This window comes from Pezoporus flaviventris, unplaced genomic scaffold, assembly GCF_033815535.1.
Source record: "Pezoporus flaviventris isolate CSIRO_AGI_PZ_B2104156 unplaced genomic scaffold, CSIRO_AGI_Pfla_v1 ptg000025l, whole genome shotgun sequence".
In the NCBI taxonomy this organism is placed as follows: domain Eukaryota; kingdom Metazoa; phylum Chordata; class Aves; order Psittaciformes; family Psittacidae; genus Pezoporus; species Pezoporus flaviventris.
In genome coordinates this window covers 33,035,116-33,178,890 of record NW_026892573.1, presented here as the reverse complement: position 1 = coordinate 33,178,890, position 143,775 = coordinate 33,035,116, and the positions used below count along the sequence as shown (strand labels likewise).

Here is a 143,775-nt window from a genome sequence, read left to right as displayed (position 1 = left end):
TCCCTGTGGTTCCTTCTCAGAAACCTTTGCACAGCTCTTTCCTTATCATTCATACTTCAAAGGCACCCACTGCCATTGATCTGGTCTTGGTTTTCCTGGCAGAAGCAACTTTGTCTGCAGCTCCAGCTCTGCCACAGACCTTGTGCGTGAGCTTAAGCATTAAGACATTGAACTGATGAGTTCTCAGAAACTCATGATGACACCTGCTTGGTCTATTTGTAGAATCATAGAATCAACCAGGTTGGAAAAGACCTTCAAGATCATCAAGTCCAACCTTTATCCCAGCACTGCCAAGGCCACCACTAACCCCTGGCACTGAGGGCCTCGTCTACGTGGTTTATAAGCACTTCCAGGGACAGTGATTCCACTACTTCAGTTCAACACTAACTGTATTTGCTTGCACAGCAGTAAATATACATGGGTTTGTATCTGCTCTTCCTGGGGCTTAATGTAATACAAACAGTTCTAATTATTTCCTCTTTTTGCAATGATTTAAACCATGAAGAGTGATGCAGTGATGCATTTTGTTTAAACTAGGCACATATTTTGTTTTGCCTTTTCAAAGCCCACCAGGCCACGTTAGACATGAGATCCCAGCACATAAATAGGAACAGCCTTGCTTAACTCTGCCGTTGGGTCTCAGCATAAACAGACACTCTGAGCAAATGCAGTTAAGAAGATATGATCCCAGTACATTAAACTTGCTCTCTGCTATCATTCACATGAGACTGTTGCTCCCTGGGGAAATCCTTTTAGATATCTTTAATTCGGGTCTACAGAGCCCTCAGTCTGCATGAACCCATGCTCCATGACTGTGAATTTTCACCACCCCGAGGTGAGATGTAGGGTTGCTTGTGAGCAGCTTCATTTTCACAGAGTCTAAAGGAAAGTCAGAGACTTCATTTGCAGAGTCCTCCATCAGCCTGAAAGGTTTATACAAGTGGAGCAATGGTTTGGACAAAGCCTCAATCCCAGCCGTAAATCATCATGTTATTAAAGCTCCACGTGGGCTTTTAGATCTTACACCAGGTTAGATGACGTCTTGAAACTGAACGGAGTCCTCTATGCCATTAACATCTCATAGCCCAGCTGATCAAGTGGGAGGTGGTGAACATTTACAAAGGAAGAGGATGTTGTCATTAAGCTCCACCAGTTCTTAGGCAATGGGACAGGCTGCCCTCTCAACAAGCCTATAGAAGACACCCAACTGGGTGGGTGGTTGATGTGCTGGAGAACAGGGATATTATTCAAAGAATTAAGCTGCGTAAATGAATGAGCAGGAACCTCATGAATATCAATGTAGACAAGTGCAAAGTTCAGTACCTGTGGTGGAATAACCCCACAGAGCAGCACAGAATGGGACAAGATGAATAGACCTGAGGGTCCCAGTGGACCATAGGGTGCCCACGAGCCAGCGTTGTGCCCTTGCTGTACAGGATGATCACATCCAGAGCTGGATTAGCAAAAGGGGAACCAGCAGGCTGAGGAACATGATTCTTACCTTTTCCTCAGGACGTGAGACTGTGTCTGGGCACAGCATTCCAAGCAGATGGTGGTAAATAGAGTCCAGCCACAAGCAGCCTGATGTGCTGGACCTGCTTTGGGTGAGTCTTAGACCAGAGACACACAGCACCAGGAGGTTCCCTCCAAGCAGTATCAAAAGAAACTTGAGTCTGATGAAGGGCTGAGACCACCAAACAGGATACAGCTAAACAGCACCAAAAGGCAGGGCATCCATGTAGTAGATATCTTTGTTGGGTTTTCTCTTGATTATAGAGCATGTCACCAGTGACTGCTGTAGGACAGGCAGCAGCTTATGTTGGTTAGATCACAAAGGGTTCAAGTTCCTCCTATACTTGGTGATCTTAGTGCCCATCAGCCATGGCCCAACACAAGCCTACCAGCCATGACTGGCATTCTGTGGCAAAACGCATCTCTTGTAGGTAGAGAGAGGAACAACATTGCCCAACTCAAACGATGTCTCACAAGTCCTGTAAGTGTCTGAGGCTGCTGTGCTATGGATGGACAAGGTGAACATAGTTACCTGTTTGGCGTTGTCTTGTACTTTTCCTGATGTGCATGGAAAAATGCAATGCTGCCTCGGCTGAGCAGCACATGATATATTCCTGCATTAAGGAAAAGAATGGGAGCACACAGAGATAATAACTCTTCCAACATGAAGGAAATTAATAACCCCAGAAATTATGTACAGCCTTTTAATGCAACAGTCCTTCTCCTTGGATAAATGTAGGATTTGGAATGGTTTCTCCCCTTGAATGCTGTTTTTCCTCCAATCCTCTAATCCTCACTCTCTCCTCCACCTCCGCTCTCATTTCCTTTGTCTTGACTCATCTGTGGATACTGCCATTTAGGTGAGCAATGGGATCCCACTGTGTGCAGTGGCAAGGCTCTGGTCAGCACACAACTCCCTGCAACTTGTGCTAAGACATCACAGTCAGCTCCCAGTCTCCTCCAGCTTACCCAAGCTCCAGCATGCCTGACAGGCTCACTTTTATTTACTGTTGTCCATTCTGTTGCCAGTCTCGAGCCTGATCCAAAGCCCCTCAAGTCAACAGGAGTCTCTCCCTGTCAAAACCTCCTTTGATCCCTCAGCGCTGCTCAGAGACTTTTCTTTCTCTCCCCAAAAACAACTTCCTGACATTTATTATTTTAATGCAATACATTGTAAAAATGAGTTATGAATTCCCATACATTTTGGAGAAACTCTGCAAAACATATGAAGTCACCCACCGAGATATAAATTACGTGTCCTTTGTTGCTGCTTTCAAAATAAGATTTTATCTCTATGCTTATTAGCTCCTTCCAGGCCAAACTGTGTTTCCTCAGTGCTTACTCATGTGAGTGATTGTTGAGAAGTCAGGCCAGCTCTTTCTGGGAGCAGCAGCTTGTCAGTGCAAACCAGTCGTTTCCAATTGGGCCTTCATTAGTAAAGCTTTACTCTGAAAAGTGACATGGAGAGCCATGAGGGTCGTTTACATCTAAGCTCGCAACCAGTTTGCACAATGTCATGTGGATCAGTTCGATGTTCCCTCCCCTTTTCCAGTACTTCCCTGATGATCCATCCATAAACAAGCAATCCAGAGCAAGTAGAATGGTCAAGCACTGTTGCGCTGTGTCTTCCAAGAACCCATGACCTCCACTGCTTTTCCCTTTTCCATGAATGACAGAAGACCGTGAACAGCAACTGACCCACAAGCAATGGGTCAAGACCACTCAACAGTGAAGAGATTCGACTACTAGGAAAGAGATCCCAACATCTGTTATGGACAGAATGGCTCTGAGCCATTCTTGGTTCTTTTCAAGAGAATTGCACGTGAAATTAATTTGACTCAAGGACTCCGAATCAGTTGCACTTATTTATTTTCTCAAGTCAGGTTTGCTTCTGTGTTTCCACTGCAGTCGTGGCCCTGACATTGCATCCAGGCTTCTGGCACAAAGGAAAGTCCGGGTTTTCTCCTGAGCTTATAGAGCTGCTTGCAAAGAGCAGCTTCAGACATTCCTACTGGGACGTGGGAAACAACAGGGTTTATCTCCAACCACACATATGCATGTCTGGAGATTACCCATTTGCCAAAACCCTCTTTATGTCAGACCCACATCTGCACATCATGGTGCATTCACCCCACTGGCATGTTGCTCACATTGAATCTAGGTGCATATGTGTCTACCTACACAATACCAAGCCCATGACTGCGATGTGCCTTGTGGTATGAGCATTGAGCCCCTGAGTTCCAGCCCCCTTGCTAAAAATAGTGGTGATCTCTGTGGCTATCTTTATAGATATAATCTCCTTATTTACACTCAATTAAGCCTTGTTGGAATGCTGAGGATTGATTAACATTTAGAAGTGTCTCATATAAATGTTAAAATTCTGGTTAATAAACGCACACCTACTCTATATAGTTCCTTAAATAGAAACACTGGCTGCAGGTAACACAGGATAATTGTTATTAAATCCTCTGGGGGAGATGATTTACCACCTTGGAGACAGACAGCATTTGCATTAGATACAGATCATAAAGATCACGCACAGTAATTCATAGTGTTTACAATCACAGCACAGGCATTCCCTTCAGCTTCTTCTTGCAAAGGAACCCACCACCTTCCCAGCCAGATAATCCTTCTTGGACCAGCTCTGATAGCATCCCATTCCTGGTGTCTCCTTTCATGCACCAAGTCAGGTTGTACTTGCCCTGAGGGAGCATACAAAGGGGGGCACATCTTGTCTCTCCATTTAAGAGATCAGCTTTTCTCCCTATGATGCTGTTCCCTCCTGCTCCCATTCCTCAGGGTGGGAGAGCCTGGAGGGTGAACCTGGAGCTTATACAACCTATTCATTACTAACCTGGGAAAATGGAGATAGGAAAAAATGGCCTTTAATTTCTTTTCCAGGTGTTGCTAGACCCCGAGGTGTTGCAAACCCAGGGGAAAAGCAGGGTGTTATTACAGAGGTTGGTAAAACAAGCAGGGAAACAGCAGAAGTCACTGCAGACTGGACAAAATCAGCTTAGAGAAAAGAAAGCTCAGAGGAGACCTTATCCCCATTTACCAGTAGTTAAAGGGTGGATACAAAGAAGATGGTGACTTCCTTTATGCAAGAAGTCCCATGGAAAAGACAAGGGGTGATGGGCACAAGTTACTCCTGGGAAGATTCCCACTGGACACAAGAAGTGAATTTTCCCAATGAGAACAACCAACCATTGGAATAATCTCCCCAGGGAAGTAGTGACTCCCCAACGCTGGACGCTGTTAAGATTGGCCTGGACAGGTTGCTAGGCCATCTAGTCCAGGTCATGCTTTGCCTGTAAAGGTTGGACCAGATGATCCTTGTGGTCCCTTTCCATCTGGGATCCTATGATTCGAAGACCCTAACAAGGGGGAGAAGACCCTTCCCACATGCCTTACATGTAGGAAGTGTGAGGGGACACGGATGCAGCCTATGGTTTAGGATCCCCCATCCATCACTGGTAGGTGAAGTCAGTCAAGTGTGGTCTTTGATAACAGCAGCCACTCTCAGCATGGATGAGTTTCCACTTGGGTAAGTTGCCATTTTTCTACCCTAGAAACATCCCATCATCATGGTCATTATACCAGGCAATCCTAGCCACAGGGCAGCCTTTTATAGTAGCTGTGCTGGTGGGAGAAGATGCTCTTCCAGAGCACCCATAACTGCTTTCCCTACAGCCACCCAGCTCTGCTAATCTTAGCTTATCTGGGGGATCACCGACTCTTTTCCTACTCACAGGTTGCACTTTTATGTGTCTCCACAAGCCAGTTTTGTCACCTGAAAGTTGAACCATAGATGCAGTCTTTGGGAGGGTCTTGGTGAATCTCTGACCTGCAGATTTAGGTGCGCAGGTCCAAAACCCAAGGTCTGTGACATGGAAAAGCAATTTACCTTTCTTTCTGAAAGATGTGAGAACTCTTACCCTCCCCCTGCTCTCCCCAAACACCAGTCACACACTGACAATCACATCCAAAGCAGAATAAATGAATACAACCTCAAGAAGCTTTATCACAAACAAACTTGATTCTCCATCACCAAACAAAGAAAAGCCAGGGAATACAGCCATAGCAGAGATAAACAGCTCCCCAGAGCCATTAACTGATTTGCCCTTCGGGAAAGACTACTGGTACATGCATTTAGAAGTGTTACATGCCTTCTGCAGAGTCATGCCTTGGAGCAGCGATTCACACCCTTACAGATGGCATATTTACCAGCTGTGCAGGCAGCCTTTCCCCTCTGGCTAATGTGCTCAGAGAATTTCCATCTACAGCCCCTGCTGATTTCCACTTATGAGATCTGCTGCTTTAGGACACAAGAAAGCCATCAGCACAAACGTGAAGTAAAGGTTTCATCTGCATCACACTAGGTTATTCATAGAATCATGGAATGGTTTGGGTTGGAAGGTTGGTGGTCTTCTGTGCTGCTGCCTATGGTCATAGGAACACAGAATCTCAGATTTGGGTTTGGGTTGAAGGGACCTTAAAGCTCATCCAGTTCCAGCACCCTGCCATGGGCAGAGACATCTTCCACTAGAGCAGCTTGCTCCAAACCTCTTCCAACCTGGCCTTGAACACTCGAGTTCCTTCCGTGGAGAGGGAAGAGAAGTTTGATTTGGTGATTATAAGAGGATTTCTGATTTATGCCTTTCGCACACACTCCCAGCTGAAGAGTTATCGAGAGCAAAGCACAAAGTCCAGCCCATCTCGGGTCTTGGTGTAACATGGCTTCCCAGCACCTCATCTGTCTCTCAATCTGCAAATAGAATGGGGAACAACTTGTCCCAAGAGGGCTGTGGGGTAGATGAGGGAAACACGATTGAATCAATGTGTAAGAGAAAGCTTTGCCTGGGTTGAAGGTGATGGCAAAGTGGTGGAGGCTCAGCTGTGCTGTGGACTGCATGTTGTCCACCCAAGGAGATCTATAGTGAGTGCACAACAGCCTTGCCATGTCTGTAGGGCCATTTCTTCCTCTCACTGGTGTCCTTCCCATGAGAGTTCCTACTGATGTTCACAGCGTTACTGACCTTGGAAGGGTATGCACCACCAGGCCACAGGTACAGCACTAAGAGCCTGTGAGCTGTATTTAGACAGTGTGGAGTGGCTGGAACAGTTCAGGTTGGGTCTTGTGGCTTCCTAATGCTTCAGCAATGTGTCTAGAGGGAAAGCAGGGGAGTCTGAGGGTACAATGGGGGTCCCACACAACGCTGTGTCTGAGCTGGCAGATTCTGTTCCAGATGCTCCTTGTGCTCCAACCCTTCTGTCACTCTTCTGACTTTAAAAACTGTCTTAGCCCTGTATAATTCATGTCAAGGGATGAGAGCAAGTATTTCTCAGTCTTCTCCCTTTAAATCTCAGCACATCGTCAGCTCAAACTCACAGCAGAGAAGTCAAGAACTGCAGATGTATTTCTTCTGTCAAAATTTCACAGAGCCCTTTGTCCAAATCAGCTGGCAACGTGTGAATGGGGTAGCTTCAGAGAGCTGGAGTCATCAAATGTTTTGGCCAGGGGGGTGCTTCATAGACTGCGGTGCTCCTTGCAAGCTAATCTGAGGGATGCTTTAGATCTGCAGACCATGGAGTGTGGGGAAAGCCATGACCCACTGCCGCTTTCATTTCTGTCCTGATGCACTTTGCATATTTGTTTTTGTCTCACTTGGGTGTGATCCAGGCACACATCCTCGAAGGGAAACAAACCCACAGTGTCTGAGCATCCCTTTGCTCTCGAGAGCTGGGAGCCTGCTCCGCTCCGTGTGTCGTTTCAGACAGGGAACACAAAGATGTTTAACTGCAGAGCTCAAAGCGGGTATTAAGACAAGGCTGGAGCGAGTGGAATCTGTTTGAAGGAGATGCCAGCATCGCTCCCCTCTGCAAACAGGCTGCCCTTGGCCACAAAGCCAATCCATCCTGCAGCTCCCGCTGGGCTGGGTGGGCCAGGCTCCCCGGCTCCGTGTTCAAGTGGATCTTTCATCTGCCTCCGGGTAAAAAGCAAAGTGTCACCTCATCTGTGGGGAACTTGCATTCAAATCCAAGCCTTCAAACAAGGCTCCTAGCAGAGAAGAGCCTGTGATGGCAGCTGGCAGCTTTTTCCTCTCTCTGCGGGGACTTCTGTGCTGGAAGTATGTACCCACTGTGCCAAACGCTGTGACTTGTGGCTTCCCACTGCTGGAGTAATTCAGACTCCAGGCGTCCATCCGTGTTGCATAAATATTGCAGCTGGCGTAAGTACAAATACATATATAGGAGGGTACAGTAAGTGCTGGGTGCAGAGCCTCTAGGTGGGTCAAGAAGACACCTTCCCATTGCATGTTTGTGCACAAGAGCATCCCTTTGCTCCCTGCTGCAGTTATTCCTCAGCGCAGGTCCCATCCCTTTTGCATAGAATCAGAGAATCCTCTGCCTAAGAGCTCAGCTCAGTCTCCCCTCGGGCAGGTTCAAGCCATTCCCCTTGGCCTGGCCCTACAGGCCCTTGTCCCAAGCCCCTCTCCAGCTTTCCTGCAGCCTCTTTAGGCACTGGAGCTTCTCTAAGGTCTCCCCTTCAGGAGCCTTCCCCAGGGTGACCCAGCCCAGCTCTCTCAGTCTGTCTTCATAGGAGAGATGCTCCAGCCCTCTGACCCCCTTCCTTCCACTCTTCCTCTGTGGAACAGGGAAGTAGAGTGTGAAAATGGATTTCAGCCTGGGTAAATGGGTGTCCAAGCAGAGACCCCAGGGACCGACTTGGACCACAAAGTATCTGTCTGCAGCAGTGAGGCTCTGCTTTGAGCTGTTGGAGGAGCCTCCTGACTACAGAGGGAGCTTGTAGAGACCACATTATATCTTCAGATGCTGGATGAGACCACAGTAGGTCTTTGAACACTGAATGCTGATGGAGCTTTTCACAGTAGCCAAAATGGTCTTGTTCCCTCTGCTTTCTCCTTGTCGTCCTTCAGGTTTGATTAGACTATAACCCAGGAAGCCTGGAGGAGGCATTTCTGAGCCTTCTTTCAAAATCAAGTTATAAACAGTGGGGAGAGAAGCAGGACGTAAGAACACCCTCTTAAAAAAGAAGGGGGAAACAGTGCAAGCTGACACCACCCGTTATCCAAGGTGATAAAGAGAAAGAGTAGAGTAAATGCATATCCCTGTATGTTGCTGGTTTATCAACCAGATCACAACACGGAGGGAAAAGCAGCAGGAGGGGAGAACGATTCCTCATCTCGGCTTCTCTGGCTGCTGTTTATGAAGCCCTGGAAATGCACAATGTGCTTTACAAGGCACCCGTGCTGAAGGCTCTGGGCCGGGGGGGGTCTATGGATGCGGATGCTGCAGCTCCTGCACCACTTTAGCTGCGGGACACCTGGAAATTGGTCCCACTATGGCTGCAGAGTGTGAGGGCTGCGGATCGCAGGCTCATCCCTGCGGCAGAGAGGGGAAGAGTAAAAATGTCAAGAGCTCATTAAAAATATAGAAGCAGAGGGAGTGTGAATGTGAAGAGCCTGTAGGAAGTGTGTTAGTTCAGGTTACTGAATCCTGGAGCTGCTCTGTAAGCAAACAACGGCTCCACAGCCCATGTTTCAATGGAGAGAGGTGGAAACCTTCCCATTGTCAAATCTAGCAGCAATGAGACCTCGCCTGGGGGTTGGCTGCTGACCCAGACTTAGCATCTGAAAGAGGATATCCCAGAGAGGGTGAATTAAACAACCTCAGCCAAGCTCGTGAATGGGGTGATGTTCACCGTCAGCCGCCAACTTCAGGCAGGAAGAAGCTCATGGGATGAATGTGACACCCCAGCTAGGAGAAATAATGCTAGGGTTTATAATGCAAAGCTAGAGGTACCCCAAGAGAAAGTGGATGGAGTAAAGGGGAGGAGTTGTTTGGAATCAGGATTGTATTTGTCTGCCTCAGGGCCAAGCATAATACTTCAACCCATTTTTTTCCAGGCCATTTGGGTCTGAGAGTTCCATTCTACACTGATGCTGGAGAGGGACTCTTCATCGGGGACTGGAGTGATAGGACAAGGGGTGATGGGTTCAGACTGAAACAGGGGAGATTTAGGTTGGAGATAAGGAAGAAGTTCTTTACTGTGAGGGTGCTGAAGCAGCTGTGGCTGCCCCATCCCTGGCAGTGTTCAAAGCCAGGTTGGACACAGGGGCTTGGAGCAAGTTTCTCTAGTGGAAGGTGTCCCTGCCCATGGCAGGGGGGTGGAACTGGATGAGCTTTAAGGTCCCTTCCAACCCAAACCAGGCTGGGATTCTATGATCCTATTCAAGACCCTTGTCTCAGGGTAGGATCCTTTCCATCCCTTCCCTCTGCAGAATACATTTTGGTTTGTGGCTGGCACCACATCAAACACTTCCAGCACCGATCTGAAGTAAAACATTAAGATTCAAATATGGATGGACTCAAAACAACACCAGCATTATTACAGCAGAGAACCTCCCTGGTGACATTAATGTGCTCTTTGAAGGGGGCTACCGGCAGGATAATCTCCCCATGTCCTGCAGAATGTGAGCTGGGCGAAGAAGGAAGATACTTCAGTTTCTCCAATCCATCAGTTTCCATCCACTGATGAAACATGGCCACAGCCAAGGATAAAGGAGCCCTCGTGTGATATTTCACATTTCCTCAGGCGACAATTTCAACAGAGCACATTTTTGCTGTCGCTGGCATTCAAGAGCCTCCAGAAGAGGGGATTACGGAGTGCGATAAGGCTCGTCTACCCGTCTGATAAAGCCTAGCTGGAGATAAGGACTCCTTACAGGTCTAATTTTAAAGCTGGCCCCATTGCCCTTTGCTTCTCTTGATTCAGAGCTGATCAAAGCTGTCTGGGTAAGAGAGCTAAGAAATTGGCAAAGGGGCTGGGGCAGACTGGGGTCATAGAATCACAGAATGGTTTGAGTTGGAAGAGAACATAAAGAACATCTGGTTCCAGCCTCCTGCCAGGTTGCCCAGCCTGGCGTTGGAGCACCAGGTATAATAAAGGTGCAATAAAGCTGAAAGGCAATAATGCTCAGTATGGTATAGTTTGGAGAAGTCAGCAATGAAGCTGCTGAATATAAATCCCGTCATACCTGCCGCCCTGTGCTTTGATCATCAAATATGATTGCTAAAACATGCAAGCCACAGACACCAACCCCCTGGCTACTGCTCACATCACGTTGAAAGCATGGCCTGAAACCAAGTTAATCCCTCCATTGCAAGCAAAGGGAATAAATGAAACCCTTTAACCATCAGGAGGCGCAAAGGACATGCCATGGACTCACCTGGTGGTGACGTCCCCAGGGTCAGGAAGGGATGGGTAAGGAGGGATCTGGAGAAGAAATGGAGCATGAAGGGAATCAGGGAAACAATGGAGAGCTGAGTGACTTGAGACTTGGAAAGGGGATGGCATAGATTCCTTCCCAAATTCCTGCATACCTCAGTAAATGGGCAGGAAACCCTGAACAGCCTGATGTGCCATCCCACCAAACACAGACCTAACAGCCTGGCGTGTATGCAGTGCAGAGGATCATTTGGTACATTGCTGGCATGTACCTGTACACTGGGGCTTGGGAAGCCACAGATGCTCCAGTGGGGTGCAGCCATGGTGCATCTTCCATCAGCTTGGGCCCATGTTCATCTGGGTCTGCAGGAACAACATTTTCATAGAATCAGAGAATTCCAGGTTGGAAGGGACCTCAAGGATCATCTGCTCCAACTTTTCCAGGCAAAGCATGACCCTAGATGGCCCAGCACCCTGTGCAGTCAAATCTTAGCAGTATCCAACACTGGGGAGTCACCACTTCCCTGGGGAGATTATTCCAATGGCTGCTTGTTCTCACTGGGAAACATTTTCCTCTTGTGTCCAGTGGGAATCTCCCCAGCAGTGATTTGTGCCCATCACCCCTTGGCTTTTCCATGGGATTCCTTGTAAAGTTTGTGTCTTACAAAACTCTCATTACCCAGATTTGGATCTCACCAGGACCCTCCTGTGGCCCCTGGCACCGGGCAAGACTTCAGCTCCGAATCACGCCAACAGCCCAGCATTTAGCTGATGCAGCAAAGACCCTAGGGTAGAAATGAGCGTGCTCATATGCTATGCATTCAATCATCAGCACAACTGCTTGCTGTTCCCGCAGGGAGGACTTTTATCCCCATGTCTTTTGGCCCCAGGAGATCTTTTCAGACACCCACAGTTTCAGCACAAACTGGTTCCAAAGTGACATAAAAAGTAGTCACATACCTACATGAGTAGAAGACACATGAAGTAATATATCCACATGAGCAGCAAAAACTCATTGATCTAGAATTATGCCTTCCTTTATAACTTTCCCATGCAAGCCTTTGAAAGAAAACCGGGCTCCAAAGAACTGTCATGAGCCTTTCAAGAGCTCACAACTATCCAAAAATGTGCCTGTTTCTCCAAGTGATCCACTCTGCTCAGCCTGAAATAAATAGATTAGCGTATTTCAGCAACATTTGTGCCATCATTTCCCACCTCTATTTCAGCACAAACTCATGACTTGCCTCCTGATGGTTTCGAAGCCTTCTCTTGTTTGGAAAGCAGCCCCAATTTCATGTGTCCCTTTGAAAAGTCGGCTTCAGACTGGTCCTTCAGACCATTTTCAAGGGAGATAGGTTTAGCCTCCTTCAATTCCTGATGTCCAGTTTTCTTTGTTTTGTATTTCAGCCTGCTCCCAGGTTTGCTGTGCTCTGTACAAAGGGGTCAAAGAATAGAAGAGTTAGGGTTGGAAAGGAACTTAGGATCATCATGTTCCAACCCCCCTGCCATGGGCAGGGACACCTCACACTAAACCATGGCACCCAAGGCTCTGTCCAATCTGGCCTTGAACACCACCAGGGATGGAGCATTCACAGCTTCTCCGGGCAACCCATTCCAGTGCCTCAGCACCCTCACAGTAAAGAACTCCTTCCTTAGATCCAATCTAAACTTCCCCTGTTTCAGTTTGAACCCATCACCCCTTGTCCTATCACTACAGTCCCTAATGAAGAGTCCCTCCCCAGCATCCTTGTAGCTCCCTTCAGACACTGGAAGCTGCTTTGAGGTCTCCACGCAGCTTCTCTTCTCCAGGCTGAACAGCCCCAAATTCCTCAGCCTGTCTTCGTGTCTTGACGTAGCCAAACCGAGGGTCTTTCCATATCCCTCTGGTTTTCCCTTACATTCCTTGGCATACCCACAGGTTGGTTGATTTTTCCTCATTGTGCTTTCATTTGAAGACCTCCTAAGACAATCTGGAGATTTGTTTTATTGGGTTTTTTGGTAGGCATCCCCATATCTCCTCTTACCCAATACTCTTTCAGTCAATGTCAACCACCACGAGTCCCCCCCTCCTTCACTGTAATAAGAGCTGGATCCAGCTCCCTGGGGTCTAACACAGCACAAACAATAAGGGCTGAAGGCTGAAACTCCCATTGCCTCAAAGCCAACATAGCTTGGCACAGATTTTGACAGGAATGTCATAGATCTGTGGCATAGATTTTCACGCAGAGAAGAAAAGAAGGCTTCTTTCCTCATTGACTGCAGGGGGTTTTCATGGCCACCACTGTGTGCACTCAGAAGGGTTAGCAGGGGAGGGTGGAACCACGCTGATGGGCACATTTGTCTTTATAATGCTAGAACACAATAAACTCTGTCTTTCCTTCTGCAGCCCTGACCTTGGAGCACCCAGTGCTGAGTTGTAACAGGAGGAAACAGAGAAGGAGACATGGGACAGTTGGACCACGCACAGAACAATAGACAGCAGCACTAGCATCAAACCCAGCAAGGATCTGGGGAGAGAATGGGGTTTGCTTCTAGGGTAAAACTCTGCTCCCTGAACAGACCCGTTCACGGGGGGGTCCAACCTTGTGTTTCCACATCTAAAGAGCTTGATTGGTTTCCCAGCCATTGACTTTGCCATATTCATCTATTTCCAAAGCCTTGACAAGGCGAGCTGGAAAGAATCCCCTCAAAGGCACCTTGGGGAACATCCCATTGCTTTTGAAATCAGGCAGGGCAGAGAGAGAGAAAATATGCTGTGAGGAGCAATTCTGCCTCAGCAAGACAAATGGGTTGGAATTCTCATAGGTCTTTTCCAGTTCTCACTGCTGGGAAACATAAGCCTAGACCCCAGGTGCTTTACAGCTCTTGATGTCTCCTGTGCCATGGAGTCACATAGATTTAGCCCGGCTGAAGGTTTGACCCTATGTTGGAACTGGTTGAGAGGCAAGTGTGCCTTCTAAAGCACCTCACAACTTGTTGGTGTCACCGCAAGTGAATAGGGCACAGACATGGTGTCAAGGGCAGTCCATGCCTTTGGATTAGGGGGGTCCTTCCCATTTACCATCCTCAGTAAAATCTTTCTGAGTCTTTCTAAGTCTTATTTTTCTCCTGGATAAATGTTCATCCTGCATACATCTGCCTCACAACACACAAGAGCAGGAATGAGAGAGCTGGGCTGGGTCAGCCTGGAGAAGAGAAGGCTCCTGAAGGGGAGACCTTAGAGCAGCTCCAGTGCCTAAAGGGGCTGCAGGAAAGCTGGAGAGGGGCTTGGGACAAGGGCCTGTAGGGACAGGCCAAGGGGAATGGCTTGAACCTGCCCGAGGGGAGACTGAGATGAGCTCTGAGGCAGAAGCTCTTCCCTGTGAGGGTGCTGAGGCGCTGGCACTGGGTGCCCAGAGAAGCTGTGGCTGCCCCATCCCTGGCAGTGTTCAAGGCCAGGTTGGACACAGGGGCTTGGAGCAAGCTGCTCTAGTGGAAGGTGTCCCTGCCCGTGGCAGGGGTTGGAGCTGGAGGAGCTTTAAGGTCCCTTCCAACCCAAACCTGTCTAGGATTCCTCAAGGAAGGGTACTGCATAAATCTGCGCTCCATCCTCCTTTTTATAAGGAAATTGAACAAAGGGGAGGTTTTGAGATCCTCACCAGCTAAAAGAGCTGCATGGGGCATGAAGCAAATGTGCTATATGTGCTTCTTACTCTTCCTGCTCTGCTCCAGATTCCTTCCATGGCCAGGCATTGCCTCCCTAAATGTTTTCCCAGTCCTGTGAGTGTGACTGCTGTAGGACCAAGCAGGCACTGCCAGCACCTCACATCCCAACATCATTCATCCCATGGGCAAACCCTACTTTCTGTCCCCAGAAGCAGTCAATGAAGCAAGAGTCATGCCTCAGGACAGTGACAACAGTGAAGGAAGTTCCCCATCCAGCTTGCCAAACCAGACATATTACAGAGGTTTATCCTCAGATGAGGTGCTCTGGATGCTCTGTTTTGCCTTAACTCCCAGCTACCTCTCTTCACACGCAGCTTTGCTTAGACTCCCACTGATTTCTGTCTCAGATCATCACCTTTGCCAGCAGGATTCCTCCTCCTTTTTGGAAATCTCAAAGGAGACAAACCTTGCTTTGTACAAAGTATGTTGTGAGGCACCAAAATGAAGATCATTGCTTGGATCTTATGAAACAGTCCAGAACTTGACAGCTTCAATGAAAAATTTACAGTGATTTTACCAAAAGAGAGCACTTGGTCTGATTTGGATGCCACTGAGCTGTCCTGAATAGAGCCACAGAGGGAACAGGGGCTCATCTTGTCCTTACACTTTGATTTGACCTCAAGCTGTGGAGCTCTCTGACTTCTGCACACACTTTCCTGCCCCTATCCATGCCAGATTGAGCCATCAAGATCCCCAAGTCTAAGGTCCTCTGTGGGTCATCAGGTTAAACTGCGTATTTCAGAACCAGAGAGCATGGGGATGCTAAAAGTTACAAGCATTCAACAGTATTCTGCATATCTTAATGTGGTGGACACATTGCCTTCTGCATTTGGGCTCAAAACCTGGCCTCCATTCAACTCTCCATTCCACGGGGAGATGCTCAGGGGCTGTTGGAACAGCTCCTGTATGGAGCCAGGTTGAGAAAGTTGGGGCTGTTGAGCCTGGAGAAGAGAAGCTGCGTGGAGACCTCAGAGCAGCTTCCAGTGTCTGAAGGGAGCCTATAGGGATGCTGGGGAGGGACTCTTCATTAGGGACTGCAGTGATAGGACAAGGGGTGATGGGGTCAAACTGACACAGAGGAAGTTTAGATTGGATATAAGGAGGAAGTTCTTTACTGTGAGGGTGCTGAGGCACTGGAATGGGTTGCCCAGGGAAGTTGAGAATGCTCCATCCCTGGTGGTGTTCAAGGCCAGGTTGGACAGAGCCTTGGGTGCCATGGTTTAGTGTGAGGTGTCCCTGCCCATGGCAGGGGGGTGGACCTGGATGATCTTAAGGTCCTTTCCAACCCAAACCATTCTGTGATTCTATGATTCCACCTCCAATAGCTGCTTCTTACCAATTCTCTTTCTTCTGTCTCTTGAGTCTGGTCAGTGGAAACAAAACATCTCCATGGACGTGTTTCTGTGTGGGTCTGTCTATATCTGCTACGTGCAAACACAGGAACGAGCTGCAGCCCACAGCTAGCACACAAATTAAGGGAAGTAAATTGCTCATATGTGTGGGACATAGTATTTCCTCGCAGAGAAATTAATTGTGACCTTCTGCTAACTGCTAAATGCACTCTTGTGCTTGGGAGAGGGTTGGGATTTCTTTAATTTTATCCAGATGAGGCGTTTTAAGCAAGGGGCATAGGCAGTGGATATTTGCCTCCAAAGACTTTCCAGGTGGGTGTCTCAAGCCCACCCTTTGCAGTAAGCTCAGCAAAGTGGGTTCAATCTGTTTCTTTTCCAGCCCCTATGATTGCATTACATTTCTGCTCCGGAGCCTCTAAGCACCAACAGGATGGAAGAAGATGGTGCCAAAAGACTTGACAGGTGAAAGAAATAGTCCATGGATGAGGGTGTTGAACTCCTTCCTGGCAGGAGTTTATATATGAGTGCCTCAGCCTTATGGTTTGCAGACCTGGGAGTATGTAGATGGGGCAATTCAATGCCCAATCCAGCCATTGGGACCAGCAGATTCTCTGGCATGAAGCAAGTGGGGAAAACACTTTACTCTCCACCCAATAGGTGCGTGGACTGAGATTTTCTCTCAACTTGGCACATCCAGAGCTCTCCCTTCGCATTTCAACCCATTTTACCCTATTTTGGGTTAAATGGACCCTGTTTTGGCCTCCTAACTGTGCTGTGCAAAGCGTGCTCAAGTGCGGGGGGCTGCCAAGTTTGGACCAGAGCCATGAATAATCCCATGTCCTGTCTCAGACTCTGGCAAGGAACAAACGTGTCAGGAAGACTGCAAGAAAATCCAGAATAAGAAACGTGGATCAATAGCAGGAATCTCTTTCTAACTTCCAGCAAACATTGACTTAACCCCCCAGAGCAGACATGGACAAATATTGCCTCATCAGACCTTTTGGAGGTATTAAGAAAATCTTTTCAATGGAAAAAAGAAAATGTATTTGCTTCTATTCAAATGCTCTGCTTCTTTTCCTTCTGAGAAGAAAACTCAAGTATTTAAAGTCTCTGTATTCACAAATCCTCCATTCACCCTCAATGAAAAACCACAGTAACACATTAACAAGAAAACAACATTCCCCGTTAAAAGCTATTGGAGTTTTACATCAGATTTGTGCTGGAGACTGAAGATTTATCTCCTTTCAGAATCTCTGATTCCCTTTGTAATGTGAAAACATAAGTACTGTGATGCTCTTGTGATCTGTATAAATATCCACTGCCACGGAGAGAATGTGCCAGGGTCATGGCACATTATTACAGCATGTGGAATTTCTTCCTGAGGCTGATCGTCTCCTAAATAGTCAGTCCTGACACTGAAACAGAGGGGCATTTGTGGCAAGAAGCTCAAATACATCCAACACCAAAGCTGGCTGAATAAACAGAGCTAGGCAAAGAAGTTCTCTAAGTGCAACAAGGAAAAGGCTGCAATAGAGAGAGGGGTTGGGGGGCTTCGACCCAATAACTTTTACATCTGTGTCAACTACTTGTAACACCAGAAAGTTCAGCTGCAGAAGAGTTATAACAATGCAGACCTGTGGCTGGCAAAGCCATCATCTCACGGCTATACGGTTCTCCTATCCCTGGGCTGCTGTGAGGAAATGAGTTTAGCTTCTACTTTAACATCCACCATTGGCTTTCAATGCCATGCAAGTTATGTTGTCTTTTCCCCCATCCCTTCCTCTGCAACATGCTTCTCTCCTTTAAATAAATTACCCTCTGCAGGATGTTGAGATGTGAGCATCAGTCCTGTGGTGTAAGGATATCTGTACCCAAAAGGACCACAAGATCATGGTGTAGTTTGGTAGGAAACACATCTCCAATCACCTTTCTGGTGTATTGGAAAACCTCTGCTTCCCTTAGTGCTGTTCCCTACAGAGACACTGGGATGCCAGGGAGATTCCACTGTTGAGGGGGTCCACCCATACGTTCTACAGAGTAGCAGAGGGTTTGATCACAGATAATAACTGTTTGGGTTGGAAGGGTCCTTAAAGCTCATCCCGTTCCATGGGCACGGACACCTTCCATTAGACCTGTCCCTACAGGCCCTTGTCCCAAGCCCCTCTCCAGCTTTCCTGCAGCCCCTTCAGGCACTGGAGCTGCTCTCAGGTCTCCCCTTCAGGAGCCTTCTCTTCTCCAGGCTGCCCCAGCCCAGCTCTCTCAGCCTGGCTCCAGAGCAGAGCTGCTCCAGCCCTCGCAGCATCTCCATGGCCTCCTCTGGCCTCACCCCAACAGCTCCACGTCCCTCTTGTGCTGCTGCCCCAGAGCTGGATTGGGGCTGCGGGGGGGGGGGGGGTCTCCCCCGAGCGCCCTCTAATACTTGTGAGGAAGCATCTTCTGACCATGTCTTCTGCAGAGTTCACTTTCTCCAATGAAATGTCCACCTATATGGGCTGCTTGTGGATATCCAACATCTCAACCTATTCCCGTTTAGGGCAACTCCTCCTCTCCTCCTCCTTCTTCCCTGCTCTCCTCTTCCCAGCTTCTCATCACCCCTGTCTCAGGGTCTGCTGCTTTATCCCCTTCTTTACCAGCACAGGCCACTTCTGTGGGACCCTCTTCCCCAATCCATCTCTAACCACAGAACGCCTCAAGAGGATTTAATCTTTGGGAAAGAACTTTATTGACAATATACCAAACAATTCAAGTAAGAATTTAATTGACAAGCAGCAGCAGATCCTGTCTCTGAGCACCAGCTTGGGGGCAGGAATCTGCCCCACATATTTCAAACATTTAAATTCTGCCTCTTTTTTTTTCCCTTTCAGTTGTCTAATTCCAAGATCTCAGCAAAGTTCAGAGGTGAGTGGTTGTCTCCTCAAAGATATCATCAAGGTTTCGAAATGGATAGAGCTCTTCGTGCCTAGGAGCAACAAACCATCTCAGACTTGCTGGGTCTTTGTGGTATGGGTGAGTCCCATAGCTATCGGGTTTCTACACTTACCTCGGGAGTATTTGGTGGTGTTCAAGACAATATGTCAAACATGGGTCAAAGCAGCACAGGAGCTCCACTGGTCCTAGATGTATTTGTTATTGGGTTGGGTCATCTCTTCTCATTCTCCTCTTCTTGGAGCTGTACATGTTCTTCTGCACTCTGTGATGATCAAAGCTCCCAGTACCCAGAAAGCCCAAATGAAGGTAATTTTGGATACAACCCAAGTCTCATCTCCCTTGCGTCCTTTGGCTCAACCTATACAGGTTAGCTTCCCACTCTTAGATGAATCCTCCTTCAGTAGTTCAATGGGCTATTGAATTGCAGCTGCAGAGCTGGCAGGATTACAGGACTTCCCTTGGACAGAATGGAAAGGGTGATGGGGCAGAGAATTATATCATAGAATCATAGAATGGTTTGGGTTGGAAAAGAGCTTAAAGCTCATCCAGTTCCAACCCCTGCCATGGGCAGGGACACCCTCCACTAGAGCAGCTTGCTCCAAGCCCCTGTGTCCAACCTGGCCTTGAACACTGCCAGGGATGGGGCAGCCACAGCTTCTCTGGGCACCCAGTGCCTCACTTAGACCATAAACATGACACCCAGACATGGGCAGTCATGATAACCTTACAGATGGCATCTCTGTAATGATGGACCACAGATGCTCTCCATATCTGCTACCCCATTGGAGGCACAAAGCAGGATAGAAATCTTCCCATCCATCTCTGCTGTAAGGTTGTCTCCTGCTAGGCAAGGTTTATGGTAGGGAGAACATTCCTTATTGCACCAATCTGCTGCTGGTGAGTAGATAAGGTTCCCATCACACCAGGGCTTCTGCAGGTCTGAAACAGGAGCAACAAAATTCTGTGGTGGTTACACCTCACTAGCAAGTGCTTGGAGTTGAAGTAGATGTGTTAGTTGAAAGACATGAAACGGTTAAGTGCAAGCTGTTCAGTAATTAAATGAAGAGGGTAGCAAGATGGTTGTTTCCTATAGGAAAAAGAGGGATTATATGACCTATGGGACATGGATAGGGCAGTGATTTGATGGAGAAGGGAGAGAGTGATGGTTCCTCAATTTCTTAATGAATAAACATTGTAAAGATGAGAGAAAGCAGAAAAGAGAGACTCATCAAATGCCTTTTGCCCTCCCAGGCCCAATCTGGGTTTCCTCTATGGAAGAAGCCTCCCATTGAATCTCAGACTGGCACAGAACAAAACAATAGCGAAAACACAGAAACTAGTGCTTTTTAATTGGGGTTTAAATTATCTTTACCATCGCTATCTCAGCTGTGTGTCTTCTGATACTCTCCAAGCTGGATATCTGATTAAATTACTGGAGTCAGAAGGGAAGGGGAGGTTTCAACACTATTTGAAGACCCTCTCACAAGGGTCCCAGGTAGCTGCCTGGGTCTGGGGAAGAAATGTCATTCACTTGCTGCTTTTCTGCACATTTCTGTCTTTATTTATGGTGAACTTTGAGGAGCTGGACTGAAACCAAGCACCAGGCTGATACCTTACACCAGCACTGCACCAGACTCTGGTGAACACCAGACACTGGGGAACAAAGCCAAAGGGAAATACAACTGCACGAGGGGAAGGAGCTGGCACTGCAGAGTACAGATGTATGTGAACAGCCAGTACCTTAATGGAGGTAGATCATTTCAGAGCAGTAATTTTGCTCCTCCTGAACCTTTTTTATTTTCCATGTGTTAACATAAAACCCTCCAATGGCCACAGTTTGCTGGAATTTCACATTTCTCAAGGTTCTTGACACCCAAAATGTGAGAGATTTGATCACTGCCTCTAAGCTTGGATGTCGATTACCCAACTGCAAACCTTGAGTCCCACAGCAGGCTCTGTCCGTGAAGGCATTAAATAGACCTCTGTGGGGCCAGGCAAGATGTGGAGCCCAAATATGTGCAATGGTTTTCAGATTCCATTGTATTCCTACACAAGCCTGTGCCCTCTATCTGCACTATTTACTCTCCATGACCATAACACCCATGTTTAGGACAAATACAACTCAAGAGCTAAACCACCCGGTCAACTTGGACACCCTGGTATCACCATCACAATACTAAGGGCTGGGAACATCTGAAGCTATGATTTAAATGGCATCACTTGTATAGTTTAGCTTCCCAATATTTGGGTTTCATAAAAACTGTAGGGCATAAAAGATTCTGACCTTTGTGTATGGGAAAGTGTTTAAAAAGCTTGCAGCTCCTGTTCCTGTTTTTAACAGATGATAATGCAGTACTTTATAGTTTTGAGAGGGTTTTTAAATGCTATGTTTGTATGAGGGACTTCCTTTGTTTTGTGTTTCTGGTCCTGGGGAGATAATGCTGCTCTCACGGAAGGCTGCAGCTGCTTGGTCTGGAACTGGAAAAGCTGAATCACTCTATGGGTTGCAGTCCAAAACTTCCCACGAACTGGTCCCATCCCAGAGATGAGCAGGAGTAGAAATGAAGTGGGTTTATTATGGCTTTTTCCTTCCCCAAACCCCAGGCTAAGAAATAACAAGACATGTTTGGTGATGATTAGCATCATCGCCAAATGGGTCATCTCCATCAGTCTACCCACTCTTTGTAGGCACCAAGCAAAAAGAAACAAAGGATTTGATCTGGTGGTGGTGACCCTAACAATGCAGATGCATGGCAAAGACAGGGAACACCTTCAGCTGCTCAGGGACAAGCTGGTGCCAGATGCTCTGCCCATGGGTTGCACTTAAGCCAAAAAGGCAACAGCAAGGAGCTGTGGACCACATTTACAAAAGACTTTTTGAGGTTCCACAGGGAGCTGTGTGGGTCACAATGGGCTCCACCAGGACCTGCATTAGCATCATGACATTTTCAGAGCCATTGGTGGTGCATGAGGTCTGGTTTCCCTGTGCATCTGCATGACATCATAGAATCATATAACACCAGGTGGGAAAGGACCTCAAGGATCATCTGATCCAACCTTTCTATGCAAAGGATGACCTAGACCAGATGGCCCAGCACCCTGTGCAGCCCAATCTTAACAGTGTCCAACGCTGGGGAATCACCACTTCCCTAGGGAGATTATTCCAGTGGTTGGTTGTCCTCAATCAGGACAATCAGGAATTGATCTGATTCCTTTTGTGTCCAGTGGGAATCTCCCCAGCAGTAACTTGTGCCCATCACCCCTTGGCTTTTCCATGGGACTCCTTGTAAAGAAGGACTCTCAATCGTCTTTGTAGCCACCCTTTAACTACTGGAATAAACATCAGACTACATTCAGGTTCAGATGGCCAGAGCATGGTACTGCATCACTGTCAGGACGATGAGGTCCATTGATTGGATCTCCAGATTAATGAATGTGCTGTGCAAAGCACGGTGGCAGGGCTGAGTGCTGATCCTCCGCAGACACAACTTGATGTGAAAGTGGTGAAAACACTAATCTCAGCCTGTCTGGGATTTGCCATGCACAGTCCCAAGCGTCTCCTCCACACAGTAAAAAGCAAATAGCCAGGAGGGGAAAAAAAATCAGACCACTTGCCCACTGTTCCTGCAGCCCACTCTGCGATCACCTTATCCCATCTCAAAGGGAGGTCTTTCAAACCTTGCCTTTCATTTTAAGAATGATTAATCTCCATTCTCAGCAAGAACGAAGGGACCTACAGCGGGCTTTCCATTCAGCGAGGAAACCCAAGGAGAAGAATGAGCAACGTTTCACTTCATACACCATCAGTCGTGGGCTGCTGGTTTTTGGTAGGAGAGCTGACGGCAGTTGTGCCAGAACCAGAAGGGACCTTGCTGTAGGCACAGCTTGTTAGAAATGACCTGGGAGCTGTGAAAAAATCCCCTCCTTTGAAATGGGTACAAAACAGTTTGAGTTTTCTTGCTCCATTTAATGTGGGCTCAGCGGGAGCTGGAGATGGGTGCCAAAGTGAAGCCAAGCAAAAATCACTCAGCCAGGCCTTCCCGATGCCTCTGCTGCTCTCCAAGGGCCTTTGGTTACAGAAGCGTGAGTTTCTCTCCCCTGTGCCAAACATATTGCTATGGGATGAGTAATCTTGCCTTTATAAATTGAGCTGTCACTGGGGTAAGCAGATGGTAACTCAGAATTGAACACACTTCTCCCAGTCCTTCCCACTCCGATATCCATGGAGTGATCTGGGTTCAGTAATAATGCTTAAAGCACTTCCATTTTAAACATCAACCTGGATTAAGAGGGAAAATAAATCCCCAGAGTGAGCTTGCAGAGCTGGGGATGTGGCCTTCCTTAAGTCCAGCTCTTTGCTCCAAGGTGGAGAAAATGGGATTTTGTGGATTCAAAACCTGGTGCTTGAGGAAGTTGATTGAAGTGCTCCAAGTTTCCCATGGAGAGAAACGGGTTGAATAGCAGCTGTTACGGTTCACTTTTTTTCCTTAACATTCTGGAACTTGGAAAAATTAGTAAAACAAGTAGGAGTCTTCTTTTTTTCCATAGTCTTAAGCCACTTACAGTAATAAGCAGCAGAACTGAGGATTAATTCTGTCGGCATCTCTGTTGTATCATATCAGAGCCTTTTTATATTTATTTTGTCATTTCCATCTTCCATTACATCTGAGGAAAAAGAAGGCTGACAGGTCCTAATTTCCACTTTGTTCTGCTTCAATCAAATTAGGCTAATTTATTACAACTCAGTAATTCACATTTCTGAATGGGAAAGCCTAAATCCGTCTCTGCTTGACTTTCTAAAGACAGTTCAAATTGTTTTATGAGCAAAAGCAACGCACAAATACACAGTTGTAGTGGAGATCATACCTCTTCCTGCTCACCTGAGCAAATATGAAGGAAAATGATACATAAAATATAAGACAGGCTGAGAAAGTTGGGGCTGTTGAGCCTGGAGAAGAGAAGCTGCGTGGAGACCTCAGAGCAGCTTCCAGTGTCTGAAAGGGGCTACAAGGATGCTGGGGAGGGACTCTTCATCAGGGACTGGAGTGATAGGACAAGGGGTGATGGGTTCAAACTGAAACAGGGGAAGTTTAGATTGGATCTAAGGAAGAAGTTCTTTACTGTGGGGGTGCTGAGGCACTGGAATGGGCTGCCCAGGGAGGTTGTGAATGCTCCATCCCTGGTGGTGTTCAAGGCCAGGTTGGACAGAGCCTTGGGTGCCATGGTTTAGTGTGAGGTGTCCCTGCCCATGGCAAGGGGGTTGGAACTGGATGATCTTAAGGTCCTTTCCAACCCAAACTATCCTATGAGTCTATGATTCCATGAAAATATTAACATTTGAAACTGTTTCACTGATCAAAGCAGGTGGGGAAGGAGAAAGGCAACTGAAGACTGAAGATTTGGGTCAGAGCTTCAGGGAAACATCACTTACTGCTTGTCCCCTGGGCAGGGGTTTTCATTATTATATGTCCTTATACTTACCTGCAATTGGAATTTTCTCCCATCCCTGTCATGATTATGTGATGATTATCATTGCAAAGGTCAACAGGATTCTGGCAAGCAACAACTTGGCAACAGGGAGAGAGTAAAGACCAGTTGCTGTCATCTAATGGCGATGTGAATGTGAATGCAATAGGATATCACAAGTCAGGGATGGAAGGGACTGTCCTTTTACTGCACTCCATTTAAGTGCAGAACATCATTTCTCCCTAAAAATGGAGTCAGATAATTCACTAGAACTTTGTCATATATAAAAGTATGTGCCCTTTTTGTGGCTAATGCCAGATCGATAAGAAAGGTGACTGTGTGCCACCACTGGGAAAAGCTTTGAGAAGAACAAACAGGGAAAACAAGCTACAGGAAATGGGTCCCCATGCATCTGGAGTGAAATGGAGTGAAATGCAATGGTTTGTAAGGTGAAAGAAAATATCTCTGGGTTATATAAAGGATGAATTAACCCCAAAGATTTGGGTTCACTTCTTCGACAACAAGCTCTAACCAATGAGCCCAGTGAGCCCTTGATAGAGCATGCATTTGTCCCCTGATGATTTAGGACTTCAGGCTGTTCCTGATGACAAACCATTCCTCACCCTGCCAATATTCCCACTGAAATCAAATCAGATGAGTAGAACGGGAGTCAAAAATCCACATCTTGAGTAGTACTCCCCTCCTATCAACTGCTCTGTTTTCACAGTGTTATAGCTGTTATTTTTGGACACAGCGACCCACATTTCCTGCTAAGACTTGTTTCCACTGTAATTTATAGTCTTATTTCTACAGCGGGTTGAGAGTTCTTTGGATTGAGATAGGAAACATGTTGCTTATCTTGCTGGTGTAGGTCCAGTGGTCATCTCCCTGAGATGTGGTAGGTTCACCTATCTGGGAGAGTGCCTTGGTCAGGGTAGGAGTTTTACACAAACCTACGGCGATGCTCCTCACTGATGGATGATGGGTTTCATGCAGGAGGCATCACACCCTTCTCCTGCAGCACAAGTCAAGGGAAGAGGTGCTAAAAGCAGATTTCACAGGGATGAGCCTTCGCGTGTCCCATTCTGTCTGTAACAAAAGTTGATATATTTGCTAGACCAGGCCTGCAAAAACTGCAGGAAACAATGGAATTAACTCCAATTCTGGCTACGATGCACACTTGAATTCGTAAAAAAAGACTAAATTTTAATTTGATTTATGCCTGAAACAACATTTGTGTTCATACTCATAAATGCGATGCATATATGGTAATCCCATAACGCACAGTTGTCTGCTCTAAGCTGAAAATGGCCCCGCTAACCCCAGATAAGACCACGTGCACTGAGGTTGACAGCACCATCTCCCCTTACTTGTCTGTGTCCAAAACACTAACAAAACTGTCTAAGGAATGGAAAATGGGCTATCTTGTACAAGTCCTTTCAGTGTGCATTGGACAGAGCAACAGAGGCACTTTGGGGCTGGTTCTCCTTCCAAGTGGTCCCGAGATCTGTACGTCCATCAATGTCCACATCTCAGTTACGTCTGAATAATAAAACTTCTGTCTTATTTTTATAATGGGAGTATTGGCTTCTTTTCTGTGTAATTTATCCTTTTAGCCCAGGACAGTCTTCTATAGATGTACACTTGTTGGCAGATGAAGTCTAGACTTCAATGCCAAAACAACCCACTTCCAGTCCAAGTTGTTTATGACCAGCAATGGACTGACTAGTGCTCCAGCTGCTCCAGGGCATCAGGACTGGGGCAAATCTGCATGGAAGAGAAGCTGCAAGGAAGCATATAGGGGCATAGAGTACCACAGCAAGGAGAAATCTAGAAGAGGGGGGGACTCTATCCATGTCCCAGGACGTCAGCCACGTTCCTACCTCCCTCTAAAGGAAAATTCAGTTCACAAAAATCCTGTCATGGGTCCAAACATTGATTCCAGAAATGGAAATCTATTTTGTTGGCCCTTTTTCCATTTTATCAATGGCAGTCAGGAAATGTGGTTTTTCTTCCCAAGTCTGTTATGGGCTTCCAGTCTGGCTGGGAACACATCTCCATAGAACGATGTGGTGAAACAGGTCTGTTAGGTGGTTAATGAGCTGGATGCTGCATGAATGCCCTGGTTCTTGTAGGTGAAGACCCCAAATACCTTTAATTTCCACATGGCCTATATTTTCCAACGTGTTTGGGTCTAGAGTTGCAGCAAATCGAGTCCCCCATTGGGGTTAGTGAGCTATAAACACTCCTCAAAATGCAAAAAGATGCCTCATGGGACTTTTTGTCTAGGCACCTAAATCCCATTGGATTAAGAGGTTGAAGCCTCCCCTGTTTAGGAGCTGTTGAAAATCCCAGCAGCCTCACTCTGGATCTCTATTGCTTTCTCCAGGACAATGTCTGGTTTCTGCTACATTTTCTGATGGCTTGGGCTTATTTGCCACTACCGGAAGGTTACCCTGACAGTTAGACTTTCCTTTCTTAGGCTAAAGGAGGAGATTGCTTTACACGACGCCTTTCATCTTCCCTAATATGCTCCATATTATCCTCTTGATTTCTTCCATCTGGGCAAATCTTTTGTTGACCTCACCTGAAATCTAAAACCTTTCAAAATAAGCCTTTCCACGTCTCTCCTCTGATCCGGTAATGGTGGATGTGACTGGGAGGTCAGAAGTCTGAGATTAGTCGTGACCTCGCTCTTGGGCTTCGCGTTGGCAGTAGGTTAGAGGCTTTGAACTTGGCATCCTGACAAATTGTTATTACCACATACCAAAAACCAGCTCACCCTCGCGTCTGTGGGAGGGTGATGGGGGGAAAGACAAGGGAGATGGATTCCTTCAAAGAGCAAAGCTATTCCACACAGCACGACACCGAGACAGGAAGGTTTAACCCAAGAACCCCAAGGTAAAAGCTTGACAGACACTAACTCCTAAAATACAGCCCAGAAATGCTCTTAATTGAATCCTAACTGGCTCGGATGCTGTAGACAGTGAATACCACTTGAGCTTTTATTTTTAGAGGGTGAGCTGCCAACCTCTCATGAAAACTGAGTAGGGACCAGGTTTCTGCACTGAATGACTCTCACATTTTACAAACCCAAGAATAAATAAAGTCAGGCGGATGTGATTATTTAGTCTATAACCCCAAAAGACATGACGAGATCTTCAGGGTCATCTGACTGCTATCAGAGGCAACCGCTTTGACAAAGGAAGCTCTCAAACGTATCGACATCCATCTGAAGAGATAAATTTTCCTTTGATTTAATGTTAACTTTCATTATTCTCTATTTTTAGCCTGGAGAAATGAATCTAGGGCAATCTTCTCCCTGTGAGCGTGTGTGTGTGCTTATATCTGTCCATTCCCACTGCAGCAGCATCCGACTCCGTTGGCCAAGCTCAACCACACTTGAAGGAGATCAGAGGCCAAAAGAGGCTTTGCTTGGTAACCCCCTGAGAGCCAGGCTTTCTAGCCAGTCAAGCACAGAGAGGCAGACCCATAACCACACCGAAGCCAGATAAATTCAACTTGGAAATAGAGTCTGCTTTTTTAACAGCATGGCTGTCAAAGCAGAAAAGCTTCAATCGGATCTTGTGTCTTCTTAGGCAAGCAGAGTCAGTCAGCCTCAAGGCACAAATCCAGAGGAAACCTGGCTCCTTTCAATCCAGAACTACCTATTTTTTAAGGTTTTAAAGTCACAGTGGGCCATAAGATCATCTATTCTGAGCTCCATATAATATGGACCGTAAAAATCGCATACACCAATAAGGAACCCAATAACTTGTGCTTTGGCTAAAACCTCTGTTCCAGCAGGCATCTGCTCACAATTTGAAAGCATCTGAAGAGGAAGAATCTACTCCTTTCATTGGTATTTTGTCTCAACACTTAATCATTCCCACTGTTAAAGCACTGGGCCTCAGTTTGAAATGAAATATGTCTGATTTAGGTTCCGGCCTTGGACCTCTGATAGACTACAAGGCTCTGTTGCCTCTGGGTGTTTTCTCCTGAGGATGAACTTATACCCTTCTTGAGTCTGCTCTTGACCTTTCTTCTGTAAGTGAAGCAGGTGGAGATCTAACATGAGACTTGTTTTTCCTAGAATTTTGAAACTTTTGGGTGACTTTTCCCTTTTTGGGGGGCCTTTCCAAATAAGTTGACATAGCACTAGCTTGGACAACGTACAAACCGGGTTTTTATTGATGCAGTCAATGCACGTGAGGGATCTAAGCAGGGAGAAGGGTGAAGGGGTGAAGAGGCAAGAATTCAAACAACCCAAGAGTCTTGTTTCCCAGTCTGGTGTGGGCCTTTGACAGTGTTAAAGTGCTCATTGTGTTTGATAACATCATCTCCTCTCCTTCAGTTATTAAGACAGAAACTAGCTTTTCAGAGGGAGACAGAGGAAGAAGCTGTGACGCATTCAGGGCTCACAAGAGGATTCCACTAAGAATGGGGAAGGGCTAGAGAAGGCAAAGGAATGATAATGTGATATCCTCATGGCTTTCTCAGCATGTTCCAGCAATGGGGCTGTTCAGCCTGGGGAAGAGAAGCTGCATGGAGACCTCAGAGCAGCTTCCAGTGTCTGAAGGGAGTCTATAAGGATGCCAGAGAGGGACTCTTCATCAGGAGCTATAGGGAAGGGACAAGGGGTGATGGATTTAAACTGAAACAGGGGAAGTTTAGATTGGATGTAAGGAAGAATTCTTTACTGTGAAGGTGCTGAGACTCTGGCACAGGGTGCCCAAGGAAGTTGTGATTGCTCCATCTGACAGTGTTCAAGGCCAGGTTGGACAGAGCCTTGGGTGCCATGGTTTAGTGTGAGGTGTCCCTGCCCATGGCAGGGGGTTGGAACTGGATGATCTTAAGTCCTTTCCAACCCAAACCATTCTATGATTCTATGGTGGCTCCTAAAGTGTCACTTCTGGTGTTCTGGCACAGACAGGCGAAGTCTCATCTCTTGCTTTAAAGGATGTCCAGTTTAACTGCAGTAGACAGGAAAGCACAAGAGGCTCTTCTCAGTCAACCTGCTGGAGTTCATGGAGGGTGAAAAGCAGAACGTGAATACTTGTGCAGACTGACTCCAGCTCCCAAGGCCCTTCACTGCTGGCCCAATGGTAACACAGCCCGTAAACCTCTCCTCGCATAGTTTTCATTTTTAAGGTCTGCTTTAAAAAGAAAACCTGCATCTGCTGGAAGAATAAGCCAAGTATAACAATGGCTCATGGGGTGTGGTGGTAAAGCAGTTAAATGTCTCACTGTGGATGAAGAACCAAGGATCGGAGCCCTCCTCTGGGTTCAGGATGTTGACCATCCACTACAGCTTCATCCATCACAGATGACTGGCAGATGGGCCATGGGATGCACCAAGCAGTATTGGTGCCTTCAGCGCAGGACCAACCACTGGCTTTCAGTGATGGCCCCATCTATAGCCCAGCCCTGTGGGAATGCAGCAGCTAATGCAGAGACCATGTACACATCTCCATTTGTATTTCTCCACCGCAGTCACCACTACAAAGCAAAAGGAACCTTAAGAGGGAACATTATAAGTCAGAAAAGGGAAATTAGCTAAAATAGGGAAGTCTAGCATGTCCTTCACTTAACTCAGTGCTTTTATTTCCTTGATCTTTTCTTTTCCAAAAGAGTTGGAAGGGAGCAAACAGGGTTGCTGTCCTGGTTGCATGCCTGGCTTCACCAGCATGCTGTTGGGTTGCTAACGTGCCTTCACATGGGCAAAGAAAACAGGAACCTGCCCAGCTCTCTGAGGCAGCCAGATGTTACTGTCTCACTAGTATATGCCAGAGGAGATGGGAGCACTTCTGTGGTCCTGCGAATGCTTGTCTTTTTATCCTTCCCCACTGCACTGCACTGAAGACTTCTTGTTTGTGGGTCCGCTGAGACAAGGTAGAATCAGCGGATTGGTTTGGGTTGGAAGGGACCTTAAAGCTCCTCCAGCTCCAACCCCTGCCATGGGCATGGACCCCTTCCACTAGAGCAGCTTGCTCCAAGCCCCTGTGTCCAACCTGGCCTTGAACACTGCCAGGGATGGGGCAGCCACAGCTTCTCTGGGCACCCTGTGCCAGCGCCTCAGCACCCTCCCAGGGAAGAGCTTCTGCCTAAGAGCTCATCTCAGTCTCCCCTCGGGCAGGTTAAAGCCATTCCCCTTGGCCTGGCCCTACAGGCCCTTGTCCCAAGCCCCTCTCCAGCTTTCCTGCAGCCCCTTTAGGCACTGGAGCTGCTCTCAGGTCTCCCCTTCAGGAGCCTTCTCTTCTCCAGGCTCACCCAGCCCAGCTCTCTCAGCCTGGCTCCAGAGCAGAGCTGCTCCAGCCCTCGCAGCATCTCCATGGCCTCCTCTGGCCTCACTCCAACAGCTCCACATCCCTCTTGTGCTGCTGCCCCAGAGCTGGATCAGGGCTGCAGGGGGGGGGTCTCCCCTTCACACAGCAGAGGGGCAGGATCCCCTCCCTGAGCTGCTGCTCACGCTCTGGGGGTGCAGCCCAGCACATGGGGGGGGTTCTCGGCTCAAGCTCAAACTGAAGCCGGGTCATGGGGAGCTTCTCCTCACCCAACACCCCGCATACATCAAGAGATACCCAAACATCTCCCACACATAAGCATGGGAGATCCAAAATCAAGAGAATATTGGATTTTAGGGGACCTTGACCAACAAGCTTTTCTGAGTGCAATGGCACCAATCTGTGTGAAGCCTGTGAAACAACACTAACAAGAAGAGGAAGAGGGCTTAACCTTTGTTCCAGGAGCCATAAATCATGATCCAGAGGGTGAAAAACGAGTAGCAACTCTACATCTATAAAATCCATATGCTATGATAGACGGAAGAAACAGCAACATTGCAAGTAGCAAATTTTTAGGGCCCAAAACAAGCTCAATGGCTTTCCAAAGTGTCCCCAAGGCATCTTTGTCCACTTTTGTGAACCAACTGACTCTCATCCCTTAAGGAAAGAAAGGGGCAGGTTTTCCCCATCTTGTCCCCACTCCTGCTCAGAGGAAGGCGAAGGATTCAGCCCAGCTCCTCTCCATGTATACAAAGTGAGGGGCCATGAGGATGTGTTTGCTTCCATCCTGCACATTCACAACCCACCATCATCAGTGCAAAGATATTTCTTTCCTCATCTCTTAGTCATGGGTTCACACTCTCATCTTGAGTGTACCCAGCCCTGCTGCCTTTGATGGAGTCCGTAAGTTATCACCATCAATGGAAGCCAGCATAAAGACTCTACCAGTTCCAGTGGGGGATGATACTGGAGGAGCACTTTGCCAAGGAAGGAAGGGCTGCCAGTGGGATAGGGAAGGCTAATGGGGATATGAACATACAGCATCACACGCTGGGGCACAGGTCTGGTTTCATAGCTTTTTCTATCTCTTAGGCTGACTGGTACTGTGCTTTCTTAGGGTTGCTCCCTCAGATGTGGATGAGACAATGCAATGGTTTATACATCATTTACTTCTCAGTCATCCTGTATGCAGTTGATGAACGACACGAAGGCCTTCAGCTATTTGTGCATGCTGTAGAGACATCCAAACTGGGCGCAAAAGCAGACATTATATGCTACTATAACACACAAATATTTAAACACTTAAGGTTTATGCCAAATTATAACAGCATAAACTGGGTCCAGCCCTTTTATAACGTGGCTCCATCCCATCCAAGCTGGCTTGTGAGCTTACCCATTGCGACATGAAAGCTTATCTCAGTTCTGAGCTCTGGCATGCTCATGTTCAACCCAGCTCATGCTCATATTCTTCCAGCAAGACATGCTGGCACCTACCTGTTTTCACCGTGTGCTTTTATTAGTCCAGGCACGTGCTTACATCCTTCTTAACTCCATGCCCTACATGTTTTTGAACCTGAAAGGGAAGGACTCCTTTGATTTACAGGTTTGGATTTGTTCCCCTGGATTTAGGGCCGTATCTCTTAACGAAAACAAAATGCAAGGGTTCCAATCTGTCAAATTAAAGCAAAGATTTACCAAAGGAAAATATGCTCACAAAGTAAATATAAATTAATTTAATTGGTTCCTATTATCACTTCTATTGGAGCCTGCAAGTATAATCTGGTGCTGAAGTAATTCATTGGGTGTGAAGTAGCTACTGTGCCAAAACTCACTTGTAGGGGAACGAAACTCGCAGACTTCTTGGCCTGGCTGTTACCTGCAGTGTCTTGGCTTTGTTATTGTGCAGCGAGGAGCAAATCACAGCGCCGAGCTGTGCAATCAAACACTCAGATAAATGCCTTGCTTTGTGTTCTCGTGACGGGGTGGTTACGACTACAGGCGTCTTCCCACCGGGGTCAGGTCGGGATTGGATTGGGAAGGGAAGTCAGCGGATAGGTTTAGCGCTGCTGGGACTGCAGGCACTTATTTTTGTGGTGTTCCATGCCTTAATATAGCCAAGGCTTTACTGGCTCTGGTTTTTCTCCCCTCCCTGCTCTGGCCTTGCAATAAAGGAGCTTTGTCTGGTGGAGGGCGGTGGGGAGAGGAGGATGCTGCAATGGCACCAGTCTGTTATCAGCAGCACTAAGAGGATCACCACTGATGGTCTTCCATTCCATTTTGCCAGTCTCTCGTGCAAGCTGGGAATTAGCTCAGGCAGCCCATCTGGATCAAAACTACCAAGGCTCAAGTAATGCAGAGATTTTGAGATCCTGAGATGATGCTCAGCAAACAGAAGAGATGGCTTTTCATGATGCTTCGTCCCACCTCCTGCACTTTAGGGTCCTTGGGTGCTTCTCCCAGTGTTTCTCTCCCCTTTCCCAGGGCACTTTCCATTCTCCACCTTCCCACTGCACTTCCCATTCTCCACCTTCCTATGGCACTTTCCATCTGCTGTCATCTGCCACTTGACGGAAGTCTCTCCTCAGCAGCAGCATCCACAAGTAGAACTGGGCACCACTCTCCCATTTATCACTCATTTCAGCTTGCAGCATCTCTAAACAAGAGGATCCCCTCTTATTTGCAGTTATGTTATGTTTGCAAGCTCAACTCATCCCTGTACTGGGTAAAGATGGAGCTGAGCTTGGAAATTCACCCCACACTGATGCATTTGCTTATTCTCTGCTGTATCCAAAGCAAGCAGGGCTGTAGCAGCTAAACACCCCCAGGTAGAGTGTGTGTGGGGCTGGGATGGTGCTTGGCAGGAGGTGCTGGATGGGCATAATGAGGTCCAGGCTGTGCTTAAGACACAGGAGCAAAAACCAGCTCCAGACACCTCTTCTTATTCACCTCCTGCCTATGGGGTCTCATAGGCAGCTCGGACCATGTGGCTTTTGGGGGCTGCTTGGAGACACACTTCAGAGACCAAAAATCACAAGGACTTTGGGGTGACCAAGACTAGAAATGGGCTTTGGTGGGGATAAGCCTTTACATGCCCGAGCACCAGCTCTGCTCCCTGGAGTCCTCAGTGGAAACAGCCAAGACAAAAGTGCTGCTATTATTAGAGAGAACGAAAATGCTGATAAACACTATGGACTTGCTGAGCATAGGAACAGCCTGATCACTGTTTTCCAATCTTTTCCCTCGAGGGAAAGCAGAAACTGGCCCTTATCTTGTATCCTTTTAAAGTAGCATCAGTGTTCTGGTTTTTATTAAAAGATTTGATTTGTTTAAAATTGTGCAGTTTTGGGTTTGGGAAACTTCTTTCTTTCCACCTCTTCCTTTCTCTCTCTGTGTAAATATTTATATATGCATTTAACCAAAAACTTATTCTTAAATAAGGATTTCAACAAGAGCCAACATCTTTAAGGTGTCTGAAGATTTTTGCTCAATTCCCAGCCCTTCCAAGGCCTCCTTTGTGCATCCTTGTTCCCCTCGCTCAGTTTTCTTCTATCTATAGATTTGGTTGATGCAAGCCCACGTCACTGGTGGGACAGAGAATTAAAGCCATTCTTGCCTGCCAGCCACATGGATTCTCCTGGATGTTGGATGCTCAGGACCAAGGTGGTCCCATGGGATCCTCAATCACAGGGTTCTCTCTTATTTTGGGGAGAAAGTCTTAGAGGACGGAGCAGGAACAAGCGCATTAGGATGGTGTGGATGCACCCCAGTGCGAAGGCACCTCGGACACAAGGGTCTGGTCCTCATCCAACCCTCCCTGGACCTCATGGTGTGCATTCCCCAAGGACAGCAAAGCCCCAGTGGATAACAGGGAAGGAAAAAACACCCGGGCTCCCTATGCAGCCTCCCTGTGAACTGCCAGGGCTGGGAACCATTGCAGCTCAGAGGCCAGCCCAGGCTGGGGAACCTCATAAATCATGTGGAAGTGCAGAGTTATGAGTTTCCTCAGACAAACACCACTAATTGCAGTGTGCTCTGATTGCTGGTGCGAGGCCATGCAAGTCACTGGCCAGCCTGGGAGGGGGAATGTGCTGGATGGGGGGTGTAATCTTCATGGGAAGCAAATGGACTAATACTCCCCCCATGAGGGGCAGGACCAGAGCAGAGCAATGATGAACACCATTCCCTGCCAGCTCTGTCTCGGTGTGCAAAGCCTTAGCCCTGCAAATTGTCTAATTGTGCCAAATTTAGCTCCTTTTTGAGGACAGCACTTCCCAGCAAAGCAAAACCCGGCTCCAACTGGGAGGAAAGGCAAAGGCATCAATAGGAGCTCCATCTGCGAAGGGCGATTCCTTGGTGCTGCAAACACTCCAGGGCTGGGTTCTTTGTAGTAAAAGCAACCCTTGTGATCACTGCCCGCACCCCCCCCCCCCCAGCCAAGTGACTCAGAGTAAAAATAATTAAATATGTTAATAATTATCAGGGCCCCTTTTGATTAAAACAAATAAAGCTTGTGGTGTGTAAGCAAGGAGGAATGCGTAGGTTCGCAGGGCTCGGCTCGCAACCAGGAGCTGATGGGGAAAAGGGGATGTGATGCCTGGGTTGGGAATCATGGGGGAAAGCTCAAGTGCAACACAACTGGAGACACCAAGGGTGGCCAAGTCCATGTTATAGTTGCCCCCATCCTTGATCCCAGCATGCTGCCCAAGGCCAGAGATTGAGTGAAGAACTGAAAGCATCACATTTCTGCATCTCAGCCCACCCAAGTGGGAGAGCTGGCAGGTTTTGGGTAGCTGGTCTGGGAATCAGCATCAAACCAACTGCCAAAGGAAGGTAGGAGGTGATTTTGGAAGGGGAAGAAAACATTTAATATAATTAATCACACCCTGAACATTGTTTATTCAGGAGCCCCGGGTACCTAAAGGGTGGAGAAGGGTGCTCCTGAAGGGAGATTCGGATCTCATAGGGGTTTAGCTGGGCTTCTGAGAAAGCCCATAGGAAAAGCCAGGCTCATGGCTGAGCCACTTCAGTGAGGTGCTTGTAGGGTAAAATCATGCAACAAAAGAGCTTTTCTGTGCTAATCCTCACCAAAATGCTGGTATAGTGGACACTGCACTGAGCTTGGAAGGCAACTGCAGAAGAATTTCAGAAGAGGTGGGCATAGAATCATAGAATCCTAGAATAGTTTGGGTTGGAAAGGACCTTAAGATCATCCAGTTCCAACCCCCTGCCATGGGCAGGGACACCTCACGCTAAACCATGGCACCCAAGACAAGTGGTCCCTCTGCTCCTTGGAGCTCTCCTCCTCTACATGAGCTGCTTGTCCCCTCTCCTTGGAGCCAAAGGCAGCGTCTGCACCCATTGGGCTTTCTGGCCTCCGATGCTGGAGATGTGCACTTTGGGCCAAGGCAGGAGATGGTGCCGGTGTGGTCCTTGCACAGGAGAGCGTGGAGCTCCTCTCCAGTGCTGGAATGTGGCCAGGGGCAGGCATGCAGCGGGGGCTCCCACAGCAGAGCCTGGAGGAGCCTTTCTAGGGCTGTTTTGATCTCTCAAGTGTTCAGGTGATAAGAATCGGGGCCTGACGTGCTGGGAGGGCATTTATAGACACAGCGAAACGCGCCTGTGGAGCAGGAGGGTGAGTTCGCACCCTATCACGCCTGGGATCTGTGATGCTCTAGGGAATGAATACCAAAACCTACTGACAGGGTGTGCTTGCCGTATGGGTGCTTACACAGCACCACACTGCATCGCTGTGTGTAACACCCTATGCATGTTATAGCCTTGCTGACTGCCAGGAGCTGGAGAAGATCTATCTGCCACAGCTTCACCATAGCTTCTGAAGGCAAAGTCTAGGTTGAGTGAGGCTGCAGTCACTGCATGAGCAAATAGAGCATCCCAGGGAGGAAACGCTCTTATATCCCTTTTATTCCCAGGATGGAGCTCATGTAAAACACAGGCTGTCCTCTCTGCATGGGGTTGCGTGTCCCAGTCCATGAGCAGATGCAGATGTTCCACTGGAACACACCACCTCCAGGGCAGTAAGTGAGTACACAATGAGACGATCCAAGCACTGGGAAGGGGGAGCAGGAAAAACACAGATCCAGTTCAAACCTGTCTGGAACCTGAGAGAAACTCAATGCAGATCCTCTCCCTGGAAATCAGCCGCAGCATGGAGCTACCACCCCTTCCCAAGGCCAAAAGAGACCCAAAGACAGACAGCAATGGACACTACCTGCAAACAGACACAGCTCTTCTTTGCACTTGTAGAGATGGGGCATGCAGAGGGTACCCATCAACACCACCTTCCGCCATGTGGTCTCTATCGGTTATTCTGCATCTTGCTGCCCTGCTAATTCCATTCTAATAAAAGAAGCAATGTCCCTGTTGAGCTTTCTGGGGGTGGAAACCACAAACCACAAAATAGATTAGCTGTTAGTTTATTTTATTAAAGCCCTATGTAAGAAAAGGAGGGGAAAGCAATCTCTGCACGGGGCACACTTGCTAACAAAAGCACAATACTCTTGATTGCTCTTTCTTATCCTGCAGAACCTCACCACGTCCCTGGGAAGACCAAAAGAAGGAAGGGTTAGGTGATGTAGCTATACATCAGTGCCTAAAGCAGCAGCTCCTTCACACATGGTTGTAGTTATGGAGCTGGGGAGCCAACACGTATAATGTGAAGATACCTGGACAGCGTGCAGCCTGCAGTGATCTGATAGCCAGGGTAACTGCGCCATCTCATGGTCCCCAGAGCCAAAGGGTTCACAAGTGGGTGTTGGATTCATGAGGGGATTGGACTTCACTGAAAGGCATCTTCATAGGCTCCTTTGAGACAAGCTGCAGCAGCTTTACTCGCTGTAGTGAAGTCGCCTCCTTTAGTAAGGGCAGGTGGGGCTTGCTCCATGGGTCGATGCCTTACTTTGGCAATAGAATCATAGAATCACAGAATGGTTTGGGTTGGAAAGGACCTTAAGATCATCCAGTTCCAAACCCCCTGCCAAGGGCAGGGAGGCCTCACACTAAACCATGGCACCCAAGGCTCTGTCCAACCTGGCCTTGAACACTGCCAGGGATGGAGCATTCACAGCTTCTCTGGGCACCCTGTGCTTCAGCACCCTTACAGTAAAGAGCTTCTTCCTTCTATCCAACCCGAATAGTCCCAATGACCTCCAAATGAATTCCTTCTAAAACAGTGATGAAATAAGAGCTGGAGATGTCTTTTGATTCAGATGTCCCCTGCCTGCTCTGGGACTGTTCCTTAGAACATTGCTTCATCCACTCCTGCTGTAAGAGATCGGGTCCCTGTGGCTCTTGCTGCTTCCCTTGCAGCCCAACAGACCCCATTCAGGAGAAGGGCTGTCCCACATTATCATGTCCTGCTTCCCTTTCCTGTGATCCACTCACAATAATCTCTCCTGTTTGGCACCTCAGGCAGCCCTTCTTTTATCCTCCTGTTCTCACCCTTCTCACACGTGCAGCCAATTGTTGGCTGTCTCTCTCACAGGCTGTCACTTGGGCATTCATGCCTGGATTTTACTGGGGTTTCCTCCATAAGAAGCATAGAGGGGGTATTTTTCACTGACTTAAGAGCAGCACAAGACAGTCATTTAGTGCTCTTCCACATCATCAGGGGCATCATCAGGGCTCAGCAAGCTCACCCCAAGCTGGCCATCTAACATAGTCCTACAACCACCCTCTGGAAATGCCTCACTTCTTCCCAGGGGACACAGAGAAAGTCATAAAATCACAGGTTCCCAGCCTGGTTTGGGTTGGAAGGGACCTAAAAGCTCATCCAGTTCCAACCCCTGCCATGGGGAGGGACATCTTCCACTAGAGCAGCTTGCTCCAAGCCCCATCTAAATCAACTATGTCTTTTTGAAGCACTCAGATGGCTAAAGTTAACCAGAATCCCAAAGTACATGTTCCGTCTGCCTCCTACTGTCTTCAGCAATGAGCACCTCCACCTTTTTCCACTCACCTTCATCCTTCTAGCAGGTCGAAGGAGGTGATCCTGCCCCTCTACTCTGCTCCTGTGAGACCTCACTTGCAGCACTGTGTGCAGTTCTGGTGTCCTCAACATAAAAAGGACATGGAACTGTTGGAGCAAGTCCAGAGGAGGCCATGAGGATGAGCAGGGGCTGGAGCAGCTCCTGTATGGAGCCAGGCTGAGAACATTGGGGCTGTTGGGCCTGGAGAAGAGAAGCTGTGGGGAGACCTCAGAGCAGCTTCCAGTGTGTGAAGGGGGCTACAAGGATGTTGGGGAGGGACTCTTCATCAGGGACTGCAGTGATAGGACAAGGGGTGATGGGTTCAAACTGAAATGGGAAGTTTAGATTGGATCTAAGGAAGAAGTTCTTTACTGTAAGGGTGCTGAGGCACTGGAATGGGTTGCCCAGGGAGGTTGTGAATGCTCCATCCCTGGCAGTGTTCAAGGCCAGGTTGGACAGAGCCTTGGGTGCCATGGTTTAGTGTGAGGCGTCCCTGCCCATGGCAGGGGATTTGGAATCGGATAATCTTAAGGCCCTTTCCAACCCAAACCATTCTATGATTCTATGATTCTGCTGCTTCTGCAATCAAATGCATTGCTTAAGACCTTCAGCTTAACACTACCCTAACAGCATAAGGAGAGATTGTCTGAAAGTCTCACTGGCTTCTTCCCCTTTTATCACATTTGTGGTGCAGAGTCAATTCTGTGCAGCACTCCTGCTATCTCCTCCTTATCCACATTCGACCATGCAGATTGCATTTCCATGGATGATTTCCCTTTGCCTCCAGCAACAGCCCTTGTCTGCAGCGTGACAACAATAAAGATCACCATGAATTTATGACAATGGCACGCAGACTGTATGTCCATGTATCACTGACTCTTGGCATGCGTTGTTCCTGGCACCATAAAACACATGTAAAGTGCAAGCAGAATAAGAAACACTTTGGAGATCTCATGTTTCCTAAATCTAGATACAGCTATTATTATATAAACCTCACCCTGAAGCATCTGTTCATAAAAGAAGGGTTTAGATTTAGATTTCATTAGATATAAGCCAGAAGTTCTTCCCTGTGAGGGTGCTGAGGCGCTGGCACAGGGTGCCCAGAGAAGCTGTGGCTGCCCCATCCCTGGGCAAGGCCAGGTTGGGCACAGGGGCTTGGAGCAAGCTGCTCTAGTGGAAGGGGTCCCTGCCCTTGGCAGGGGTTGGAGCTGGGTGAGCTTTAAGGTCCCTTCCAACACAAACTGTGCATTGATTCTATGATTTTGGGACCCATTCTCATTCTTATTCTGCTTCATCTTCCCCATCTGCTTTCCCCATCACTTCTCTTTTCCTCCTGGTTCTTGCCTGCTTCCAATGAGCACTGCTGTTCAGTGGGAGCTGAATGGTGGGTTCTGATATGAGTTACAGCTGCCTGGGGGTAAAGGATGCTCTTACAGATAGTGGATTGAGTCTAGGGAAAGGGGTTTTACCTGCTTTGTTTGGACATTCTGTCCTAGGAATCAGTGGGTAAGAAGTTCTTTGTATCGGGTCAATATATTAAAAGATGTGGGTTCCTTGCAGTTTGGAAATCTCATCTCTGCTTTGATCCAGAATGTGATACAGAACCAGAACAAATACTTATAAAGTATAGACATAGCTGTCCCTCTGTACACACAGCTTACAAGGCAAAGGAGGGATGAGTTGGGGAAACAACTGAAATACAGCCAAGGGGACTTATTTCAAGCCATTTGAGAAGCTGCTTGTAAACTTTACTCAAAATCCTGTCTACATTCTTGCCTTCAACATCCACCCTGGATACGATCTCCCACTTGGAATCCAGTGGTTTTATTGGAACAAAGAATTAGGGAAAGGTTGAAAGCAGAAAGGAGTGACTGATGGTTCATCTGCTGCCCAGCTCCTTGACTTCATGCTCCAAACAAAGCAGTGAGGTGAAAAGTGTCCTTGAAGGGCTGGAGGCATCAGCCCCAAATAAAAGTGATCCAATAAAACCCATTCTGTTCCCTCCCCATCTCTTCCCCCGCCAGTTTTAGGATGAAGCTCCCAAATGCACTTGACATGCAGGGAGGGACAGACTGAACAAACCCATAAAGAGCTGAAATGTGGTGACCCACACAGCTCATCTTACCAGAATGTCTTCTAAAGCAGGTTCTTAAGTATCTTGGTTGTCTTTAAGCCAGCAAAATGAGCATTGCCAAGGCCCGTTCCCTGGCCTGATAGCCAGATGAGCTGTTCCTTTATCATTAATCTCTGCTGCTTTCCAGAACAGGTTGATCACATCCATCCTCATCACAGGGAAAGCTGGCTGGCCTGTGCAGCTATAGGACTGTTTGGGACTGGCCAAAACTGTTCCAGTGACCATGCATAAAATTTAGCTGTATTGCTGTCTGCGACCTGGGCTGGTTATTGATATGGATGCAGTCAGAGAGGTTTATTTGCTTGCAAGAGCAATGGTGAGGCAGTCTCATCAGCGAACACTGGCTAAGTAAGGCCCATCCTTACCCCATGAGTGAGGATCAAGGGTTCAGATTCAGCTCAGGAGGTCCTCTGGGAGCAAAGAGAGACCAAGACTGACATGAAAACCTTATCAGGCATTAGCTGTGGCTGCCCCATCCCTGGCAGTGTTCAAGGCCAGGTTGGACACAGGGGCTTGGAGCAAGCTGCTCCAGTGGAAGGGGTCCCTGCCCATGGCAGGGGTTGGAGCTGGAGGAGCTTTAAGGTCCCTTCCAACCCAAACCAGGCTGGGATTCTATGGTACTTCACCCTCAGAGTGGGAATGAATCCCTTTGCAGTTCAGAGCAGCTACCACGCGTATGCCAAGGTTTATTGCTGACCCAAATCATAACAAAGAAAGCAAACAGAACAAATAAGAGAAGGAGAAAAGGGATTTGCCCTCAAACACACATCAGTTTTAGCCACAGCTTTTCCATTAGTGGGAGCAGGTAAAGAGAGGACAGAGCCACGTACCCTCCTGTTCTCAGGTCTGTTATGTGGAGATGCCGTATCAGACTCAGGGACCAGCCCAAGCTCTGCATCCCACCTTCTCTTCCTGCAGTTATTGGTTTTAGACTCAAACTGCATGTGCTGTCATGTGAGCTCATTTGCCAGTCCCAGGACTTATATCATAGAGTTGTTTGTCAAAGCCCCACCTATCCCGTGCAGCACTTCCTTCTGATAACCGCTACTGAGATACAGAGCTAAATAATGGAAAGGGGAGAAACTCTCTAATCCTCACCATTATCTTGAGGGCAGCCTGTTAAAACACGAAGCCCCTGATATCTTCTTCCAAGCTCCTCCCCTGAGATACACCACTGAGCATCCCTGGAATTTCCTTGCACTTGGACACTGCCCTGAACCGTCGTGGGAAACGGGGAAGGTGGCAGTTGGTGTTGAAAGCTCCTCGCTTTGGAATGGATGGAAACACGCAATGCTGAGCTGCAAAAGGGAAAAGTGATGACAGTGTTTTGAAGCCTTGCTGAGTTTATCTATTCACTGTAATGGTGAAGAAATTGTAAGCCTGAGACTTCACACTCCCGCACAAAACCCATCCAGTGCATGATCACGTCTATCCAAGAGGGGAGAAGCTCTCTCTTAGGGCAGGGATTAGTCCCTGCAGCAAAATGAATGGCAAAAAAAAACCCCAATTTGTGCCAGGTTTCAAATCTCTGTGGCCTCCACAGAAACCTGGGGATCACAAAACACCACTACAAACGCCAGGCTTGCTCTTGCATGGATTATCAGAAACCTCAGGCACACCACTCGCCAGGTCCATAGCTTCTACCCCAGGCACATGTTCCTTAACCTCTAAGCTGGGTACTATTTACACATTAAGAGCTGTAGCATCAAAGTTCCTAGAGTCTCCAGCACCTCCATTCTGTGGCTGTTCCCCAACTCTCAGTTTAAGCTGTCAGTCACTGGGGGCAGTTCTGCAGCCATGGCTAAAGGATGCACTAAGCCCATCTGCCTTGCTGAGAGCCAGCAAAAGACAACCAGCTCCCTTCCAGAGGAGACACAGTCACTGCTGTGATCATTTTATCCAGTCCTTGTGCCTGGGGTGCACAGTTTAGGCACCATCTGACATGGTTTACAACACTGAGTCACCTCAAATCTGGGAATACAGGAACTTGGAGACAATGTCTACACCTAATGGTACAGGCCGCCCCTATGACATTCCTCCCATCACTCTAGATGAGCTTTAAGGTCCCTTCCAACCCAAACCATTCTATGATTCTATGATTCCCATTCTGATATGTGAAAGAAGGGAGATAGCTGAGAAAGCACTCACAGACTCTTACCTTTGTGTTAAACAGAAGGTGTCATTAATCAGAAACAATACCCTAGGAACTTGAGTAGCAAGCAGGTTTTGTCACAACTTGGATCTCTGCCTTGGTCTCCCCTGTTCACCACAAAAGATGGCTCACTCAACGCAATGGGACTCTTCATCAGGGACTGTAGTGATAGGACAAGGGGTGATGGGTTCAAACTGAAACAGGGGAAGTTCAGCTTAGATATAAAGAAGAAGTTCTTCCCTGTGAGGGTGCTGAGGTGCTGGCACAGGGTGCCCAGAGAAGCTGTGGCTGTCCCATCCCTGGCAGTGTTCAAGGCCAGGTTGGACACAGGGGCTTGGAGCAAGCTGCTCCAGTGGAAGGGGTCCCTGCCCGTGGCAGGGGTTGGAGCTGGATGAGCTTTAAGGTCCCTTCCAACCCAACCCAGTGTGGGATTCTATGCCAAGTCAGCAGAGACATCTAGTGGCAAAAATAGCATTAAAACATGCAAGGAAATATACTGGAGTGCTTTGCTTCGTCTTTCAGACAGCTCGATTAGCACCGGCTTTCTGCTCCACATAAAAAGGACTGGTCGAGCGCTCGAGGCTGTATTTCTAACTGATCTGTTGAAAAACGTATTGGAATGATGCTTTCCTAAATCTCCCAAACCCCAGCTTTATGGAGACAAAACACCTCTACAACTACTGTGCTTCCTGCCTGTCCTCAGCCTCCCAGGACGTTGTTCACCCTCAGCCTCTTGGTTTGTGAGGAGTCGGGAGGATCAGTACCGTGTCTGGTTCTGGTTATGGTTTTCTGGTCATGTGTGAGGGTTTCTGTATGGGCTGATTGATGTGATCCTGTCATACTGCTCACAGCAATTTTTCCCCCATCTGTTCTTTACAAATATGGTTTTTGTTAAGAGCTTTTTGGATTCTGGCTTTGATGGCACTGGGTTTAGTTTAAAGACTCGCATTACCAAGGATGTTGAACATCCTTGTGCAGCTGTTCCATTTAGTCCGAGCCTGTTCTTCTCTGGACACAAACCAGCCCCCGTTCAGCTTTGGCAGCTGTTTAAAAAGGAATCCAACCTTTAAGAATGCAACAGAGCAATGGCAAAATGCAGTTTCTGAGTGGAGCAGGTAATACTGCGCATTTACCTACAGTGAAAACCGCGCTTATCTTCATCAAAGTCTGTAGTCTTACTCTGCATTTATTGTAGTCACAAGCAATGGATTTAACATAATGCTGCAAATGAAAGATGTAAATGCTGAACTACCAGCCTAGGTAGAAGCTTTTCCTTTTATAATGACTTTGCAGGGTTAATGTGCCTCTCATGAAAGACATTTGGCCAGTGACAGAGCTGTGACAGCAAGATAGATGCTCAAGCAAGAGAAGACTGAGCCATATTTTAATGGGTATTTAGCAGTGCTCACTACTGCAACACCTTACAGGAACACTGGAGTGTGAGGATGTGATTATAAGCAATCCAGACTTAAAGTGAGAGATTTAGGAGCACACTTTGCAAATCTCTGTTCATCACCTGGGCTGTGGTACTCCATGTGCAGTCCTACCCTGACTCACTTGCAGCATTACATATTTCAGTTATCTTCAGGCTCTTACATGAGTAAATCGGTTTGGAAAACCAAATTTAGGCTCTGAAGTCAACTAGGCATTGCAAAGTGAAACACTGAGCCACCTAATCACCTGCTGGGTTGGCTAAAGTAAAAGTTGGGATCTCCAAAGCAGTTGCAATCAGGTATTTGATGTGATTCCATACCAGCTGGGAGACATTAGCAGCTTGAGAGGATTCAGTGGAAAAAGAAGGCAATAAGTGGGGGTTTTGGGGTTACTCTTTCACCTTTGGCAGTGATTTTTTTCTTGGCAGACATGGGTTTTTTTGGCAGTGATTCCTGACACCTTTTAAGTTGCAAAGAAAAGAACCACTTTTACCAGCAGTGTCTACATCAAATCCATCAAGCCAATGATGAAGTCCATTTTTAATCGTTTCTAAGCTTCCTGCTCTGCTCCTAGGTGTTCTGTTGAATACCTTGGTCCCCCCACTGTCAGGGTTGTGAGGAACCTTAAAGCTCCTCCAGCTCCAACCCCTGCCACGGGCAGGGACCCCTTCCCCTAGAGCAGCTTGCTCCAAGCCCCTGTGTCCAACCTGGCCTTGAACACTGCCAGGGATGGGGCAGCCACAGCTTCTCTGGGCACCCTGTGCCAGCGCCTCAGCACCCTCCCAGGGAAGAGCTTCTGCCTAAGAGCTCAGCTCAGTCTCCCCTCGGGCAGGTTAAAGCCATTCCCCTTGGTCTGGCCCTACAGGCCCTTGTTCCAAGCCCCTCTCCAGCTTTACTGCAGCCCCTTTAGGCACTGGAGCTGCTCTAAGGTCTCTCTTAAGGAGCCCTCTCTTCTCTGGGATGCACAAGCCCAACTTACAGAAAACCACCTAATTTAACTCTGAAGCCCCCATAGGATGCAGAATCCACCCTGCCTTCTAGTTACCTGCTCTAGCACTGATTACTCACCCTGTTGAAAACCTTCTTGCATGCTGAACATTGCTGATCCTTGTCTCCAATCCTGCTGACTCCACCAGTCCTTCTCTGTAGGCAGGCAGAAAATCAAGAACAAGAAGGCAACCAGTGCAGTTCAGAGACAACTTAGTATTAGTGGCTACATCTCCTCTAATAAATAACGTATTTTAGGTCCTGGTTAGTTCCAGTACCCTTCAAAGGCAAGATCAGCTGTATAAGGATGAAAGCATTATCCAGACTGTAACCAGTAATACTAAGCTTATAGGAGGCTATAAATACCTACGGCTTAGTGTGTGGCTGAACCTCAAGCTGCTAGGGAGAAGGAAGAGGCTAGGAGAAAGGTTTTGCTTCAGGCATCTCACCTTATCACAGATCTTAAAGTGATCCTTGCAGTGTCCCCTGTGGTGTTGGGTCTGGCCAGTGTCTGCAGCAAGATATTGAGCTGCAGTGTTAATGAGAATGGCAACTTTGGGGATGCTGAGATCCATTATTTCCTAGAAGGAAAAACAATGGAGGAGTTATCCGGTGTGTCTTCTCTTTGGGGAATGGGGAAGATATAAATGAAGAAACTACTTAGCTCACACAACTGGGAAGATCTCTTTTTCTCTGCTCTATTGTTGCAGTATAGGAACCAGTGAACGTGGCTTTTGTCACTTGATACTTCATTTCAGTGCAGGCCTGAAGAGCTCAAACCCACAACAGACCGAGCTCTAAGTACTTCCTCAGGACAGACTTGGCTGCTGCTCCCAGAAACCTCTTCCTTCTCTTCCCTCATCATTACTGGACTTGCTTCTGTAGTGTCAACACATGAGGTGGAGGGAAACGCTTGGCCAGAGGGTGGAAGACACATAGGTTTTTAAGGGCTCTTTGGCATCAGCTCCAGCTCCCAAATCATTGCTTTTCCCTGTTTAAATAATAAGAAAAGTCAGTCCAAAAAGCTGCATGGGAGAGTCAATGCAATCTCTGACCTCTCAAAATCAGGCCATTTGTCTATATGAGCACTTACTGAAAGGTAAGCAAGAATTTGATTCTAATTTCTAACCCAAATTATACCAATCTTTAGGTTCCTTTGATGGTCTTTCAATGCCATTATTTCTCAGAGCAGCAGAAGTACTGAGAATTTATATGAAGGAAGGCATTTTAATGGCACCTGATTTCAAAGGTGCATTTACGGCCATGAGTATACTGCTATAAAGCCATTTGGGCAGGGGCTGCAAATCAACCAGCTTAAATCTGAGGTATCCATGAGCACCAGCCTCATTAGAAAACCTGGATGTATTTGCCTGTGATGGATGCTCTTCTTCCTGGTTTGTTTTGCTCATCCCTACTGCTCCGGAGCACACTTAGGTCGATGCAAAGAACCCATTTAAAGGCAGGTGGCTCTCTGTGGTAGGCAGACAAGTCCATAGGGCCACGCTGAAGGCTGCCAAGCAGTGACTTAGCGTTGTCTCTGTTGCACAGAAGGACCTCAGTGACTTGGAAAGCACAGAAGAAGGAAATGTTTTCTCCATGACATACTATGGGCTGCCTACAATCAGCATCCTTCCTCAGCATCTGGGCTTGATAAATGCTGTCAGCAGCCTCGGAGGCCTTTTGGGCTCCCAGTGGCAAGAAGGAATCTGAAGCAACAGGCAGGGGCAAACAGCCCTATGTCAGAATTGCTCTGGTCACACTACAGCCAGTCCTTATGCTATTGGGCTGGAAGACTGAATCCTTCCAAATACATTCAATTTGAGATGCTTATTGGGAATCATCAAGTTTAGTAATCTAGTCTTCAGGAAGTTCTCCAATCCTATTCTATGTACCTGTGTTTAAAACCTAAAAGAATCCTATTATAGAATCATAGAATCATAGAATGGTTTGGGTTGAAGGGACCTCAAAGCTCATCCAGTTCCAACCCCTCACCATGGGCAGGGACCCCTTCCACTAGAGCAGCTTGCTCCAAGCCCCTGTGTCCAACCTGGCCTTGACAATGCCTGGTTTTTCAACAGAAAAAGGTAAATGAATGACCCTGTTTGTCTGCTAGAACACACCAGGTTGCCAGAGGCAAATGGTGTTAACATTCTGCATGCTCTTGTACGTGCTATTCTTCGACTTTGACTTGTTATTTTTAGCCTGGTTTCTGAAAGAAAAGGTATTGTTAAAGCCCTTTAAATGTGCTGGGGTATTTGTGTGGGCTCATCAAGCCTTCTACTAGTACCTTTGAACCAATCACCCTAATATGGGATGGCAGAGCTACCTTAAGACAGAGACCCTTAAGACAGAGACCCTTAAGACAGAGACCCTTAAGCTTCCCTCACTATGGGAAATAGCTGGATGTGGGCTCACAGCACAGAATCCACATAGCAGAGAATCCAAGGGCAATCTCCCCCTGGAAACACAAGTCAAGGTGAAAGGAAGCTTCTTTGGCTCTGCTAATCCCAAACCAACCTCAGCTCTTCTCTTCAACAGAGCAAGGAGATGCCATGCCCTGCACTTACATTTCTCAGATACAGAAAAGGTCACATCACACATTTCCTCTGCAGCCCTTCCCATCATGTATCATTACCCGGCATTGGAACAGGCTGCCCAGGGCAGGGCTGCAGTCACCATCCCTGCAAGTGTTCACACCCCATGGAGACGAGGCCTCAGTGCCATGGGGCAGTGGTGGCCTTGGCAGTGCTGGGGAATGATGGGGCTGGATGAGCTTAAAGGGCTTTTCCAACCTAAACGGTTCTGTGATTCCATATGAAATCTCTGCTCCATCACTGTGCTTCCAGGTGACATTTCCACTGTGTTGGGATATTTGGAACAAGCACCTTTCAATATTACCACATTCAGGCAACATTAAGCAGTAGCATAGAGGTGCTGCAGGACACACAAGACTCCTTCCAGCATTCCCAAAGACACACATAAGGGGGGGATCTGAGCTTTCCTTTTGAACCAGAGCTTTGAAGCAGTTTGTTTTAGCCTCCTTTAGAGCTGCAGGCTCTAGAACTCCAGCCATTTGCTCCGAAACCATAAATCTCACAAGCTATAATGTGATTCCCTAATCCTTTTCTCTCAGCAAGCTGTGCTACCTCTTATCTGTGACTTGGAGAACTCTGCACAAAGAAACCATTCCACCCTTCGGAGCTGGGTTTCTCCATCTGTTGCATGTTCCCTACTTTCTGCACAAAGGAGGTGCTCCAAGCTGTCACGACCACCCTATAGGGGGAAAACAACAGGATCAAGCAGCAGCACCACAACAGAGTTGAACTTGGAGCCAAACAAAAGCTGTTGTGGAAAATCACTCGACTGAACTTGCTGCTTAGAAAGAAAAGACTGAGGAACTAAAAGAGGATGGGTACACACCTGAGCAAACTGATTGTTGAGGTCTATGGCTCATCCTGGGAGATCCAGGCTGGATGTGAGGGAAGAACTCTTTACAATGAGGGTGGTAAAATAGGCTGGAGGTGGTTCTGGGCAACCTGGTCTAGTTGAAGATGTCCCTGTGCATTGCAAGGAGGTTGGACCAGATGAGCTTTGAAGGTCCCTTCCAAACCAAACCACTCTATGATTCTATGATCCTTCCACCGGACAGGATCAAAGTAACTCTGCTGCACTGCACTATGGAAAAGCCACATAAAAAATGAGATCTTGGCAGTCCAGGAGATAAAAATATAGGGAAGGTTCTGCTGAAGTTCCCTGTGACCTTTCCTACTGTAACAAAATCCTGCATCTAGCTGCTGTTGAGAAGGCCATGGGAAGAAAATGACAAGGAATAGCACAAACTGCATATGACATTCACTCCTTTGGTCCTTCCATGCTCCCCTCTGTGGTGCATCCTCTCTTATCCCAGTGGCACAGTGCTGGGTCCGCTCTCCCACATGGAGATGGTACAGGCAGATCATGGCATCTTGAGGGAAACCACTTCCAGAAGACATCTCCATCAGTGGCAGCTTAGCAGCAGTCACTCAGGCTTCGCACAGGCCTGAACACACCAGTCTTTGTCATACCCGTGTGTGTTTGCACGCTCAGGAACAGTTAGCCAAATGCTTGAGCTGGGTTGTCATAAGATGAATATAAGAAGTGGCCATAAGAAGTGGCAAGGAAATCTCACACAATGAACACGTGAACACTGGGTTTATGCATGAGACACAAGTGAAGTGCTGAAAAAGCCACAATTTCCCACTTAATTCTTCAAAGCTGGTACTGAATCATAGAATCATAGAATGGTTTAGGTTGGAAAGAACCTTAAGATCACCCAGCTCCAAAATGCCTCACACCAGACCATGTAACCTAAGGCTCCATCCAACCTGGCCTTGAACACTGCCAGGGATGGAGCATTCACCACTTCTTTGGGCAACCAAAACGTGGGATAACATCCCAGAACGTCTCAGTTTTGAACTGCAGCATCTGGAAAGTCTGTTGGGAACCACACTGATCTCAAGGGCTCCAGGATATGTGCACATACACAATTATTCTGCATTTACCTCGGATCTCACCCATGTAGGAACATTATCTGCCCACTTTGCCTTCCTAGTGGGAAATGTAGTGACAGCTTTTCTCCTATTACATGGTTTTGCTTGCTCTTTGCTTTGTTTTCTCCATACAGGAAGGAAACGTAAGAAGGTCAGGTCTAAGGTGACTGCTCTGTAATGCAACACATACTTTTATTCCACATGGAGAGGGAATGCCAAGTTGTTCAAACACCAGAAACATTCTTGCCCTCACCCTGCTGCATAACACTTGTTACTTGTATAGATAAGCAAGCAAAAACCACCCCAACCCCAGCCAAAAGCTTTGCTCACTGTGCACTCCCTGTAATTACATGAGCAATCTAATAGAGCGAAAAGGAAAATGTAAGGAAGATTCAATTTGCCTTTATCTATCATGAAAATGAGTTCGATTGGGGTGGGACAGGCGCATGATTTCACACAGAATTCATCCAAGTTTTCCAACAGAAACTTCCTGTGAGCTGGGAAAATGGGCTGTGAATTGCTCTGGTTTTCTGCATGGTTCATACAGGACGGATGAAACTCTGGTTTTAAGATGAAATATTTTAGTTTGATGATATCATAGAATCACAGAACGGTTTGGGTTGCAAAGGACCTTAAGATCATCCAGTTCCAACCCCCTGCCGTGGGCAGAGACACCTCACACTAGATGATGTCTTCCAAGGCTCCATCCTACCTGGCCTTGAACACTGCCAGGGATGGAGCATTCACCACTTCTCTGGGCACCCTGTTCACATTAAAGAACCTCTTCCGATGATCTAACCAGAACTTCCCCGGTTTCACTTGGAACCTATACAAGTTTGCCTTCATTTGTCTTCAATTTAATCATGAGAGGATTAAAAATGCATAAAATTCTGTTTCACAGCAGATTATGACTTTTTACTTAAACCTTTTTTTTAAATTATTCTGAATTATTATTGAATCCAAAATACCAATTATTTTATAGCTCTGGTCCCAAATTCTTTCCAAGCCCAGGAGGAGTGGTCACTCTGGAAAGGCTACGATATACTCGTATATCACCAACAAAAAACCCCAAACCTGCACAATAATAACTCTTCATGCCTTTAGCACATTGAAACATCTACTGTACAGCAGCTCTGGGACAAGCAAGGAATGCAAAGAGATGTTTTTACCTGACCTAGCAGAACTCTTACAAGCAACAGGATACTTCCAAGTTGTCTGTAAACGAAAATCCTAATGCAGCCCTAATGCTCAGCTCAGGAAAAGCATCACAATACTTCAGGAAATAGTCATATGCTGGAAATGAAGAAATGACTGTATTAATGTCTTGTAATTACATATAAACATGGGAGGTAGGTTTAGAATCATAGAATCATAGAATGGTTTGGGTTGGAAAGGACCTTAAGATCAACCAGTTCCAAACCCCCTGCCATGGGCAGGGACACCTCACACTAAACCATGGCACCCAAGGCTCTGTCCAACCTGGCCTTGAACACTGCCAGGGATGGAGCATTCACAGCTTCCCCGGGCAACCCATTCCAGTGCCTCACCACCCTCACAGTAAAGAACTTCTTCCTTAGATCCAATCTAAACTTCCCCTGTTTCAGTTTGAACCCATCACCCTTTGTCCTATCACTGCAGTCCCTGATGAAGAGTCCCTCCCCAGCATCCTTGTAGCCCCCTTCAGACACTGGAAGCTGCTCTGAGGTCTCCACGCAGCTTCTCTTCTCCAGGCTCAACAGCCCCAACTTTCTCAGCCTGGCTCCATACAGGAGCTGCTCCAGCCCCTGAGCATCCTCATGGCCTCCTCTGGACTTGTTCCAACAGCTCCATGTCCTTTCTATGTTGAGGACCCCAGAACTGCACACAGTGCTGCAGGTGAGGTCTCACAAGAGCAGAGCAGAGGGGCAGGATCACCTCCTTCGCCCTGCTGGTCACGCTCCTTTTGATGCAGCCCAGGATACGGTTGCTTTCTGGGCTGCGAGTGCACACTGAAGCCAGCTCATGTTCTTTTTCTCATCAACCAACACCTCCAAGTCCTTCTCCACAGGGCTTGTATTAGCTAATCAGCATGTATTAGCTAATATCTTTTCCTAATTTAAGTTACGTGCTTGGATCTTAGGGTACAGGGTTCAGGAGTTGCTGTGTATGGTGTGGATAAAGTCTCTCAGGAACAAGCCGCGTGCCTTTCACCCTGGTTGTGCTTTTTAATCAAAGCATTGCTCAGCAAATTTGACATCTGTAAGACAAACAAGTGACTTAGTCTGGTTTTGCAGACTTTAAATACATAGATACACACGTGAAATGAACCCAACAGTGACTTTAGAAGTGCTTATTCATAAGCAAAGAGAAGTTCTCCAGGGTGCAAAGACTTTTCTCATTGAGGTTCCTGGCACTCAGGGCTTTCCATTGCTATTTTATTATTAAAAAAGGAATTAAACCCATATTTTACTCATCTCAGTGAGTACCTTTATGATGTCTAAACAACTCCAACAATGACATCATCTGTCTCTCTCTTCTCCAGGGAGGAATTCAGGCCAGACCGTGATATTCCTGTTCATTCCTGGAGAACAGAGCCTCGCACCAAGGCGAAGGCAGCAAGCTTCACTCCTTGGGGGGGGAAATGCATGTCCCAGCACCAGCCACTTTATTCCATACCTCCTACAGATCCCTCCCTATCCTTGAGAGCTCTTCAATGCTATAAATTAAAGAGTTAAGGCCTGAATCCTGCAAAGCCTGATCTCTGCAGGCAGATGCTCAAGGCTGTTCTTCAGTAGGACGTGCTCGACAGTACGGATCTGCCCATATGGATCCTATTTCTCCACAAATACTCTTTTAGGGATATGGACAACACATGGCATAACTGGCTGCAGCCCTTGAAGTGGCCTCTGATTTAATGAAACAGATGATTCACCTTTAATGTAAGTCCCTCAGCAGAGAAAGGAGGTCAAGTGTGCCTTTAGCTGGCTGCTAAGGTGGGTGGGAATGGAGGAGAAGACCAGGACCACAGCTGGGTTTGTATCATAGAATGCTTTGAGTTGGAAAGGACTTTAAAGCTCCTCCAGTTCCAACCCCTGCCACGGGCAGGGACCCCTTCCACTAGAGCAGCTTGCTCCAAGCCCCTGTGTCCAACCTGGCCTTGAACACTGCCAGGGATGGGGCAGCCACAGCTTCTCTGGGCACCCTGTGCCAGCGCCTCAGCACTCTTGTAATGAATATTCCATTAACAGTGCTATTTTGCAAAGCAAATTAAACTCATAATGAACATATTTTGCAGCTGCTGCAGATCTAAAACTTCCAGTTCCACTGTTTCTGCTGATTCCTCACTACTGTGTCAGGGAGACTGCAATCTCTCTCTTTTCCTTAGGGAAAGCAGGGAGCATTAGAGGTTGGAAATTATCAAATATGGTATAACACCTATCGTATTCCAGGTTAGCAACTGTTCCTTGAAACAGATCCAATGAAGAGATTTATCACAATCTTCTCAGAGTTAACTGGGAGGTTTCTGGCAACACTGAGGTGTGCAGCCCTGCACAGAACAGAGCATGACGGCAGCAGGATGGCTGCACCCTGCATCATTACATGGTTCTGGTCCTTCCCTGCTTTACAGCAGCACCTTGGCAGTCACAGCAGCAGGTACCAGATTTCTGCAGCCAGTGGCAGAGGTAACACTGCAGGAGACAGAATGCTCCATGCTGCTTTAAGATGCAGCAGTGATTTCTAACAGGAATTCTGTCCATGGAAGAAAGAAATGGATTTTGTGTGTTAAAACAAGCATTCCCTTCACAAAGCACAGTAAGGAAAATCCACTTTCATTAAAGTTACATCTTAGCAGCAATAATTAAAACCATTTAAAAAGACCTGTTGCTTCACTACACAGGGTGCCAGCAAGCCAGGTCAAAGCAAGGTAAATACCTCAGATACACAGTGAAATACATAGTGCCCTTAACTGGCAGGATCTGTAAGATGATAACTCCCTCTGTCTCAAGAATCTGTTAAAATAAAAGGGAATTAAAAGTTTATTTTCCGTATTTGTCCCATTTTCAGACATTTCTCTGTCAGTCTCTGACCTGCTCTAGCAACAGTGTTCTCTTTAAGATTATATTACTGGATTCCACTTCAGTCACAGCCTTTCTCTTCACCCTCAGAAATAAGACTGGAACTGCTACAGTCTGAGTAAATGGTTTTCCTCCACACAGATCTCTCAAGTGCAAATGGTACTTCCCACTGCAACCTGCTATTCATTTGTTCCTCCACCTCCTACCAAACCATCACTACTACAGGTTCCCAAGTGATGCACTGGTATGTCTGGAAAATGAGGCATTCCTCACCAGCAGGACAACTCAAACAGGCTAAATAAAGAGTTTCTGATCGATTAGAGACAACCTGAGCATCTCTGTGAAAGGAGGTGACATGACTGAGCACACCAAGCGATCTAGGCTCTCGGAGAAGCTATACAGCAATGCCAGTCACAACTGAGCATCTCAGCTGAGCTCCAGAAGATGCTTCAGAAGCTGAAGGAGCATTTGACTGCACTTCCCTTCTGCAGCTTCTCTCGGTAAGTCATGCAATCATAGGATCATAGAAGGGTTTGGGTTGGAAAGGACCTTAAGATCATCCAGGTCCAGCCCCCTCCCATTGGCAGGGACACCTCACACTAGACCAAGGCTCTGTCTCACCTGGCCTTGAACACTACCAGGGATGGGGCAGCCACAGCTTCTCTGGGCACCCTGTGCCAGCGCCTCAGCACCCTCACAGTAAAGGACTTCTTCCTCAGATCTAACCTGAACTTCCCATTTCAGTTTGAACCCATCACCCCTTGTCCTATCACTCCAGTCCCTAATGAAGAGTCCCTCCCCAGCATCCTTGTAGCCCCCTTCAGACACTGGAAGCTGCTCTGAGGTCTCCACGCAGCTTCTCTTCTCCAGGCTGAACAGCCCCAACTTTCTCAGCCTGTCTTCAAAACAGATCTCATTTAGAGTCAGAAAGCAGTCTTTACCTCTCGTGGCCAATTATACAGCACTGGCTATCAATCTCTTTCTCTGATTATGCCTGTAAGCCTGGGCTCATCTAACCCGACTTCACTGAGGTCACAAGCACCTCACACGGGAACTCACAGACCTTCTCAAGATAAGAAACATTTACTTACTGGTTTTACTAAATCTGTAATTGAGATCTTTTTTAAACGACAATTTTCCATATTACTTCAGATTAAAATAAAAATGCATTTTGTAATAGCATTAACATAAATTTGGGCTGTTTTCATACACTAAGAAGAACAAAGCAAGCTATTAGCTAAAACACTTTTTACTGATTGAGGCAACAATTGCATTAACATGAAAGCATGCCAGAAAACGTGTACAAATAGCAGTGCAAAGAAAAGATAACACTTTTTAGGAGTAATTTTTATTACTCCAATGTAAGAAAAAGCTCCTGAAAGCACTTCTTAATATGTACACAGCCACTTCAATATCACAGAACCATAGAACGGTTTGGGTTGGAAGAGACCTTAAAGCTCCTCCAGCTCCAACCCCTGCCATGGGCAGGGACCCCTTCTACTAGAGCAGCTTGCTCCAAGCCCCTGTGTCCAACCTGGCCTTGAACACTGCCAGGGATGGGGCAGCCACAGCTTCTCTGGGCACCCTGTGCCAGCACCTCAGCACCCTCACAGGGAAGAGCTTCTGCCTAAGAGCTCAGCTCAGTCTCCCCTCTGGCAGGTTAAAGCCATTCCCCTTGGCCTTTCTCAACAAGCCTTTGCCCAAAGCCTCTCTTCTAGGTTTCCTGTAGCCCCTTTAGACACTGGGAGATGCTCTAAGGTTATTTTCAAGTTTATTCTTATTGTCTGACTGCATTAAAATATTAAGAACTGTATTTGGTATAGTTCTGACATCCAGACAATTTTCTGTTTCTGGAAGCCATTCCCACTGCAACTGGGAAGTCCATAAAAGGAGAACTGTCAAGTTATAAAACTGGCATGCACCAGGAGAGCTGCAAAGCTTAACTTCTCAACCATTCCAAATTTCATCTGTTTCTGCCTGTTTCAGTTCAAACTCCCACAATTAAAAGCACTGTTTTTAGTGCTATCTCAAAACAGAATCATAGAATGGCTTGGGTTGGAAAGGATTTTAAGAGCATCCAGTTCCAACCTGCCATGGGCAGGGACACCTCACACTAAACCATGGCACCCAAGGCTGTGTCCAACCTGGCAGATCAGAAGTGCTGCCAAATTTTCCTGTGTCTTAAGACAATGCCACTCACTGGAAGTGCAAAAATCAGAGAAAAGAACTGCCAAAACGAAAAGGTACCTTACAAAGGAATACGCATTCTCGGAGAGGCACAGCTTTACTAAGAAACCCAATACTATGTAAAAAGCAATTCACATTTTATTTTCAATTGCAATAAACTGTACAAAAATGTTTCATTCTTGCCAAAAATAACAGCAGTATTTTCAATCTTACATCTAGACAAACAACAAATGCTGATTTTAATCCCTCCTGGGTGAGTTTACAAATAAGCAGACGAGAAGATGTATGGGTTTGTGTCAGAGTCGGGACAGAACAGATTGAATGGAATCAATGTTAAGTTTTTAGTGTCTTTTAGGAATTCCCATACTCCTGCCATGCCTGTTAAAAGCCTAAAAGAAACAAAAGGTTTGTCTCTCACACAAAGGAATGTAAACAGTCATTAAGAGATTTAAGAGGTTGAGTCTTCCAAGGAAACCATAAACGTACCTCTATGCCACTAACATTCTCTTTACACTGAGAGCAGTGCACAGCACTGGGATCGTGCCATAGCTGAATCCACTCTCCAAAATGACATTTAAATATACATCAAAGACTTCTTTTTAAAAAGGTTTCCAAGAGAATAAAAGCCTAAAGTAACAGATCTGAAATGGTCAATACTCTTTTTAGCATTTTGGGGGTGGTTTTTTTCTTATCCTAACTCATGAGCAAATATGTAGCAGCCCCATCAGACCTACCACCACAATGCAATTTCCAAGATGCAATGCATGAGCACCTAGTTAACCAGCACCTTTGCCAAGAGCATGGCTTTGTTTTCAGGCTTGATTTTGTTTGCACAGCACATTTAATGCAGACTAACAAACCATAATCTGGGTCACTGACCGACTGCTTCAGTCTAAGACCTAAAATGGAAATACAGTTGCAGTGATTTGAGATTTCAGGTTTTTTTTCCCTCAGAGTTGAAGCTTAATTAAAAGCTGTTTCAACAGCTTGGGTAGAGCTTAAAAAATTAAGCATCTCCTGTTACTTCAGTGTTGTTTGAGGGAGTAAAGTCTTCTTGAAACTCCGCTTTATAGGGATAGAGTTTAATGTAGGTGTCCACCATTAAATCTAAGTCATGTTTTATGTCAAAGTTTATGTTCAGCAAAGCTAAGTTGCTCGACCTTTGTGTTGTCAAGGTGTTTTTCAGGTAGGCCTTTAAGCGCTTTCGTCCTATTTCGTACTTCTCATTCTCCACCTTCATCACCGGAAGTATGCACAAGACTTTAAGCAACGCATAAACGTTAGGGAAAAACTTGATGTCAGGCAAGTGAAGTGATTCATAAATAGTAGATGGGAGTTCAATGTCTTTTCCTCTGTGCTTCCACTTGATTCTCCAACAGTGAAGCTCAGCAGAAAGCGTGTCTGGATTAGGCAAGTCATTTTTGTACATGTCAGCGTGATGCTCCTCAGATGTGTTGAATTTGAGCTGCCCCATGACTGAGGGCACCAATGACAGACACTTAAGAGCTTTTAAATGTTGTTCTGAGAATATATCTTTTAATTCTTGAATAATATGCTCCATTGTGGGGATACTAAGGATTTCTTTGTAGTAGTTTTCTGACGTTACCTCGGCGCCAAAGTTCCCCTGTTGTGCCCGACGAAACTTTCCTGGGAGTTTAATTTGTACATCCAGTTTTGTAGCCAGATTTGTTGCTTCCTCAAACCAGAATTCATGGTAAACTTCGATATTCTCCATCACTTCATTCAGAGAATGCAACACTGCTGTCAAGCTGCTGGCTGCAAAGAACACATCTGATGTTTGGCCTTGGAGATTTTTCCCAAATGCTCTTGTAAAAGAGAGGATGTTTTTCAGAATGACAACAGTGACGATGAAGTCAAAATCTGTTAAAGCACTTGAAAGTACAAATGCTCGACCAGCAAAGCAGGTGTTCCACCTGACAGATGAGTCACTGCTTACCGCATCCAAGCACAGTACCAATGCTTGCAGGAGGTCCACTAAAACTTCAAACAGATCATGCCTGCCTGTCCACTGGGAATGGCAGATCTCCTTCAAATCGTTACCCCTGTCCTTGTTGTTCTGAAAAAGAACAGAAATTGTGTTGTCCAGTTCTACCAGTAATTGTGGAGACTGGCTGAAAAGACAGCAAACCTCTTCCATTGTTCCTAACGCAATGGAAACACTAACAACAGGAACGGATTTTGCCAGCCAAACATTTAAGGCACACGAGGAACACAACGTATACACAGCCTGTGGATACTTTTCCAAGAGTCTCTTAGCCACAACTTTCATTTTAGAAGCAAACACACTGGAGACGATGTAGGCTTGGCCTCGACAGTACTCCATGTTTAGACCCCACTTCTCAGTAATAGTCGTGTGGAACTTGACAGCCAAAATTTCAGGGTCAGCCTCATACGGTAAAAACCCGATGAATTCTTCTCTTAGATTATGAGAATCGTCAACAAATCTCACCAACACAGGCAAATGTTCCTCTCCTGCTATGTCTACTACTTCATCGGTGACAATAGAAAAGAAATGCGAGTCTCTTACTTCCCTCAGTGTCTCTTCTCTAACGCAATTTTCACAGATCTCAAGCATTTGTTTCTGCTGAGTTTTTGAACAATACTCAAGGTTGACCGCAGTCATCTCAAACCGCTTCCTCAGAACTTCATCTCCAGCATTTATTCTATATTCCAGTAGAGCCTGAAAGTTATCGGAAGCAAAAACACCTTCTGGAAGCTCATCAACATTATGGCCATCCAAAGGAATATTTTGTTTACCCATTAGGATCAGTATTTCAAACAAAGATTTAAGGTAATCTTTGTTTTCTCTTTCTTCCAGTGTTAAGGGGACAGCTTCTTCCTCTTGTTCTTCCCCTCCTTCCTCGGGGACAGCGTTTTGTTCATTGTTTTCATTCAACTCTCGAGTTGCCTGTTCCCGTTCAAAAGGTTCATCAACTACAAAACGTAAAACACTGTGTCAAAATAACAGGAATAAAACATAACATTTGCTTTCCCTTACTATCCCCATTTGCTTTATGTTACTGGAGTTTAAAGACTAATACTTCCAGTTTAAAAGTGAATAGGTATTTCAGAAAGAGTTTGACTGTTTGAATCAGGCAGGAACTTAATTATCCTCCTGATATATATAAACTTACAGTTGTGGGTCCTGCATTACCTTGTCAGCCTTAGTGAAAAAGGTTTGTATGAACTCAATTATTTGGGCCACTTACTCTTCTGTTGCTTCAGTGTTCTTATTTCATCTTCAGTCTTTAAAAAACAAAACAAAACTTGTATTGATGATAATGGCTAGCACATGAGCTTAAAATATTAAAACACATCAAGATATGATATAAATATTGTAGGTGAGACCATTTTAAAAGTGTTAATATATACCAATAAGTGCTAGAAGGCTTAAGAGAAGGTTTCTTCAGGCAGTTTATTGCTGCCATAACATGTATTTGCAAACTCAATGAGAGCAGTTTGCTACTACTACTAAGATTCCCATGCTTCTATTAGCAGTTTGTTCAATATGTACTATATAATTATTAGGAAATACACTCCATTAAAGAATGCTGTTTCAGTATGAAAGTGCACTGTCAGGATACAGAAATATCTTTAGCTCTATTTTCAGTCAATAAACACACTGAATCAAATTTACAGAATGCTTTGAGTTAGAAGGGACCTTAAAGCTCATCCAGTTCCAACCCCCTGCCATGGGCAGGGACACAGAATCCCAGAATCCCAAGGGTTGGAAGGGACCTCAAAAGATCATCTAGTCCAACCCTCCTGCAAGAGCACAGTAACCTAGAGTACATCACACAGGAACTTGTCCAGGCGGGCCTTGAATATCTCCAACATAGGAGACTCCACAACCCCCCTGGGCAACTTGTTCCAGTGCTCTGTCACTCTCACAGTAAAGAAATTTTTCCTGATGTTCACATGGAACCTCCTATGCTCCAGTTTACACCCACTGCCCCTTGTCCTATCACTGGACATCACTGAAAAAAACCCAGCTCCATCATCCTGACACTCACCCTTTACATATTTGTAAACATTGATGAGGTCACCCCTCAGTCTCCTCTTCTCCAAGCTAGAGTCCCAGCTCCCTCAGCCTCTCCTCATAAGGGAGATGTTCCATTCCCTTAATCATCTTTGTAGCTCTGCGCTGGACTCTTTCAAGCAATTCCCTGTCCTTCTTGAACTGTGGGGCCCAGAACTGGACCCCTTCCACTAGAGCAGCTTGCTCCAAGCCCCTGTGTCCAACCTGACCTTGAGCACTGCTAGGGATGGGGCAGCCACAGCTTCTCTGGGCACCCTGTGCCAGCGCCTCAGCACCCTCACAGGGAAGAGCTTCTACCTAAGAGCCCAGCTCAGTCTCCCCTCAGGCAGGTTAAAGCCATTCCCCTTGGCCTGTCCCTACAGGCCCTTTTTCAAATCCCCCCTCCAGCTTTCTTATAGCCCCTTTAGGCACTGGGAGCTCCTCTAAGGTCTCCCCTTCAGGAGCCTTCTCTTCTCCAAGCTGAACAAGCCCAGCTCTCTCAGCCTGGCGCCATAGAAAAGGAGCTCCAGCCCTCTTGATCTTTGCGGCCTTCCCTGGACTCACTGAAAAAGGTCCATATCCTTCTTATGTTGGGAGCTCCAGATTCGTGAAGAAATATCTAGAAGTTGTCTGTAACTTTCCAACATGTAAGCAGAATTTAGGAGTTGAATTCCTCTTAATTGTCAGTATACTTATAACCACAGAGACCTAGAGACACTTTGTCTATAAATGACACAAAAGAGGTATTGACAAGACATAGTTCCACAAGAAACTTCTTGATCTTGATTTTCTACACGGATCATCTTCTCAGTAAATAAGCTAAAACAAATATATCTGAAATGGTACAGACACAATGGGTAAACTGAAGATCACAATCAATACGTAGCAAGAATTTCAGGATACCAAGTTGTATTCAGAGCTGTAATAACAAGCAAAAGGAAGCTATGCACATTCTATGGAAGACAGAATGAGCTCTGGATAAACATATTTCATTTTCCAGATTATTTCATTAAACCTTTCTTTGTAGATAAAATTTATAACAGCATAATATTTGGGTATTTAATTTATAACCAGCAAAAAGATATTAGAATAGGCAGTCCAGAAAATGCACTCAAGTGCTAACATGGCAGGGGGTTGGAACTGGATGATCTTAAGGTCCTTTCCAACCCAAACCAGTCTGTGATTCTATGATATTCTTTAACACTTCTGTGTAACAGTTTCACATGAATTTACTTGTCTTTATTGTTTTAATATTAAAAATAATAATAATTATAAATCTTACATGAAAAACTTACCAGCTCTTTTATCCTTTTCCTGTGTCTGCTGTGGGGATTGTTCAGGTGACTTGTGAGATCAAATATGGTTGGCACAGCGTTATCCCGTAAAACCGTTCTGTAAGGGCTCTGTAAGAAGACAGATGTCCAGATTAGGAATTTCTTTGGAAAATTCTTATTGTGTGAACACAGAATAACTCCAGAATTTCAGGTGCTGTGCCCTTTTTTTCCTCTTTTTAAAGTATTTTCACTTTCTGATGTTCCAAGATACACAGAAAGCTGTGCTATACAGTTCACATTTTGGGAATAGGACAAGGGGAAATGGGTTTAAACTGAAGCAGAGGAAGTTCAGGTTAGATATAAGGAAGAAGTTCTTCCCTGTCAGGGTGGTGAGGCCCTGGCACAGGTTGCCCAAAGAAGCGGTAAATGCTCCATCCCTGGCAGTGTTCAAGGCCAGGTCGGACAGAGCCTTGGGCCGCATGGTCTAGTGGGAGGCACCCCTGCCGGTGGAAGGGGATTGGAACTGGATGATCTTAAGGTCCTTTCCAACCCAAACCATTCTATGATTCTGTGACATCAAGAGAACACTGGAAATGAGAAGAGATATACTAAAGAAAACCCCAACCCAAACCACAAACACCTTTTCCTCCACATTATCTTCACATCCTAGACCCCAGATGCATTAATTTTAACTGGCTGCAATAGTATGATTTCGTTAAAACTAAACATTCTGAATAAAAAGATACTTATGTATCAGAAAGAAAACATTTAGTTACTGTTGTGCTTTGTTTTTTATCACTTACTGAACAAAACACTACTGTGGAAGATCATACTGAAGGAAAATTTACCTGTCAAATGAGCAGGAAGAAGAAAAGACTCCTGGATGGCCATGTAAAGGTTTCTAGCAGTTAAATAATAATACTTTAAGTAAAAATTTATATTTTGGATATACTGTAAATGTATGGTGTCTAAACTGGCTGATTTCAGCAAGTACAAAAATTTAACTGATGACATATCCACCTGGCATTAGACTGAAGCACATTTTAAATAAGCAGGGTTTCATTAGGCTTCATTTCATATTAACTACTTCCGTTTTTCATGTGCTTGTTTCTGTGGCGCTGACTAATGAGACACCCTATCACATCTAATACCACCAGGAGCTCAGAGTCTAACCTGTGTATTTGAATTATCCTTTGGAACTAAAGGACAGATTTTGCCGAAGTATCAAGAGTGAAATTCAGCTGTTAAAACCAACAAGAAGAACTGAAAGCTATAATTTCATCAACAGGAAACAGTGCCATGATTTTAGCTGGATAAAACATAACAGGAACCAAAAGCTTGACAGATGTAAAGAATGTTTAAAGCTCTTGGCCACAACAGAGTGTAACTTTACCAAGTAACGCTGTGTACACACTGCAGTAACACCACTTATCCAAACTTAGATACTTACGTATAATAAATTTATGTAATAAAATGAGCACTGCTTAACATGAAGAAAGACCTGTAGTGAAGACCAGTGCCCCACAAACATATTAAAACCGCAGAAGCAGCCCTCCTTTTCTCTCTGTTCATATACCACCTCTTCCTTTGTGCCAACAAAAGGATGTGTGGTGCCTTGGACCATGACAAGGATCCCAGTTAAGACTAAGGGACTGATCTCCCCAGGGACCAGTTACTCAGGGAGTCAAAGTTTAGAATGAGCATTCTGATGAAAATCATCAGTCACACTTTGCAAGATGCCACGAACAAGAGCTTGTTTTTACTTACACTTCTGCATATCATAGAAGTCTCAAAATGTTTAGCACACAACCTGTAATGCTTGTTGAGTTGATCTGGAGTTTTATCTTCTAAATCTGCCCTTCGACAGTTCTCTACCCATCTTTGACACCTGCACATAAGCAAAAGAATTAGCTCGTTTTAAGATAAAACAAAAGCCTCCACGACTTCAAACTGTACTCAGAACTGGAGTGAGGTGAACCCTGCCCTTCACAGGACAGTTCTGTATACCTTCTGTCATAACATACCAGCAAATCTATTAGAAAGCTGGTTTTCTCCTTTTGCTCACCACTTAATGCCACCCCAGCAAATTAAGGAATCTTTTCCCTTAATCTAGATATTCAGGTTAGATACAAGGGAGAAGTTCTTTACTGTGAGGGTGGTGAGGTGCTGGCACAGGATGCCCAGAGAAGTGGTGAATGCTCCATCCCTGGCAGTGTTCAAGGCCAGGCTGGACAGAACCTCAGAACCTTGGCTGACAGGGTCTATTGCGAGGCATCTCTGCCCACAGCAGGAGGGTTGGAACTGGATGATCTTAAGGTCTCTTCCAACCCAAACTATTCTATGATTCTAGGATACTATATTCCTGCCTTTGTCTCACACAGACTGTTCATGAAACCTGTCCATTTAATTCTCACGAATTCAATCCTTAAAGAAAAAGCTAAAAGAGAAAGATGATTTTGTAGACTGAAGTCATAAAGTTTTCAAAGGCAGCTATTAAAATTGTTGTCTTCTCCACCTCCCTCCAAAATACAGCATTTATCATTTATTGTGGTCACTGGGGAGTTCAGAGTAGATTTTTAAACAGTGAAATTTGAAATTTTAATAAAAATAAAAGAGATGGCTGCATGGAAACCTCACAGTACCCTTCCAATATCTGAAAGGGGCCTAGGACGATGCTGGAAAGGGACTCTTCATCCGAGACTGTAGCAATAGGACAAGGGGCAATGGGTTCAAACTGAAACAGGGGAAGTTCAGGTTAGATAGAAGGAAGTTCTTCCCTGTGAGGGTGGTGAAGCCACGGGACAGGTTGCCCAGAGAAGTGGTAAATGCTCCATCCCTGGCAGTGTTCAGGGCCAGGCTGGACAGAACCTTGGGTGCCATGATTTAGTGTGAGGTGTCCCTGCTCATGGCAGGGGGTGGAAACTGGGTGATCTTAAGGTCCTTTACAACCAAAACCACTCTGTGATTCTACAGACAGTGTTCACATGCCTGTAGTTTTCCTTAGATGCGTATTTTTACATTTACTTTTGCTTTGGATTAGTTTTCTGAGATACAGCACAAAGCAAATGAAACATTTTCCCTAACAGGGACTTTTTTAGATATGAAAAATACTGTTTCCTCTGGTGAGCAAACCACTTGCAGTAATTGATACAAATGCATTAGTCAGCTCTTATTTTCCTCAACAGGATCTATGCAATCACTTTCTTGCTATGGATTTTTGAGCAACAACACACACAGCCTGATTATGCACAGCTACTCCAGTAAAACTTATTTGTTCATTTATATATTTGCTGCACAAAACTCCAGCAGCTACTGATATCTCTATTTAGAAGTTGAAAAAAAAAGTCATTTCCTTCCTCAATAGGAGTGAACAGTGAGCAGCTGCAGCAAAGAAACCCAACAGGCTGCTTGGGAACATCAACAAGGGCATCACCAGCAGAGATAAAGATGTCCCTGTCCCACTCTACTCAGTGCTTGTCAGGCCACCCCTGGAATACTGTGTTCAGCTGTGGTCCTGCTGCACAAAAAAGATACAGACAGGCTGGAAAGGGGCCAGAGAAGGGCCACAAAGATGATCCAAGGACTGGCAGTGTTTGAGGAAAGGCTGAGAGCACTGGGACTGTTTAACCTGGAGAAGACTCAGGGGAGACCTTATCCCCATGTGCCAGTATTTAAAGGGTGTCTACAAAGATGATGGAGACTCCCTTTTTACAAGGAGTCCCATAGAAAAGACAAGGGGTGATGGGCAAAAGTTACTCCTGGGGAGATTCCCACTGGACACAAGAGGGAATTTTTTTCCAAATGAGAGCAACAAGTCACTGGAATAATCTCCCCAGGGAAGTGGTGACCCCTCAGCATTGGGCACTGTTAAGATTAGGCTGGACAGGGTGCTGAGCCATCTAGTCTGGGTCATGCTGTGTCTGGAAAGGTTGGACCAGATGATCCTGAGGTCCCTTCCAACCTGGAATTCCTATAAACCTGCAAAAATAATGCACTCCCTTACACCTCGTGGCATCACAGAGCCACCACTTTACAACAGCTGTAAGTAAACAGTTGATAATATACAATACAGATGAGTAAAAACCTTCACATGAACACAACTACTGATTTATTTGTTCATTATTTAACTATACAGGGTGGTTACACAATCTCTCCTTCCTCCTAGGATAAATCCTTCTCCAGTCAAACTTAAGAACAGAGACAACTCCATTATAAAGATTTATAGTAATATCACAATAACTCTACAGCAAAAAGGAGAAGGAACTTCCACTTCAGTCTCAGTGACTTATTTTACTTTACTCTCCATCACTTTGCTACATAATCTTCAACACGGACTCATTTTTAAAGCGATCTGTTGGGTTCCATCCTAATTGGTGCATGTTGGCAATGTCCAGGAACCCACACAGAGAAGTTATGTGAAGAACCTGCTATTTCAGTAGGGCAAAGTAAGGTTGAGCTCCCCATAACCCAGTTAGTGCTGAAATTCATGAAAGTGAAAAAAATTACTCAGTCCACTTAAAACCAAAAGGCTTGAAATAGTCTTTGTGATTCCTCAATTAGAAAAAAGATGGGTCATGACCCAGGAAATAGCTGGAAGTGGATTCACCATCATCTCTACTTCAACTGAGGGCAATAAAGGGCAACTGTGAAGAAAAAAGGGGGGAATCTTGGGTTACCTCATGTTGTGCTAACTCCCCTGAATCACCTTCTGGCAACCACAAAGTGGTGTCAGCAGCGGTGAATCTAGAGCTGGCATGCAGTTGTCATGGACAGACAAAAGTCGGCCTGAATCCCTTTACCTCTGCTGTGGCTACCAACCAGAGAATAAGTTAAGTAGATACTAGTAGATGAGATTAATGAGTGATGGCAGAAGAGCTCTTTAGAGGGGGTTTATTCAGGAAATGAGTCTCCAAAGATTAAATTAACCACCCAGTACTTCTCTCCCTTCCCAAATTCTTCTACTATTACAGCTGCAGCCACTGCCTTTTGTACTGAAGTCAACACTGCCTGAGCACATGAGCCAAAAGAAGCCCTTAACGTGTAGAGCCCCATTCTGTATTCTCTGTTCAGACACAGGCGCCAAGCTCTTCACCTCATCAGAGCAGTGGATTAGCAACTGGAGCTCTAGACAGCTAGGAAATTCTACTGGCAAAGACTGGAGCGTTGATGCTCTCTCTCAGGTGGCTGGAGGAGGTGGTGGAGGTTATGTGACTGGACTCAAGTATGCCAACTCCACCTGTGTTTGAATTCAGCCTTTCAGTCTTGCTATGAGTTTAGCTCCTAATCTAACACTCTCCGAGGAACAAGGAATGGAAGAACAAAGAAAAAGGAGATCAGACCCCTGAAACCACCCAACATAGCTCTGCACGGTGCTACCCAAGCAACAACTAAAAAGATTTTGGAAGAAAATTATGTATAAAACTTTCTCCAGCTTTTTAGTATTCAACTAATGCACTCTGTAGACTGTTGCACAAGCACTTTAGTTGCAAAATATCTGGCACAAATTAAAAACCATCCCAATGTCATATATTACACCACTATTCAGGTATCATTCATTAGCTTTTAAGGTACTTTTCTTCAGTCACAAGCTCTACATTTTCAGAGATATGCCGACATCTCATTGAAGCTCTAATGGCATTTTAATGGTTTATCTACACCTCAGTATGCTCCCTCCATACAGGTCAACTACAGCTGAATAGTATCTCTTTGCTTAAGAAGTATTTTGCTGTACTCACACTTCACCATAACTCAAACCATGACGACAGAGTCAGAAACACTGATGAGAGACAGACATCTTACTTAGGGGATCACTGCCTAGGCCACACAAAACCATAAAATATGCATCCTTTTTGAGGTAACGGAGGCTATTTATACATTAATATTTGATATGAAGAGACTACATACCATCCATTAAATGCAGCTGGTTCTTTTTTTCAAAGCCTAATCTGTGCACCCCTTCTCTTTATCTCAGGTAGTAAGAATAAATGAAGACAGTCTTCAATAACTAGTTAGCTCTCTCAGACATGCTAACAGTCGAAAGAGCAGGCTTGGAATGCCTAACTGGAACTGCTTAGCACTGAACTGGGAAAAATACAAAAGCAATTATTCAGTTATTGTGGAAAACCTGAAAGCTGTAAAGTAGTAGAGACAGTCTACCTGGGCCTGTGTTTCTCACTATTTATTTATTTTGTAATTCAAATACTAATGCCATTATTCTCAACTTTCTCACTGGAAGTTACCAAGTGCAAACAACACATTTTTGTCACAAAGTACTTTGCTCACCAGACCAGTTTGACCTATAACAGTGAAAGGTTTCTATGACTGCGAGCAGCACACGCAACACATTGTCATTTACAACTGCAGGTGACTTCTGCAGTTCAAGCCGGAGAATAAACCACTAACACCCTCTAGTCTACAAAGCCATAAAGTTATTTATCCATATTTAAATGCTGTGGCTAAATTAGACTGTATGATCAACTTTGGACTTTTTAACATAGGTTTAAATGAGAAAGGCGTAAGATATGGGGGAGTACTTGTAGAAAACTTAAAGAATATCACCTTTGTCATTTCATGTTTTTAAGAGCAGAACTAAGACTCTACAAACAGTTTAGGTATAGCTTATCCTTTCTTTGGACAGTGGAAAGGTCTAGATGATCCTTCAGAGTCAATTTTAACTCTATTTTCTATTACTCTGTTACAGCAATGTCAGCTGTATCAGCCTGAACTACTTAAGAGAATTATGAAGTGAAAAAATCATACTCACACACTGTAGAAATACAACCCAGTACTTAGAACCACAGAATCATGTCTGTGATCCACTTTAATGTTAGCAAATGAAGCATCCATAAACCTATGTTTTTCCAACGCATTGTAGTTGAAATAAATTGGGTTTTTCTTCCAAATAATAATTATTTCTAAACTTACACAAGTGGTGGTTAAAAGTAGTAGTATTCTAATTCTGAAATGCTGTTTGGAAAAAACATCCCAACCTTTAAAATTAGTGCATTAATTACCTGCACTCTTTTTAATATATCACTGTATCGCTACCATGAAAACATTCACTCAAGATGTCTTTCAACAGAAAAATTTTCATTTGAAAGGGGTATTTTCTAGAAACAATGGATTTTCACATATTGACCAACTCAACAGGACTCAGATTTTACAGCATGGACTCCTTACAAATCAGATTAAGTTCAGAGAGCGCCAAAGCTCTTCCATTCCACACAAACTGCAACTGCTCCTCCAACTCACAGGATGGAAAGTGGAATTAGAAAATTCTGGGAGCAAATAATGCAAATGAAGTAGGACATACATACACAGAGTGATAGGACAGGGAAAATGGTTTTAAACTGAGAGGGTAGATTCAGATTAGACATTAGGCAGAAGCTCTTCCCTGTGAGGGTGCTGAGGCGCTGCCACAGGGTGCCCAGAGAAGCTGTGGCTGCCCCATCCCTGGCAGTGTTCAAGGCCAGGTTGGACACAGGGGCTTGGAGCAAGCTGCTCTAGTGGAAGGGGTCCCTGCCCATGGCAGGGATTGAAACTGGCTGAGCTTTAAGGTCCCTTCCAATCCAAACCAGTCTATCAAAGATTAAGAGTGGGTAATCAACTATTTTTATTTCCATTTTCATTAAAAGCATAAACATATATAATAGGGTTTGTACTGTAAAACCTAGCACATCTGGCCATCAGAAAGCTGTCTTGTTACTCCAGCTTTAACACAGGCATCGTGTTCACCCAGGAGAGCCTGATGATGCATCTGAAAACACAGCTTTAAGCAGCAGCTACTACTTAATACAAGCTTTTCTATCTTCATTCAAAATCAGTTACAGGGAACTGTTTTCTTAGAAATAACTATATTCCCACCATTCCCATGGGGTTTGCAATTTTCTGGAAACCAGGTCAAGCAGCTTCAAGGAAGCAATCTATATATGGTATGTGTGTGTGCATATATATGTAAATATATATATATATTCTACACCTAGGTTGGAGCAATCCCAGGCACAGCTACAGGTTGGGCAGAGAAGAGATTCAGAGCAGCCCTGCGGAGAAGGATTTGGGGGTGTTGGTCGATGAGAAAATGAACATGAGGCGGCTTCAGTGTGCGCTCACAGCCCAGAAAGCAACCGTATCCTGGGCTGCATCAAAAGGAGCGTGACCAGCAGGGCGAAGGAGGTGATCCTGCCCCTCTGCTCTGCTCTTGTGAGACCTCACCTGCAGCACTGTGTGCAGTTCTGGTGTCCTCAAAGGCCATGGAACTGTTGGAACAAGTCCAGAGGAGGCCACGAGGATGAGCAGGGGCTGGAGCAGCTCCTGTATGGAGCCAGGCTGAGAAAGTTGGGGCTAGTGAGCCTGGAGAAGAGAAGCTGCGTGGAGACCTCAGGGCAGCTTCCAGTGTCTGAAGGGGGCCTATAGGGATGCTGGGGAGGGACTCTTCATCAGGGACTGTAGTGATAGGACAAGGGGTAACAGGTTCAAACTGAAACAGGGGAAGTTTAGATTGGATATAAGGAAGAAGTTCTTTACTGTGAGGGTGCTGAGGCACTGGAATGGGTTGCCCAAAGAAGCTATGAATGCTCCATCCCTGGTGGTGTTCAAGGACAGTTTAGACAGAGCCTTAGGTGACATGGTTTAGTGTGAGGCATCCCTGCCCATGGGAGGGGGGCTGGAACTGGATGATCTTAAGGTCCTTTCCAGCCCTAACTATTCTATGAGATAGATATATATATATATAAAACATCAAGAAATTTCAGCCCTTGTTACCTCCTTTTAGGGGAGAGAGAAGTGGTATTGCTCTAGCACTTATGCACCTTCCAAAACTGTGAGGAGCAAGTCAAATGATTTTAGGAGCATTATCTAGATTTAAAGATGACCTTCTCATAAGGGTTTCTATGTCTAAGTGCATGATTTATTTCCTGCAACCTCTTGCTTACACACTTCTTGCTCTACCAGTGCACCATCCCTGCTTTTTACCCACTGGGAGCTTGAATATCCCATCACTTCTGCTGTTGCTCATGGTGGTTTACCACTAACCACCACCCTTGTAATCCTGTGACAACTGCCTGTCACACCGACGTCCTGTTGTCACACACGTATCTCATCGTCCAGCACCTCAATACACACTGACAGATTTCCACCCCTGATCCAGTGCTGGGCTCCCCAGCCTCATCCTACTGCTCCCACACCCCTCCATCTGCCCCACACCTCCAACAGCCGTACACACATGCCACTGCTGCCCCACAGACCTATCAGACATACAACCCCATACACCCCCCCGTACTACTCATACCCTCCCACTCCCCTCACAGCCAGGCAGCCCCCCCCGCTCCCTCCATGACCCATCGGACCCATCGCTCCCTCAAACCCCACAGGGCCTCCCCACCCGGGGGTGGGCAAAGCGGAGGTCCCAGCAGCGCATGCGCAGGCGGCCGCCCGCCCGCCTCCCCGCCGCGGCCCGCGGGGTCCCGCCCCGCCGGCACCACAGCGAGCAGCGGCCTTCGCCGGGAAGAGGCGGCAGCTGCGAGTGGGGAGCCCCGAGCTGAGGTGAGGAGGCGCGGGGAGGGGGAAGGAAGGAGGGGAGGGAGGCACCTCCCCGCCGCGGGGTGTGCTCAGGGAGAGCGGCCTGAGGGTAGAAGCGAGCACCCTCAACGCGCTGCATCGCCGGCCGCCTTCCTGAGGCGGCAGCAGTGCCCGCGTGCGGCCTCACCTGACGGGGTCCCGGGGGAAGCGGAAGAAGGCGAGGTCGGACTGGGTGCTCTTGCGGGTGCAGTTGGGAGCCGCGCAGAAGTTCGGCATGGTCCCGCGGGTTGGCGCCGCTGCCCCTTTAAATGCCGGAGGGAGGGGAGGGAAAGGGGGGGGGGGGGTGTATGTGGGGAGGAGGAGGAGGACAGGGGGGAGGGAGGGAGGCAGGAAGGAAGGAAGGACGGGGCCGGGGTGGGGGAAGAAGCGGCTCTACACTGCTGTGAGCGGCCGGGAGGATTCACCGCCACCCTCCGCCGGGACAAGGGCCGCCTCCTTCCCACAGTGCACCGCGAGCGGCCACCCGCCGGGCAGTGCCCATGCGCCGCGCTGCGACGGCGGCGCCCGGATGAGCGGTGCGCATGCGCGCCCCCTAACGGGGCTTCGGGTCCGTTAGTGGTAGGGAGCGGTGTGTGAGCGGCCTTGGGTGGATTCACCTTAAAAATGGAGTTGGGATGTGGAATACGACGTGTTCTGGCTCTCTGATGGATGTTTTCTTATGTTCTGCTTTTTAGGAAGGTGTTACTCTGGAGCCTGCATGGGTAATGGGAGAAGGCTCGAGAAGTGAAGCTCCATGGGGACCTCAGAGCAGCTTCCAGTGTGTGAAGGGGGCTACAAGGATGCTGGGGAGGGACTCTTCATTAGGGACTGCAGTGACAGGACAAGGGGTGATGGGTTCAAACTGAAACAGGGGAAGTTCAGGTTGGATATAAGGAAGAAGTTCTTTACTGTGAGGGTGCTGAGGCACTGGAATGGGTTGCCCAGAGAAGTGGTAAATGCTCCATCCCTGGCAGTGTTCAAGGCCAGGTTGGACAGAGCTTGGGCGACATGGTCAAGTGTGAGGTGTCCCTGCCCATGGCATGGGGTTTGGAACTGGATGATCTTAAGGTCCTTTCCAACCCAAACCATACCACAAACAAGGAATATGTTAAGCAATCAAGTAATCAATCAGGGAGTATGCCTGATGTGGAGGCTTTGTCACATGTGTCAGAGGTGAAAGCAAGCTTAGGAAAAAGAACCAGGAGATGGAAGACTGGATGGTTGGAAGAGAAGAAAGAGTTATTCACCAAATATGGCTTGCTAGTAGTTTGAGGAATCATGGAATCAGAATGGTTTGGGTTGGAAGGGGCCTTAAATCTCCTCAAGTTCCAGCCCCCTGAAATGAGCAGGGACATCGTCAACTAGATCAGATTGTGCAAAAGTAGGTGAAGTAGCTATAAAATCTATAAATGCTGATGGCAAATGATAATGGTTTCAGGTATGGTAGTGCTGCAGTGTGAGAATTCAGCTGTGATATATTTTCTATATATTTTCAAAATCATATAAAAAAGTATCCTGACATGGAGATTTGTTGGGCTTTGGGAAGCAGAATGTAAACATGGGAAGCAGCCCAAGTCTTTGTTGTTTAAAAAAAGTGCATAAGGGGAAATAAACCAAAAAATTTACTTGTTTCTTTTAGCATGGCTTCAAGACTTGTAAGCTGTTCTGTATGAATATAGCAAAAGCTGTCTTTTGTAGGAAAAAGCATTGTTATCAAGTGCCTTTCAAACAAGGAGTCTCAAAATATATTTCATTGGAATAATTTTCATAACATTATTTGGTGTTAATTATTTGCCAGGATTCAAATTTAGGCATGGAGCTAATTACTTATCAGTAGTTTTAAGCAGTCATTTAAGCCAATGCTAAAGGTAAGTTTTGGTGCACCTCCCTGCTTTCACTTTACTGGGCAATCACCAGCGTTCGTAGGCAGTGAACTGTGTAAGAAACTCAATCAGAAACTAACTCCTTTTTAAATACACTCATTTACCTTTAGGTTTCATTTAGTTCAGGTAAATGCCATGTGATATGCTGTGCAGATACATAAATGTTCACACTCAAGAAGAAGAGAAGGATCATTTTAAATTGCAGTAATAGTTCAGAAGCATGGCTCTGTAATGTTACGGGACTTTTAAAACCTGTTTCAGTAGGAAAAACTACTTTAGCCTTAAATAATATGAAAATTGAGAGTATGCTCTGCTCAAGATTGAAGGGCCTTTTCTCCTCCAAATTGATTGCCAAACAAAAGCATGTGTGTGGTAAAGCCCCTTCTCTACAAGTTTGTTTAAGGCTCTTCTAAATGTGAATATATCTGTATATAAACTTTCCTAATGAAATTAAAGCATCCTGAAGTCTCCTGGATGATGGGTCTTCTGAGGAGACTAATTTTCAAGTGATTGCTATATAAGGGAAAGAAAATGAGCTTAATTCTTTTCAACAAAATTACTAAAAGCCCATTGCCTATAAAGAAAATTAGTTTACTACTTAGTTGGAAATTATTAGCTTCTGTTGTACTGTACAGAAATCACCAAAACCCTTCTCTTCCTTGCAGAATAGCCTTTGAAGTGCATATATATAATCTGTATGCTGGTGATTTTGTGTCTTAGATAATACTTAAGACTAAAGTATTGCTCACAGCATATTTCCAAGTGTGTCTTTGCCTGTTGACATTGAATGGAGATTGCATATTGTGTTAGTAACATTGTACGTATAATCTGTATTCTCTGGATAAATGTAAGGAATTTTGCCTGCTCACATGGATTTTTAATTGCCTTTTCACCCCTCACTATCTCTTAAGGTCAGCTGTATCTTAAATCCAGGATCCCCTATCACATAATAGCAGTTGCAAAATGACTTCTTTAGTGTATGTCTCGAATTGAGCTGCACGTCTCTCCCAGGGTGGAAGTCAGTGGGGCTTGATGGTACTGTTAAAGTATGATTATGTAGTCTTGCAGGTTTCCTGCTATTAAAAACATATTTGCAAAAGAATATTTGAAGTCTGAAATGCTTTCATGACTCTTACCACTATTACATTCTCTTGCAAGTCATACAGCCCCGTTTTGTTGGCTTAACCTGTGTGTAAGAGGTCAACAGACATGAGGTTAATCCTGTGGAGGTGTTTTAGTAAATGTGTATCCAGACATGCTGAAATTCACAATGACAGGATGAAAAACAAGATGCTTCTATCCAGGGTTTGCCTACAGTTCTGCAGAACTAACTCTTCATTGACAGTGGAGAGAAGGGATGGGATCCAGAGGGACCTGGACACGTTGGAGAGGTGGGACCGTGTGAACTTAATGGGCTCAACCAGGCCAAGGGCAAGGTCCTGTCCCTGGGTTGGGGCAATCCCAGGACAAACCCAGGCTGGGGGAGACCAGATGGAGCAGCCTGAGGAGAAGGACTTGGGGTGTTGGGTGAGGAAAAGCTCCCCATGACCCGGCTTCAGTGTGCGCTTGAGCCCAGAACCCCCCGTGTGCTGGGCTGCACCCCCAGAGCGTGAGCAGCAGCTCAGGGAGGGGATCCTGCTCCTCTGCTGTGCTCTGGGGAGACCCCCCCTGCAGCCCTGATCCAGCTCTGGGGCAGCAGCACAAGAGGGATGTGGAGCTGTTGGAGCGAGGCCAGAGGAGGCCATGGAGCTGCTGCGAGGGCTGGAGCAGCTCTGCTCTGGAGCCAGGCTGAGAGAGCTGGGCTGGGTCAGCCTGGAGAAGAGAAGGCTCCTGAAGGGGCAAGAGAAGGCAGCAATGTTCAGCATGCAAGAAGGTTTTCAACAGGGTGAGTAATCAGTGCTAGAGCAGGTAACTAGAAGGCAGGGTGGATTCTGCATCCTATGGGGGCTTCAGAGTTAAATTAGGTGGTTTTCTGTAAGTTGGGCTTGTGCATCCCAGAGAAGAGAGGGCTCCTTAAGAGAGACCTTAGAGCAGCTCCAGTGCCTAAAGGGGCTGCAGGAAAGCTGGAGAGGGGCTTTGGACAAGGGCCTGTAGGGCCAGACCAAGGGGAATGGCTTGAACCTGCACGAGGGGAGACTGAGCTGAGCTCTTAGGCAGAAGCTCTTCCCTGTGAGGGTGCTGAGGTGCTGGCACAGGGTGCCCAGAGAAGCTGTGGCTGCCCCATCCCTGGCAGTGTTGAAGGCCAGGTTGGACACAGGGGCTTGGAGCAAGCTGCTGTAGTGGAAGGGGTCCCTGCCCATGGCAGGGATTGGAGCTGGGTGAGCTTTAAGGTCCCTTCCAACACAAACCAGTCTGTTTCTGTGATTCTGTCATCCTATGTCATGGTTTAAGTCCAGTCACTAATTCAGAAAAACCATACAGCCGTTCACTCACTCCCCCCCCCCCCCCCCCCTTCCTCCCCCCGCTCCCAGAGGGATGGGGAGGAGAATCAAAAGAATGTAACTCCCACGGGTTGAGATAGGAACAGTGCAGTAACTAAGGTATAACACAAACCACTGCTGCTACCACCAGTAATAATGATAAGGGAAATAACAAGGGAAGAGAATACAACCGCTCACCACCCTCCAACCGATACCCAGCCAGACCTGAGCAGTGATCCAGCCCTGCCACGTAACTGCCCCCTGTTTATGCACTGGTCATGACGTGCTGTGGTATAGAATACCTCTTCGGCTAGTTTGGGTCAGGTCCTGTCTCTGCTGCCTCCCAGCTTCCCCTCCTCCCTGGCAGAACATGAGACTCACAAAGTCCTTGGTCAGAGTAAACATTACTGAGCAGCAACTGAAAACACCGGTGTTATCAGCACTGTTCCCAGGCCGAAAGTCAATAACACAGTGCTGCACCAGCTACTAAGAAGGAGAAAAATGGCTGCTACTGCTGAACCCAGGACATCCTGTTATCTATGGAGCTGCCTTTGTTATCCAGTCTCTGTAGAGTAATCAAATACACCCTTTACAGTTGATAGACTCAGTTGCTTCCCCAGCATTATAGCACATCTAGCCTAAAAATATTTAGTCAAAATCAGGAGCAAGTCTTTCACTGATGAGTTGATGTGAACTCAAAAGTAATACATGGTCTGTTAACAGGTTAAAAGCACTACTTGAGGGAGAGCACACAAGCATCCCTAAAACAACACAAATCACATCCCAGCATGGCTAAATTCTGCTAAATGCTAATCTGGGATGTGTTCTTTGAATTGCAGAAGTGTGCTGGACTCAACAGTGGTTTTTGGTACATGTATGTGAGCACAGGTAAGCACACAAGCCGTGCAGTGGAGCGATAACTGTAATACATTGCCTTATTCCCACCCTTTCTATTCTGAGAAGTGGCTGTGCTTTCTTCCCAGCAAGTTTACACGTTCTTCACCAATGAACCACACTGATGGAGGTTTGCATCAGCCTCCCTGCATTGCACAGGGTACCAGCTTTAATTCGCCTTTTGTCATGGCACAAAATGACACAATGAAGGTTTATTTGTCACTATCTGAGGTTATTTAATCAAGTTATTGCCTCGGTGTAGTGAAGTGATGGATTTAAGCCTTGCTGATTTTAGGTACTTTGAGGAGTGAAGCTCCTATGTTTTGTAAAATAACTCTGTATGTTAAATATAATGTGTATTACTTATCATAGGGGAAAAAAAATCTCCTGTTAACTTGCAACACAAACCTGTTTGCAGTGAAAGCAGTTGAAATAGCTTTGGATTTGAATACAAGTAGTCCTGGGTGACAGTGCCTGTATTTGACAAGGCTGTGTGTAAAAGGCTCCTTTGGCAAGCCACTGGCACTGGAAAGTTGCTGAGGGTTCTGCTCTTACTTTAGCCAGGATTAAAAATGGGATTGGAAAGTGTTTAAGGAGGGAGAGTGGTCTGAGGGCAGTGGAATGAGATTAAAATAGGGTTGCTTATGTGAGGAAAACGTACCGAGTGATTGAATAGCCTCTTAAGTGGAAACCCCATTGGTTAGGCCTTTAAACCAGAAACCAAGGAAAAGACAAGTAATTTCTTTAACTTCTGTTAGAATTGAGGCTATTTCCCTCATATGCAAGACAGAAAACACTTTAAACCATCTTTAAATTCCCTCCAATTTTAAATCACCTGTAACTCTGCATTCATCTGACTATAAAAGAATAGTGGGTTTCTTGCTTCTTTCCTCAATTGCTTACAGGCTGAGCCAAGTAATGTAATTTTTTTCCTTGATTTTCCCATTTTCCTTTAGAAATAGGACTCTTGGATGCTGAAACTTCACCGGTTACAGCAGACAAGGAGTAGCTGCTCACTGTTTCCATGTGCATAGTACCTCCGTGATACACCTCTGTTCTACCTGGGAAAGGCTGCTCTGAAAAGGAAGGATTATGTCAGAGCCTGTATCAATTAGGTTGTAGCAATGCGAGTGGAGACGCAGTTAATAGCCCACAGTGAGGCTTCTGTGCTCATTTCCTATGAGCTCCTGAAGAGCTGAGAGGCACAGCTTTGTCCTGGTGACCTGGGCTGCATACAAATCACCTCCCTGCTCCCCCCTTGGGCCATCTCATGCTTCCGAGCTCATTGTCTTCCCCTTTCCATTGTCTTTGGGGATAGAAGGAAGCGTGGTGAGACATACATTCTTCTGTTAGTGCCCAGGAAGTTTAATTAATCAGAGCAGTGTCTGTAATTGATGAGAATCCTATTATTTAAGCTGATGGGGGATCTGAGGATGCCAGGTTGTAGAGAACATAAAGGAGAGCAGGAGTGCTTGATGGTCACTGCATTTCTTTACTGGAAGGAGGAAGAAATTTTGCTTAAATGCATATATTTGACCAAATTTTGGATTCCCCGAAGTTGGACACTGTTAAGATTGGCCTGGACAGGGTGCTGGGCCATCCAGTCTAGGTCATGCTTTGCCTAGAAACCAGATGATCCTTGAGGTCCCGTCCAACCTGGGATTCTATGATCCTTAAGGAAAACACCCAGCAGTATGCTGTTATAAATAACAATGTGTGGCTTTTGTATATCACCGTCATTAGGTTTTAAATGCTTTATATAAGTGGAAAATGGAGGCCTGGAGAGGTGATACAAGTCATGCAGTATTGCTCCCCAAGTCACCATCAGATGAAGAGTACTTTGTGTCCTGATGAGTCCCAGTTTCATCTCTGCTGGCTGTGATAGGAATGCTAATGGTGAGCTGCTGTTAACACATTTACATCTAAAGTATGAGCCTAATATGACCAAGGTACAGAAAATCAGTGATTTCAGTTTTAATTATGTGTCTTCTTAGCTCCCCTTGACTGCCAGAGAAAATGGATTATTACAAACTCCTTTGACCCCATGGGATTTTCACACTGTTGAGCATTGCCTCCTTAGGAAAGACCATGAAACACTGCAGCTCTTGGGAAGTTTGTCTCTTGGTTTACTTTGTGAACAGTCAGAAAGTGCTCTGTAATTTTGGGCCTCATTAAGTGATGACTCAGAGACTGAAGATGCAGGTAATGAGAACTAAGAAAGTGATTAGCACCTAATAGGCAACTGAAGCTAGAAAAAGTGCTGGCATTTTCCTATTCTGTGTTTTCTTCCTTTATCCACACTGAATTCCTTCATTTTATATGAATTTACTGAGAATATGTGGGAAATTCAGCCGTATTTCTGTATTAAAGAAATAAGACCAAACCGTATTGGCTTTATTCTCATGTTTTTTTTTAGCCTATAATTGGAACACTCTTGACATTTTGTTCCTCACACATAAATAAATGCTGTTAAGTCTCAGGCTCCTTCAGGTGACCTCCCTTGATTAAGCTAGATGATCCAAGCTAGCTGCGTGAAGTCATTCTGAGTCCAGATAACCTTAATTTAGTCTTACAGAAAGATCAATGTTTCCCCTGGGACTTGTTAGTGCTGTACATCAAACAGAGCAGTGATTTTTATGGCACGGAGGAACTTGACTCAGGGACCCCTTCCACTAGGGCAGCTTGCTCCAAGCCCCTGTGTCCAACCTGGCCTTGAACACTGCCAGGGATGGGGCAGCCACAGCTTCTCTGGGCACCCTGTGCCAGCGCCTCAGCACCCTCACAGGGAAGAGCTTCTGCCTAAGAGCTCAGCTCAGTCTAAATCTAAATCCAAATCCAAATCTAAATCCAAATCTAAATCCAAATTCAAATCTGAATCTAAATCTAAATCCAAATCTCAGCATCTGCTCCTCTGCAAGGGATCCATCCAAGTTGATCAACTACTGCAGAGCTCTGGCCATGCTTCAGGTTACTTAAGCTTTACAGAACTGATTTTTGTGTGCTTTGGGTGGATTTTTCCTTTGCTCACGGTATCCCAGCCCTCCTGTATTCATGGGTAATGGAGAATTGATTGTAGGTTAGTCTGAGCTAAATTGCGATGTTGCTGCCGTAACTACAAGCACAATTTGGCCTTCAGACTTTCTGGACTTATTGCATGTTCCTAGCTATAGGTCTTCTTTTTAATAAAACCAAGAAGTATTCATGTAAATCATCTTTAGAATCACAGCTATCACAGCTTCAGACACTTCATACATAACTGGCTTGGTTTTTACGTCTCTCTTCTGTTCTGCATGCCGAAGGAAATGAAGCGTATACTATTTCCTTGAGTACATACATATGTATGCATGTGTGTCAAGCCACTCTGCCCATAATAACTTTGGATCCTGTTGGTGAATTCCATCCACGTTTGGAATAAAAAATTAAAGATCTAAAGAAAAGGACCAAATTGATGTAATGAAGTTTAATGAATATGGCTCTGAGCAGGCTGAGATAATGTATTTGTGCTCTCTCTGAGCTGTGTTGTTAGCAGAGATTTCACTGGGGAGCGTGTATGAGAACAGGGTGCATTAATAAACAAACCAAGTTGAAATACGCAGCTAAAATCTACACCTTAGTGGATAAATTTGCTTAATAATAGAGGGTTTGGTGTTTTCTTGCTTGTGGAATGATTTATTCTACAAACATAAGGGTCAGCTCTTAAGCCCATCAGAGGCAATAAAACCGATGCCCTGCTGGAGCATCAGTTACAACTGATGAATAAACCTCAACAAGGCTATTTTATTCTGGTGAGCAGCAGGGTCAGTCCTGCTTGTGCCTATTGATCAGAGCAATCCAACACACAGGCACATTTGAGATGGGTTTGCAGTGGAGTCTTTGGTCTGCAAAGGAAGACTCCAGCTTGTGGTCCTAACCTGGTCTGCATCATCCTCAGGTTTGTGCCAAGCTTAGCACATATATGAAGTAGTACAATGCAGAGATGATGCTATTTGCCTTCAGCTGGTTCTTGTTTAGGAAGGCATTCAAATAGGAAGGAAAATTGTTGTAGCTGTCCCACAGCATCATTGTTTTCAAGTGCTTGGGTTATATACACCGCTGTGAAGAACAATGGGAAACTACAAGTGAGGATGTGTCCATCAGTGATCGCATTGAAGGACTATTTCTATCTATAGTTGGGTGGAAATAGCAGCACTCACAGATCTGGGAATAGGTGTTGTGATTCGATGCATCCCATCCATCTGCCTTGGCTTCCCCTCAGCCAATGTCCAGCTGGTTCTGGTGTTATGAAAGCAAACTATAACGGGGTTTTCTGAGAGAGAGTGGAATAAGGAGGAGTGTTTCCCTCCTCTTCATTGAACTCTCCAGCCCCAGGGTGTCTGTTTGCTTTGCAGAATCAAAAGGCATGCAAGAAGACTCTCAGTCTCAACGGGCTCAACAAAGAAATGACTCAAAGATGGCTTGAACAATATATATCTAATGAGAAGACCTTTCCCTAACATTGTGTAATGAGATCAAGGTTTGTACTAGCATTATTACATTATATTATATTATAATTATATTGAAGATAGGCTGAGAAAGTTGGGGCTGTTCAGCCTGGAGAAGAGGAGCTGCATGGAGACCTCAGAGCAGCTTGAGGGTCCGAAGGGGGCTACAACGATGCTGGGGAGGGACTCTTCATCAGGGACTGTAGTGATAGAAGGGGTGATGGGTTCAAACTGAAACAGGGGAAGTTTAGATTGGGTATAAGGAGGAAATTCTTTCCTGTTAGGGTGGTGAGGCACTGGAATGTGTTGCCCAGGGAGGCTGTGAATGCTCCATCCCTGGCAGTGTTCAAGGCCAGGCTGGACAGAGCCTTGGGTGCCATGGTTTAGTGTGAGGTGTCCCTGCCCATGGCAGGGGGTTGGAACTGGATGATCTTAAGGTCCTTTCCAACCCAAACTGTTCTGTGATTCTAGATTATACTATCAAATTATATTATGTATTCATTTTGCACTTGCAGAGAACAGGACTGCTGTATCAAGCAATATGGATGCCTCACCCCATTTAAGGGACCTTAAAGCTCCTCCAGCTCCAACCCCTGCCACGGGCAGGGACCCCTTCCACTAGAGCAGCTTGCTCCAAGCCCCTGTGTCCAACCTGGCCTTGAACACTGCCAGGGATGGGGCAGCCACAGCTTCTCTGGGCACCCTGTGCCAGCGCTTCAACACCCTCACAGGGAAGAGCTTCTGCCCATTTCAGTTTAAACGCATCCTCCCTTGTCCCACTGCTTCTCATCATCGCGCTCCAGAGATGCTCCGATTTGTTTCTAATCTGATCTAAGCCCTTTAAAAGAGATGCAATTCGCTGCTTATCTCACGGTACAAAGTTACAACCGCAGCTAGACACAAAGGAGCCGCGAGGCCCAGGGCTTTCGGCAGCTGAAGCTGGACGATGACAGGATCACACCGCTGAGGACCCCAGCCCGGAGCGGGTGTGCGCGCGGCTTTGGGGCGTGTTTTACAACCGTGTTGCGCGCACGGACCGTGTTTGACAACAGCCCGCACGTAACCACGGCCGCTCTTAACCCGTAAAGCCGGGAACAGCCCGATGCCGTCAGGGATGATGTCACCCCGCACGTTCCTCCTCACAACCGGCGTCAAGCCCTTAATTCCTTCAGTTGAGGGGTGTGTGCGACGTCTTTAGAGCACACCGCGGCGGAGCGCGCCGGAGGGCGTTTGTCCACTCCCGGCGCCCGTACCCGCGGTGGAGCTATGGCGGGACACCCTCCCCTCTTCCCCCATGACTACAACTCCCAGCGTGCTCCTCGCCTCTGCGCATGCGCTCCGCGCACTCCCGGTGCCATCTTGCCAAACCGTTTCATCCATCTCCTCGCTTGCAGGCAGCGCTGGGACTACAACTCCCGGCGTGCTCCGCGGCTCTCACGCATGCGCCCTGCGTCCCGCCGCCATCTTGGCTCCGGGACCGCCGCCGCCACCACCACTAAACAAACCGGAGCGCGGCACCGGGAGGGGAGGAGGGGCCTTGCCGCCGAGGAGCCATTCGATGTGCCGGGCACGGCCGAGCAGGTGGGTCCCGCTCCCCGGCAGCTCCTCCTCGCCGTGCCCCGGGGGCGCTCCCCGGCAGCGGAGACGGGCAGCTCCGCTTCCCCCGACGGCGGGGACCCGCGCCCCGGCCCCCGCCTGCAGGCCGCTGGCGCTGCCCCTCCCGCGGCCGCCGCCCGCCCGCCCGCTCGCTCCTTCCCGGCTTCCGAGCGCGGGGGGGATCCAGCGCCGCTGCCGAGGGCCATGGGGGGCACCGGGGAAGGGCTGGCGGGGAGCCTCCAGGCGCCGTCTGCCTCCTCGTACAGAGATGAGCCTCCCTCCGTCTAACCCCGCGCCGGGGCTTTTGTTCCCCGTGCCCACCCCCCCCCTCTCTTCGCTGTGTGCCGTTCCCTGCCCCAGCCTGCTCGCCTCCGGCTCCTCTTTTCCCCTTTATTATCCTCGTTGCGACGGGGAGATGCGGCTTCTTCCCCCGCCACCCCCGGGATGTCGCCGCGATGCGATGGGGCCAGGGGGTGTTCCCGTGTTTTGGTTTGGGGTCGGTTTCTGGAGGGAGGGGTTAGTGTTGGAAAGCGATTTTTCACGGTGTTGTTTTTTTTTTTTTGCCGTTCTGTCATATAATGGGCTGGTGCTAAATGCGTCCCCCGGGGGGAAGGGGGAGCGTGCGGTTAGCTGTGGAAGAGTTCTTATAATAGGTGCTCTGTGCATAAAGAGAGGGAGGAGACTGGAGCATCGATTCGGAGAGCGTTTCGGCGTGAAAAAGGGCTTGAGAAGGAGGTGGGAAACTCGGTAAAAAGGCTCGGGTGATGGAGCTGAGCTAGGGAATATAGGAGGTCCGTGCCCTTGTGAAAGCGCCGGATTCCTGCATGGCAAAGCGGTCCATTACAAAGGTTGGAGTGTGGGGATGAGAGGGAATGTGCCGGTGGAGTTGTGAGCAGGCTCGGGAGAGTTTGCATCAATCAAGTCTGGGAAGTTAATAAGTGACAGACTTGCTCTTGCTGTATTTATATTCCTTTTTCTAGCGAGGCTGAGCTCTCTGGGAGCGCAAACAGGAGGGCACGATGCCAGTGGTGTGGCCAACTCTATTGGACCTCAGCAGAGATGAATGCAAGAGGATCCTTCGCAAACTGGGTACAGTAAGATGCAATTTGTGGGTCTGTATGTTTGCCCTTTTAAGATTTGCCTGCCTGCTGCGTCCATGGAATACTTTAACGTGTCTACAGGCAACTTACAAGTCATTTCCTGCATTCTGCGTGTGTCATTGGTTTGACAGCCCTGGCTTCAAATGATGTTTGGCAGATGCTCTCCACCAGAGCAAAATGAATAGAGAATTGTGTTGGTTTGGGCGCGTTTCTCATGGATGTCCTAGTCCATCTCTGCCTCGATGGTGCATTGCTGTTCTTATTATGACCGTTACCATACAAGGGATACTCTGTGAAAGGAGGGTCCTCGTTTGATTTTCAGTTCTGTGTTAGGCACCTTTTTGTACCAAGAAAACCCCATGAAACCCTGGTTTAACCTGCACTGCAGGGGTGAGTTTGAGTAATAAAGGTAGAAAATGAATCTGATGGTTTGTGATCTGCAGTTACACAGATTGTCAGGGAAGTGTGAAATCAATGTGTTCTCAACTACCGTAAGAACAGGAGCTTTTTGCATTGTTCAGTATCTGAGACCCCTGCCTGATAGATATATACTGGGAGGCTTTTTGGTGCTCTGTCCTTGTAAATGTGTGAGACATGCTTTTGTATTTTGGCAGGTAATAACAATGTTTGTCCTTTCCTCACACATCCATTTTGGGCTACCAAAGGAGACAATCCTTTGTTTGACCCTTGATCTGATCTTGTGCGGGCATTTCTGGGTTCTTAGAGATGAATTTAATGAAAGTTTTTTTTTTTGCCACTTAAATGATGCATAATGTGAGAAGAGAAGAAAAACCCCTTGGGTTTCTTGTCAGACTTTGTTCTGCAGAGCATAATGTAGGAGATGATGTCAGGAAGAAGGTTGAGACTTCCTCTAACTTCCTGTGCCTGTCACAGCTTTTCTCGTTCTTCTTTTACTTGGACATTGAAAGATGATGTGTTGTGCTTCTTAACTGTGCCAAGGCTCTTGTACATGGGGAAGCCATCCCCTTTATCTTCTGAGAGTTGAGGATGTCTTTTCCCTGTTTATTTAATTTCTTGGGAATGTGGGAGCTGCATTCAGTTGAAACAGCGATGTTGCACACAGCATTCCAACTAAGCTGTACACCCGTTGAGTACCCTCGGCCTTAAGCGAGGCTCAAGAAGTACAAAAACTAAGAGAAAGTGCGGGATGCCAGAAGATTTGGACCGGATTCGTGCTGCTGAATTTTGTTAACGTAGCTCTGCTGGCTGGGAGCATGGAAAGAAAACTTCCACCCCAGCTGCTGGCAGAACCTTGCTGGTGCAGCTGAGCCAAACAGAGCTGCAGCTACACCTCCTTCAATGACATAACCTAGGCTGACAGGAAAAGAAATAAATAATAAAACCCTCTTTCTGGTTTTTTTTTTTTTTTCCCTTTCCCTGTTTTTTCTTTCCTGGCATGAGCTGTGTCCCTACAAGGGGGCCCTGCATGTGTAGCAGAGGGTCAGAGCCCATAGGAGCCCTGTGTTTCCTAGGGAAGAGGAGCTCTGAGTTTAAATCCCTGTAACTGCAGGGCTGGAAGGGGAAGGAGCACGGGCAGTGGGAGTGAATAGCTGGCTAAGGGTTATATCCAGCAATATTCATCTGCTTTAGAGGGTTCTGCTTTTCCAGCTCTCAGCCCAACATTCATCTTGCTCCATCCCGATTGAAATGCGGTGGTGTAGGTGAGGCTGAAATGCATCCTGAGGTGTGCAATAGCTAGCATAGTTCTGCAGCATTTGTGGTTTAGAACTGAATAAAGGCATGATGGTAGCACATTGCACTCGAAATAATGATAGTTGTTTGTGAAACCTGTTTTGTGAAGCCGTTTGATGTGTTTTCTGTTGGAGAGAGAATACACCATTTAGTGATTGCTTCATAGACACGCAGTCACAGAATGGTTTGGGTTGGAAGGGACCTTAGAGCTCATCTAGTTCCAAACCCCTGCCACAGGCAGGGACACCTTCCACTAGAGCAGATTGCTCAAAGCCCCATCCAACCTGGCCTAAATAAGGGTGAGGAACCTACTTACAACTGTTCTGAAATCTTTACTATCTTCCAAAAGGCCAGAATGCATTTTTAAAGCCCTGATGTAAAGGATCTCTATCAAAAATGCAGAAAGAAACAAACATCTAATAATGATACAGTTGTATCTGAGAATTACTTCATGTTTGTAGCAGAGGAAAATAATTAGTATCTTAAATATTGTAACATGTTTGTCTAAATAAATGCTGATACTGGTAATAACCATTGCATTAATTAGCAAATGTTTTATAACTGAAGCTGTAAGTGCTTCTGTAGGCCACTCCACATTCCTGTGCAAGGCTGCAGGGTTAACCAAAGCGACTCTGCTTTGTGTTTTGTCTGCTTAATCAGGACAGGAAAGCAGGACTTCTTTTCAGCACAATTCCTTGATTTGATTTGTAAATTAGCTCTTTGGAATCCTAAACTGAAAGCTTTTCAGATGAGCAGCAGTCTTTTGCAGTGAGCATCAGAGGTGTTAGGTTTTAGCATACCCCTTTTATTTTGCTTAACCGGGATATGTTGTGGGGCCGGTTTGGCTTGGCCACTGAAATGGGGGTGATAAAGCCAATTATGGAAGTGTCAAAAGAATTTGTGTTTCTGGTTTAAAGCAGGAGTTGCAGTGATGTTTCCTTACCCTGTGCTAAGCTTAGAACAACGAGTCATTCTTTGGCAGATCAGCAGACTCCATTATTTCATTAGGTGTGTTTTCACCCTGCTTCAGGGGACACAATTCAGACGTTTCAGTAGCCTTTAACTGTTTGATTTTTATTGAAACACTCATGGCATGACATTTAGATAGATCACCTGGAATTATAAATTCACCTTAACTGAGAGTTGTATGGTGGCGACTTAATCTCTGTGATAGTTCTACAGTTACACGAGTAGCTCTACATTTAAGAGTAGCCGCATTGTTTCTTTTGTGCTGAGCAGGTGTAATTCAGTGTATTGTGTCCTTTTCAGATTCAAGTAGTTGTGCATATCAAGTAAATGGGCATAAAAGGTTGTGATGATTCTATTTAACAGACTAGAGCTAATGTTCTCCACGCTCATTAAGGAAAGGCATTATGGAAAAATCAGTTGCTCTTTTGATAGTGCAGCTCTTTTTCAAGTCAAGCTTTCCTGTGGAACTTTTAACAAGGATATATGTTAAAAGATGTTCTTCTCCTGTTTCTAAAGAATTCTGAGCTACTCTCGAGTTTGGGGTCTGTTCCTTCAAGCTTTCTGGTTGAACTGTCAGCTCAGAGCTTGACATTCAGTCGGGTTTATAAACTGAATAATCCTCTGTGATAGAATTGTTTCATAGAAAAGCTGTATGCTGCAGAGTAATTGACTGCGAGAGTTCTAAATCATCAATCTCCTTTGAGAAGCACTAAATAATTGAAAGACATGTTCCTCTTAATGATTTTGCAAATTAATAGAATACTGTCAGAAGCATTTTTTCCCCCCTTTGCTGTGAGCATTAAATAAAATCCTATTTGTTCTAATTCTTCAGAACTGGAAGCATATGCAGGTGTCATCAGTGCCTTACGTGCACAGGGAGACCTTACGAAAGAGAAGAAGGATCTTCTTGGAGAACTCTCTAAAGTGCTTAGGTAACCCTGACCTCTTTAAAATCAGAACCAATGACCTGTTTCCTTTTAAGGTATTGCCTGTGCTAGGATCACAAAGCAAATCTTAATTCAGAGGAGAAATTCTCCATCTTGTGGAGGTTTAATTCGTCTTCTGCTTTGAGTTTTTAGCAAGGAAAACAGCCTTGTCTGTGTGGTTGAAGCTTTGCTGTTTTGGTGCTTTGTGAGATGCAGTGTTAAAAGCTTACGGGTAGCTCATGAGTGTGTGCTGGCTTCATCAAGGTAGAACTTCAAGGTCGTCTTCAAGAAAGAATGCTGTGTGTTCTGAGCAAATTTGTCTGCCACATGCTTTAAATTTATTGCTCTCATTAGGAGGTTGGATTCTCGCTGTTTGCTATGAACAGCAGTGTTCTTTTTATCCTTCAGTAGTATTTTCGAGCAACAATACAGTCATTCTTTCTCCCTGTGATGGCAAAAGTTAAGTGACAATCTCTTAAATGTAAATGCCCGTTCCCTTTCGTCTCTTGAGTAGATTATTCATAAGCTTAATTTCAGGCTAGAAGGTTTAGATAAATGTTCCTGTCTCCCTTTGACTAAAATATATTGCTGTTTTTAATAGTATTTCAACGGAGAGACATCGTGCTGAAGTTCGGAGGGCAGTAAATGATGAACGACTAACGACTATTGCACACAAGTAAGCTACGGGTCATTTTCTATGTGATATCAAAGGTACCCTGTGGAATATCCATCATGCCTTAACTGAAAGATAGAATTCTGAAGATTGAGTTAAAAAAACTGCAGCAAGTTAAGTGGTGACATCAGTGTCCACCCTTCCTGCTTGATGCAGCTGCTGTGCTGGCATCCACTGGGCTGGTTCCTCTTTGTGTTTGCTTTTGCAAGCTCCACATGATTTTGAGAGGTGGAGAGGAGCAAGAGGGCAAGTGCTGTCATATCTTTGATAGTTACTTAGCTGCCTTATATTAAGAACTGTCTTTAAACGGAGCAGGATTGGAAGTGTCTGTATTTTTCTTCTTTTTCTGTTACAGCCATTGATTTTTGACTATTGTAGATTAGGTGTCATGGGGAGAAAAAAGGAAATTGTACAACTAGCAGGCCAGTTTGAGTTAGCAGTTATACAATAGATCCAAGGCTTGCCAAAATCAGCAGACTGTTTTAGTGCTGCAGAAGGACTTTTAACATTTTAGTGTTTCAGTGTTCAAGTTTAAAGAGTTAGAAGTATGCAACCAGCAAAACCCACCAACTTCCTTACGCTCCTTTAAAGAAAGGGGAAAAAACTACTGAAGGATAAGCATTTAGTTATCAAATCAGGTGTTTCGTCTTGAATCAAGTTTCCTTTTTAAGTAGTAGTTCTGTTTTTAGCATTTTACAGAATGAGCATAAAGTTTGTCCTGAGGTGCTGAACTTCAGATGGATGTGGTATTATAATCCAGACAAGGTACAATTGTGAAGTGCTGCATCTCTTTATTTTTCCCTGTGGTAATTCTTTGTAAGTGATGGTTGGTAATACTGTATTTGACCTGAATAATTAACTTATTAAGGGAAACGGACTTCCCTAGCTTTGCTATGTGCGTTGTAGCCTTAATTTCTGTTGGAAAGATGTATTTTTACCTCAGCTGATGTAGCTCTGCTTACACTATGTGAATATGTATCTGAAGAACACTGAAGTGTGTCAGGATTTAACAACAGAGCAGATCCTCTGCATTTTACAAACTGATTTGTGGTAGCTTTTGCTGCAACTTGCAATAGTTCGAGTGAGAAGTTGTGTTTTCAGAATATATGAATACATTAAAGTGGGTTGATTTGCTGAAGAACATAACGGCATTGAAAAATAATTTGCCATTTTGGTTTTGCTGATTTGACAAATGACTCGTATAATAAGTCATCAACAGAAACACTTTTCCCATCTTGATAAGAACAGCAATTTTTGGAAGCATTCCAGTTTGTAAGCACTAAGGTTAAGAGAAAACTGGAGCAGCAGGCTGGTTCCTGTTGAGGAAGGTGCTTGGGGTGTATTTAAATCATTTCATGTTCTATGACTTTGTTTGGAACTACTTTAATAAGTCTGAGAAACTCTTTTGATCAGGTAAAACAACATTTGCATTGGAAGCTGAGAGTTTTTCCCTGTGATGTAGCAGTAGATGTAAAATTCCAGTAGTCTTTTACTGGATGTGCAAATACCTACACATCCAATTTACACATCTGTTGGATAGGTAGATATTGTCATCCAGATGTAGATGTACTATTCAGGTACCAACTGTATCTGAATAGTAGCTGATCTCATCTGGGGGTTTTGAGCGTGACATCCACACACCTCTGTCCCCTCAAGGGCTCTTCAAAGCAAAACAGGTAAAGAAGCAGCAACTCTTAAGATTTCTGTGGGAGGATTTCCCCATCAGGTGGGAAAAATGTAAGGGCTTTCATGAAATGAAGACAGTTGAAGGTTATTGCTGTAGTGTGTCTTTAGAAACTTCCTTTTAGACTTTCACTGTTGAAAAAGCCTCTTGAATAAGAGTACTGGGTAGTTTGGAAACTGTGCAATATACTTACAAGGATGTGCATTTCTGTTTAGTATGTCTGGACCAAACAGCTCTTCCGAATGGTCTATAGAAGGTCGTCGACTGGTGCCGCTGATGCCACGGCTTGTTCCACAAACAGCTTTTACTGTTACTGCTAATGCTGTTGCCAATGCAGCGGTTCAGCACAACGCATCTCTTCCAGTTCCTGCAGAAACTGGGAACAAAGAAGGTGAGAGAAAGGCCTAACTGCTTCAGTCTGTGGGAATGTAGAAGTAATGTCACGGGAGAAATTGTTCTCTTAGGTTTTAAGTGTTAGATTATTATTATTATTATAATCTGAATCTTTCTTATTGCACAATATTCCTAGAAACATGATATTATTTATTTATTTAAATGTGTTTGCAGCACCTGCAGTGTAAATCTGATACTTGGTGTTAGTGAGCACACTAGCAAGTGAAATTAAGGAAACCAAATTGCCAGGAAACAGAGGGGAATTTCACTGGTTAACTTGTTAAGCTCTGTAAACTCTCAAAACTTGGACCAATGGCTTAAGCTTTTGTCAAGTTCTGTAAGTGCTGAAGGACGTTTAAGGTCTCTTCTGACCCAAACCATTCTGTGCTTTGATGTTTCAGAACACTTTAAGAATGTAAGTAGGTTTTGGTGAAAGTGGAGAAAATTTTGTTGGTTTCATTATTTTCCCCCTGCTTGAGATTAAACATACCCAGTTAACAAGTTAAAGATTGCTTTCTGCTTTCCCTGTGCCTTTTAAATAATGCTGGTAACACATTCCATCTAGCGTAGGTGAATAGGCTCGAATTGTGCTTCATGCAACCAGAGAACGTGTAACACTTCTTGAAACAAGCTGGTTGATTTTGGTTGTGTGAGAAATGCTGGATCATTGTGCTATTATTTACAAGAAAGAGTTGAAAAAAGCTGATTAGCAAAAATCAGTTGTTCATTACCGAAGGATTATTTTGGTTTCTTCAGCTGGTGTGCTGTTGAGGATTGACACTAGCTATGTTCCATTAGTTATCAGTCTGGATATGGTCAGTTACAGTAAAGCAAAAAGATCAAAATACCAAATTAATGCTAAAATTAAAAATAATAAGTTGTAAAGTAAACCACCAGGTTAATACAAATAAATCTAGAATGAACAGCAGAGATTTCTGGGGGTGGGAGGATGGGAGGTTAGATTTCTCTGTTGTCTTTGAAAGCCATTAATTCAATGGCCATACTTAGGTCAAACTGGGGAGTAATTCACAGGATTGCAGAGGCAAAGGTATGGATAATGACCCAATAAGTCTTTGGCTTCCATTTCAGTTGTTAAAATAGTGATAGAATAATGGGATTCTGCACTTCAGTTATATGGAAGGTGTCTTTTCTCCTCTTCAGTGGTGGTTTGCTATTCCTACACAAGTACCACTTCAACCCCAACATCTACCCCTGTTCCAAGTGGCAGTGTAGCAACAGTGAAGTCCCCCAGACCTGCCAGTCCAGCCTCCAATGTAGTCGTCTTGCCAAGTGGAAGTACTGTTTACGTCAAAAGTAAGTGATACTAGCAACTGGTTAACAAAAGGGAAAGAAAGGGACAGTCTTGTGGCTGAAGCATGGACTGAGTTAAACACTTTGACCTTGGGCAAGTCGTTTAATGCCTTTATGCCTTCGTTTAGTCTAAAGGATGAATTTATTGCTTCCCCTTTTCAAAGAAATCACGTTCAGGATAAATCCACTCGCTGTAAAATGCTGCAGGGAGCAGTAATGACAAGGACAAGAAGAATGAAAAGTAGTTTCAAAATTAAACCTAGAAATTGCTGTATGTCAGTGGATTTCTAATCCAACTTGGTCAGAACTCATCTTTAAGGTGGCTCAGCTGCTGAAGTAATGCATCGTAGTCGCTTCCTTGAGTTAGAAGAGGTCCCTTCTTTCCACTTTCATTGTGCACAGTAGCCTGGCAAGCATTTACATGCTCATATTATCTGTGGCCATTTTGTCATTTATTTGGAAGTGAATCTCAGTGAGGCTTGCATTACTTGGCAACTGTGAAAACTCCCAAGTGAAATCCCACCAGATACCCATCTTCATGCATTTAAACTTGGAAGTACCCAGGATATAACATCCACAATCAGTCTTTTTTCTAACCCCCTCTTCCTTCTTTCTTTGGCTAATAGATCAGCTGGTTTTAAAAGCAGAATATGTCCATCACATATGGACACCCAGCTCATCAAAGGTAGCTTTACTTAACTAATTAAAGCTGTTTCCTTCTGTCCTTACTTGGTGTCTGTATCAAAATGCAGGTGACAAAGATTAACAGTGAAGTGGATAAGTGCTGTTTTTATGCTTGCTGTGGATCCCTTTCACATTTTAAAGACAATCTTTATGCAATATGTGGATGTTTGTATAAGCTTCTAGCTAGCCAGAAATGCCACATTGTACATAATGTTACCTGCAAACTGCTGTCCTCAAGGGCTGAATCAACCCACAGAACCCATTACATGAAGATTTTTCATTTCTCTGATTTAGTGCACTAATCACTCTGCTTTAGTTTAAAGATTCAGGGGAAAAATGTTCTTAACCGCTTAAAAATTTAATTTAGCCCTCTAATGAATTATTACATGGTAATGCATGAGTTATTACATGATGATGAGTGTAAAACCAGTCTAGACACACAGTAGAGAGATGAAACGTTCTCATTTTTATTCTGTCCATCCCTAGATTGCATTTTTTACCCCCCCCCCCCCCCCCCTTGCATGCTTCATTTTGTTCCCTTTTTCTAAGGAATTGTGTGTCTTTCAGTGTGTGTTGTATCAGTCACCTTAGTTTTAACAAACCTGCTGAAGAGCAAGCTCAGGAGGCCTGAGTTATAGTGGTGACTTTGCCACTGATCTGTTGCGTGACCTCATCCGAGTCACAGTCTGATTGAGCCATTAACCTCTCCCTGCCTCTGCTTCCTTGCTTGTCAGGTGTGAGTTACGCTCAAGCTGTATTACCTTTTAGCTAAATGCTGGGGGAAAACTTTGTGCCAATGCAGTTTCTAACATGAAATCGTAGAAACAATGTCCTTGCAGACCCCCAGTAGTGAAAACAGGAGGTGAAATGAGCTCTGCTTACCAGAAAATAACATTCTATTAGTTTACTCTTACTTTCTTGTTTTTGTATTGTTCTTTATTGGGTTTTTTTGATGCATAAGGACTACAAATGGCTTTCTCTGAAGTATTTCTTGGTGGCCCACCAAGAAAACAGCACTGTCCTAACATCCTAGCTGCATATGGAGTTTTGATTCAAATGAATTCTGAAATTCCAGCACATTTTCAGTGTGGTTAACATCCTCACAGCTGTAAGTTTGCATTGTGCACTCACAGTAATACTTAAAACCCTGTTCATAATAGACTTTAAAGTCATGTAACCGAATCTCTGCTTTATAGGTGGAGATCACCTCTAGGCTTGTTCAGGGCTGTAAAGTGTTGATTAGAGCTTTGAAATCCACTTGTAGATATATGCTTCATCTGTACAGCTACAGCCAGCTAAAATGTATTTTTTGGAGTTCAGAGCAAACTTAAAATAAAGCCTTTGCTTTTCTTCTCTGGTTCAGCTTCTACAGAAGTGGATTTCCACATCTTTGTGTGGGTAAAATTGTTTGAAGTGCACCTGCGAATGAGCTGGGACTTGTGTGAAGAGAGAATCCCATATTCCAGAAATCACTTGCTGTGCTACAGGGCACTTCCTTGTCCGTGTTAATTCCTACATCTTCACTTTTCAAGTGCCAGAATACTTAGTTATTTTATTGGAGACTGTAATTAGCTCTTGACCCTAATTAGAGATAGACTGCCAACCAAGTCTGCTTGCCTTACTGGCAAGGCTGCATTGTGCCATGACAGTGTTCTTTGTCTTTAAGCCCCAGGCATACGGAACAAGATCTTCAGCCTTGTTCTGCATAGGGGCGATTGTGTCTTTTTGGCTTATCTTTGGTTTGCTTAACACTGGCTAATTTGATAAACATAAATGCCACCCGTTAGCTGTAAGAGATTTTCAAGGTTATTAAACCACATCTTTCTGTAATGTATGCCAATTTATGAACTTATTGCCTACTTTGGAAAGTTTCACATGGATTTAAGATGCATTAATCACGCTGTCAGCCTTTGCTCAGCTGAGTCTTGCAGATCTTTGCTCTATGTGTGCAGTAGAGGGTTGTGAGGAAGAGCAAAATTCTTTGAGGCCAGACTTCTGTTGTTCATGATTGCCCATTTGGTGCCACTTTATGTGTGTTGCACAAAATGCACCAGACAAGGCAGAAGCTGGTAAAGTGAGGTTTGACCTTTGTAGTTAAAAGTATGTCATAAAATAAAGGATCTCAAGATGCCATGCTGAGGTGATAGGGAGAAGGTTTGCTATGATGATATGCATGGCATAGTAGGTACAGAGGTTGAAACTTAAACAGGGGAAATTTAGGTTAGATATAAGGAAGAAATTCTTTATTGTGAGAGTGGTGAGACGCTGACAAAGGCTGCCCAAGAAAGTTATGGATGCCTCATCACCAGAGGTACAGGACAGGGCCCTGAGCAACCTGGACTAGTGGACGGTGTCCCTGCCCATGGCAGGGGGGTTGGAACTAGTTGATCTTAAAGTCCTTTCCAACCAAAACTAATCTGATTCTATGAAAACAGAGAAGACTACAGAAGGATCAACTGAAGGAGTCCAGTTGGTGTAAACAAAACCAGCAGCAAGAACAGTGTAATGTAGAGTTTTAAACTGAAATGCTGTCCTGGGTTCAGCAGTAGCAATCATTTGTCTCCTGGTGCAGCACTGTGTTTTTGACTTTCAGCCTGGGAACAGCGCTGATAACACCAATGCTTTTAGTTGCTGATCAGAATGTTTACTCAGACCAAGGACTTTCTGAGTCTCATGCTCTGCCAGAGAGGAGGGGAAGCTGGGAGGATGCAGAGACAGGACACCTGACCCAAACTAGCTGAAGAGGTATTCCATACCACAGCACGTCATGATCAGGATGGGGCAGTTACCTGGCAGGGCTGGATCACTGCTCAGTCGGGCTGGGTATCGGTCGGCGGGTGGTGAGCGGTTGTATTCTCTTCCCTTGTTATTTCCCTTATCATTATTATTGGTGGTAGTAGCAGTGGTTTGTGTTATACCTTAGTTACTGCACTGTTCTTATCTCAACCCATAGGAGTTACATTCTTTGGATTCTCCTCCCCATCCCTCTAGGAGAGGGCAAGGGAGGGAGAGAGGGAGGAACTGCCTGGTTCTGAGTTACCGCTGGGCTTAAACTACGACAAATGTGCATGATGTTATCCCAACCCCCTTGTGTGTGTAATCTCATTAGTCAAGCTTCTTGAGACAGAATGAAATCCCTCTATAGGATCTTAGGTTCTTTAAATCTCGTAAACTGAGTGAAGTAACACAGTAACTGAGTAGGTTGTGGGTTTGCTTGCTTTATGGTGGTCTGTATAAAGGACTCTGGTGTGATACAGGTTGGTTGTGACCATAAGATGTAATTTATACTCTAGTTCTTCTTACCTTATTTGAAAGTGCATACAAGGCTCAGCAAGTTTGTAGTGTTTTAGAAAGCACTTAGAGCTGCAGCTAGGGGAAAGTATAACTGAGATAAAGTACTTCTTTTGCAGGCGTCAGCTGCTCAGATGATGATGAAAAGCCCCGCAAAAGACGGCGAACGAATTCCTCAAGTTCTTCCCCTGTTCTCCTGAAAGAAGTCCCGAAGGCAGTGACTCCTGTCACTAAAACTATCACAGTGCCTGTAAGTGGCAGCCCCAAGATGAGTAATATAATGCAGAGCATTGCCAACTCCTTACCACCACACATGTCGCCTGTGAAAATAACCTTCACTAAGCCCTCAACGCAGACAACAAACACGACAACGCAGAAGGTATGTGGGGGAAGCTGCCAAATGTTACTTTATTCTGGTTTTATCAATGAGTAAGATGTGATGTTTGACTCTTCCTTGCTGTGAACTGTCTGGCTGTTTTCTTAAGGATTGCACTTGGGATAAGGTAATCCCTCTTTAAAACGAACAAAGAGAAAAAAACCAAACTCTTGTATGAATTTAGTTCACCTGTGTGTGAAAGGACCTGGATTGACAGCCGTGGAGACTGAAGCCCTCTTTTTATCCACAGAACAGGTACAGCACAGGCAGCGGGAGTGCAAGCTTCCCCCAGACTGCCCCACCAATGTGCCTCAACCCTGACCTGAAGGGACCACTTCTAGGGATGAGAGGGGATTCAGTCTCCATGCTCATTCAATTCTTGGCCTCTCTGGTGAGACTGCCAACAAGGTTGCCAGTTAGTACCATTTGTGGTGTTGGGTTTTGTGATATGGACACTAGTCCACTGAGAACTGGATCACATAGGCCACTGAACAGCCTTCAGATGGTAACAACTATTGGTCAAAGGTAATCTTTCTTATTTCTATTTTCCTTATTGACGGTTATTCTTTGCAGTAGTAGAATTCCAGCAGAGGTGGCATGGGCTTTCCGTTGCCAAGCCTTTTGTCTAGAGACGAGGTTTTTTTGGGGTCTACAAAGCTTATCCTCGGAGCTGATCAAAGACTGGGGGGGGCTTTATTTTCCTTTCAGTACTAGTGTGCCATTTCTCATTCTACATTAACAGTGTTCTAGTGGTCAAAATCAGTTGCATTATTTCAGCTGAGTGTGCCCAGCTATCACCGGAATGCAGTGTGTGGAAAAGGTTTTCTGTGTTGAAGTTTTGTATTGGACTCAGGCTCTTAACGTGCCACATCTATGGCATAACTGTTTTCCCATGGCCTTAGGAAGCATTTTGGATATGTCTACTGTTTTGTTCTTAAGATGTAAGAAAGATTAATGGCTCAGACCAAGCTCATTCTTGGTATGGTTATTTATTAAGGCAGACTTAGGAGTGGGGGGTGTCTGTGGGATTAATTTGGCCCTGATACCAACAGATTGGTGGGAGGCTGCCCACTAACGAGCATTTTTTATTCCAACTGTGGGAGTTTGACTTGAGCTCAAACCCTCACAGGGTATTTGTTCTATTTGTCGTCTTAATTGTTTTATGACTCTATTTGGATTAGCAGAGTTCCCATGTCCTGACTCTTTTGGAAACAAAGGAAGATTAACTGAAGCAATATGCAATAAAGATCTTGCTTTCTGGCCTTTTCCCTCTTCAGAGCTCTTTGATGCTTTCGTTTGATTCACTGTTCTTTAACAGTGTCCTGAATCAAATTTCGTCTCTGAATACAGGAGTAGAAAGTTGTGAGTGAGCATAAACCATAAAGTAAAATGTCCTGTGTTCAATGCAGCAACTTCACAGCTAGTATAGGGCATCCTGTTGCTCTTGTTAGGCTCATCTTTACAGCAGGAAGAATTTTTCTGCCTTAAACATCTGTAGTCTTGTATTGAGTTTCATGTGCTGGTAATTAAAGATGGAGTGTATTAAATCTCCAAAAGGAAGAGAATAGACTGTTGGTGAGGTCTTTCCTGCAGTTGTGCTTCTGCTTGTTCTGACGTAGAAATTTTAGGTTTTGCTTTGCATGGCATTATTTGACTCTCTTTCTAATCTGCTATGATAGGAAAGCCATCGCTTGTTTCATTAGGGAGCCATAGTAGCGTTTGTACCTGAACTTGTCACCCTGCCCTCTTTTGTTGGATTTAGATATGCCAAAATACATAACTGTGGATCATTTGGGTAAGAGAGATCCCTTTTTGAAGTTTGAAATGAAATGCCAGACTTGTTACACTTAAATGGGAAGTGTACTCTTTTAAACAAGTTCTGGTAGAGATGGCTGAAGTTGTTGGATATGAATGAAATTCTTCATTCCTGCATGCCAGCTTTCTGAATTGCTTTGACATTTTAGTAGGTTGGAGGAAGATTATATTTAAGGACTAATAATGTCACAGCTCCAATTTGTGGATTCTCTTATTATAAAGTGCTCTGTCTGGGACACAGAAGGAATCAGGCTAGTGAAGCTTTTGGCAGTTAATGCCTTTGTTTCGTCAGGAGCAAGGTTTGATGTCTCTCAAAATAGACCTGATAGGACTAATTTTAATGTAGATTAGAAATTATTTTTTACCATAATAAGAAAAAAAAGAGCAATTTGCTTTTATTTTAGATTTTAAATCAAGCAGTCTTTCTTCTGTAAAATACATCATGCAGTTTTAGTACCCATGATAAGGTTACTTTAATTTCAACATACATGAGAAAAATAGCATCGCAAGAAATATGACTGTGATTTGAGCTTTAATCCCTCTAAGCTTTTACCTGAAAATTCTGTTTTCTGGATATACTTCATACATGAAGGTCACTAAACTTTGTTCTGCTCTGTTAATCTTGAGAGAAGAAAAGAGACCCAAATCTGCTTAGTCACAGGCCAGCAATCATTATTGAACTATAATTTTTTACAAGCTTTATTTCCTTGTGTGATTAAAGTACTATTAAGTGATAATCTTGGACTGATGGCTTTATCTCTACCTTTGAATGAAGAACAGCAGTTTTCAGGAGTTGTGATTATGCCCAGGTTCATCCTATAGGTCTGTACTTAGTTAAGATGCTGAACTTGTCCTGTTGCACTATGGATTATACAGGAAGTTTAATGTGAATAATGTTGTCCTTTGACTGTATTCCTAAATGAGTAGAATGGAGCTGGCCATAAAATTGAAACACTTGGGAAGTATTTCTAGTGTTAACTAACTAAGAAACAGGATATTGTAAGATCTTTTCACCTCCTACCAGAATCAAGCTGTATCATACTCAGCGCATCTTCATGGTTGTAGCCTCAGAGCAATTTCAGGAGGGTGTTTTGATTGAATCAAGGTTAGGTAGAGGGGAAAACTAAGAGTGTAACAGAGAAAATGTTCTTTTGTGGAGAATGCAATAAAGTGTTAGAGCAGCAGATGTTCTTCAGGCATTGGTCAGTTGTGGACAAGCTTGTGTAGTAAGTCTTTGGTTTTCCTCAGATCAAGATATTAAAGGCTTAGCTAAGTAGCGGGGATCACAAAAATCAAGCACTGGGGCAAAAGGAGAGGCAGAGGCAGTCATTGGGGTGAAATTTGCTGCTTTTATTCCATCCATGTGGTTATCTTTATTTTATTTTATAAACTCTTAATCTCTTACTGCTTGATCTCTCACTTAAGTCTGTTTCTGATGCCATTATCATGCTATTTCTTTTCTGTATCAGGTTTCACTATTCCTCAGGTTGTAGTATAAGACTTTTTGGTTTGAGCTGACCCAGGTTTTCTTTGCTCCTTCTATAGCTTTTTCTGTCTGCTTTTGGTACATTAATAAGTTTTAATTTTCAAGGTTTTAATAAATGAAATTATGTGGACAATTGCATAATTAAAACAACTCAATATTCTTGCATGGTAACATGAAAATACATTGCATTTCTGTGCTGTGTGTTTCCGTTTTAATTGTGTGCAAGTAAAAGGAGGTACATACAAGCAGAATAAGAGGAATCTCTTTACATTAACAGTCCCCATGTTCAACACATAAGAAATGCTAGCTTTCTAGGTCAGTTGTGTAAGAACAGACCTCTTCCAGTGTTATAATGAATTCTGTATTTTCCCTGTGTCAGATCAGATTAATGGTGGTGTAATTGTAACTCGCACCAGGGGTAATGTTTATTCTCTTTAGAGAAGTGGCTTTCAGAAGATAAGAAAGGATTTCTTGTTATTGAGAGCACAAATTAAAGCAGAAATTGTTTCAAACCTAAATCACGTCTTTTGCATTGAAGAAATACTGTTTACAGCTTTGTGCATCAAAAATGTTCCCCATTACTGACTCGGCAACTGCTTGTTCATTGCTGAAGAGAAAAAAGGAATCATCTATTCTCTCACTGCCATTTCTTGATGTATGTGCAAGGTTTGGGAGAATGGTGTTTCAAACTTGTTGGAAATGCCTTTAGTTCCATTTAAAATGATTTTTCAGGCTTCCTGGGCCAGTTTAATGAAGCCAAGCGGTTCATTCCTGTCTGTTTGCCTTCAGACATGAGATAATTCTGCTTTAATTAGATAGTAATTGTTTTTCTCAAACCCAGACCTTTCTAATTTTAAGGAAATGTTTATCACTATTTCTTCAAACTAATTGAGTGTTTTTGTTGCCAGCAAATGAGATGATGAGTCTTAAACAGTCTTAATAAGCATGTATCCCTAAAACTAAATACACAGACAGATGCATTACTGCAATTTTATGCTTTTAGATAAAAGCAAAGAACAAATGAATTTCTTGTTCTTTTTCTTCTTTCAGGTGATCATAGTGACCACCTCTCCAAGCTCAACTTTTGTACCCAACATCCTTTCAAAGTCCCACAACTATGCAGCAGTCACGAAACTTGTCCCAACGTCAGTCATTGCCTCAACTACTCAGAAGCAGCCAGTGGTCATAACTGCTTCTCAGTCCTCTTTGGTCAGTAGCAGCAGCACCAGCAGCAGCTGTTCCACTCCTTCCTGTACTGCAAATACTATTGCTGTGACTGCTGTAGTATCATCAACACCATCAGTGGTTATGTCAACAGTAGCACAAGGTATGGCAATAACATTATGCTTATAAAAGATGCTCTTTCAGTGGTGAATTTGGACTCTTTGTTTTGAGAATAGCATAGGGGAGATGCACTTGTTTGTTTACATATGATGCGTAAAGCACAGGAGATGTGAAAGAAATAGCTTTTGGTCTTGAAAAGATTTCACTTGCAGCAGTAAAACACTACACCCTCAAAATGCCTCGCTTTCAAAACTATTTGATGCATGGAATATGGATGTTCCTATTATTTAAAGATGATTGCTTCTCTTAAAGCCTCATTTACAAAGGTATGCAAAGTTAACATCAAATAAATAGAACCTATGCTTGACATGCTCGGTCTTTAGAATATTTCTTGTGGTAATTAATCTCAATGACAATTCTGAAAAGTAGAGAGGTGTTTACACCTTTTTATCTGTGTATTTTATCAGCATGTCAGTTTTCATGTCCTTCAGTTTAAGACCTGATTGGGCCTGGATTAAAATTCCTAGGTTTCTGATTTCCAGCTCCAAGTATGTACTAGCATGACTGTTTCAACTCCACAGCCACTAGGTAACATTTGGAAGAGAAGCTCTGGATGAATGAAAGTGCCTTAGCGAGCAGCCCTTGACAGATAACTGTGCCTGCCAATGACAGGTGTCACATTGCAATTTTTCCTTGTCTGTATTTTCCATTCTTGTTTCATTCCACAAAATATTGGGCAACCATGCCAAGGCTGAGGAGGTATTTTGCCTTTCATAGTGCTGCTGTTAATCAGATCCTGAAGATCACACAATGATAGAATGGTTTGGGTTGGAAAGGACCTTAAGATCATCTAGTTCCAGCCCTCCTGCCATGGGCAGGGCTGCCTCAACCTAGACCATGTTGCTCAAGGCTCTGTCCAACCTGGCCTTGAACACTGTCAGGGATGGAGCATTTATCACTTCTCTGGGCCACCTGTGCCGGGGCCTCACTGCCCTCATGGTAAGGAACTTCTTCCTTATCGAATCATAAAATCAACCAGGTTGGAAAACACCTTTAAGATCATCAAGTCCAGCCCTTAACCCAAGCACTGCCAATCTAAACTTCCCCTGTTTAAGTTTTCGTCTTGTCCTGTCATTACAATAACACCCAAGTTAGTAACCTATAGAACACAAGGGCTTACAGCAGAATTTTGTATCATTTGAACTGTGGATTTTTAGTTAGGTTTGGTCACAGGAGAGATTTTACTTCTAAAACACAGGAGATGCATTATCTCTTGAACAGCTGTTTGTTTTTCAAGACTATCAGTGTCATTGCAGAAGGTGCTAGTGAAACGTTCTGTGACGTAAAATAGTAATCACTCCAAATGCGAAGGAAGTTCTATTCATAAATGAAAACAAATGACCAAGTAAATGGGGAAACCATCTTAGATGATGCAGTGAGAGAAGGGTTATTTAGATTGCCAGAATTACTTTTTATTATGATTTCTATCATTGTCACTGCCATCTGTAAGGGTAGCAAAATACGAATGATTTTCTTTGTATGTTCCGGTACAACTGGGACTTGGTTTAAAACTGCCTTTATGAGACATGGACTTTGTGTTTGCTGGTGCTTATGGATGTGCAGTTTAGAGTTATAGATGAAACCAGATTTTGCTGGAAATGTTATGACAGCTATGTAAGGGAATGACAGAAGTATTAAGTAGTATTTATTTGGGAACTTCATCTTTCCATCTTACTGCAAACTTGTTTTAATCATTTTGTTACTTGTAAGATCATCTAACCTATCAGCGCAAAAATGTGTTCCATAGTTTTCTAAATTATATAAAAGTACTTGATTTTTTTAAACCAATACTGTATTCACTAGGAGATAACTCCCTTCTAATGTTGATGGGTTTGATGTTTGACATCCTCATATCCCTCACTTTTTGTAGCCATGATTTTCACTATAAATACTTGAATTTCTTGAAACCTAAAATATCAGACTTTGAAAATGTTTGTGAATTAATTGCACTAGAAAAGGTGCAGGAGGTAAACTGGCATCGTGGTCATTCCATTAGCTGCTACTCTGCTGCCACATTGCAAATCTGTATAAAGCTCCGTTGTCTCTGATTAGAGAATGTCTCCTATGTGGGAGCTTTCTTCCCTTGTGTATCTATGCATTTTTCACTAGGAAACGAAATGCAAAATGATTTTCAAAATTGTAATATTTGTGTTGCACTGTCTGGTCTTAAACCATTTACTCTTTCACAGGTGTGTCTACGTCAGCAATTAAAGTTGCCTCTACCAGGCTACCTTCCCCAAAAGGTCTGGTTGGGAACCCAACACAGATCTTAGCACAGTTTCCCAAACAGCATCAGCAGTCCCCCAAACAGCAGCTGCAACAAATACAACAGGCCCAGCAACAGCAACAACAGCAGCAGCAGCAGCAGCAACAGCAGCAACAACTGGTGCAGTCCTCTGCAGCTCAGCAGCAGCCACAGCAATCTCAGTTGCCACCTGGCATCAAGCCCACCATTCAGATCAAACAGGAATCAGGTAGTTGGAGTTAGTCTTGGGTCATATCACTGATTGATGAAGTCTAACCACGGCCTGGGAGAGGGCAGAATTCTGTCCCAAAATGTGCATGGGGAGCTGTGATTACTTGGGTACATGATGTTTGGTACAGATATTGCAGACCATGTTTTAGGGATAAATGTTTTACCTTTAGAGGTCAAATATATGTAAATATCTTCAAAACTAACACAATAGCAACCTGGAAGATGCCAATTTTGTGAAGATCCAAGAGCTCAATTTATCAAGTGAAAAAATAAGTTAATCCATCTTTTAACTGTTTTTTTTTTCGGGGGATCCAGAAATCAAAACCTACTTTTGAGGTACTTTGTCAAAACACATACAATTAGATCTAAGACTGGAAGTTGGACTGCATTCTTTTTGTAGTATTGTTTCATTCAGTTGACTTTGGGCAAGTCTTGTCATCTTTCTATCTCTGCTGTAGAATACAGTTCTTATCTCCATAAGATGCAGTAAGAAATAGTGCTTGCAAAGTTACCTTATTCTAAAAGAAGTGCTATGAAAGTGCTATAAAAGTGCAAAGTATTTTTATGTCCATATTTTATATTAATCTTATTCATGTTAGTTAAATTATTACTTTATATTCATACTATTTAGATCAGAGAATTAAAATACACCACCGAATGAAATATAAACAGCCCTGCTCCTGTCCTTTGATAAACTTCCTTTTGGAATGGTCCTAGGACTGTTGCCTAAGGAAAAATATCTACTAATGAAGACAGATAAGAGACCTCCAGTGAGTGAACAGTATTTGATCAATAGGAACTTCATTCCTTGCCTTCTACCATGGGTTTAGGTTCAGTCTGCTTTTTAAGTCTCTTCAGAAATACTGTCTGATTCTTTCTGGAAGGTGTGAATCAGTTTTCACAGAGACTTTGGTTTTTATCCAGTTTTGTGTCTGGATGCCACAAAGGCTTCAATTTCTCTTTCCTAACTTCATTATTTAAGTTTGGAGCTAGCTTGCTCCATCTTGCTTTTATAGTCAATGTAGAAAGAAGAAAACATCTCAGGAAGATGTTTCACATCCTGAGTGGACAAAAACATTCACCTGGAAATATTTGTGCACTAACGTAGTGCCTACATTTAGATTGGATCAATTCAGGCTGGGTGTTTCATGGCATTTAACCAGCACAATGCAGTACGTTTCCCTTATCATGGAACAGACTGTAAGTTGCAAGTATCCTCAGATATACTTTTGAACAGATGGTGTGAATCTCCTGTTTGCAACTGAGAAGTGAATCTTGCAGAGGTCCCATTCCACACTGCACAAATGGAAAGAGAGGGAGCAGGATCCTTGCTGTATTAAAGTGTCCTCATCCTTTGTTCTTGCTGAATCTGCTCATAGCTTGTTTCAGCCCAATTCCCTTGTGTCTTCAACATTACAGGTAGATAAGAGGAGAGAGAGCAGTTTACTTAAAGCAGTCTTCCCTAACCAGTGTCACAGTTGCTTCCTTACGCCCACTAATACTCTGTGCAGAAAGCTTGTATTAGTTTAGCCAAAGGGATGAAATTGAGCTAGGCTTCTTAAGAAACATTAAAATTTAGACTAAACTGATGAAGAATCATTCCACTTTTAGATGGTTCATTGTATATGAGCCATTTCAGTATTGGTTGTAACCTGTTGTTTCCTGGGAAACATTCTATGTTATTGAATCATGGATCAGAAAAGGTTAAAATCATTACAGCAAATCATTAATGGAATGGAATCCTGCACTTCTGTGGGAGTAGGTAGAAATTGAAACAGGCACCTGAAAGATTGAAAGATAAAGATGATTTTTTATTTGCAAAACAAAAACCAAGCAAAAAAAGCCCCAACCCAAACAAAATAAGTATTTTCTTTCAGCATCAAGAATACGTGGGCTCAGAATAAAAGCCTTGTGAGGCTTCTTGCCCTCTTGGGCTTGGTCTGAGAAAGCATTTCAGAAAGTAACTTTTCGTGCCTGTATTTTAACAGTGACCTTTCTCCTTTCCTAGGTGTTAAAATAATCACTCAGCAGGTGCAGCCCAGTAAAATCCTTCCCAAACCAGTTACAGCGACCTTGCCCAGCAGTAGCAATTCACCTATTATGGTGGTTAGCAGTAATGGGACTGTCATGACAACTAAACTGGTCACTACTCCCACTGGTAAGTTATGGCTCTGAGAAGGGAAGGGAGGGTTAACCCAGGCATACAGGTCGTCAGACATGGTTTATTAGAGTAAATAAAAGATAAAGCTCTTTTCTGTTGTAAACAGGGAGCACAACAGCACATTCACAATCCTGTTAGGATTTATTCTAGAGTAGGATTTTTGCACTGAAGGCTCTTTTATTCCTTTTAGGATACTTTTGAATTAGTACACAAAAACATGATCGTTCCTTCCCCACTGGGTTTGTTTTAAAGGAAGTTTTCTTGTGACTTACGCTGATACTTTGCACTTGTGTAGCACTTTATGTAGTTGATTTGTATTTTTTACGTACCTCAAGCAGACAGCATCATTGCTGCTTTACATAGATGGACTTTAACAGACAGGTGACTTGCTCATAGACCTGCAGTGACCTTATAAAAAGGCCAGTAAATTGAATTTGAAACTCCCAGTGTTTTTAATGTAGATCTAATTGTATTTGTGTTTTCTTACTGATTAAAGGTCAGAAATAATGCAGACTTGTATGAGGACAGCTTGAAAAGTGACTTTATCCTGTTTTCAGAAAACTACCTTCCTGATCTTTTAGCATGGGTTGAGAATAGTAACTAATGCTTTTCCATTTAAACTTTTGAGGTACTTCACAAAAACATTTAAGTGCATGAAAAACACAGCAGCTTTGCAGTTCATTTTGCTGGTAAAACTGTACTGTGCTCCGTTCCATTTGAGCAGATGGCTTTCTTGTTGTAACAAACCAGTTTGTTCTGTGAACTTTAGCCATCAAGGTCTATAGTGCACTACCTGCAGTAGTACAAGCAGAATGGAATTAGTCTTCTTGTAGTTGTTGACTTGTTTTATTCTGAGCAAGTTTTCTATATGAACCCATTTCTGTTTTCCTTCTGAGAAGGAGTAGGTCTGAAAACCCAGCATTTGTAACATGTCAGGAGGTTTCTTTTGTACTGCTAAAGGTTAAATCTATATAACTGCATTATCATTGTAAATAATAAGTTTCTTCTAGAGTGATATTTAGACCAGTTACTGGTGGTGCTCTTTATAAAACGGATTTGTCATATAGGAGAAATGAGAGTAAAGGTGTCTTTGAAAAGAGGGAGGGATCAGTTCTGGTACTGTCATCAGATACCAAACTCTTGAGCACCTAAGGGAGCAAGTGGCAAACATACAGGCAGAATCTAAACGCCTGCTGCAAGCTGAAATCTTAGGCATAAGGATGTGAATTAAAATATAGCAGTCGTGGAACGTTTGGGAAAAAATAGGTTTAAAAAATACTAGAACGGTAAAGACTAGTTATAAATTGCAGTGTGGGGTTTCTTTGAATAAAATCTGATGCTTTTTTGTCTCTCAGCTAATTTACTTTGCCGCAGACTGACTAACTTTTCCACAAATACTAGTAGATCGTGTTCTATCATCATCATGTTCTAACGGTGATCTTCCTTGTTCTCTCTTCAAAACAGGAACTCAAGCAACATATACACGGCCAGCAGTTAGCCCCTCGATAGGGGCTCGGATGGCTGGAACTCCAGGGGCTGCTACTTATGTGAAAACTACAAGTGGCAGCATCATTACTGTAGTGCCAAAATCACTGGCTACGCTGGGAGGGAAGATTATCAGCAGTAATATTGTTTCTGGTAGGTCATACTTTGATATTAAGGCTTACTTCAACAGTACCTTTAGACTTGCTCTTATTGTTCAGGGCTTTTCTGTGAGTTATTTGCTTAAATAATTATTAGGACCTTTACTGGAGAAGAAGTTAGTTCAGAAGACAAATAGCTGAGGATGAAGAAGGTAATGGGTAGAAGTTACAGAGGTGAAGTGTTCTTAAAGATTGCAGTATTTTTTGTGTTTAAGAAGTAAACATCTAATGTGAGGGAAGCCTGGGAGGAAAAGGGAAATGTGGGGAAGGGGAACTATTATATTGCCTTCTGTTATTAGGCAGAAAGCATGCTTGCCCCAGTTTAAAGCATTTTATAATCTGGATTCTGCCCTTTTCTACTCCGCTGCACATCCAAAGAGGTAGAATAAAAGTGACCTGTGTATGTTAAATTCTGCTGTGCAGTCTTCACCTCACCTTGATCTTCTATCAGTGTCAGCCTGTTCTAACTTAAAACTCCCAGCCTCATTCAGACCCTGCTGCTTATCTGTGTTAGTCTGATGGCCAGCCTTGATGCTCTCTGTGAGTATAACCTCTAAACATAGGATCTCTTTAGGACCAGGAGTAAGCACACCTGCATCAGTCACAATTTCTTAGTATCTGTCTTGAACATCAGCAGAGTTAAAGCAGACCTAATGCTGAATTTCCTATCAAGCTACACATATACAGCAAGATCTGCTGGGTCTGTTCATCCTGTCTAGTAGTATCTTTAAATTACTCGAAGATCCTATTGTTGGCATTTAGCAAAGACATGACAGCAGCCAGCTCCTGTCACTAGAAGGTGTCCAGTAAACCCACTCTGGGGTGTAGACTGGTAGAGGAACATCAGTTTTTCAGGTGTCGATTCCTGTACAATGATATTTAGGGCTGATGCAGTAGCTTCTTTGGGAACAAGTGACTTTTTTAGCCTGTTGAGGCTGTGATGAGTTACTAAGAAGATTTCTAGATCTACTAGTGAGTTTAAACACAAATGCAAGTAGTATTCTCCTAACCAGCAGCTAATGCAGGGAAACCCCTAATGGGTCCAGATAAGGATAATAATGATTGTTCTAAGCCATTACCAGTTTTAAAAGAATGCCTTTTTGTTGTTGCTTTGTGGTTGGTTTTGAGGGGGTGGGGAGTGTTGGGTTTTTTTTATCTTTCTTTTGCTTTGGAGTTATTTTTTTGCTAAAGGAGCAGTCTTTAGATACCTCTGAAGTCACTAGAATGAAGTAAATCATAATCTCATCTCAGCATATCTTCCTTTTCCCAGAATTAGTAGCATTATTAATCTGAAATACGTAGTGAAGTACCTACAGGCATGACTAATGGGTGGGAGATAGTGAAGGGAGACATTGGGTTTGCAGCTCTGCTATAAGCGAGTGGTACTTTCTTGAAGGAGGAAGTGGAAAGTGTGGATGAGAAGCTGTTTGAATAGATACTGAAATGGCAGTTTGATAACACCAATGTCTTGCATATCAGTGTAGGTACCCTTGTAGGAGAGCTGACCAAATTACCTGCACTGCAGGTAAATAAAAACCTGATACAGGGAATGGAACTAATGAAATACTGGGAGAGGCACAGAAGCAGCCAACACAGCTCTTCAAAACCAAAATCCCCCCACTTCTAAATTCAGCTTTTAAGAATTGATTGTAAACCAATAGCATATTTTTCTTCTTTTTCCTTCTTTCAATCCGCTACTTATCACTTGTATTACAGCAGTTCAGTGCCAGAAAGAGCTGGTATCTCTCTTGACTACAAGATACGTTCTTGGTACGTAGATTCTTCTACAGAGGTTATCTGTAGAAGAATATTTGTCTGTGCAAATAGGACCTTGAGTTGAGTATTAGTGGTGTCCTTATCCCCCCTCCTAACTCTAGCCTTTGAGAAGTTAGACATGTTAGTTTGCTCTGTAATTTGTGAGAAGGGGCTGACTGTCCTTATGCAGAATGAATTACTCTGTCCTGGGCATGCCTGTTTTTACTGTAGGTGAAGGACTTGTAGAGTGGGTATCTCATCTTTATATATTGAGTTGGGTGACATAAATTCCCTTTTCAGATAATGCCCTTTTTTTGTTGTGCTGTCAGATTTAAATACGATTCCTATATAACTCATCAACCCCTACAGTGGGAGGAAATGTATATGTGATAAATTGAGCGTTGGTTTTTATCCCCACAAAACTTTAGGAACTACGACCAAAATCACTACAATTCCAATGACATCCAAGCCCAACGTGATCGTTGTGCAAAAGACTACTGGCAAAGGAACTACAATTCAAGGGCTTCCAGGCAAAAATGTTGTCACAACGCTATTGAATGCTGGGGTAAGTTAAGAGTTTCAAGTCTCAGATTGATAGCTAAGTGACAGGCTGTGTGGTGGCTGCTGCATTCATTCTGCTAAAGTCCTTATTAAAAGCAAACTGTGCATGAGCTCTTTACCAGATACAGCATGCCTTGATGTCAAGGATGTTTGGAAAGCAAGTATGTTTTGCAGGATCTGAAAGATGCTTAAAGCAAACTGGAAATGTTCCTAAAGGAAAACAACTTTCTCAAATTTGCCCTTTTTCCATGGTTAAAAGGTTTTGTAATGCTGAAAGGATTAAGTGGAAGAAAATCACTAGAATCTTACCCTGTTTGTGCTCTAGTGAGAACCATGGTCCTCTGTGTTATAAACTTGCATCTCCAATCGTTTGTATTTGGGATGTAAAGAGCAGAAATAAACTGTCCCTTCACAGTACCACCTTTCAATTTCTGTGGTGTTTAACACTCTGTACCTGAGTATTATGTACTGTTAAATGATATATTTGATAACCTGGTGTATACTAAGAACAAAATCAAGTTTCCAGCTTCAACTGGGTTTACCTATGTTAGTAAATAAAGATGATGAATGTGCTTTATGCTCCTAGGTAGAAATGTGAGGCTTAATGCATTAATCATGCAATTTTTTAGTCTCCTTGTAGCAGAGCTGAATAGAGAGGGTTCTTTTAAACCTTTTGGGATTCTTTTAGAAGACTTTAAACTTCCCTATTTACAAAACTTAAAGCTGTGTTTTCACACAAGTGGAAACCTTGTGATGTTACACAGTAAGAACCCTCACAATGCGCTGGTATTGCTGGAACAAGTATGGTTCTTGGCATTTCCAGCTACCTGATGGGAATTTGAAGGAATAGTGGGAGAACTGGCAACTAATGTTGTTCCTCATCTGGGTTGTTACTGTGCAGAGCTAAAACCAAGCATGCTCGATGTCTTTGCTGCTCTTAAGCTATCAGGAGCCTACTCATAGTCAGCACTATTCTAAAGCCAAATGTTTCCTGTGAAACAGCTGTAAATCTATCTTTTAAATGAACTTTTTAGCTGGAAAATAAAGTCCATGACAATAAGACAAAGATCTATATTTAAAGAACTTCTTTTCAGAATCTCAATTCAAGTTTTGTAGATGTCTTAACAAAGTTAGTGTTAATAGAAGTAAGGGGTTTATTTGACAAGGATTTGAGGGAAGTTCCAACTTAGGTTGAATTCTTTGAAGCGACTTCAAAACACTTGTCAATGTCTTTTAGTTACCACTTTTTGTTCACCCCTTCAGAGCTGCTCAAAAGGTAAAGTAATGGAAAAGGGGATTTTGGTAGCTTTTTCCATTCAAAGGTGTAAGGTTATTTATATATATAGGCAGCAGCAGGTTGATGTCATGGTGCACACACTCACCCATAACTGTATTTCTTAGAGCAGTGGGTCTCTCTGAAGAATTTCACTAAGTTAACCTGTAAACTTTGACTTCTCTACAGGGGGAAAAAACTATTCAGGCAGTGCCAGCAGGAGCAAAACCTGCTATCATCACTGCCACAAGACCCATCACAAAAATGATTGTTACACAGCCAAAAGGAATAGGGTCCACGGTCCAGCCAGCCACCAAAATCATCCCAACTAAAATTGTTTATGGTCAGCAAGGGAAAACGCAGGTACAGTGAGGACCCATTTCTGTCTTGAAATGTACCCCTAAAATTTAATGGGAAGTAAATACTTTTTCATTGTGTTGCCACATAATGTTACAGGATTAATATGTGTCTATGGGGAATGAGATTTAGGGGTGTAATGAGGTGGCCTTGATACTTGAGCATAGCTTTTGCATTTGTTAGCTTTTTCTGGAGGCCTAGAGCAAGCCAGAAGGAGTTACTAAGACTTCTACGTAGCTGAAACTGTCAGGTCATGGCTCTAGGTGCCTGTTTAAGACTTACAGCTAATGGCTAGATGGTGAGAAATAAAGACACAGAGTCTGGACGTAGATCATCCATAAAAGCTGAGGTTTTATTGAAGTTATTTTCTATTTAATATATGTTCAGGTTTACCCTGCAACCCTGTGTCATTGCTGGGGCTGTATGTAGGGAATCTGCCTTATTTCTGGATGCTTTCAGTTTCAGCTTGTTCTCTGGTTGCACTTAGTATTTAAAAGAACTAAACTTTTATCAGTTATAATACTTTGCGTGTCTTGGTTGTTCAAGACTCTCTTTACTGTGGGCTGCAGAAGAGGTGCTTGTCCTTACTAGTGCAATGCATGTTCCAGCTCACTTGTGTAGCTTTCTCCTGTCACGCCGTAGTTGTATCCACCTGCTTGGTGGTTTATTGTGTTAAGTACTCCAAAATACTGAATGAGAAGTAAGTTCTTGTGCATTGCCATTTATTTGGGCTTTGTGGCTTAATAATCAGAGCTGCTGAATTTACAGGTCGACTCTTTCAGTAAATTAGGTAATATTACGTAGGTCTTGTACATACTGTGATTGCTCAGATCTGTTTTCTTGAGTGCTGTTACCGTACACAAAGCTTGTCTTTCTGATTAGGTTCTCATAAAACCAAAGCCAGTGACGTTTCAAGCAACAGTGGTGAGCGAACAAACTAGGCAGTTGGTGACAGAAACGTTACAACAGGCATCAAGGGTGGCAGAGACAGGAAACTCCTCTCTCCCAGAAGTAAAAGAAGAACCACAAACCTACACTGAGAGCAGCTCTTCCTCTACAGAGTCCTCCCAGAGCTCCCAAGGTGTGTATTAGTGTCACTAATGGACTGCCTCCCAAGCATCCTAGCTACTTTCATATAGTGAGTGGTTTGGGTTGGAAGGGACCTTAAAGACATTAGTACCAACCCTCTGCTATAGGCAGGGACACCTTCCACTAGCCTAGGTGGAATTTAAACATCCATATTTAATTTTTAAATGAAGGTGGAAATCTAAGGTAATTCCTCACCCTGTCTCCTTTTAACATAGGTTTTCACTCAGTCTGTTACCAGTGGGTGTCATTTCCCTTATGGCTTTATTTGCCTCTTACAAGCTACTTACTAAATGCCTCCCTTTCATATGTGAAAAGTGAAGATAATGGTGTCTTGCAGGGCTGTTACAATGCTTGTGACCTGCAGCCTGTTCCCTCTTTCTGGGGAGTCTCCCAGAAACAGGCAGTGTAGAGGTTATGGTTTGGGTTTTGGCAGCCACCTCTTTCCTAAGTGTATGGAAGCATCTCTCCACTTAATGACTGAAAGCTGTCATGTGAACCAACATAAACTGTGGTCCTTTTATAGGCACATATATGTGCATCATGACATGTATCAGACATGCAATCATGGCGGGGATGCTGCCGTAGCTGCAAGCCATAGTACAGATGTAGCTCTTTGTGTGATAGAGAAGCATAAATAATAGGACATAAATAACACCCAGCCTTTGCTCGGGAGTGACCATAGGGTGTATCACTGCATCAGCTAAAAGCAAATGTCTCTGTGAAATGTGTGTACTTAAATGCCTTTCAGTCAGCTTTTCTGTATAATTCTGTGATATTGGTCTATAATGCTATTTTAAGTAAATTAAAGAGAAAAATTGAAGATTGAACAAACTTATCAAAATTGAGGAGCTGTTAATTCAGAATACTGAATACTTGTCCATTACCTGAATGTTAAAACGGTCTGTGTAAGAGTTCAATCCAAGGCAAATTCAATGTACAAAGAAACCTGCTGAACTTTGGTTGTTCAAGGCAAAGCTTTTACAAACAATAAGGATATAGGATCTCTTTTCTTTTTTGTTCATAACATGAGCAGTATTTTACTTCAAGTCAATTGTAATAAGCTAAAGTGTTGCATAATGAGTGTATGCATCCTTGACAGTGTTCAAACTCCTATGGATAATGAGTAACTTGGTCTAATTTTGACCTATAGCCCTACTTCATATCAAGACGCTGGACAGGAGACCTCCAATCTAAAATGATTCTGTGATGACTTGACATGCCTTTGTTCTTTCACAAACAGATTCTCAGCCTGTTGTCCATGTGATTGCTTCAAGAAGTCAAGATTGGTCGGAACATGAAATTGCTGTGGACACAAGCCCTACAATCATCTACCAGGATGTATCCAGTGAATCTCAGTCAGCTACTTCCACAATAAAAGCATTACTGGAACTTCAGCAGACCACAGGTGTGAAAACCCATGTGGTTGTTTAGGATAACTCCAAAGCTTATTACTTGTTTAAGCAGCAGTTTGTAATAGGTTTTGTAATTGAAAAGCACCTATCTTGAATCAGCTTGATTCCTTTCTTCTTATCCTGTAACAGTTTGAATCTAGTATAACGTTCACCATCTATTTAATTGAGATTTGACATTTATATTGGAGGTTTATTTATGGGGGTTTGTATATTGGAGGTTTATTATATGTTTTCTTCCAAAGCAGTGAAGGAAAAGATAGAATCGAAGCCAAGGCAGCCTACCATTGACTTGAGCCAAATGGCTGTCCCAATCCAGATGTCCCAAGAAAAGAGGCATTCTCCAGAAAGCCCTTCAATTGCTGTAGTAGAGTCGGAATTAGTTGCTGAATATATCACAACTGGTAAGTGACTAAGGTGGTGGTGGGTTTGCAGTTGAAGTGTGGGCACTTAATTTGGGAGTTTTCTTACAATGAGTTTCATTTTTGCTGTGATTTGCTGTAGGGGACATGAGTCTTTTCTTCCACTTTTGAGACCCTGTGCAGGGGACTGAGCTTGCATCTGCTCAGGGATATTGTGGAGAATGCTTCTAACTGAAACAAAAGGTTGTTTCAGTTAAGGATATCCCAGTTGTGTCCCATGATCAGATGGAGAGGAGAGGCTGTCCCACTTGTCCTTAAGGAAAATGCCTAGTAAGGAAAAAGTAGAAAATGCAGTTACAGTAACTGTATGCTGTTTTCCGTACATATCAAGGAGTCAGGCTTTGGGTTAGTTTAACCCATGCTTGCAAATTGTTACTTGCTTACCATGACTAAGTGAGTTTTTCAGACAAGTGTGCATTTAGCATGCTAATGTAGTCCCCAGTTTCTTCATTGTGAAGATAGGACAAAGGATAATGGGGTCAAACTGAAATGGGAGGTTTAGGTTAGATCTCAGGCAGAAGCTCTTCCCTGTGAGGGTGCTGAGGCGCTGGCACAGGGTGCCCAGAGAAGCTGTGGCTGCCCCATCCCTGGCAGTGTTCAAGGCCAGGTTGGACACAGGGGCTTGGAGCAAGCTGCTCTAGTGGAAGGGGTCCCTGCCCGTGGCAGGGGTTGGGACTGGATGAGCTTTAAGGTCCCTTCCAACCCAAACCAGTCTCTGATTCCATTATTTGCCAGAAGACTTTGAACTGATAAATTTGCACTCTTTAAGCAAGTAACTATTGAAGTTGAAATTACAGGTGAGATTCAGCTCTTAACTTGACTCTTGGCTCTGTTGTTCCCTGCTACCCCAGAACATGAGGTGAGCCACTTCCCATACATAGATGAGAGGGTTAAACTTCCTGTTTTCCATTTTCATTTCTTAAGTCCGTGTTATTGTTTGCCTTACTTTATTTGGAAAATGAAAGTAAAAGTGTGTAGAATATGCACACTGGCAGAGAGCAATAAAACTTGATAGTGTTAAATTGCATAAGTACAGATCCGTAATTCCAGGGGTTTTGTGGTAAATGTCTAGTCTGATATTTACACTCTTTGTTTGCCTCCTCCGCTCGTTTCCATCCCTTGTATGGTCTAAATTTGTGTGAAATTGGAGCGTGAGAGGATGTTATTGTTATTCTTCTAAATAACACTTACTCTATCTTCAGTTTTCAATGTTTGGGTTGTGCTCCCTGGGATCTCATTTAAAACAAACTGAAAAGGACAATAAGGAGTGTTAAAGCAATCTCCAGTTAACAGTTACCTTCCCTGACGCAGATACTGTGCACTGAGCTGCTGTTCAAGGTTCCAGTTTTTGCTGCTGGTGTAAAATAGGGCCCTTTGCAGGGAGGATGGAAATGACATTTGGTGTCCGTGTAGACTTGAGTCCTTTTCTGCAGCTTAGAAGCTGTACAAAGTACAGAAGCTGAGAATTGCCTGGAGCTGTGGTTACTCCTTTCAATACTGGGATTTTTATAAACCTTGACTTGATCTACAGGATGCTACTAAAGAAACTCAGGCTGCTGTGATTTGACTTGCAGCAGTTTCTTCTACACCATAAAACTGGTTGGTTTGCTCTTAATTTTGTCTCTTCCCCCAGTTTCTGTGCACGCTGCAGGTAACTCAGTGTTTCTCTTTGCTTTAATTCGTGCTTCTAAGGATTCAGTAATCCATGTAGCCGTATTTTCTGCTAAAGGTTGAGTAGTAAGATAGCCAACAGTCTATAATCTGTCATGAAATCTGCATGCACCTCAACTGAAGGATGAGGCACCCTTTAATCTCTATGGGAGCTGGGATTCAGCATGTGCTTCCTTGTGAGATGAAGGAAGCACTTCCCACATCTTAGTGTCACCGTTTTCTGTCTACAGACTCAGGAAGACAACACTGTATTGGTTCACATTCGGAAGAGTATCTACACAACCATATAGGTTAGAAACTTTACTTTTAAATGAAGGTTTTAATTGTGCAGGAGCTGTTGGGGGATATCCGTAACTGATCTGGCACAGCATGCAGGCCGGTGCTGATCTAATCCACCTCCTTTAGGGAGTGGCATAGTAAAATTACCATCTTAATTCAAAATATGACCTTTCTTCTAATTTCCAGAAAGGTCACTGGAAGCTTTTTAACTTTAAGTGTGTTACAATTGAATTTAAACTTTGCTTGTTCTCCTGCAGTTACTATTTTGTCACTAAAAACTTAAAGCAAATATCTCCATACTAGTATGGACAGGCATCAAGTATTTGGATTCATGTCTTATCAGTGACTGTAATATCAATTATCAATATCCATGTTGTGGTGTTGGGTTGGTTTTTTCCTCAGCAGAAGATCACTTCTCTGTCAATCCACTATTTAACTACAGAGCCATCACCACAGCTCCGTAACTCATGCTGGGTTCAAACTGGAACAGGGGAAGTTTAGGTTGGATATAAGGAGGAAGAAGTTCTTTACTGTGAGGGTGCTGAGGCACTGGAATGGGTTGCCCAGGGAAGCTGTGAATGCTCCATCCCTGGCAGTGTTCAAGGCCGGGCTGGACAGAGCCTTGGGTGCCATGGTTTAGTGTGAGGTGTCCCTGCCCACGGCAGGGGGCTGGAACTGGATGAGCTTAGGGTCCTTTCCAACCCAAACAATTCTGTGGTTCTATGATCTGTTCTAAAAGGTGCCATAGACCCATGGCAAGGTCTCAGTTTTTTGGTCTGTGATTTGTGACAAGCCTCACTGACTTTCACAAGATCCAAATATTTCCCAATTGCTAATCATTCCAATTCAGCCTGTGCTCTGGAGAGTCTTTCTTGCAGTTTATCAGTGATAGAAATCCAGTGAGCAAGGCTTGCTGTTCTTTATCGCAGTCAATTGCGCAGGTGCTTTTAGCAGCATACGAACCACAGAATAACTCGTGCTCTCTACAGTTATGCTGGTGCTGTATAAAGAACCCAACTGAAAAATCAAGTATGCATTCTGCTTGCAAAGTCAGTGTGCTAGGAGAGGGAGGCCAAAGGTTCGGATCGAATGTGGGCACTTAGGTAACAGACAAAAGCAAAGCCTCAGAGTTGCTGCTTTATGATGCTTCTCAGAATAGATCTACACTTGAAGGCTGAAGCTAGGATACAATGAAAGATGGTTTTCATGCTCAGATCCTTATTTCACTCATATGCTTTCAGTTGAAGCTTAAATGCAAAGCAAATCATTGAAGTTACAGCAGTTAGCTCTGGAGAAGTGCCACTGACCTCTTTACTTTCAGTCAGCCATCGGTCCCAGCCCCACCAACAGTCATCTCAGCCCCAGAGGACTCTCCTGCAGCATGTGGCTCAGTCGCAGACAGCAACGCAGACTTCTGTTGTGGTGAAATCTATCCCTGCATCTTCCACGGGCGCAATTACCCATATCATGCAGCAGGTTGTACCCTTCCTTTTCCCAGCACTCTATAAGCAGCAGTAGCATGTGTGAATGATATAGATCTGGGCTTGTTCTGAATGAATGTGTCATGTTGCTGCCACTGAAAATGCTAAGTGGATGGGTGAATTAATAACTTCATTTTAATATTACTTGTTTTTATGGTGAGGGTTGTGGGGTAAAAGGGAAGCAGTTAATGAGACTGAGACCATTAAGTCAGCAGGCTGTGGACATTGGGGCTGTTCAGCCTAGAGAAGAGAAGCTACATGGAGACCTCATAGCAGCTTCCAGGATCTGAAGGGGGCTACAAGGATCCTGGAGAGGGACTCTTCATCAGGACCTGTAGTGACAGGACAAGGGGTGATGGGATCAAACTTAAACAGGGGAGATTTAGGTTTCTCTTGTTTCATATCCAACTGCATGCAACATTAGGGGCTTTGAACCTTAGTCTGACACGTGTGAGGGCTTCATAATCTCCACTGAGGATTAGTTATGCAGAGACGTACCACACTTTAACATGATAAAAATGGCTATCAGTTGCTTCTGAATTGTAGAATCTCCATGTAAGGGCATCTTTTTATACATGAATTGGGGGTCTAATGGTAAAATAAGGTCAAGTAGTCCAGTTGAAACACTAAACATGATTTTTATGTATTCTTATATTTCTCTTTACTAACTTGCTCTTAACTTCTTCTTCAGGCCTTAAGCAGTCACACTGCATTTACCAAACACAGTGAACAACTTGGAACTGAGGAAGGAGAAGTGGAAGAGATGGACACCTTAGATCCTCAGACTGGCCTGTTTTACAGATCTGCCCTGACACAATCGCAGACACAAAACCAGCAAAAACTGAGTCAGCCACAGCTGGAACAGACTCAACTGCAAGTGAAAACCCTGCAGTGTTTCCAGACTAAGCAGAAGCAGACAATCCACCTGCAGGCCGATCCCATCCAGCACAAACTCCCACAAATGCCCCAGCTTTCTATAAGGCATCAAAAGCTAACCCCCCTGCAGCAAGAGCAAGCACAGACCAAACCAGATGCACAGCACCCCCCCCACCACATGATGGCCAAAGAAAGGCAACTCCCTACCTTAGTGGCCCAGCCACAGCAAACTGTAGTACAGGTGCTGGCAGTAAAAACCACACAGCAACTGCCCAAACTGCAACAGGCACCAACGGCACAAAAAATCTACGTGCAACCCCAGCCCCCCCAGAGTCAAATGCAGCTACCTGCCTCTTCAGAGAAACAGCCAGCAAGCCAGGTAACGGAATATTGATAGCATGCAAAAATACACGTCACTGTTCAAGGCAAAAAAACCAAACCCACCAAAAAACACCAACCCTGTCGCTGTAGCAGTGTTTTTGTCCTGGCAAAGAGAGAGAACTCCTCATTCCGCTGGTGTTAATGACCCCATCAGAAGGTTGACACTAGGAAAGAGAAGCACATGTTCTAGGGGAAACCAAAAAATCCGTAGAGCTCACAAAAAGTGTTTTGTTGGACAGTTTTGATGGATTTCTGCCACCATTGGTGCATGGAATTTGTCCCTAAGTTATTTCCTTTGAATTTTTAAGATCTTGACACGTTAAATTTCCATTCCCGTAGCACTTTTTATTTCTCTGGAAATAAAGGTGGACACACTGCAGTCTCCAAAGGCTCTCCATTGTACGTCTTCCTTTGTAGTTTACATCTTCCTGAAGTGACGTGAAGTGGCTTTCATTTACAGGAGTAATTTGGTTTTTCTTTGGGAAGGGAAAATGTAAAGACTGAGAAAAGTAGAGGATAAAAACACATATTTTAACTCTAGAAAAGTGGTTATTTTTTCTTGGCCCTTTCAGGAATACATGTGAACCAAGAGGGCTAACAAACACATGGGGATGTAAATCCCAAAGGAAAACGAAGCTGCTGTGGTATTATACTGCTACAATCCTTACCTGGCAGCCTAAAAAGCTGCTTTTTGTCCCCCCAGGCTTCAATTAACTGTTACCATATCATTGCTAATTCCTTTGTTAAAACACTGAGTTTCAACTGTCTTCCTAATAGCAAGTATGTTGTTTGTGCCATACTGTCCTTTGGAATATTGATTAGATTATTTTCGATGATAATACTTAAAAATCTAAATTAGCTGTAACATGCACAACCAAAATTTGATTTTCAGGTGCAGCATCCAATTATAACGCAAGGATCCACTGTTCCAAAGATAACTTTTGAGGGGCATCAGCCTCCTTCTGTTTCAAAGGTAGCAGGTGGCAGTTCTGTGCCCAAACTGGCGTTGCCGGTTACCAACCTATTTCCCATGCAGGCATCCGAGAAGACAGCAGTAACAGATATTGTGAGAGTGTCTATGGTGGAAGCTCAGATTGATACAGACATAGAACAGACGGTAGTGGATCCCCCAGACAAGGCCATGTCCACTAGTAAACTCGCTAGCGAAGGAGAGTCGTCACCTTGTACCCAGGGGCCGAGGGTCACTGCAGTGGGGATGACGGCAACTTCCATCCCCGAGCAACAGACGCGTACAGAATCCAGCTCAAGTCCTCCTGCTGTTGGTCCCACTGTAACAGAGAGGAAACTCGATGCACAAGGAATGCCTCCAACAAACCAGTTTATACACATTCAGGATATATCACAAAAGAAAGCTGAAGAGACTTCGTCAGAAATCGTTATCCAGGTAAGAGAGGGCCAGAGCAAATAACGCAAAGGTTGAGCAGAGCAAACTCGTATCTACTGTGATGATAACAACCGAAAGATGCTGGGTTATTTTTGTTTTCCTTCTGCAGTTTTTGGTTCTTTTTCTATTCTTCATGCTTGTAATAGTTGCTACATCAGTGTGTAGCTCTGAAACGGAGCTTGAGTTTCTCAATCCCTGTATTCACTGTGTGGTCAGTGTCTTACTTTTCTGTTAAGAAAACAACCCAAGCTCGTCTCATTTTACAAAGTACTTTTATTTGACATGCTTAAAAATGTGACCTTCAATACTTGTTATGGATCTAGAGGTTTTTATAGCATCTGTTAAATGTTATCATTAAAAATACAGTGAGGTTCTACTTACCTGGAAAGTTTACCAAATAAGATCTGGATTCAGAAGAAAACTTGTTAACTTAAAGCCATTCTTGCCACTTCTGAGATAAAATGGCTATTGATCTTCAGCCTGATGCTTTGAGTCATTGCCTGACTAATGATTGATACTTTCATTGCTTCTGCTGCCTTAAATATGATGTTTTATGATGGAATACGTGGTCTGAATGTCAACCAAGCAAGTATTTAAGTCATCCGAGGGCTCGTAGAGGTATAATGTGAATCGTCATAGACAAGTTGGATGTTCACAGGAATGGCAGCGTGGATTGAAATGGTTTTATTCTGTCTCATATTTGTGTTACAGTGGAAATGCCTCTAATGTGGGAAATTTGTGTGCAGAGCGTTCAAAGTTTTCATGCTACTTTGTAAAACCTTCATTGCAGTGAACTTGGCTTTTGTAGAAATCATCGCTTTTGTACTCATTTTTAGGCCTCATTTCCCTAAATAGACAAAGGTAGATTTCTGTTTTACTTCAAATCTGTGTATTTTGGAAATCTGTATTATTTAGCATTGTGGCATGCTACGAGCTGTTTCTACAGTGAAATACTGCTCAGGATTTTAGTTGTATAGAGTTGTAGATTTAGCTTTTACACCCCATGAAAGCCAAAGTAGAAATAAATAGCTTAGATGTGTTGTGCTTCCTCAGCGTCTGTGTTGCTGCAGCTGTCAGCAGGGCCAGAGCTTGTGTTGTGTTGTATACAGAAACCATAGCTAGTCCTTACATTTGAATGTCTTGTCTGAGCAAGATAAGGCCAAGGAAAGTATTATCTGTGCTTTGCATTTGAGGAATGATGGATGGTGAGCATTGGTGTAGCTGTTGGTTATGCTGTTGCAGAGCTTTGGTGAAGATCTAAAGCCAGGATGAATGCCCTAAGAGTAAGATTATTCAAATCTTATCTTTTACAACCTAATCTGGTGAAAGGGTGCTTTGAAGCATTAGCTAATGTAACATGCAGTGGGCCTTAGCTAGAGAAAACTGCTCTTGGAAACCAAATATCCACCGCTTGCATAGATGTCTTTACCTGCCAAAACCCCACATGTTAAAACTGAAATCTTTTCTTTCTTTCAGGCCATCCCTCACTATTCCATCCCTTGTCACTCCAGCTCCAATGTGGTAGTGGAACCCAGCGGGCTCCTGGAGCTCAACAACTTCACCAGTCAGCGCCTCGATGATGAGGAGACAGTGATGGAGCAAGATGTGGACAGTAGCACTGAGGACGGCACTGAGCCCAGCCCCTCTCGAAGTTCTGCTGAACAATCCTAAGGAATTGGGACACTGGAGTGCACTTTATAATATCTTGGGATTTTTGAGTATCCAAGATGCCCTTGTATTGTGATGTCTTAGAGCACTTTGCCTATTAGAGTTGTTCATTGGACCCTTGAAGCATCAGTGTGTTTTAACAAGACGGTATTGCAAAAGCTGCATCTTACAAATTGTTTCCAAAAAGGAAAAGAACAAAAAACAAAAAAAAAAGGAAGAAAAACCATGATGTAGTCACTGAGATTCAGTAAACCTGTGACAGTGGAATGTACTCCTGTTAAAAAGCAGATCTGCAGCGAATTCTACAGCTCGTGCTATTGAAGCCCCAGATACTGAAACAGCCTTCAGTAAAAAGGGATTTGTTACTTTGCTGTGGTTTTTTTCTTTTTTGTTAGCTGTTGAGCAAAGCACCATCAGAAGAGAAAAAAAGAATGTTTAATAAAAATTTGTATTTTTAAATAGCATGGGAGAGAAAACGTGTCTCTGACAGTGCTGGAAAAGCCCCAGGAATTTTGGAATTGGTTTGCTTTCTTGCACTTGTGCTCACTTAGAGTTAAGGTTTTTGGGGTTGGTTTCTTTTTTTTTTGTTAGCCTAAAAATAGAGTTTTATATTGATTTAAATTCTCATTGCTGAATGTTTGGAAGTAAGCAAAATCACTAACTGGTAGCAAAGTGGATTTGCTAGTGCTTTACAACAAGTCGAATGACGACGGCGTATGGGGCGTTCCTTCGTGCCGTAAGCACACGAAATGCTCCATCTGCTCTGGTTAATCTTTGGATTATTTATTGAAATGTGAAATCTAAAGTGAGGCCAAGTTGTTGAAGAAGTTCCTGTGAAACAGGCAGGTCTGTTGATTCTGATACAAAAACCATGGTGTGTGTATGGGGGGGGATGTATTTTGCTACAAATCAGTTTTTCAAAATCGGGGATATGTGGTTCAGCATCTTTCCAAGTTGAACCTGTGAAATGTGCTTCAAGGCTTGTAAAAAACCTGTATTTTACTCTTACATGCTGTTTTTAAAGTGACCATATTTTGGCAGTTTAAAAGCTTAAATCAGTATACAGTGTTAGGTTTCAGAAATTAGCCTTATGACTCGGCTTGTTGAAGCAATACATTGGGTTTTTGTGATAGTTACAAGCCACAGAGAAAGGTTTGGGTTCAGGTGGGAGGAGAGAACCAGTTTTAATACAGTCTGCTAATGAAGACAATACTTTTTTTTCCCTCCAAATGTATATAAAACCCACGTTTTTACCTGTTTTGTATAGATTTCATTATAAATAACTAAGCATTTTAAGACTTTTGACATATCATTTAATTGTATATACATCTATGAGCCTAACTGCCCACTTTTTGGTGCTGAAGTACTACTGTAAGTAGATTTCATCCAAAGTCTAATACAGCTTTTTTGCGTCAGTCTTTTTTTTAAGCTGTGATTTTACTGTTGATATTGTAGCTAAGATTAAATTCCAACTAGAAGAACTCAAAACTAAGAAATACAAAACCTCAAAACCAACTTATCTTACTTGTCCTGAGTATCCGCTGTGTAAGAACGTGCAGTACCCCCTAGATGGTGCTGTTTTTTCATCTAACTTCAGTCGTTTCTAAACGAAGTCCCTATGATTTTCATACGCTTTTTTTCTCCTTTCTGTTTTCTTTTCCATCAGCATTAGTTCCAAATTAACATGGTTTGTTATAGTGGAGAAGCGTGCTGGTAATGTGCAAATGCCAGAATATAGTGGGTTACAATCCTAATTACTTTTGTGTTACCTTTATGTTGGAGTAAGTATTGGTTTGGTTTCTGCAGCACTTAGTGCTCTGGATAGAAGGGAACATACAAAATGAAGCTTAGCATATCTCTTTCTATAGTAAAAAAGGAATAACTCTATCAGTATGCCAGTTTAGGTGTTGATAGTTGTTTTGAAGCTCTGACCCTTGATTAAATCAAATAATGGTGACCAAATTCTGACCAAAGTCCTGCAAGTTCCACACTGCTGCAGAATGTCAAAAAGCAGTTGAATTCGGATATTGCTGCCAGCAGGGTTGGGTAGTGTTGTGCTTTGCAGATGCCAGCTTATGGCATCAGCTGTAGTTTTCCATACACAGTTGTGAGAAGCCCAGAACAGATGACACACAGTTCTTCTGGCTTACATCAAGCTTTCATTATCATCTGGGGTCCTGCTGTGTATGAGCAACCGTATGGGGTTGTTCAGCCTGGAGAAGAGAATCCTGCTTTGCAAATGCACAACATGATTGAGCTGAGCTCTTAGGCAGAAGCTCTTCCCTGTGAGGGTGCTGAGGCGCTGGCACAGGGTGCCCAGAGAAGCTGTGGCTGCCCCATCCCTGGCAGTGTTCAAGGGCAGGTTGGACACAGGGGCTTGGAGCAAGCTGCTCTAGTGGAAGGGGTCCCTGCCCATGGCAGGGGTTGGAACTGGATGGGCTTTAAGGTCCCTTCCAACAGAAACCATTCTATGATGGTTTTGAGTGTGTCTGACATGTCTGGAAGGCCATGAGGATATAAAGTAGAGCAAGATTTTTCTTAAGCTCTTTTGCCCAAAACTTTGCCTTAAATTACAGGTTCAGGATTAGGTGAATGTGTACGTTCTCCAGGCAAAAGGGGATGCTAAGAAATGGCATAAGGTGATTTTGACACTCCTAATGCATGATGTACATTGTTGAATTCTGTTTCAGTTTAGTCCGATGCTTTATATAGAATCACAGAATGGTTTGGCTTGGAAAGGACCTTAAGATCATCCAGTTCCAACCCCCCTGCCATGGGCAGGGACACCTCACACTAAACCATGGCACCCAAGGCTCTGTCCAGCCTGGCCTTGAGCACCACCAGGGATGATACAAGACACTTGTTTGCATCTTTAGTGATGACTTCACAGCAAAGATATGAACGTGTACAGTGAACTGTTTTGACAGTTCCTTGAAGGCAGCAAATCTCCTTTAAAAAGGTGAAAGCTTTCTCTGTTGCTATGAGATGTAATTGTTTTCAGACTGGCAAAACTGTAGCACATGGTGGGGGTCTTTAGGGGTCCTATAAGGAATTTAGAGAAGGGACTTTTGTAATCAGTGCATTCTTGAAACTCTTCTCGTTGCTATCCCAAATGGAGCTTGATTTTTGCAGATTCTCTGATTTAGTTTGTCTGTTCCAGCCCTTCACTATATAAATACCTTTAGCAGTAAAAACTACACAGGATAAGCTAAAACACAGGGTCAAGATGTTATTTTCTTTCCCCTAATTCCTTGATTTTTGAGAACAACTCTAAGAAGACACACTCGGAGCATTTGCCCATCTCCCCCCTTTTCCAGGCAGCGCTGCCTGTTCCCTGTCCTACCCCTGGGATGCTTACTTTATCTCACTGCAGCCATGTATCCACTCCTCGCAGCCTTATAAATATCACTGAGCTGCTAAAAATAAACCATTAGTGTGTAAGATGACATTTGCATATCCCTTCTCCCTAATGAGCTGCATCTTCCTTCCTGAAGTTAATTTGAAGACCCTCCTTGGAATAGAAGAAAGGTGAACCGTGGTGACAATGGGTTCCCAATACTGGGAATTAATAGGTGCTAGGCTTGTAACTTAGCAGTAAGCTGTGGATGAACTGCAGAGCAAGTAAAACACCATTAAAGAGTCGCTTTGAATTCAGTGTTGTAACAAATGTGCTCGGGTACTGCGATAGTACATCCATGAGTTTTCAAATCAGGATGCTGAAGTAGTGAACTGAAGTAAGAGGAATGACTGAAACAAAGGATAAAGGTGTTCTCAGCCTCAGTCTTTCACCGGCGAAATGAGCTGTTGAGATTTCAGGGTTAAATAGCTAAACAGAAGCTACTTCCAGTTGTGTCATCTTGCATAGGGAAGGCCCTTTGAACAGAGTGCGTGACTAAATAGATGGGATTTAAAAAGAAACAAGCCACCTAAGACCTTTAAAAACATCAAAAGTCAGGGGAACTTTAGCTTCAATGCTCTTGTCTCTAGCGTGTAAATAGTTCCTGAAGTCTAAGGGGTTTACCCCATAGGTATACTGCAAAGGCAGATGAGTTCATCTTGGCAATCAGAGAAGTCTGATCATAATTTAAGATAATGAACTAGAAAAATCATGCTGATTGAAGGTTAACCTGCATTGGAAAATCGTGTGTTTAGTGCCTGTGTGTCTCTGTTGGGTCAGGACTTGCTCCTTTCCCTGAGTTTGATGTAAACGTGCAGATTTTGCTGTACCTTTACATCAATCCTGTGCCTACATTAGCTGGTGCAGAGCTTCCTTCCATGCTGATGGGGCTTTGAGTTTCCCCTCCACCCAAAGTCTGTCCTGAAAATCTGTGAAACTGGTGTCTTCCAGTGGAAACACAACACCTATCCTATAATAAATTCAGAGCTTCACATAGCTTATCAAAGAGGAAGTTAGGCAAAAAGTACCTTAAGATGTTATTTGTGGGTTCCGATGCAAGAAGAAATTGTCTTCAGGGGCTTTTAGCCTGGTATAGAGGCATAGGGGTGGAAACTTGATGAATTTCCATAGACAGATTGAGGATAATTAAATAGGATTATCGAGGAATGTTGTGTTTTCGGTCATTTGGAGTCTTTTCTCTCCAATGGGCACAAAGGCTCATAGAGTGAGCTCGTATCTCATATAGTTGCCCGTAAAAGATGGTTGCGTGGTTAAGCTAAGGCTTTAAGCTATAAAAAGATAGGAAAATGGACTAAATGCTGGTACCTTGAGGCAGGTAGAGCTGTGACTGGCAAATGCAGGTGACTGATGATTTTGTGGTGGTGGTTGCTCGTTTTTCACTGTATTTAGGTGAAAAGTTGAAGTGATGTAAATAGGGTGAAGAGTACCTGGGAACTTCATCATTTCTAGAGAAAAGGGTCTTTGAATTCTTTGGGACAGGAAAGATATTAAGAGGTTCCTAAGCATTGGGAACTGAAGTGTAACAGCATGGCCCTGGCCCTGAATCATTTTTGGAGTCCAGGTCCAATAGATACTACTCCAGCTCAGGCCCTATTCAAAACATCATATGGTACTGGTTTTGCACAGTATTTGGCTGCTTCTGAAACCCAGAATGTTTTGTGCTGATATTTTGATGTTTTTCTCAGCTTTCCATCTCTCAGTAAGTTCTATGATTTTCTGGGATCCTGTTTTCTGGAGCTGCCTTTATTGACTGGATTTTACCATAAGGATACTCATATCACCTAATGGAATGGGTAGTTAGGGCCATGGGCTCTTTGGCTTATCCCTCAACCCTTCATAGGGTGGTAGGCACTTCAGCTGGTCTTTCATGGCCTATGTGTGGGATTTAGACTCCATAGAATGGTTTGGGTTTGAAGGGACCTTTAAAGATCATCTAATTAGGTCATTTGAATGCCTACACTACTCAGCATGAAGTATGATGGAGCTGTAGCTGAAATGTTGAAAGCTCTTGGTGTGAGAGCCTGTCTAATTTACTAGAGCAAATGCTGTTCAGGAATCGATGGGGTTTATGGTAACAAATCCGGCTTTTCACAGCTTGTAGGACTCCAGGAATTTTGGACTTCCTTCACATCAGTCTTTACCAAAGGCCAACTAAAGACTCTGGAAGTCACTTTGCACATGCTTCTGTTGCTGTTAAAGATGCTGCTTTTATATATATATGTGTGTGTGTGTGTGTGTGTGTGTGTGTATAAGGAGCATGTAACAGGCTGGTTGTCTCTAGCGATGATGGTGTCCTCAACATAAAAAGGACATGGAGCTGTTGGAACAAGTCCAGAGGAGGCCACGAGGATGATCAGGGGCTGGAGCAGCTCCTGTATGGAGACAGGCTGAGAACATTGGGGCTGTTGAGCCTGGAGAAGAGAAGCTGTGTGGAGACCTCAGAGCAGCTTCCAGTGTCTGAAGGGGGGTTATAGGGATGCTGGAGGGATAGGACAAGGGGTAAAGGGTTAAAACTGAAACAGAGGAAGTTTAGATTGGATATAAGGAAGAAGTTCTTTCCTGTGAGGGTGGTGAGGCACTGGAATGGGTATTTCAGCCTTTCATTTAAACGCAAAGCAAGTCAATGTGTAGGTTACCGTTTGTTTGGTGTCTGCTTCAGGTCTTTGCTTTCCTAATCCTCTTTGTTCCTAGGAATCTGCTCTCCCCCTAAATTTAGTTCCAACCTGTAATCTCTTCTTGCTCTCATTCTTCTTACAAGAAGATAAAGCTGACTTCCATGATTTCCATGGACAGAATGGGAATACTTGCATCACTTCCTTGCAAGAACCTTCTTAGTGCCCAAGACCTGAATAGAGCAAAGGGTTCTTCATGCATTCATGTGGTCAATGAAGTTGGCAGGAACCTCTGGAGATCATCTCATCCTCTTGCTCAAAGCAGGATCACCTTGGGCAGGCTGCTCAGGACCATGTCCAGGTGGGTTTTGGAAGTCTGTGATGGAAACTCAACAACCTGCTCCAGTGCTTGACCACCTGCATGTTCTTCTCATCTAGTTTATGCTGTGTTTTCCGTTTCTTCCTTGGTTTGTTTTGGACGTGACACACAAACACTGCACTGGTCTGAGAAGAGGTTAAAACCAGCATGAGAACAAACCACACGAAGTAGGAAGCAGCACGAGTGGGAACAAAGCTCTTGTAGCTGCGGTGTTCCCAGAAATAGGAATATTTGTTTTCCTCTCCGGATTTTCACTCGTACGTTCTCCCTGCAGCCGCATTCGGAGCGGGATGACGCAAGGCGTGAACAAAGCACGGCAGGGACTTCCCACTTTCTAGTGTTTCTTAACGCTGAATGTGCCTGGAGAAGGATGTGGGTGCTCAGAAGTCTGTTTTCCGCTGCACCAATCTATGGTTGGATGGAAAAGCTGGCAGTGAGCGCTCTGCAAACTCCCTTTTTTTGCATGAAAACATGTAATACTGATCCATAGATGACCACAGCACAGCTTTAGCTCTGATTTATGGCTTCTGCTCACACCTCTGATGTAAATGTGCAATATGCTAGCCCAGAAGGGCTAACTTGAGAACTGGAGGGCTGCCTTCACTGCCGAACAGTGATTTTGGCCAGGATGGAGCCCAGCTAGCTTTGCCTTGAGGACACCCAAACTCATTTGGCTGCTGATACCGCTTCAGTGCCTCCCTCTGAATTCGTCCTGAGGGATGCATGAGTTCTGCAATAGATGGGATTGGGGAGACCAAAATAACAATAAAGATCTATTAAAGCATTTGAACATAAAGGACCCAGGAAGATGCTGCAACCCAGAGCTGGCTGAGTACAGAGCGCATAGGATAGGGTTGTATTGCAAATAGTTGTTATGCAGTTAGACTAATACTAGTACATGGACTCGGTGAGTGATTGCCTGGTCTGGTCAGCTGCTCTGAGTGTCCCATGGGGCTTGGAGCTGCTGTTGGGTTAGTTACTGTGCTGATCAGCATAGGTGCTTCATGGAAGACTGTTGTGGCCATCTTTGGAAATAGGAGTCTTAAGCTGAAAGGGGTTGGGAAGGAGGGGTTAAAAACTTAGAATTTGAGGGTAAATGTAACCTGCATCAATTCAATTCTCTCAGTCAGGGTGCAGGAAGACACTAGGACAACTCTGGTCCTAGAGCTTGAGTTTCCTTGCAAGAGTTGAGCAGAAGTATTGATCTGAGAAGTTGCTTGACTTGGATGTGTGTGGTATCTACGGATGGTGTGTGAGACATGGGAAGTCATAGAATGGTTTGGAATGGAAAGGACCTTCAAGCTTATCCAGTTCCAACCCACTGCCACAGGCAGGGACACCTTCCACTAGAGCAGGTCGCTCCAAGCCTCATCTAACCTGGCCTTAAACACTGCCAGGGATAGGGCATTCATCACTTCAGATCCAGCAGGACAGCTGGAAGGGGGAACTACAGGAATCCCCTACTGAGAGCTGCAGCTCCTGTTCCTGTGGGACATGGTTAGCCCTGCTTTGCAGCCAGGTGTTTGATTTGGTGGTGTCACGCTTGTTTGGGAAGCTTACAAAGGCTCTCAGAGTAAACCGAAGTTAGCAAGTTCCTACAGTAAACTCATCACCCCATTACCTCCTCCCCTTCCACCCCGAGAAGGTGAATTCCCCAACTTCATGCTTAGTTACTGAAACCCACTTTTCCTGTCTGACAACTTTCTTATGGGAGTGAGCTTTGTTTTCATCACAAATCACACCCTTGCTCTTGGTTCTGGCAGAAGGGATGTCCTTTGTGTGGATGCCAAAGGACTTCATGGTTTTCCTTTCCCTCCTCTGTCCTGTTCCTCCTGGGCTTTGTGGTCATGCTGCAGTGATCTCCACAGCACAGAGAACAGTGGGATGGCTGTAATGTAATGAATGGAGGTTTTCAGGTCAAATCTTAAGTTTCCTTTGGAAATCCCCATGAAATTCCTTTGTTAGGACAGCCTTGGAAAAGCATCAGGCTATTCCCTCACCATGGATCTAGAAGATCTGGATTCCCATGTCTTGAAGACCACCACAAAGAAGAGAGGTGGGAGAGGGATGTTTGGGAGTGCTTGTGGCGTGCTGTCTACATGGCATGAATCAAGATGTTGACGTTGGATTGCATGTGTCCATTGCCTTTGGAGACACATGAGCTACCCCACAGGCAGATGAAGCCCATGGGGCCATTGAGAAGCAGGAAGGAAGGAAGAGGACCTCTTCTGTAGCCTAGGGCTGGTGGGATCTACAGGTGAATTGACACAGGAGACTTCAGGTTGTCAATCATGCCAACAAGAGGTGTGATGACGTTAAGCATGCAATCACTACCATTGTCCCATGGGATGTGCAAAGAGTCCTACATGTGGTGAAGTTTTGCGTTATGATAGTGATGATTGAAACCTCCCAAACCCATAGAGTTTCCTGAAAGGAATCTGATGTGGCTTCATCCTTCTCCTTGTGTTCTGGCTCTTTGGTGATACTATTCTGTTCTCTGCAAGTAAGTGAGTCCACACTGCAAAAAGATTTCCCAGACACCCCATTTACTACAACAGCCTATGGCAATGTCCCTTGAAGTAGTGACAGCTCCTGCAGAGGTTTCTGAGCTCACTTGTTATTCCTGGAAGATCACAGGCAGTGGGAATGTCAGGATGCACTTGGATAGCCTGGATTTCATAGAATCACAGAATCATTTAGGTTGGAAAAGCCCTTTAAGTTCATCCAGTCCAACCATTGCCAGCACTGCTGAGCCCATCACTGCCCCATGGCACTGAGGCCTTGTCTCCATGAGGTGTGAACACTCGCAGGGCCGGTGACTGCAGCCCTGCACTGGGCAGCCTGTTCCAATGCCTGAGCACCCTCTGGGGCAGGAATTGTTCCTCAGCTCCATCTAAACCTGCCCTGGTGCAGCTTGAGGCCGTTTCCTCTTGTCCCATCCCTTGTTCCTTGGGAGCAGAGCCCAGCCCCTCCTGGCTCCATGCTCCTTTTGCTCCTGTGGCAAACGATGATTGTTTCTCCTCCAGACTTAAGATTCCTTTGTTCTGTTCCTAACTTTTTCCTGCTTTACCAGAATTCCAATGCATTTGATTTGAGCCCTCTATTTATTGTATTCCACCCGTACTCTTTGTCTGCGTTCACCACGCTCTTTATGGAGAACATCCATCTCTCGTTGCCACCAAACCACAAAGAGAAGCCCAATGAAACAGAGCAGTCTCACTTCTGCAGCCCGTGCTGCCCGGTGTCACTCATCCAGGAGCCTTGTCTTCTGCTTCCCTCGCCCTGACGTGCTGTGTACTGCGGTGTGGTAAACAGCAGCTGCCGTTAGCGTAACGCTCGCTATTGCCGCTCTTGGAGTCTCGCCATAAATATTGTGCAGTTTATTTGTCAGATTTCAACACCAAAACGTAAATAATCCAGCCCAAGAGCGCTTAATGGAGATACCTTCTGGTTGGCTTGGCAGGGACCCAGCCTCGCTGTTGTGTTGACACAACATGCTCCATGCTGAGCGGTGTCTTGGCTACGGTCTTGTTCCTCCGAGCCTGTGGCAGCGACGTTCCCACTTTGCTGTTGCGGTGTGCTCAGATTCATCCTGTTCTTCCATAAAGCATCTGGGTTTGAGATGTTTCCTCTTAATGCCTTGTGCTGATCCATCCTCTTCCGACCGGAGAGGAGTCACCATGGAGGTTGCTTGGGAAAGAAACCCTGGACTCAGCTCCTGCAGCTCCTCTTCCCTACAGTCTTGTATTAGCACACAGTTTTAGTTTTCCATTTCTATTTAGGTGGTCCAAGTCTCTTCTGAACTATGTGGGATGCTGCTGGTTTGTGGCAATGGAAAAGCAAGAGGTCCCTGGGATTTCTAATGCACTGAAGACAATGAAGAGCTCATGGCTGCAGGGAGCATGAATGGGTTAAACCAAGAAACTAAAGGCCACCATTACTTTGGATTTGAATTGATTTCTGTCACAGCTTCGAGTTCTGCTTGCTTTTAGGTTCAGTTACTGAGAATTTGTTGTTTCATTAAGAAAATATATATGTTTTGTCAAAATAATAGAACTTGATTAGAATATTTATATATATAATATAAATGATTATAATATTCAGGAAAGGCTGCTTAATGCTTCATTTCTGAAGCACGAGTCCATGATGTTGTATGTTTGTGCTTTTCCTTTGTGGCTGACAAAGGACTGAGCTGGCAGAAAACATACGTGAGCTTTGATTTAAACCCATGATTTCCCCTTCTCTTCCTCAAAGCCCTGTACCTATTGATATAAAAGGCAAAGCAAAGGGTCAGGTGTCTTTATCGGATGCCACCTGCATGAAGCTCTCTAGGAATGAAGCCAGGCTCCTGCAGCAGTGCTGGAGGCTTGCTCTGGATTTGCAGGAGTATAAACAGCCCTATGCAGATGTTTCAGAGCAATCCCGAATGGGAACAGCACAAACTGCATCCCGCTGGAAACACAGCTTCCTGTGAAGAGCAATAATACTTAATCACTCTTTCATGTCGTGGTTTGAGGTTGGCGGCAGGTTGGTCTCCTCCATGACAAAGGAAAGAGCTGGAAAACATCAAATTGCTACCAGAAAATACCCAAAATTCTTTAATCTGGTCACGCCATGAACCATGATGTCATCAATCTGGGTTCTTCACTTTCTTCTTCCCCATGAGGGTGCTGAGGCGCTGGCACAGGGTGCCCAGAGAAGCTGTGGCTGCCCCATCCCTGGCAGTGTTCAAGGCCAGGCTGGACACAGGGGCTTGGAGCAAGCTGCTCTAGTGGAAGGGGTCCCTGCCCGTGGCAGGGGTTGGGACTGGATGGGCTTCAAGGTCCCTTCAACCCAAACCATTCTGTGATTCCCAGACTCAACTTGAAGAGAGAAATGATGCTCTTTACCAGTCTGCATTTAGTTTCTTACTCCGCTGTTCATGCCTTGCCAGTTGAAGTGGTGACCAAGAGTGAACAAAGCCAGCTTCTGGTTAAAGTCCAGTTCAGTTCTCCATATATTTGGGTTTTGTTTTGCAGCTCTTAAAGCGTGACGTGTTGTAAGTGATACACATAGGGATAGAAAACCTGTTCTTACTCTTTTCAGAAGCATCTTGAATAAATTGTTTTCCAAAATCAATGGAATTGAGTTCCCTGCTTAAAATACATGTGGAAAATCCTGTTATGTCTCCATATGAGAAGGAGGAAGGATGGTAGTTTCCTGTGATGGAATAGAGCACTTATGCTAACCACTGAAGAGACTGTGAATGAAAGAAATCAGTATCGGAGGGAATGTGAACAGGGAAATCATGATTTATTTCTTGCCTGCATGCATACCTTTGTTTTGGATGGCATCTCCTGTGGTGAGCATCACAGGGGTTTTGTGAGAGATGGAACTGAGCAAAGATAATATTTCTCGTTACTTAGCCCAATGCACTTTCTGTTATATTCTAATTGTCTCTAAGGGCAGGTGGTGGAAACCATAATGAAGACTCCTGGGCAGAGCAAAACCATGGGGTGTCCTGTAAGGAACCAAGCACGAACTTGCTGTGAGTTATGCAGATGCCACTGTTACTGTCTTGGTGTCTATAACGTTGCCAAGGTGTGCTTACATTTCAGAAGGTGATGTAAAAGAGGAAGATTAAAAGCTTCTCTTTCAGGAGAAGTGGCAATGAACACCCATAGCCAAGGAGAATGAGTTTTGGCTCTTGCATAGATGTTGCATAGAATCATAGAATCGTAGAATGGTTTGGGTTGGAAAGGACCTTAAGATCATCCAGTTCCAACCCCCCTGCCATGGGCAGGGACACCTCACACTAAACCATGGCACCCAAGGCTCTGTCCAACCTGGCCTTGAACACTGCCAGGGATGGAGCATTCACAACTTCCCTGGGCAACCCATTCCAGTGTCTCAGCACCCTCACAGGAAAGAACTTCTTCCTTAGATCCAATCTAAACTTCCCCTGTTTCAGTTTGAACCCGTCACCTGTTACCCCTTGTCCTATCACTGCAGCATCTCCCCTACCCTGCCTTTTCAGCTGGACATTCGTAAGAGAGCTTGTAAGGATGAAAGCCTTTTGCTGAAGCAAGGAAGACCAGACTGGATCCAAGTGTGCAGGACATCATCCAGTGATTAGAATTGACTTTGTTGACTTTGTCTTGGTGCTAAGCAGCCGGTCTAAAACCCACAAAGGACTGCTTCTATGTTGATGACAACGCATTACCCTCACCAATCCATTCAGATGGTGGAAACCACAGCTGGGAAACCTGTGGCTTCCAGGTCAGGAAGGATGCAGAACTCCTTTTCATGCAGCCTATGGGAAAAACCATGGGTAGCCGTAGTGAGCCAACGTCTTGCCTCTTGTTAGGACCCATCCCACTGCCCTCTCCATGAGCTAACCCAACAGTGCTCCTGTTCTAGATAGAATGTATTTTTTGTCCACTGGAAAACTTTTCTAATAAGAAGATGATTTGGGGCTTTTTCTTGTGGTATGTACGAAATTTCTCTCCTCTATTAGCATTTTTCTTATCCTCAGGCCTTTCTCCTTAAATAAGTACCAGCAGGTTGCTGACCAGCTTCCCTCCTTTGGGAAAAGCATGCCTTTGTGGTGAAGCCACCAAGCTAGGGCTCACATCATCTGGGTTAGACAGTCCCTGTGACCTCAGGCAAATAAATCACTTGCTCTGCTCTTTGCTTTGGCTCCCGGAGCTTTTGGCCATCTCCCTGCTCCACAGGGTAGCGCAAGGATAAAATCCACTTGTGCTTGTGAGTTGCTTGGATACTGTGTGTGCTTAGGGCTAAGCAGAAAATAGATAAATAGACAAATGCATCTTCTAGACTCGTCCCTCTGCTCTCCGGCCCCTCCTCATGTAATTAACCAACTGCTGTGTCTTTCCTCAGGCCCATTTGCCATCCCGAGCTGCTGCTTGTCTGGTGTCCTCAATCAGCATCTCCCCGCAGGGCCCTGCAATTTCTCTCCCTAATTGGAAGCTTTTAATTGGCAAATCATCCTCTTCCTCCAGCACGATTCCTCCGCTCACTGCGCCATCCCCGGGTGATGCCTGAACAATAAACCCATGACTGATGTCCTCTTCCAGGGCTTTCCCCTCGCCATCTGCTCCTTGAAGGAAGCCGATGCAGTCGATAATGGGCAGTGCTTATTTTTAGCCTTATTTTGCTATTAGGTTATATGGTACCTATCTGTATCTCAGGATTATCTATCTATCTATCTATCTATCTATCTATCTATCTATCTATCTATCTATCATCTATCTATCTATCTATCTATCTTATCTATCTATCTATCTATCATCTATCTTATCTATCTATCTATCTATCTTATCTATCTATCTATCTATCTATCTTATCTATCTATCTATCTTATCTATCTATCTATCTATCATCTATCTTATCTATCTATCTATCTATCTTATCTATCTATCTCTCTCTCTCTCTATCTACCTACCTGTCTATCTGTATCTCAATATTATCTATCTATCTATCTATCTATCTATCTATCTATCTATCTATCTATCTATCTATCTATCTGTCTGTCTGTCTGTCTGTCTATCTATCTATCTATCTATCTATCTATCTTATCTATCTATCTATCTCTCTCTCTCTCTGTCTATCTACCTACCTACCTACCTGTCTATCTGTATCTCAATATTATCTATCTGTCTATCTATCTATCTATCTATCTATCTATCTATCTATCTATCTATCTCTCTCTCTCTCTCTCTCTCTCAATATTATCTATCTATCTATCTATCTATCTATCTATCTATCTATCTATCTACCTAATTTTTATTGCCAGGCAAAGATTATGAGTCAGTTGGAAAAAGCCTTAGAAGCCATAGCTACAACTCTACAACTATTATCATGCAGTGGTGGCCAAGGTGTTTGCAGTTCTGATATGAGATAAAGAGGTTTGCAGGACTTGGTTAAAAGGGTTTGGCAGGGTTCAAAGAGGACGTACATAGGTCAGCCCATGCTGATGGTAGTAGAGTTATGCTAGTTGAAACCTGCTTATGCACCTTGATTCCAGTCAGTTATAAACTGATATTTCTTTTTCACATGAGAAGGAAATTACTATTACTTTTTTTGTACCTGTGTGTACACTATAGGAAAGGCTTTTCAATGCCGTTAGCTAGAATCATAGAATCCCAGCCTGGTTTGGGTTGGAAGGGACCTTAAAGCTCATCCAGCTCCAACCCCTGCCACAGGCAGGGACACCTTCCACTAGAGCAGCTTGCTCCAAGCCCCTGTGTCCAACCTGGCCTTGAACACTGCCAGGGATGGGGCAGCCACAGCTTCTCTGGGCACCCTGTGCCAGCGCCTCAGCACCCTCACAGGGAAGAGCTTCTGCCTAAGAGCTCATCTCAGTCTCCCCTCGGGCAGGTTAAAGCCATTCCCCTTGGCCTGTCCCTACAGGCCCTTGTCCCAAGCCCCTCTCCAGCTTTCCTGCAGCCCCTTTAGGCACTGGAGCTGCTCTCAGGCTCCAGCCCTCACAGCATCTTTGTGGCCTCCTCTGAACTCACTTGTCATTGGCTCTTGACATTGACTCTTTTTCCTTTCGCTTACTCTATTCTTTCATCCCAAGTCCACACTTCCCTCTTGGAAACCAAGACCTCACACAACGCAATCACACATTTGAAGTTCTAAACACAGCTCTCCTAAGACCTCTCCTTTTCTACCTGCACTGCTCCCCAACCTTCATAACTTGAGTTTTTCCTGCCAGGACCCAGACCTAGACCATTATTTCCATTGGTTTATTTCTATCTTCTCATCTAATTCCCTTTTTTATCTCTACATTCTTGGCCTTGTGCCTTTGCTTCTTCCTTGTGTTCATCTGTCAAACATCCTCTTTTCTTCAAAGCACTGCTTGAAATTCAGCCCTCCAAGCAGCACTCCTCTTTCCTAACCACTGGTAACCCCAGATAATCCTTGCAATGAAATATTATCTCATGTGCTGCCATGTGTTTAAGTTGACTGCTTCAGATTTCAAAGTCCCCCAGACAGGGAGTACGTCTTATCTGTAATCTATGAAATGCTCTTCACGTTTATGCTACTCTACACACGTTATCTAATAAATGGAATTCACTGCAGTGTGTTTATGATCAGCCATAAAAGGATGAGGAGCACCAAAGTTAACCATTTAAAGAACCCACATGTGACAAGAAGAGATTGATTTTGAAGTGAGGTTTTGCTTTGTACTATAAAGAAATCAGCATTTGCAGCTACATCTGAGAAAACAGCTGGGTTTGCTTCATTGCTTCTACCCAGGAGGACTTTGCTCTGAATAGATCTGTGAATAAGCATCTCGCCTTGCTTTGCACTAATAGCAATCACTGTGCTAACAGGTAGGATCTTAACAACTACAGGAGCATGCTCAGAGCCTGTTTGGCTTATTGGGAGTGTTGTAGCCCATGAAGTCAGGCTGATGGGAACATGTGCACTTCCTTAAGTATGGCAATAGGGAATGAGAAAAGATAAAAGCGGCTTTTGAAATGTAAGAAGGATCCAGGATGGCCTTCAGGTCTGTCACAGTTACTGAAGTGATACCTCCTGGCCTTCTACATAGTAGGAAGATCATTTGGGAATAGAGGGAAAAGCATTTTATAGTGTTAGACCCCTACTGAAGCATGCTCCAGCTCTAAGAACTGCATCACTGCAAGCATCCCCAGCCACCCTCAGCAAATGGATTAGCAGAAAATACTCAGCAGCTGCTCTATGTTCCATAAGGAGTCAGAACCTGGATTGCTTTTCCCTCTAGATTTAAGTTGCAATGTGTGTCTAACATCCCTGTATTCCACCAAAGTGAATCTGCCAGGCTGTGTCTAGCATTTCTTATTTATTAGCCTTCCAAAGCCACAAGTCCATGCTTTCCCATTCTCTACTTTATAATGTTCCCCTGCAGATAGACCTACATCATCAATGCCTGCAGAAACATTGATGATTTTTGGTGGACATGACTGTCACTGGTTGCTGTCAGTGCTTCTTCTTGCTCCCCATCTGTGTTCATCTCTCTGCCCCTTGCATTATACTTTGGCTGTGGGTCAAGCAGACCCCTAAGTAGACCTTCAGAGAGCTGCAGTGATACAGGAATGCCATGTCCTAGTCTAGACTTTCCTCCCTGGTGGCTGATGCAGGGTGGGTTGTCACCCTTCTCCTGGCAGGGCTGGTGGAGCTCTCTTCATTGGCTATAGTTACATATGTCCAAAAGCACATCGCACCTTTATGGTGCTGTAATTAGCTCAAGAACTTGATTGAAACTCAGCATCATGATACAGATTCAGGATTAGTTTGGGGGACAGGATCTGGGAAACCCTCTGGTTTAGCAATGTAAATGCAGACACACTGAGCTGTCTCCAACAGCACAAAGTAACAGAGGAGGGCTATCAGCAACCGATGGGGGAGTAGGTGGCTGGATTAAAGACAAAACCAAAGAAACCCATGGAAAAAAAGAGAAGTTAGGAAGACATTTTTTTATCTGTCTCTGCTTGGTGCAACAATTCCCAGAAAAAGAATGAGGGTAGAAAAATAACACCCTTCCACTAGCCAAAATGTGATTATGAGTGGAAAAACAAGCTCCTCTAAGAGCATCTGCTGGTTTATATGTTGGCCATAAAGCACATTGTATTATGAAACTTGTAATAATTGTCAGCAACTGCAGTCATCGAGTTAATTTTTTAATAGACCTTCACTTACATCCTGTTTATAAGCTGGCCCTGAGCATCTGCAGTATTACAAAGATGTATTGTCATGACAAGGTGATTAGTGGCGATTGTTTGCTCGGGGTGTTGGTGATGAATTAGAGTTTGATTTACAGGCTAGAAAATAAGTGGGACAGGATAAAGCTTTGATTGATATTAAGACGCGTCTTCAGCTCGTCCAAGTTGGCCTGGGTCACTCGAAGACTAAACTCTGCCTTTCTGCTCATGGTTTTAATCAGAATCATGTCATTTCACAATAGCTTGTGATTTTTTTGCCTATCTGCTTTTAACATTTTTTATACTGTATTTTATTTTTGTGATGTTAACCAAACCCTGTAGATCAAGCTTAGAATTGGAATGTGAGGGTTTCTAAAACAACAAGCATTTCCCCTTTGAGGTTTTGACCCAAGACACCTGAATGAAATAGGTAGTCAAGAGAGAGCTGCATAAAGATCCCAAGTTCAACTCAAATGTACCAGGTTATAAAGTTTCCATCAGCAAACATTCCAATGTAAGGATATCCTAGGAAATATCCGTGCATGATTGAGGAATCTCGTGCTGCCTGTGGGATTTGGGGTGACTGGGGCATGGCCAAGTGCTTACACAACTGCTTGAAGGATTGCAGGCTTAGAATAGTTTGGGTTGGAAGGGACCCATAAAGGTCATGTAGACCATCCCCCCTGCAACGAGCAGGGACATCTTCAACTACATCATGTCGAGTAAGCAGGAAGAGAAAGGCTCCATTTCTCTTCCATTTTCCAAGTCCTGAGCAGCTTCATTGAGTTGGAGTCAGTGAGGTGTAAATCATCAATGAATTTAGCAGGGTGGGCAAAGCTTGAAGCCAGTTTCCATGCTGGTGCAGCTGATCTCATCACTTGTTGCAGCCACAGAAGCAAACGCAGAGCGAGAGCAGAGGCTCAGTCGATGTATGAACATCTTGGTGGCTGTATGTTGCTGGTGTAGGGTAGGGACAATATGCATGGCCATAGTCTCTCCTCCACTCATCCTGCAGACAAACAAGATGCTTCTTTCCCAAGACCTATTTGACAGCTTCCAACAGCTCCAACCTTTCTAGCAAAGAACCAGGGAGAGGAAACACCTTCACCCCAATGAGTCTGTCAGTAGTAGCAGCGAGTGCTTGTGATAGCAGCCAAACAACTTCTCCTCCTCTTCTGCTGCGTGGGGGTGTGCAGGAGCGTGTCCAAAATCAATAACGCCCAGAAACACAACAACAATTAGCACACATCCATAATTAAACCTCCTTGCCTAAAATATCAGCGGAGAGCACACATTTACGTACTCATGCTTCCCACTAAAAATAAACAGATTAAAGTCACAAACCTACTGTGTGAGTAGGTGGAGGGGAAAAAAAACAGCCTGTGAAGCATAGCATGTGATAGGAATTCCTCTGTGCAACATGTTCAGGCTCCCTTCCCATCTCACCCTCCCTAAAGCAGTTTGGATTGAGATGCGGGAGCATTCTTGCCAACAAATACTAGGACACCGTGTCTGCTTTGTGTTTCTATTGACATCAATCATCCACAGCCACTGCAGCCACTTTTCCAGGCTGAAGTTATCAGAAATTCTTCCTTTCTGGGGGTTTTTGTTTGCTTTTTCATTGTTTGTTTGCTGGAGACACTGGGGCACCAGGTTAGGGCTCAAATACTGTTTGTTTTCTGGCTTTGACACTGATTCAGTGGCATTGTCAGGAGCAGGTTGCACTCATGATGTGTGGACTGGAATCAATCTGTGCCCATGCAAGTGTTTTCTCATCAAAACCAGAATCATCCGACATGTGTCAGTGCTGCTCCTTCACTCCTTCACTGCTAGCTTTGTGCAGCCAGGCCAGGTCTCTGAAGTGGCAAAAAGGAGTGTTTGGACAGCAAAAGCAAGGAAGATTTAGGATGCTGATGGGCTTTGTCATGTTCATTGTGTTTAAGAAACAGTAAGCAACAACTCAGTATCTTTTGATTGTGACCTCTGCATTTCTCTTCGTCAGGGACTGTAGTGATAGGACAAGGGGTGATGGGTTCAAACTGAAACAGGGGAAGTTCAGGTTGGAGATAAGGCAGAAGCTCTTCCCTGTGAGGGTGTTGAGGCGCTGGCACAGGGTGCCCAGAGAAGCTGTGGCTGCCCCATCCCTGGCAGTGTTCAAGGCCAGGTTGGACACAGGGGCTTGGGTGACATGGTTTAGTGTGAGGCATCCCTTGGTTAGAACTGGATGAGCTTTAAGGTCCCTTCCAACCCAAACCGTTCTGTAGTTCTGTGGTGATTCAGTGATCTTGTGCTTTTGCCCAGACTTTGCTTAGCAGCACTTTAGGAGAGGGCCGGTTCATCCAGTGCAGATGTTTACCAGGGGTGTCTCAGCAGCACTGACACTGATACACAGAGTCTGAGTCCTCATAGCGTTTAGGTTACTGGAGTAGATTATACTTGAAAGACTGTGCTGGGTTAGACATTTATTTTCACAAGGTATTTGCTTATCTTCTAGAGTCTCCTTGATGCTCCAGTTTGTTCAGAAGCTGGACAGTCCTACCTCATTTCTTATGGTCTAGAGAAGAGAATCTCGATTATTTTGGACCACAAACCTTCAAAGTCCTTGAAACTTCAGAAAGACCAAGCTACACCTTTCTATCCAACTTGAAACTGAAAATACTGTGAAGGTGTTATTCCCGATCACTAGATGTGGCTTTGTACACCACATCTTGAGGAACTCTGGTGCAGGACACATTCCCATGTAGGAACAGAAGAATATGCTTTGCATCCTTGATTTTTTCTAATGAACCTTGTTTTTAGTTAGGGTAAGGGAAAGATCACATCTCTCATTGCTTTTTGATGCAGGTGTCTCTGTGTATGTACAATGCCAACAACAGCAATGAAAGGTGGACAGGCAAACTTGTGTGGTGTTCCAGGAACAACAGCCTTTCAGTGGCAGCATCTCTGCTGAAAGAAATTGGACCATAGGCAACCATTTCTTCAGGTGCTGGCCTCTTCTGCAAGATCTGATATATTACCAGGCCATATTTCTTTCCAGTAGCAACCATTGCATCATCAAGCCACAGTAGATTTTAGTTCATTTCTAGGTATCTTGTTTTCAAGGGTAACAGGAGCCTGATTCGTGTTGGTCTTGGTGAAAACAGGAGATAGAGCTCATAGTAAGACAGGTCTGTGGGGTACAGCCCAGGTGGAATTTGGGTACCCAAGTTCAGGATAGAAACCCAAAACTTCTTTCAAACTTGTCTGACGTTCTTGAAGAGCTCAAGACATAAGTTCATCTCAGAAACTTCATGTGGAACTAAAGCTACATTCAATGCAGAGGACCTCTTACTTCATCTGAGCTGATTGTCTACCCAAGTATCTCAACCAAAAGACTGCTGAATGTGCTTTTGCTCCCTCCCTGTACACGCACCCAGGTTTTCTTGCTGTGGAAACCAGCACAGAGGAGGAGGAGGAAGGGTGCAGCTGGGTCTCTTTCCAACACACACTCAGGAGCTGAAAAGTGCTGCCTGTTCCTGTGATTTTTCTGTCCCCTTGATGCCCATCTCACGCTCCAACCATTTCAGGACACACGGAGACACAAAATCTCTGTTCTTTCTGCACTGATTTCCAAGTCAGGATCTGGGGACCAAGCTTGGGTTTCCAGTCATTAACTCAGAGTAATCTTCCACTGGATCCCTATTTCATTCAGGAGGTAAATTCTGCTCTTTGTCCCCAAGGAGATTAATAGAAATACCTTGGTGAACCTGTACAACCTGCACAGAGCAGCAACTGAATGAAAGGCCAAGCTATGGAGCACAAATCACTGCCATCAGCGTCTCCTAAATGGAGCTCTTCACTTGCCTTGAACATTTTGTGGTTGCTGTGTTCTCTTTTCTTACTTGCTCCGTACAGGACCATTGTTACAGTCTTTTTTCTTTTTTTCAATGAGAAGACAAATTCTTTGTGGTTTATTTCACTCACAGCAAGAAAATAGGTAACAGTTCAAAACTGGAATGACAAATCCATCACGCAGCAAAAAGAGCTTTGAGTGATGTATTCCAGGCTAACTCTGAGACAGGCAAACAGGTCCCCTGCTTCTTAGTAAGCCACAGCCCTGAACATCTGTCCCACAGTATTCAGGCTTCAGGCTGCCAGCAAAAGAAGCAGTGGAGGTGAAGGGCTTGACCTTCCTGAAGAAACTATACTTGGCCAATAAAGACTTGGACTAAAAGGCCAATACTGGGGGATGGAAGATTCATCTCGGAGAGTGATGCCAGTATTTTGCTCAGATGTAATGTTTTAACTGGAGGTTTTAAAACGTGTTCTGTTTTGCTATTGCTTCTCTTTGCAAAGTTGAAACGTGTCCAGTAATACCCTGCTTTGGACTTTCCTATGGCTTATTAGACACTGAAGAGCAGCAAGCAGACAAAAACAACACAGTCACATCTGCATCTTCTTTTAACCAAAAAACAGAGAAAAGAAAGAAAATAGCAACAAGAAAAGTAGTTGAGAGTAGTTTGTAATGAAAGGAGGTGGAGTGGGACATCTCCTAACAAACTTTCAGCTGAGATCTTGGCAGGACAAGAAATAAAGAGCTGTTTTCCTTTGTAGCTGCCAGCGATTTCAATGTTTCCACCAGCTCCACTGGGCATCAAATGGACACTAAACTGGGCTAACCTGTTTTCCAGCACAATGCAGGATGCATGGCTCCTTTGACAAGGCTGTGTTTGTGGGAAGTATTGTACCTCGTGGTCTTTAACTAAACACAGGTGAAACTCTTGACTTTATTCCTAAAGGCTGGGATTACTTCAGCCGTCATCATGGAACAGAAAGATAAACAGAACGAATAAAGAAGCTTTAAAACATCCTCCCGAGACTTCAGCCCATCCGTAAATCTCTCAGTGATTTAACAGAAACTGCACTTGTAGAGTTAGAGGAATACAGGACTCTAAAGCCAGTTGTTGAGCCTTCATAACAGTTTTGATGGGTAAGCAGAACTCTCTCCATATGTCAAAGTTATTGTCTATCTAAAGGCATCCCTGAATCTGTTCTATAGCAAAAGAGGATGTCATAGGGTTCAGGATCAGGACCAGCAACCTGATAGCTGCAGGGACTGACTCCATATATTTAAGCTGTTTGTTTAAACCCAAGCTCTGTCTCCCGGTTCAGCCCAGAGGTAACCAAGTGCAGCCCACACCTCTGACCTCGTGAAAATTCCACTATTTATGTCTCACGGGATTAACTTCAATATGGATCCAAACCTAGCTGTCTCCTTGGGTATGTTTTAGAAACTCCATGCTTTCATTCATGCCTATTGCACATCCATCTCTCACACCACCCTTGAATTCTACCCTGACAGAGGGAATGGGTTTCCTTATCCAAACCCTCTAAAGTCCACAGGGGGACTCACAATATATGTAAATGATACCTCCCTGCAATTATGGAATCATAGAATCCCAGGCTGGTTTGAGTTGGAAGGGACCTTAAAACTCATCCAGTTCCAACTCCCTGCCATGGGCAGGGACCCCTTCCACTAGAGCAGCTTGCTCCAATCCCTGTCCAGCCTGGCCTTGAACACTGCCAGGGATGAAGCATCATTATTGTTGTTATTGCTATTATTGTTGTTATTATTATATCACCGAGTTCATGTGTTCTTTCCTGCTTTACAGCACTGGAGGGAACTCAGTCAGGGACTTCAGTGTATAAACCACCCCAGCTGACCCCCCTTGTCTGTGTTAAAATTCAGTGAAGACAAAGGTGTTGTAAAGTAACAGCAAGATGCTCATTCCTTTACGAAGATGCTTTTACCCTCTTGCAGTGATGCTGACAAGGACAAAAGCTGCTTTTCTGGGGAAGGTGCCAATCAGAGGTTCCAAGCTGGAAGGGATTGACTCACTGATGGAAACTGAAGGGTGTT

General features: G+C 44.5%; 2 protein-coding genes and 1 long non-coding RNA gene across 16 annotated transcripts; 2 read left to right on the top strand and 1 right to left on the bottom strand.

Moving 5' to 3' along the window:
• Positions 1 to 56,082: 56,082 nt before the first annotated feature.
• On the bottom strand, positions 56,083 to 71,159 carry THAP12 (THAP domain containing 12). The gene is made up of 5 exons (XM_061458120.1): positions 70,979 to 71,159; positions 63,043 to 63,163; positions 61,297 to 61,404; positions 59,193 to 59,229; positions 56,083 to 58,917 (listed from the first exon to the last, which is right to left on the bottom strand). Exons 1-5 carry the CDS (start codon positions 71,065 to 71,067, stop codon positions 56,969 to 56,971), a joined length of 2,304 nt encoding a protein of 767 aa, XP_061314104.1. The 5' UTR covers positions 71,068 to 71,159; the 3' UTR covers positions 56,083 to 56,968.
• LOC133271727 (uncharacterized) lies at positions 63,516 to 73,815 on the top strand. The gene is made up of 2 exons (XR_009744224.1): positions 63,516 to 63,591; positions 71,899 to 73,815. It is a non-coding gene; the product is annotated as an uncharacterized LOC133271727 (long non-coding RNA).
• Positions 73,816 to 82,004: 8,189 nt separating this feature from the next.
• On the top strand, positions 82,005 to 122,295 carry EMSY (EMSY transcriptional repressor, BRCA2 interacting). Of its 14 annotated transcripts, none has more exons than XM_061458112.1 (21): positions 82,005 to 82,089; positions 83,085 to 83,193; positions 86,719 to 86,818; positions 87,414 to 87,488; positions 89,385 to 89,560; positions 90,724 to 90,876; positions 94,968 to 95,227; positions 99,576 to 99,852; positions 102,059 to 102,343; positions 104,354 to 104,503; positions 105,971 to 106,144; positions 108,333 to 108,469; positions 109,928 to 110,101; positions 110,978 to 111,176; positions 112,425 to 112,589; positions 112,839 to 112,997; positions 114,917 to 114,976; positions 116,287 to 116,441; positions 117,138 to 117,701; positions 118,740 to 119,108; positions 120,585 to 122,295. In XM_061458112.1, the coding sequence occupies exons 2-21, from the start codon at positions 83,124 to 83,126 to the stop codon at positions 120,777 to 120,779; spliced, it is 3,897 nt and encodes a 1,298-aa protein (XP_061314096.1). In that variant the 5' UTR covers positions 82,005 to 82,089; positions 83,085 to 83,123; the 3' UTR covers positions 120,780 to 122,295. The 14 variants fall into 14 exon arrangements, with proteins under 14 accessions (XP_061314096.1, XP_061314089.1, XP_061314092.1 ...); XM_061458105.1 differs by having other exon boundaries at positions 118,596 to 119,108; XM_061458108.1 differs by having other exon boundaries at positions 83,085 to 83,198; positions 118,596 to 119,108.
• Positions 122,296 to 143,775: the final 21,480 nt, after the last annotated feature.

Coding starts and splice junctions, on each gene's coding strand:
- THAP12 (XM_061458120.1), bottom strand. CDS start 71,067: ATGCCGAACTTCTGCGCGGCTCCCAACTGCACCCGCAAGAGCACCCAG. Junction 61,405..63,042: donor CTTCTATGATATGCAGAAGT/GTAAGTAAAAAC, acceptor GTCTTCTTACAG/AGCCCTTACAGAACGGTTTT. Junction 59,230..61,296: donor GGAAAAGGATAAAAGAGCTG/GTAAGTTTTTCA, acceptor TGTTTTTTAAAG/ACTGAAGATGAAATAAGAAC.
- EMSY (XM_061458105.1), top strand. CDS start 83,124: ATGCCAGTGGTGTGGCCAACTCTATTGGACCTCAGCAGAGATGAATGC. Junction 112,590..112,838: donor GGAACTTCAGCAGACCACAG/GTGTGAAAACCC, acceptor TTTCTTCCAAAG/CAGTGAAGGAAAAGATAGAA. Junction 114,977..116,286: donor GTATCTACACAACCATATAG/GTTAGAAACTTT, acceptor CTTTACTTTCAG/TCAGCCATCGGTCCCAGCCC.